A 133689-nucleotide genomic window follows, 5' to 3' on the forward strand; every position below is an offset into this window, starting at 1 on the left:
AGAAAGCCACTGCGCATCCGCTAGGAAAAATATTCTAATTCGGATTTTTTGCACAATCTTACTCAAAAAGGACCCCTTTTAACAAATTTGCATGTTGCCAGGACCAAAAGTTGGTCAAAAATTTTTTAAACGTTTTTTTTTTGTTTTTTTCCTAAAATTATTTTTTTGCATGGAACAAAATTTTTTTAGGTTTTTTGGATCATTCCAAACAGAAAAGGTCTTTAGTGACTTTTCTCTAAAGTTGATAGTTTTTGACATATAAGCGATTAAAAATTGAAAAATTACGAAATCGGCCATTTTTAACCCTCAAAAACTATGCGAAAAACTGAAAATTTGAGTGTTGCCAAGGTAGGTAGATATTCTTTAAACATCGATTGATGAAATTCCGAAGAATTTTTTGCAACAAAATATCGAAAACCCCTTTGTTTTTTTAATTGCTAATCAAGCAGGTGCGACACTGTAGTATAAGTGAGGACGTTTGAGTTTGCATAAATTCATTATCTCGAGAATGGGCAAATTTCAAGAGAAATCCTCAGACAGGTCGATTTTAATTTTTGAATTAGGACTTTTTGGCATATATATAATAATAGTGACGTCATCCATCTGGGCGTGATGACGTAATCGGTGATTTTTTTAAATGAGAATAGGGGTCGTGTGCTAGCTCATTTGAAAGGTTCTTCAATTCTCTATTCAGTAATATAAACATTTACATAATTATTTATACAGGGTGTCCAATAATTTAATTGTTTTGTCAATTTGCCATTTAAAAAAATCATCGATTAGGTCATCACGCCCAGATGGATGACGTCACTAGTATACTATATATGTCACAATATCATAACTTAAAAATAAAAACCGACCTGTTTTGGGATTTTTCCTTAAAGTCACCAGTTTACGAAATAACGAATTTATTCCTTTCATTTGCACCATACTGTATACACATGCAACGGTGGAAAATAGTGTCGCGCGCGCTTGATTGGCAATTAAAAAACAAAGGGGTTTTTGATATTGTATTGCAAAAAACTCTTCGGGATTTCATCAATCGATGTTTAAAGAATATATACCTACCTTGGCAACATTCAAATTTTCAGTTTTTCACATAGTTTTTGAGGGTTAAAAATGGCCGATTTCGCAATTTTTCAATTTTTAATCGCTTATATGTCAAAAACTATCAGTTTTAGAGAAAAGTCACTAAAGACCTTTTCTATTTGGAATGATCCAAAAAACCTAATAAAATTTTGTTCCATGCAAAAAAATAATTTTAGGAAAAAAACAAAAAAAAAACGTTTAAAAAATTGTTTACCAACTTTTGGTCCTGGCAACATGCAAATTTGTTAAAAGGGGTCCTTTTTGAGTAAGATTGTGCAAAAAATCCGAATTAGAATATTTTTCCTAGCGGATGTGCAGTGGCTTTCTGGACTATTGGGAATGTTTCGCTGAAAAGAGAATTTCGGCCAGATAGCGAAAATAGATTTTGTATTCAGATCAGAAGGAGAACTTTTGAAGATGCCGAATGAAGGGCATCGGAAATGTTTCCTCGTCGGCCGGTAATATTTGAACAGAATATTATTTACTGAGATACCGGTTGGAAGTGCGTGATTTTCGCGTCACCGGTAAAATATAAGTTCCAAAGATACTGTAATGCACGTCGAAATTCCGGATTACGGTATAACACTTTAATTATACGCGTTGTGTTATAATTATCCATTTTAGAGATGCAAGATATACTGTTTATTATTATAGAAAGTAAAAGTACAAATAATCCTGACGCCAGGGGGGCACAACGGCCTTCTTTATTCAGATGGACTTCTCCAAGTTTTTTATGTATTTTGACCCGTAGAACACGAATTTCTTGGGTAACAGGTGATCCGGATGTCGATAAGATTGTTATAAACAAAGAACTTGAGGAATTATAACAGCGATTTCTCGCAAAACAAAACATTTTTTGCATATTTTGGGTCATTCTAAGCAAAAAATGTACCTACAAGTTTTTTCGTAGGATGCATAGTTTTCGAGATAACCGCGGTTGAACTTTCAAAAAATCTAAAAATTGCAATTTTGAACTCGAATAACTTTTGATTAAAAAATAAAATAGCAATTCTGCTTACCGCATTTGAAAGTTTAAGTCAAATTATATAGGTTTTGATTATTTGCATTGCTAAAAATTTATTTTTTTACTGTTGAACAAAGCTATAAACACAGTATTTCCTGTGCCTCAAGGCCGCGTCTCACCATCAAATAATTTGATCAAACTGGGTTTCAGCAAACTAAAGTGACAGTTAGTGACGTCACATCCTGAGTGTTCATTGTGGATAATAATGAAAAATTTTAATTTTAAATAAAGTACAAACAAGTTGGACAACTCAATACAAAAAATTTGATCAAACTAGGCTCATAGTGAGAGCACAGATTTTTAGAATTTCAAAAAAACTGCAATTGTGACGTCAATTTGACGTACTTCCGGAGTTTGCTCAAACTGTTTGATCAAATTATTTTATGGTGAGACGCGGCCTTAATACATGCGTTGTAATGCATGCTACGTAGTTATTGCCTCGCTTGCACTTGTAGCTACTCTACCTACTCGTTCGATTTTAAATGAGAAAGCATTGAAAACATTACTCACGCACTAGGTGTTTATAGCTTTGTTTAACAGTAAAAAAATAAATTTTTAGCAATGCAAATAATCAAAACCGATATAATTTGACTTGAACTTTCAAATGCGGTAAGCAGAATTGCTATTTTATTTTTTAATCAAAAGTTATTCGGGTTCAAAAATTGCAGTTTTTAGATTTTTTGAAAGTTCAACCGCGTTTATCTCGAAAACTATGCATCCTACGACAAAACTTGTCAAACATTTTTTGCTTAGAATGACCCAAAAAATACAAAAAAATGTTTTGTTTTGCGAGAAATCGCTGTTATGTAGTTCCTCAAGTTCTTTGTCTATAACAATCTTATCGACATCCGGATCAACTGTTACCCAAAAAATTCGTATTCTACGGGTCAAAATACATAAAAAAACTTGGGTAAGTCCATCTGAATAAAGGAGGCTGTTGTACCCCCCCTGGCGACAGAACTAAAAGTCTTTTATTTAATTTCGAATCTCGGGGGTTTGTTAAGATCGGGTAGATTTTTAGAGGCCCCTCACATTTTGTGGCGACCGTAGGACAGAACGTCTTTAAGTTAAAGTTAAAAGTACAAAGTCTTTTATTTAATTTCGAATCTCGGGGGTTTGTTAAGATCGGGTAGATTTTTAGAGGCCCCCACATTTTGTGGCGACCGTAGGACAGAACGGCTTTAAGTTAAAGGTTAAAGTTAATCGTGTGTGCATACGAGGGTTGACGAAAAAGTGTATAGATGATCGCTGGTCAGACTTTATCACGTTGTTCGGGAGTGCTCCTAGTAGCATTTAACGTGTCTTGGTTTGTTTATTTCTACTGCATCTTCAATGTAAATTAAGTATAGGACATATTTACAGAGAAAGATACAACCTTTTACGACTCTTAATGGAAGGGAAGTGGAAGGAAGAAGAGGCCTAAAACAAGAAAATGCTCCTGGCTGAAGAACGTAAGAGACTGGACAGGCATGGACGCACATTCGAAACTAATAACAGCTCAAGATAGAAAGCAATTTGCTGTAGTTATAACCAACCTTCAGTAATGGAGGAGGCACCTTAACAAGAAGATAAATAAAATACATTAACATTTGGTACGTTTATTAATTTTTTCATAGGTATATCATTCCTACCTCTATTGGAAAACCTCGTACTTCCTCCGTTTAGTTCTATAATAGAGATGGATAAGTTCCAAGACGCAACCGTTACTCCAACCAAATCCGGCTTGTATATGATACTCACCACCTCCACCAAAACTACCGCTGGATTCTGCACTATATTTTTCAAACATTACTTTATTTTCATGGAAAGCTTTTATGTTTGAATTAACCCAATTGTGGGCAAGACTTTGGGCCATTTCTACAGCATCCGGATCCTCGCTCTTGTCTAATCCTGAAACATGTTTTGTTTGCAATATTTGAAGCAAAGCTTCTAAATCAAAGCTACGGATTAGGTTTTGGTCTTAAGGTGATACAGTAGCGATCAACAGGTAGCCAAAACGCGTTCCAAGATTGCGGCTGTAATTTTGAATATTTTTTCGAGATATTTGGCACACGTATTTGTAATATAATAAAGAATGGCGGTACAGAGCCCAATTTGAAAAATATATTAATATGTGGAAATTACTCTGTAATTAAATACAATATTAAAAGAACGAGCCTGTACCGCCATTAAGAAGGACATAAAAATACACTTTCTTCAAATAAACTTTTTTATCCGATGCCTAGATTTTGTGTCATTTTGGAACTACTAATGAAATAAAAAATTTTAGTAGTTCCAAAATGACACGAAATCTAGGCATCGGATAAAAAAGTTTATTTGAAGAAAGTGTATTTTTTTGTTCTTCTTAATGGCGGTACAGGCTCTTTTTTTAAATATTTTATCTAATTACAGAGTAATTTCCACATATTGATATATTTTTCAAATTGGGCTCTGTACCGCCATTCTTTATTATATTACGAATACGTGTGCCAAATATCTCGAAAAAATATTCAAAATTACAGCCGCAATCTTGGAACGCGTTTTCGCTACCTGTTGATCGCTACTGTTTCCTCTTAAAGCGACGACACAGTATTGCGGCCAGATAGAGCGCGAGCTAGACGAAGGATAATGGATTATGTTTCTAGAAACATGTAACAAATACGGCGTAAATCTAAATTGTAAGAAGACAAAAATAATGATCATTAGTAAGAACAGCAACATCTTCTTCTTCGTGTGCCATCTCCTCTAAGAAGGTCGGCAACCATCATGGCAATTCGCACTTTCGATACCGCTGCTCTAAAGAGATCAGCAGAGAGGGTTAGGTTTTGACATAAACATAAGACCTAGACTTCTCGCTGCAATCTAAAACTGTGCGACAAAGAAAAATATTTGTCAAGAATGAATAACCATTTTCAATTTCGTTGCAACAAGAAACTACAACCACATCATTATTCCAGTTCAATCAGAGAGTGCACCTCTACCGACTTCGAAACTTATTTAGTCTCTCATCAGGAGGCACATATAATGCTGCTCTCTCTGACCCAACTAGGACAAACCCCGGCGTGCAGTTACGGATTGCAACGAACGAAATAGCAGGGATGCCCTAGCGGCAACTGCTAGCAGAAAAACTAAGTTTTCAATCTAATAGCACATAAAACAACATCCAAACATCCCACCAGACTGAAAATAATGTAAAAAAAAACAATTTTAAAATTTCCTCATCTTCCTTGTTTCAGCAGCCGTTATGGCTTGCAAATTGTAGAAGCCTTGGAGGTGTTATCAGAGAAGGTTCCCATTGTTTTCAGTCTGATAGGATGTAGAATAACATTTTTGGATGTTGTTTTATGTGCTATTAGATTGATTATTTCATTCATAGGAGATTCTGACCAATAGAAAGCTACAGACATGCAAATTAAGGTGATAATTTTTGATAATCTCCCGTCGTTAAGCATATTACGTCAGATGCCCTTCGTTGCTACGAAAAAATACATTCAGTGACATTAATGACAAATGTTTTAAAAATTATAAAAGTGATAACTTTCAACCGTCAAATACATATTTATAACAACTGTTTGTTTAATTTCACTAATTGGTACTTACATATATAAATTACAATAAAATTTTGGTTTTGAACAGTTTTATTCATGAAATAATCGCAACAAATTGCACTCGAACTCTAAAATTAATATCGAATTTTTGCCCTCGTGACATAATTTCACTCGCCTTCGGCTCGTGAAATTAAAACTGCCAAAGTGACACTCGGGAAAAATTCAATAATTTTAGAGCTCTTGTGCAATTACTACTGAAAACTTAGTTTTTTGCTAGCAGTGGTCGCTAGAGCTACTAATGAAATAAACAATTTTAGTAGTTCCAAAATGACACAAAATCTAGGCATCGGATAAAACAGTTTATTTGAAGAAAGTGTATTTTTGTTCTTCTTAATGGCGGTGCAGGCTCGTTTTTTTTAATATTGTATTTAATTACAGAGTAATTTCCACATATTAATATATTTTTCAAATTGGGCTCTGTACCGCCATTCTTTATTATATTACGAATACGTGTGCCAAATATCTCGAAAAAATATTTAAAATTACAGCCGCAATCTTGTAACGCGTTTTTGCTACCTGTTGATCGCTACTGTATCACCTTAAGTGACTTGGTGGAGTTTGACGGTTAGGTTAAGTATATTCAGGAACTAAACATTGCCGACGAAAAAGAATGTAATATTTAGATTCGGTACTTTAGACCTAACTTATGAGAAACGATTTAAGCAATACATTCCAATTTATACAGGGTGTCCAGAAACTATCCTGACAAACTGGGTCTCGGTGAATTCGTAACTATTTTAATCCCCCATCCTAATTACAGGCCAACTCGTAATTCTGGCGCGCAGGTAATTCTTCGATAACCCACTAACTACCGGTGAATTAGTAACTTTCATTTTTAAGTAATGTTGATAATTGAATACCGGTATTCCAGGTATGTACCTGTAAAAATTACTCTCTTTGAAGGTGGTGTAAAAGGTATTCATCATTTATGTATTGTCTCTTGGAACAGTTACTAGAGAAAATCCAAATACATTTTGTGAAAATGACTGAAATTCTTGTAACAGATAACAGATTTCGTAATGAGTGCACGTGGGTGTAAGTTATTGGTGGTAAATAATTTTAAATTTCAATTAAAGAAAGTGCTAAAAAGTGGAAAACATTTATGGTACTGTTCTGTATCTGGTTGCAAGGCAACCTGTTATACTGACGGAATCATACGGCCTGCTATCATACGGCCCCTATTTTCATTTTAAAAAATCATCGATTGAGTCATCACCCACATAACAATGATGTTCGCATCATGTTCAAAGCATATACTACCAACATTCGTCGGAGTATATTCTTTTTAGTATATGCGTAGTACAAGCGTAGCATGTACCATAAAAAACATTCTAAATTTCATGTTCTTTGCATATACTTTAAGGAATATCCTCGTACCGAATATACTGAGTACATTCGTGTAAGTAGTATCTCGGAATATTCAAAAAGTTTATTCTTAGAATATACCTTTATCGAATATTACATAAAAGTATATACTTGACACATACTTATAAGTACTTTTAAAATATCTTAAAAGGAATATGTGTATGGATAGGAAGAATAATGTTAGCCTATATATATATATATATATATATATATATATATATATATATATATATATATATATATATATATATATGCTAACAGATTATCAACTTCGTTATGAATAATTAATAAAATTTAAAAATATATGTATGTAGGCAGTACTATTGAACTACCGAATTCATTATTTAAAATTGTTTTAATTGTATGGTAAAAATGTTTAAAAATTAATTGTATTAACGAAAAAGGAGAAATTCTCGTTTCGCTTTCATCATTGAAATGCATTTACTATTTTGGTTTCATAAGTTTATCATGAGTATTCTTAGAATTTTATTTTTACATGGAATTGACATTCAGATAAGCTGAGCCAAAACCCACAAACAAAGAGGAAACGACCGCTTCATACCTGCATAAGGGGTAAGGGGTTGGGAACAAAGGCAAAATACAAAATATGAAAAACAGTTAGGCAAGGCATTTGGCATTTGTATTTGTATCTACACTCAACACTATCACTGTCTATGCGGGATGTGTATTCTGTGCTGTGTTATGAGGAAGACCGAGTATTTCTACAAGGAATAGGAACATGCATAATTAACCTATTTATTTTGTTTGCGGTCAACTTACAAATAAAAAATTTATTTTGGTACTTCAATATTACTTAAATAGTAAGTATGTATATAGGTACATATAAACAACATATAAATTTTAGTTATTTACATACATATTTTACATAATATATATTTGGGTACTATAGGTATATTCAGCATTTTTATTTTTATATGCAAATAAACTAAATATAATATATACCTAAATATATATACCTACTTACCTATATAATATTTATATAACTAACAAAAATTTATATATTTCATATTTACTTTTTAAGTAATATTGTAGAATGTACAAACTACATTCTCATATATAATATGTAAATTTAGTAGAAAGTAGAACCTAGGATGGGATTCGGTGATGCTGAAAACATACTTCTGAGCAATATATAGCACTTCCTTGGAATATTCTTCCCATATACTAAAAAGTGCATTCTAGTCTAGGCGCCCAATAGAGGTCACCGTGTCATTTTCAATTCTGATGGACAAACTCAACGGTTTCTTATGAATTTTGGGCTGCTGATTACGAATTTTGAGGGGGGGTTGTTTATAAGGCTTTGGCTCATAAACTAAAAGAGATAAAAAAAATGTTTCAAATAAAATTTGTTCCCTAATAAAAGACGAGGAAACGACCGTTTACTAAACTTAAATCCGACAATTAGAACTCAAGATATTGTAAAATTAGTGCACAATGCAAATTGCAAATTGCAAAATAAGTATTTTTCGAAGCTTTACCGATCGTAACTCGGCTTCTACTCACGCAAATGAGCCTTATAAGGTGTCCTTTTAAAGCTTAATTAAGAGGCTTCCAAACAAAGTTTGTTAGATTATTTGATCTTTATTTGTTTTAAAGTTATACCCGTTTGAAGTTATAATTTTCTTAAAAAAATTGTACATTAATTTGTTTATAAAGGTTTCAAGCAAACTTGAGCTATAAACATTTATACTTTAATTAACAATAATGATAAAACAACTCAAAAGGAATAATTTGAGCTTACGAAAATGTTCGTAAGTTTATTTTTGGCTAAGATGTCGATATTTTAATGGCGCGCTATGAGGCGCAAGATTGGCTCACAGTCAAGTAAGTATGTATTCTTCGACGCTTTATCGATCGTACCTCGGCTTCTACACATGAAAATGAGCCAATATGTGATATTCATATAAAAATGGATCGAGTTCTTTTGCAGCATCATCATTGCATATAAAACGAGCATTTATGATGTGGCGGCATACACACAATTGACGGGACTTGATGATGCTGCAAAAGAACTAGATCCACTTTGTATGGATATCATATAGATAATTAGACTCTGAAGCCTCAAAAAGTTTTAGTTTTACTGCCTATAAGAACAGACTTGTACCACCATGTAACTGTTAAAATTTCGCTAAGAACTTATGCAGATGTAAAAAAAGCTGATATGCCCTATATGCAGATTTGCAGATTTGCAGATGCATGAAAAAAATGTTTGTAAAAATAGTATTAATAAATAATATCAACTTACTTTTTAGTTATACTTCTGAAATATTAGTTTTTAATGTTTTTTTCTCATTTAGTGCAAAATATAGAAGACAATGTAAATAGAATGAAAGGTGATACGAGGTACAGTATGATGATTTAATTATAAGAATTATATGATAAAATTTTATTAGGATCTCCAAAAATGAAAAATGAAGATAACGTATGTATACATAGAAATTATAATTTGCATCGAGAAGTTAGCGCGTGAACTTCTACGCGGTGAGCCGATCTTGCGCCTCATAGCGCGCGCCATTGAAATATCGACATCTTGGCCAAAAATAAACTTATGAACATTTTCATAACCTCAAATTATTCCTTTTGAGTTTTTCTATCATTATTGTTCATTAAAGTATAAATGTTTATAGCTCAAATTTGCTTGAAACACTTATAAACAAATGAATGCATAATATTTTTAAGAAAATTGTAACTTCAAACGGGTATAACTTTAAAACAAATGAAGATCAAGCAATTTAACAAACTTTGTTTGGAAGCCTGTTAATTAAGCTTTAAAAAGACACCTTCTAAGACTTATTTGCGTGCGTAGAAGCCGAGTTACGATCGATAAAGCTTCGAAAAATACTTATTTTGCAATTTGCATTGTGCACTAATTTTACAATATCTTGAGTTCTAATTGTTAGATTTAAGTTTAGTAAACGGTTTTTTCTTCGTTTTTTATTAGGGAACAAATTTTATTTGAAACATTTTTTTATCTCTTTTAGTTTATGAGCCAGAGCCTTATAAACAATTTATAAACAATTAAATTGTTTATAACAATTTTTTGACCACTCGGAACGAAATCCCCCTCGAAATGCGTAATCAGCAGCCAAAAATCCATAAGAAACCGTCGAGTTTGTCCATCAGAATTGAATATGACACGGTGACCCCTCTGGCGCCTAGACTATTCTTCCTATATACTAAAAAGATGTGCGGTAGTACATTCTAAGTATATAAATAGAAGGTTTACAACACCTCCATAGAATGTTCTAAAACGGATATTCTTGGTATATACTGAAAAGAAGTGCGGTAGTACATTCTAAGTATATACATAGAACGTTTAAGTACTGTAATGTAGTATATACTCAGCATCTGCTCTGCACATTCCCAATGGTAATTACGCATATTCTCAGCATATACTTTTTCTGAAAAGTATGTTCTATGAATATGCTAAGAACATGAAATTGTTATGTGGGCACGCCCAGATGGATGACGTCACTGGTATGATATGTATACCAAAAAATTAGAATTTAAAAATAAAAATCGACTTATTTCGGGATTTATCTCCAGAGACGCCCATTTTAGAGAAAATGAATTTATTCCAACTCAAACGTCCTCACTGTATTTGTTTATAAGCCAAAAAATTGTTTATAACTTTAAAACAGTCCTGAGGCCTCTTAGATAATCCGATTTTAATTCTGTAAAGTGTATTAGATAGGCAGAGAGCCTCTTTATATGTGAAAAAATTAGCAAACCTCTAAATGATCTACTTTCTGTTCAGAAAGTTTTTAAAAAATTTGAACTTTTTTAAAAAAATTTAGATTGCAAAATTATTATGCAAAATTTATTAGGTCGATTTTAATGAAATTTGGTGGACGATTTAAGTATGTTATAAGGATTTTCTGTGCGAATTACGAAGGTTCTAAGTGCAACCAAAGTTGATGAAAAACACTGAATAAAAAGAGGCTTATTTTGCCCCCTTATTTTGTATTTATTGCAATTTTGCAGAAAGGGTAATAATTTAAGACATTTTTAACTAGTCGTATATCATAAAAAATTCAATTATCTTTATTTTAATTTGCTACGACTTTGCTCCAAAATAAATCGTTTTAAAGTTATAAGAAAAGAATGTAGAAAAAAAAATGTTTTTCGAAATTTTTAAATATTTTCATTTTTTTATTAATGTTCCGGGCATATTTGAGAAGGAGCATAAGTCAATTATTATTATTTTTTTATAGGTAGGTACATATAATACACAACATGTGTTTAAGCAAACCAAGAACCATTCGCTTACATAATAATATGCTATATGCCCCGTGTTGGCTTAGTCCTTCTTCTTCTTTGAGTGCCTCTCCTATCGGAGATTGGATATCATTAGGGCGATTCTAATTTTATTTACTGCTGTTTTGAACAATTCGTTAGTGGTACAGCCAAACCACTCTCTCAAATTTCTCATCCAGGACATTCTTCTACGGCCTGGATTTCTTCGTCCTTGGATTTTTCCTTGCATTATATTTTGTAGGAATGTGTACTTTTGTCCTCTCATCAGGTGGCCTAAGTATTCAAGTTTTCTCTTTTTTATACTCCGTAGAACTTCTGGCTCGTTATTTATTCTGCGTATTACTTCTTCATTTGTAATTTTATCCACCCAACTTATTCGTAGTATACGGCGGTAGCACCACATCTCATAGCTTTCAAGATTTTCTGGCTTAGTCCGTTACTGTTCAAATGTATTTCTTACCTTTTAACCTAACAACTATTAAACAATGGTTTCGAATTCACCAAAAATGCTTCAAAGAGAGCTAGAGCCCTTTGAGGATGGATTGTAATTCGTTTTTTTTATACTTCCAGGACGCTTCTATTTAGAAAAACCAAAACTGGTAGGTACGCCTATTTCTACTGCAATAACTTGCGATATTTTATCGCATAACTTTCTTGTATGTAACTTTTTGACATTGGGTTATTAAATTGTGAGGTATTCTAGTACTAAAATGTACCTACTGCTTTAAGTCGGTAGGATGTACCGTTTTATAGAAAAATCGATTGGAAAATATTTTTTCGGAAAATTGTCTCTTGAATTTGAACAATGATTTTAAAAAACGGTGTATTTTACCGAAGAGTAACTTTTAGTACCAGAATACCTCATAATTTAATAATCTAGATTCAAAAATGCTTAAAAATTAAAGACAAAAAAGTTATCCGACAAAATAACCGTTGACCTACCCACAACAAACGAATATGACCGGTACTAGTCGTAATTGATGAAATCGATAATAAATATCGAAATAAATAAAATAATAAATGGAAAATAAATAAACGGACCAGTTTTTCTTCAAATTCAACCAACGAAAAATTTTCAAATCGTTTTTTCTAGAAAACGGTGTATTCTACCGACTTAAAGCAAGAGTACGTTTTAGTGCTATACTAAATTTACATTCAAGATGCAGTAGAAATAAACAAACCAAGACACGTTAAATGCTACTAGGAGCACTCCTGAATCATAATTTACAATGTATAAACTTTGGAAATCATGATTTGGGGTTTACAATGTATATACATTGTAAATTATGATTTGGGAGTGCTCCTAGTAGCATTTAACGTGTCTTGGTTTGTTTATTTCTACTGCATCTTGAATGTAAATTTAGTGTAGAATACTTCACAATTTAATAAACCAGTGACAAAAATGCTTAAAAGTTAAAGATAAAAAGTTATGCGATAAAATAACCGTTGACCTCTACCCAAAACGGACGTCTATAACCGGTACTAGACATTCGCAATTAATGAAATCTATTTATCTCTGGAAGATAAATAGGCGTACTAGTTTTCGTTTTTCTAATTCGAAGCGTTCTGGAGGTATGAAAAAAAGACTAACTACAAGACGCCATCTTCAAAGAGCTCTAGCTCTGTTAGGAAGCATTTTCGGATTAAGTAAATTGGGTTACATTGTCTTAAAATTATTTGAGGCATCTCTTGTCTTCGTTTGTCAGGAGAGTTTCTGGACACTCTGTATAACATACTAACCTATAATTATTAGATTTTGGTATGGAGACCAAGCATTAGGAAAATCCCATTGCTGACCCGTGGGAAACAGCGACGATGGAATACCTCCTCTGTATGCGTCTATTCCTTGTTTCCGCAAATATTTGACAGATTTAGCCCCCAATTCTTGTCTTAAATTTTCAGGGAATGCTCCGGCCCAAAGAGGTGTGAGGTTGCTCGCATAATAATGTCTTCGAGGTTTTTTACTCTTCTGATCATAATCATACCTAGAATGAAGATTATAGTGTATTGTACAACAACTGAGAAAAAGACATATTTTTCACGAGCGCAGAAGTTTGTTGGCACGAGGCGAGTGCCGCAAATCCTAAGCGAGGGTGAAATATGTCAATTTCTCACGTGTTATACACTGTACTTTTTCTATGGTAGCGTTGTTGTCAAGAGTTCAAACTTCAAAATTAAATAATTTAGGTGCTTTTAGTATATTATATGCCTAAATTGAAATAAAATACATATAGATACATATAAATATGTAGGTATTTAATAGGTACTCTTAATATTTATTTACTTTATCTATTTAAAACTAGCTGACCCGGTGAACTTCGTTGCACCTTAGTGTGTCATAATTAAATAATCTGTCATAATTGTGATTCTAGATCAGTTCTTGAACGCAATTGCTAGAAAGCAATTACTCAAAATCAACTGCTCGAAAATGAATTGCTAGACATGAAAATTGATCAAAATGCAATTTGCTCGGTTAAAAAAAATTATATGTCCAAATATTTTTTCACAATAATGCAAAATTTGTTGGTATGGTCGAATGAAATTTGATAGTTTTAAGGCATTCCAGAAGCCGCTACAGATAAAATGTTTTAACAGCTTATTAATCATTCAGAATTAGTCGACGGTTATTAAAAGTTAAAATAATTAAGACGATGACTGGACGATAACGATTTAATGAGTGAAATTTAAATTTTTTTCTACTTTAATGACAAAAAAGCAAACTCATTAGCAGAACCCAATTAAAAATTATTTTGCACATCATATTTGAAAAAGTATTTGGTTGAAAAATCTCATTTTTGCTGCCAAAAAAAAATATTAATTTGTCTGGACTAAATTACAGTTCTGTTTATCTTAAAAGGGATATGTTACTATCAACATTCATACAGTGTTGCCAAACTGGATTTTGTTATTTTGAGTGTAAATTTTCCCAGCGATCTCCGAGGGTACAATACATAAAAACGATACATAATATGACAAATTATATGATATTCCACGTATACAGTACGTAAATCGTTCAGCTGGACATAGGGAACATACAATATATAGATTTAGATAGATACATAAATACATACATTGTATTATATTGAGATAATTGAGGCAACTGAGCTTTCTCGATGACAATATGGTTGTTAGCATTAAGGGGCATTAACCTCAAAATTGACAAATCATTTTGACTGACACAAATAAACGTCAAAATATGAGAATGTAGTAGGTAGCTAAATATTTTTGGCATAAGAAAATGGAAGAACTGTTTAGTTTTTAAAGTAAAATAAATTTTATTATTTTAATTCATACCTTAACCTTTAACTACACGCGCTGGCGTATTTTTGTACGCCACATATAAGAATTCTATTACAAATGTATTTAAAAATTTAATTTTTGTCTTTGTTTATTTATCTAACCTATCACTGGAATGTGCTTTACACTGGATTTAGTTTCGTTATAATCGGCGTTCTAGGAAGATCGTAATTTATAGTTTATTATTTGTTGTTTCTTGTGGTGGATAACATACGCCACAATTATAGTAATACAATTAGTAATATAAGTACATATTTCGAATGTTTTTTAGTCATTATGGCACAAAATATATTTTTCTTTATAGTAAACAATACTTTTTCTCAAATAAAAAATATTTCAAAAAAATTTTTATTAGCAATTTTATTTATCATGGAATCAGACTCCAGTTATATATCCCAGTTTGCTTACTGAGAAGGAACTCCAAGTATTCGCTGACGCCGAGTAAGGTTTATAACAAACAAATAAGTGTAATTAAAAAAAAAATAAACAAATCCGCTGTTTTTAAGTGTATTTTCTTGTGGTGTATAAAGTACGCCACGCGTGTAGCTATGTTATATTTTGATGCGCGGGCAGTTAAAGCTTAAAATTCTAAATATTAATTAATTATGACAATAACAAAAAATAATATAAATCATTTAATACATGCAATAGTGTACATGATATTTTTCGTTAGTTCATCTAATAAACATAAATAAACTGGATGGTTTGCCCAGGCGAAAGCAAGATTTTTTGAAAATTGTATAAAATTAAAAAATTCATATTTTATCCAGTTTGACTCCAAAAATTAATCTGTTGCACTTTTCTTTTATGAAATTTCCCGTTCGTCCTTCTTCTGTGCTCAGAATTTTTCTACGGCTTACGGTTCGCTATTTCGGAAACGGACTGTGTTAGAGAAGAAAAAGTAGCAGCGTTTTGTTCGGAAAGCAGGGAGTCTACCTGCCAAATTTCATAAAAATCGCTCAATTCCTTTCGGAGGAGTATGGCAACAAAGATGTAAAATATTTAAATGGCTATTAAAAAATAACGGTTGAAGATAAAAAAGTGAAAATTTAGGATTGTATGTATCTTTTTCTTCTACATCATACAAAATTAAGAAAAAACGGTTTGTCAAAAAATTAAAAAAATATATCAGGGGGGCAAGCCCCCTTATGACGTACGGGCATGAAATCAGAGTTATGCCTATTCCCAGTCCGGTAGAATACACGTGTAAAATTTCATAAAAATCTGTTGAGCCGTTCTCGAGTTATTAACAGTGTAAGTGTAACTAACATAACTCGACTTTCTTTTATATATGTTACAGTTCAAGTTGATTCTCAGTTAGAGTTGACTCCAACTAGTTGGAGTCAACTCCAACTGAAACGAGCATTAAAAGTTGATTTTAAAAATTTAAATCAACTTTTACTAGTTGGAGTTGACTCTTACTGGATCGTTTCAGTAAATGTTGATTATACGAGAATCTCAAGTGCATTTTTGATGAGTGTGCGTTTCTTTGTTTTGACCGTTTCAACTACTTATTAGTATAGTCCGTAACGTCGCCCCCGTTAGGTAAATTATTCTGATTCGATTTTTTGCACAAACTTACTCAAAGAAATATGCAGGTACATCCGTATAACAATCCTTATAACAAATACACAGGGTGTCACGCGGTACCGCGGTCGAAAAATTGTTTAACCAATTTTTGTTAACCAAATTCACAAAAATAATTTTTTCCACCTACCTCTACCGAAAGTATACTTTTCCGGACCTGATTGTAGGGAGCAAAGTTGTACTTTTCCTCCCTAGGGAGGAAAATATTTTTCCTCCCTAGGGAGGAAAAGTAAAAGTGACGTCATGGTATTTCATTCATGTAATATAACTTATTGACGCCCTGTACAATATCTATTTTCTATTACGTAAGTATCTATACATTTTAACGTTTATTTAAAAACACTCTGTATTTTGTAGAATGGTAAAAAACACTAAATTGTTATTCTGATTTAACAATGTTTACATTAATAATTTGACTTATATTTGACAGTTGACAGTTATATTGTACCTACTTGCTAGTTTTAGTTCTAATAAATTTTGTTGGTTAGTTACATAAATAAATTAAGTAAAAATGATAAAATGACTTGTTATTTGAGGAAGGTGGAAAAACCATATGTATAACATGGGAGTAAAGTGCCTTTTCCTCCCTTGAATGATTACTGCCCTCCGCTACGCGTCGGGCAGTAAACTTCATTCTCGGGAGGAAAAGAAGCACTTTCCTCCCTTGTTATACAAATAGCTATTATCTACTCTATCTCATATTATGTGTAAATGTTTTATTGTGTGAAAATTGTAAATATAGATAGCAGTACATGAAGGGTTTAAAGCGTGTCTGAAGTAACAATGTATTTTAAATGGGTTTTACTTTTTCGCATTGTTTTTTAGCACACTTTCATATAATTAAACATCCTTAACTTTCGCCTTCGGGAGGAAATCAGACACGCCCTTGCAACGGCAACTGAAATGCTCACAAAACAGCGACCACGGAAGCGAAGATGGATGAGAGAGGAAATATTGGATTTAATGGATGAAAGAAGAAAATGAATACTACCATCCTTGGATTATAAGCTTTCATTTGACACATCATTTGTCATATCGGAAAAGAAATGAAAGGCAGAATTTACAAATCAGTCATCAGACCAATAATGACATACGCGGCAGAAACACAACCCGACACAGAGAGGACAAAAAGATTGCTCGAAACAGCCGAGATGAAAACCCTTCGAAAAATCGATAGTAAGACTCTATGGGACAGAGCTAGAAGTACAGATATACGACGGAGATGCAAGGTGGATAACATTAATAACTGGGTAAGAAACAGAAGTTAAACGAAGAACAGGAGTTACCGATGTAATTTCCCAAATTGCCACCCTGAAATGGAACTGGGCCGGACACGTCGCCCGAATTAGTGATGAGAGATGGACGAAGAGATTACTTGAGTGGAGGCCGAGATTAGACAAAAGAAGTAAAGGAAGACCACCTACTCGTTGGACTGACGATCTCAAGAAAATGTCTAGAAATTGGATGCACAGTGCTCAAAATAGAGCACAATGGACAAAAATGAGGGAGGCCTATGTCCAGCAGTGGACGCAAAGGGCTGGATGATGATGATGATGATGATGATGATGATGATGATGATGATGATGATGATGATGATGATGATGATGATGATGATGATGATGATGATGATGATGATGATGATGATGATGATGATGATGAAGAAACAGAAGAATAGAATAGAATGACCACATAAGTCGAATGACAACAAATAGGGTAGTCAGGACAGCGAGAGACGGTTCCCCAATAGGAAGACGTTCAGTGGGAAGACCACGAAAACGATGGAACGACAACTTACTAGAGACACATTGAAAAAACAGACAAAGTAATGTCTATACAAAAAGGAGAAGAAGAAGATTTGTCATTCTACCTGTTATAATGACGGAGGAGTTATATCCGCGGACGGACGGATAGATAGCCTAGGTTAAATTTGTCAACTTTAGTACCATCCTTGGATATTAATCTTTCATTTGACACCTCATTTGTCATTCTACCTGTTATAATTAACGAGGAGTTATACTCGCTGTCGGACAGATGGTACCAGGCAGTACCGTGGTCGAAAAATTGTTTAATAGTTATTTATGTACCAAGTCAGTAAAGTGGCTCTTTATCGAACGAGTCTGATATTACGAGCAGAGGAAGCGAAGCGAGCAACAGACGCGTCCGATAAAGAGTATTGAGGTGGTGCCTACAAAATTGTATCGTCAATCATAAAAAACATTAACACTTACTTACAACTGTGAGGAAATTTTTTTAATTTTTGACGAAATAAAAAATTCGTATGACAGTAATGACAGATGACTTTTGCATGATGGCCGGCTTTGATGTTTAATCGATAGTTATCAATATTGTATACCTACCTAATTACTAAATCTGTAAAGTTTTGATTTATTTTGTATGAATATAATTGCGAAACACTACAGAATTTTACTTTTTGACATAAATTTTATTAATAATAAAATAAATTTTGTACAATATTTTTAATAATTAAAGTAAATAAATTTTAATTTCACTCAAATAAATAATAGATTGCTGCCATTGACCACTTACATTCAATCTCGGTTAATTTGATTAATAATCGCGGCAGGTAAAGTAACATTCTTCTTTCAATACAACAAAGTGATACTTTACTGCCGAAAATGAGGGCAAATGAGTCCAATAATGAATGATTTTAGTGACGTTTGGGGCTAAACAATGATTTTAAACAAAATCGCAAAAATAATTTTTTCACTTCGTACAAATTTTTTTTAGATCCTTTGGGCCTTTTTTTTCTCTAAAATTGACTGTTGTCGAGTTATTAGCGACTCGACAACAATCAATTTTAGAGAAAAATCACAAAATATCTTTTTTTTGCTCAGAATAACCCAAATGATCTAAAAAAAATTGTTCGAAGTGAAAAAATGATTATTGTGAATTTGTCTAAAAAATTGTTTAAACAATTTATCGATCAAGGTACTGCCTGGCACCCAGTAGATTTGTTATAAGGACCTCTTTTTGAGTAAGTCTGTGCAAAAAATTCGAATCGGAGTAATTTACCTAACGGGGGCGACGATACAGCCTAGACTAATTTAAACATATTCAGTAACAATTAATTTCTAGAATCGGCTGTTTGTGTGAATCAGAATCAACTTTTACTAAATGGCATTGGGAAGAGTATACTTTTCCTAGTTGGAGTTTACTTTTACTAGTAAATGTTGAATATAAATCTTCATTTTATATTTATAATCAACTTTTACTGAAACCAGCCGTTAGAGTTGACTCGAACTAGTAAAAGTCAACTCCAACTGGATAATCAACTTGAACTGTAACATATATATAGATGTAAAATATTTAAATGGCTATTAAAAAATAACGGTTGAAGATAAAAAAGTGAAAATTTAGTTTGGCTTCTACATCATACAAAATTAAGAAAAAACGGTTTGTCAAAAATTAAAAAAATATATCAGGGGGGGCAAGCCCCCTTATGACGTACGGGCACGAAATCAGAGTTATGCCTATTCCCAGTCCGGTAGATACACGTGTAAAATTTCATAAAAAATCTGTTAAGCCGTTCTCGAGTTATTAACGGTGTAACTAACATAACTCGACTTTCTTTTATATATATATATATATATATATATATATATATATATACATATATATAAAATATGCATAAAATGGAATGCAATATATATATATATATATATATATATATATATGAGTTAGCTAGAAGCAACCTACCTTGCTCGTTTCGGTACGAAACCGATCTGTGCTTCCACTTTGAAGCCACTAGATGTCACCTCGTATTTATTTAAAAATACCTACGGTGTCAAACAAGCAGGAAATAATCGCAACTTTCTACTTTTCAAAAGTATGAAAATAATATGCAAAATAATATACGGGAAATAAATATTCTCACCCTCGTCTGTGCTGCCATCTTGAGAACGTTTTCGCTGTCTACAGCTCATCAGTCAAGCTCTCAGAACAGACGAAGATGTAGAATATTCCTTCCGTATACCCGCGGCCGTAAGACAGCCATGCAGTCCTTATGGGACTAGCGCAATCTGAGTTAGCTAGAAGCAACCTACCTTGCTCGTTTCGGTACGAAACCGATCTGTGCTTCCACTTTGAAGCCACTAGATGTCACCTCGTATTTATTTAAAAATACCTACGGCGTCAAACAAGCAGGAAATAATCGCAACTTTCTACTTTTCAAAAGTATGAAAATAATATGCAAAATAATATACGGGAAATAAATATTCTCACCCTCGTCTGTGCTGCCATCTTGAGAACGTTTTCGCTGTCTACAGATCGTCTGTTCTGAGAGCTTGACTGATGAGCTGTAGGCAGCGAAAACGTTCTCAAGATGGCAGCACAGACGAGGGTGAGAATATTTATTTCCCGTATATTATTTTGCATATTATTTTCATACCTTTGAAAAGTAGAAAGTTGCGATTATTTCCTGCTTGTTTGACGCCGTAGGTATTTTTAAATAAATACGAGGTGACATCTAGTGGCTTCAAAGTGGAAGCACAGATCGGTTTCGTACCGAAACGAGCAAGGTAGGTTGCTTCTAGCTAACTCAGATTGCGCTAGTCCCATAAGGACTGCATGGCTGTCTTACGGCCGCGGGTATACGGAAGGAATATTCTACATCTTCGTCTGTTCTGAGAGCTTGACTGATGAGCTGTAGACAGCGAAAACGTTCTCAAGATGGCAGCACAGACGAGGGTGAGAATATTTATTTCCCGTATATTATTTTGCATATATATATATATATATATATATATATATATATATATATATATATATATATATATATATATATATATACATGTAAAATATTTAAATGGCTATTAAAAAATAACGGTTGAAGATAAAAAAGTGAAAATTTAGGATTGTATGTATCTTTTGCTTCTACATCATACAAAATTAAGAAAAAACGGTTTGTCAAAAAATTAAAAAAATATATCGGGGGGGGGGGGCAAGCCCCCTTATGACGTACGGGCATGAAATCAGAGTTATGCCTATTCCCAGTCGGGTAGAATACACGTGTAAAATTTCATAAAAATCTGCTGAGCCGTTATCGAGTTATTAACGGTGTAACTAACATAACTCGACTTTCTTTTATATATACAGTAAAACCTCGATAGAACGGACCTCTATTTAACGGACTTCGGATATATCGGACAAAAAATCAGATCAAATGTAAAAAAATTTGAATGCAAAAAAATATAAAAAATCGAATTCTAGAAGGAAAAACAACAAGGACAGGATCTCGGCATTGCTTTGTGCTAACGCCAATAAATCGCATGGATTGACTACTAGCGTGCTTCACAAAACTGTCCACACAGTTCGCCGGTGCAGGTTGTGTCTCCATTAGGATCAATTTGCGCCGGGGCTAATTGTTGGTAAATCTCGTAAACCTAATAGTGTTGTCAAAGATATAATCATCAAAAGGCATCATCTGCCCGTTTCATATTATAGCTCTAAAAGGGCTTGGCTCACCACAGATATTTTTAATAATTGGTTTTTAAAGGATTTGTACCTGCAGTGAGAAAATTTCAAGAGAAGAAACTGGTAATACCGCCTAAAGAGGTGAAATGTTAATTGATTTTAGACAAAGCTCCTGCTAATCCCCCTGAAAGTATTCAAATTTCAGAAGATGGCAATTTAAATTGTATGTTTTACCAAAAAATACATCGCTTATTCAACCCACGAATCGGTGAATAATTTTGTCAACCAAATGACTATATTGCAGAAAGTTTTTAGATAAAGTAGAAAAATAAAAAAAACGTAGCGAACAAAACGTTATTCCTGTTTTAACTTACATACAGATTTGTACACTGTATCTAAATACTAAAGTACCTACATAATTAAAAAAAATTGATTGATTTTAAACCTATTTTTATACAACGGACTGTCGGCTTTAACGGACATCCCGTCCCCCCAATTAGTCCGTTATATTGAGGTTTTACTGTATACAGTGCTAGTCAAAAGTCCGTACCCCCCCTCGTATCTTTTGAATGGTTATTCCTATAATAGTGAAATTTGGAGGGAGGAAATAAACGGACGTAAGCTTCTTAACTAGTCATGACTAGTCATGACGTAATAGTGACAGATGACGTTACAGAGCCACTGTGACCGATAATTTTAAATGGGACTTTATGGCAAGTGATACCTCGTTTGAAAGGTATTGAAAATACCTATTCAGTCATACTAATTTTGTTTGAGTTTAAGCTAATTTTGATGAATAAATGAAATAAATATAGAATTGTAGTTTCGCATTTAATTAATAAAAATTCAAAATTCCGCCTATGATTACTTGTCAAACAGGTTGACGTTGACGTAAAAACTACTAGAAAATTAAAAAACGTCAACTTTTTTGACAAAAAATCCATAGGCGGACATTTGAATTTTTATTAATTAAATTCGAAACTACAATATTATATTTATTTAATTTATTCACCAAAATCAAAATCAACCTAAACCCAAAAAAATTAGTATGACTGACTAGGTATTTTAAATACCTTTCAAACGAGGTATCACTTGCCATAAGGTCCTATTTAAAATTATCGGTCACAGTGGCTCTGTAACGTCATCTGTCACTATTACGTCACCTGTCATAACTAGTTAAGAAGCTTAGTAAGTCCGTTTATTTACTCCCTCCAAATTTCACTATTATAGGTATAATCGTTTAAAAGATACGAGGGGGGTACGGACTTTTGACTAGCACTGTATAGATTATACATACTTAAGTTTTAGTTGATCAGTTTTTAAAGTTTTGCATCAACACATTTTGTTTGACAACAATAATTGTGTCTGTATTGTGCATGTTACCATGGAAACGGCGATCATGTGTATGGAAAACCGGCGGAGAACCCGTGAGAAATTATTTCTCACTGCACTCACTGCGTGAGAAATTTTTCGTTTTGAATGTGTGTAAGTAGTGAAAGAAGTTGCATTTTGCATATTGTATAGCATCCATAGAAAAAATATTATCTTTTGTTAGAACTGCATAGCTGGCTAAAAAGTTATATAACATAGTCGTGAAGAATGGATTAAAATCTGCGCCAATTCGCAATTGTGCAAAGAAATGATACATTTATTGGGTGGTTATGGTTCTTTAACAACTTCAAGTCACTCTGAATGCTCAAAAAGTTCTACTGCTGATAAATAATTAATGGTTATGCGGTTATGGCTCGAGTTAAGAATGGTAGATCATTAGAAGATAAAATTTCTGAGAATGGCGAGCTACCCAAAATTTTATTTTGGCAATCAGAGAGGGGAGTAAGTATTAGTGCAAATTTAAAATGGCAGCTACTTATATTCCGCCGTTGCGTTTGCGTTAGCCACCGCAATCTTGATTTTAAACGAGAACCGTTTTTGCTCAATATCTCCGTAGTTTCATCTTTTCGACAAAAGTGTAAAGACTGGAATTATTGTTGAAAACGCGATTTTGTATAATTTCTTCTTTACAAATTTTTTCGTGTGGTCGATATTTTCCGAGTTATATTAGGTTATAGACGGAGATAATAGACTCGGAATAATCTCCGCGGAGATTATTCCAAGTTTCCATAAGTAGGAAAATAGTGACAGCATAATTATGGAATTATCTCGTTTATTATTAAAGTCGGGGATTATGGAATACTATTTTTATTTATTGAGATAAATATAAATAAAATAATGGTAAAGGCGTGGCCAAAAGGTTTATTATACCGAATTATTGTAACAAACTTAAAATACATACATTAAAATATATTTTGTGTTATTGAAAAAAAAATACATTTTTGTTTACCGAAAAAATGGTCGTGTAATATGAAATACCTATATGAGGTAATATGGAATACTATGAAATAATCTTCTAGGGACAAAAATCGCAAATATGTATAGCAATCGCGTTCGGCATCAGCGCATAACTCGTGTGCCCAAAGCTCGCATCTATACCCACATTTCTCCCCTTAAATCAGTCGGAAAACGTTCTGAACAGAAAAGACATTCTGCACCATCTTTTGGGCTACTGTCCATATTCGGGAATTCTTCTTCATCAGTCGAGTCACCTAGAGGTGGGATATTTTAATTTAAATTATCTGAAGATGTGTCATCTTCTACCAGTTCCTTTCTCGCTTTTTTCCTAACACAACTTGAACTTGCTGGCACAACATCCATTTTGCTGTTACCAGGTTTTGTGTCGTCAGTTGGCTTTTCGTTTCCGTCGCACACAACTTTTCTTTTAATTTTATTTTTTTCAATTTTCGATACGATTGACTCTTCCAGTTCAGTTCTATTTTGGGGTCAAAATTTTGGCTCTTCCCGATTTTTGGCCTCTTGTGCCTTGTCGTTTTTTAAGAATAGGAATCGGAAGTATGTGTTGTGGTAAAACTGGTTGTCCATTTGCCCCTTCATCTGCATCTTCCTGGTCACGAGGCGGGTTTATCTGGCTTTCATGTCCAACGGGTGCTTCTTCATTCTTGTGTGCTTCCACTAGAAAATCTTCTTCGGAAAAAATTTGTATGTTTACTGGAAAGATACCCGTTTGTCGAAATCCATTGACTACCCTTCCGCCAGTTTGGATCTTTAAGTAAGCTTTACCAAGAAGGCAACTGATGTCAAAATGAGATATTGGACGATTATTTTGCCTTAAGAATTGACGAATTTCTTCACTGTAGAAAATTTTCAAAGCCCCCATTATGGATTTATCGAGCGGTTGTATCTTGTGTGTAGTGTGAGGCGGTAAGCACCATAAAGTTACGTGGTTTTCCCTGGCAGCGATAATAACATCTAGGTTTCTCGTGTGTGAGTGATGTGCGAGTACTTGGACGGGATACGAGAAACAATCGTGCGCGAATAGCGGAGAAATCTTGCAACTTTCTTAAATAATTCATATTGTCAATTGAAATTGTCAAATTGACGTATATTTCATACCTTCTGTCATTGAAGAAGAAAAATTATATGTTGCTCACAATATTGATATGATATGCAATTATTATATAAAAGTATATTTAATTAATAATTGTATTTTGATTGCAGTACTGCATTTTAATAACTAATTTTATTTACTACATACAATTGTTTACCTTTTAATAACATAACCTAAATCTTACTTTCTCTTCTTATAATTTTTTTTAGGCTACGGCCTTGACAATTATCCAGCAACCAGGACCAATATGATTGGCGAATATAATTAAAAGTGCGAAAAAAGTTGCAGAGCTATGAAACCAGGTGTCGATTTTCCGAACTTGCACGGTCCCAATAGGGTTTTCGGCACTTGGTTTTACATAATCGATGAAGTGATGAACCATTGCGTGAAAATGTCAGTTTGAATCCACCCTGATGGATGGAATCTGTTGGATGGAACTGTTGTTATTGAAATAAGAAAAGTTTGAAAAGACCACAAAACTTTTTTAAATTGAGTGTGATAATGTTTTTAATATCTATTGCGTGCTTGGCCAAGGCACAAGTTGGTTTTGACAAATTAATGTCGCTTCGATGAGAAATTAAGCGCAACTTCAAAGCTCGCTTTGTCTGCCCTATATAGCATGAGTCACATTCAGCGCAAGGTATGTAATAGATAACATTCACTTGTTCCAAAGGGGACACTTATTCCAAGGTGTTTTGGTCTTAGAGAACAAATTTCTGCAATAGCAATCTTATCAGGAATTTAGGAAAATTTAGGAAATTTAGGAAAATAGGAAAGTGACGAAAAATGGGAAGTAGGAGTCCCAAGATTAGTTGTAGGCAGAATTGTGTTATTAATAGTATTATTCGATATTGATCTAAGTTGGTCACCATTGGGTATGTCGTTCAGAGAAGAACCGTAACTTTGGGAAAAAGAAATTTGTTCATAAGGGAGGAAGGGTAGGAATTATCAACTAATATACTTCTGAGTAACAGAAGGGAGTCCCTTCGATTAAAGGCTATGTGTGTCAGCCTATGCAACCTACAGCTTAAAGCTTTACTAAGGTTTATTTTATATTTAAAAGGATGACAAGAATCGTAGTTGAGAAATCTATTAGAGGCCATTGGTTTACTGTACCAACTTGTAGTAAGGGTGTTATCTCCACTTCTAAAGACACGCATGTCTAAGAAGGGGATAATGTTGTTAGTGGGGTCCTCAAGTTCATACGTGAACTCTAAATGAGGATCAAACCCATTGAAAATCGACAAGGTAGCCTGTGTCTTGTCTGATGGTAAGGCTAATAAATGGGTCGTCCACATAACGTTTAATAAAAAGAACTTGAAAATCTAAATGACCCAAACGGTCAGAGACTAAAGACCGAACAGATAAAGTAGCCGAAGTCTTTGTCTTATTTTCTCCACCTATCTGACCGAAAGACCCTACACTCATGAGTGCTCCTTTTTTATAATGGAATTAACGGTCGTACTCCTTTATGATGTATTTAACAAAAATTGTAGACAACTTTGAGATTCATATTTCAAAATTAGTTAGAATGTTACAGGGTGTTTAAAGTTTAAGTGTAAATTTTTCCAAATTTTAAGTAAGCCATGACCAATTTGTCTGAAACTGACAGTTCATCATGATAAAAGATTAAAAGATCAGTTTAACCCCCCTGGTTCAGTTACGTATAAAAAACACGAACGTACAAAAAGTACTGTAACAGAGGAAAATGAAATGAATATGTTGCTGGCAGTTACTGAGAATCCACATACACAACATACAAGTATACGAAATATTTACAAAGAAAAAGAACAAACTTACTACTCTGTGCAAAAAATTCTTGCAAAAAACAGAATGCACCCTTACTGCATTCAAATGCACCAAGAATTAATTCAGGAAGATTTTGAAAAGGGAATATTATTTTGTGAATGGGCCTTAGATAAAATTATTCAACGGATAGATTTCTTGGATAATGTACTATTTAGAGATAAAGCTACGTTTCATAAAAACGGTTCAGTAATTAATAATTTGCTCTGAAAAATGAAAATATCTCGAAAACTAATAAATTTAGACATAGGGAATGTTATATAAAAATTTAAGTACGGTAATGGTACTTTTCAATAGTGATATAAAATATAGGGTGTTCCATTTAAAATTACTGAGAAAATTAATGTACTTGCGTTTTGTCTCACCCGTCACCCTGTGTTTGATAAAGAATATTAGCAATATCAATCATGTTTGAAAAATTTGAAAAAATATGACATCAGTAAACCATTGCTGTTTTGCTTACTTTTATTTATACAGGTGGTTGAACTTTTGTTACGATTTTCTTATAAAATTGGTTATAACTTTGTAAATACCCTGTATAACATAACAAACCTTTATATTTTTGTAATGGGACAGTTAAGTAGATTTCGAATATAAAATAAAATACAGTATGTTCCATTTAAAAAAAAACATAAGTTTGGTCTGCGATTAGGTTATCGAACACCCTGTAACATTCTAACTAATTTTGCAATATGAATCTCAAAGTTGTCTACAATTTTTGTTATTAACTTTTATTGCTATCTATTACTATAGTGGATCTACTGAGCTTTACCTCACTAATTAGTCCTGTAATTACCCTGTATACCTATATTCTTTTATGCCAATTTGCCCCAATGGTTATGTCAACTAACCCCAACTTCGGTGTAAGTTGACATAATATAATGTTTCATATATTTTAAACCTCATTACTACTAATAGTCTAAGAGCTGGGAGCGGATTTTGTGCGTGATAAGTAATATGAAAAAACTATACGGGGATATGTTGAATCAGTTGTGTACATGACTTTCACCAACGGCCGGAAACCAGAGTTGGGGCCGAGGGTAGTTATAAGGGGTCAAAGTCGCGGAATTTATTATTTTTTTTATGGCGCTCATGATCGAGATAGTTCACCAAAATTTGGGAATAAGTAGGTCATGATGTACCTAAGTAAAATCTCTAGGGGCTCAACGCTGCGTGGCCGACAAAGGGGTGGGGGTAGGGGTGAATATAAAAAATATAAGGGGATTTTTGCGACGTTCGTGATTGAGATAGTGCACCAAAATTTGGGATTAAGTAGACCATGACATAACTAAGTAATATCCCCAGAGGCGGAAACCAGAGTGGCGAACGAGGGTAGTTATAAGGGGTAAAGTCGCGGATTTTATTATTTTTTTTTGTGGCGCTCATGATGGAGATAGTGCACCAAAATTTGGGAGTAAGTAGGTTATGACGTAACTAAGTAAAATCTTCAGGGGTGGAACGCTGCTTGGGGTACAAATGGGTGGTAGGCAGGGGTGAGTATAAAAATATATGGGGGTTTTTTTGCCGTTCGTGATCGAGATAGTGCAACAAAATTTGGGAATAAGTAGATCATGACATTACTAAGTAAAATCTCCAGGGGCGGAACGCTGCGTGGGGGACAAATGTTGTACCGGGTCACAAAAAAAATAATACACACTGCGAATTTGACCCTTTAAAACTACCCTTATCCCCAACTCTGGTTTCCGGCTCTGGGAATTTTACTTAGCTAAGTCATGGTCTACTTACTCCCAAATTTTGGTGCACTATCTCAATCTAGCACGTCGCAAAAAACCCCTTATATTTTTTATATTCACACCTACCCCCACCCTTTGCCGGCCACGCAGCGTTCCACCCCTGGAGATTGTATTTAGTTACCTCATGACCTACTTATTCCCAAATTTTGGTGCACTATCTCGATCATGAGAGTCACAAAAAAAAATAATAAAAACGGCGATTTTGACCCCTTATAACTACCCTCATGCCCAACTCTGGTTTCCGGCTCTGAGGATTTTACTTAGTTATGTCATGGTCTACTTATTCCCAAATTTTGGTGTACGCTCTCAATCACGAACGTCGCAAAAAAACCCCTTATATTTTTTTTATTCACCCCTGCCCCACCCATTTGTCGGCCACGCAGCATGCTACCCTTGGATATTTCACTTATTTACGTCATGACCTGCTTATTCCCAAATTTTGGTGCACTCTCTCGATCATGAGCGTCACAAAAAAAAAATAATAAAAACGGCGATTTTGACCCCTTATAACTACCCTCATCCCCAACTCTGGTTTCCGGCTCTGGGGATTTTACTTAGTAATATCATGATCTACTTATTCCCAAATTTTGGTCCACTAGCTCAATCACGAACGTCGCAAAAAACCCTTTATAATTTTTATATTCACCCCTACCCCCACCACTTTGTCGGCCACGCAGCGTTCCGCCCTTAGAGATTTTACTTAGTTACGTCATGACCTACTTATTCCCAAATTTTGGTGCACTATCTCAATCATGAGCGTCATAAAAAAATAATAAAATCCGCGACTTTGACCCCTTATAACTACCCTCGGCCCCAACTCTGCTTTCCGGCCGTTGGTGAAAGTTATGTACACAACTAATTCAACATATCCCCGTATAGTTTTTCCATATTACTTATCACGCACAAAATCCGCTTCTATCTCTCCGACTATAATTTGATATTTATTTTAAGATCTTACATTTTATCAACCAATTGAAAAAAAATTTTTGTCTTTCTAAGCTAATTTGCTTTCAGTCATGTGTATTTTGCTGACCTCTAAAAAAATGAAAATGCCAAATCTGTGCCAACCATCACCGGTCGCCCCTTACTGCGCGGTCAATTTGAATTACTCCTCCTAGTTTAAAAATATGGTATGGAGAGCTATTAGTGCCTATTATATTTTTATTGTATGACTGTGTACTATGGTGAATTTGTACTGCCAGTTCAAACAAATTAATTGTTATTAAAAATTTGTGGAATGATTAAGATTAAGAGTATATTTTAATGGGCAACACCAGAACAAAGACCTTGCATTACAATAACCGTCTTCTAAATCTCAACCCATACATACTTGAATTTGTTTATTTCAATAATTTTTCTATTCGATAGTAATAATTAACCTTGTATTTGTTTGTAATAATAATTTGTCAAAGAAGTCCATATTGTTCCAGATATGAGGTATTATCAATTACATTAATTTGACTTTGAAGTTGTGATGTAAAGTCATAATTATTTTTGTATACACTTTATAGTGCGGACGATATGTGAAACAATTGTGTATTTAATGATGGAAGCATAGGTATAATTTGGACCACATATACTGCGCATAAAAACATTCAAACTTAGATATGAGGGCATCTCAAATTTTGCCTTTTACAAAAATGGCGGGCATTCAAAATGACGGCTAATACCATAGAGGTATATATTAACATAGAGGGAGCATATCTTCCGCGCTTCCTGACGACAAGATCTCATGGACTGGTTTGCTGCATCTCTTTCTAACACATTGTATTGAAAATCTATGATGACATTCAGTGTGAAGATAAGCACGGAAGAGGAGGACAACTGTAGCAGCTTTACTATGCGTAAGAGTGAAACAGCACTAATCCAAATAAAAAAGATGGTGTCGTCACTTCGCTCTGAATGACACTCTCTCTATGCTAATATATAACTCTATGGCTAATACACATGTGTCTAATAGCACGATAACTCTCGAACGAAATTTCCAACGAAAAGTCCGATTTCAACCAAATTTGGTATACCTATAAGTTCCAGTTTTGATTTATAAGATGGAGTTCGTGAACCGGAGGAATCGGTTTACCGGAAGTTGTATTTTCCTGGTTTTTTTTTATGAAACATGATTTTTTTTAACTTTTCCACTCTGTATACCAATATTTTTTCAAAAAGGCAATACCTCCAAGCATGTCTACAGTCGGAAAAACGAAAGAATACCCATGAACGATCACATCAATCACTTATTTTGTATTTGCTGTCTTTTTCTATAAATAACAAACGTTTGTTATCAAAAAAGACAGCAAATACAAAATAAGTGATTGATGTGATCGTTCATGGGTATTCTTTCATTTTTCCGACTGTAAGCTGGGTAAATGTTTCTATTAGATATTATAAATTATTATGGGTCGTTGGGAGGTCCCATAATAATTACTAGGAGCGGGATCGGTAGGGCAATTTCACCAAACGCAAAATGCTCAAAGTAGGAGCAAAGAATACATATCTCCCAAGAACCGACACAAACGGATTATCTATGAACTAAATTTTTATGCGCATGTGCCAGATCGGCCATTTCTCAATTTGTATGAATAGCAAATAATTTTGGTGACATTTGTCTTGTACAGGATCGGCGTTTGTTGTCACAGTTGTTTGTTTGGCTTGGCTTGGCGTTAGTATATTGTTTTTGTATCAGTTTGTAGCTCATAGTATTTTGTATGGACTTATTTTCTATATATATTTTCTTATATAGCCTACAATTATTAATTGTTATTTTCCAACATTTATACAATTTAATTCTTTTTGAGATATCTTGATTATGTGAATTAATTATTTTAAGCTTTTTCATGAACTATAAACTATCGTATAAAAAATTAATTTTGTATTTATTGGGATTTCACAAAGAATTTAAATCTAAAATATCATACAAATTCTCTAACCTTTCTTTGACCTCTACTGTACCAAATGCATCTGCAGGAAGAGCACAAAGTCATATTTTATATGTGTTCATTCCACAAGCCACGTGCTGTGTTTAAAAAGTTGAGAATCCAAAACTCACAAAAACTTCCATAAAGTACTTTTATCAGCAAACCTAAATTAAATTTAATAAACTATGTTTCATTAAATTGTTTCTGTAGTTTGTATAAAACAATAACTTAGGTCAAATATATAAAACAATTTATGGCTGACTACTTGAAATTCAGGATTTTCAGGAGTAACATTATATAATTTAACTAATTCAAAAAGTTTGATCCAATATCACTTGAAATTGTTTCAACAGTCAAGTTAATGCTTGATAATTGACAATACACTCTTCATAATAGGTTTACATTCTCTTGATTATACTTGCGTTCCAACAAAAAAAGCTAAAGGCTGCTTTCATATGGAATATAAGCTTCTGACCATAATGATCAAAACGTTTCCATATATATATTAATTAATATATTAATTAAAAAAATCACTTTTTCTCTTTTCTCCATTGCTTATTAGTTTTTATTGTATACTATATATATTTTTTCAGTTATTACATCTTTATATTTATAGAAATAAAATAGTACAATACTTATTGGTTTTTTATTTATTTACCCCGATATTCGACTTTAAAGAATGTACTGGCTGGTTTTGGCTGGAATGTACGGAATGTTTTGGCTGGTTTCCAAGACAATAAAAATTGAAAATATTGACATTCGATTTTAACATACAGTTTCTTGTTGTTGATCACGAACATTTGTCATTCAAAAAGAATTGGATTCCGTGACGGTTACAACGGCTGTTATTTTTCGATTATTTTACGAAATAACGAATATAATGAATTAGGAAATACCTCGACAAACAAGTAATTGGTCCTAGGTTTTCACCCAAAGTAATCGAAAGTAGAACTGGAAGTCGATATTGGAACTCTTCGTGTAACTTTGCTTCGATTGATCTACGATTTTACTAATTTTGTCATCTTGTTTTACATTCATATCATATTTTGAGTGACTTTAAAGCAGTACCTACGGTTGTAACTCTAAAACCGAAGTCCGATGTCAAATTTCTCATCTTTAATACCATCCATGGGTTATAAGATTTCATTCGACACCTCATTTGTCATTCTATCTGTATTAGTAACTGAGGAGTTGTATTAGCGGTCGGACGGACAGACAGTCATGAAACCAGAAGTATATATTTGTTCTCGTCTTGCGAATGCGCGTCGAATAATATATCACTTGTGCTATTGCGGTGACTTTAAAAGAGTACTTCCGGTCGCATTTCTAAAACCGGAAGTCCTAGGTCAAATTTCCCACCTTTAGTACCATCCATGTATTATGAGCTTTCATTCGACACCTCATTTGTGATTCTACCTGGTATAGTGACGGAGGAGTTACATCTCCGGTCGGACGGACAGACAGTCTAGGTCAAATGTCTCACCTTGAGTACCATCCATGGATTATAAGCTTTCATTTGACACCTCATTTGTCATTCTACCTGGTATAGTGACTGAAGGAGTTATGTTCGCGGTCGGACGGACAGACAGCCTATTAGGTCACACCAAGTCGTTCAAATTCTCACCAACTTGTTCACACTTTTTCAAAATTGGTGAAAACAACAAATTATATTTTGTATCGTTGTATCAATATAAGCCAAAAAGAATAATTAGTGAATGTCACGCCACTATAATATATTTTATTATTGGTCTTTCAATGCTAAAATCAGGATAAAAAAGGTATTTTATCCATGGTTTTAATCAATATAATTCTCACCATTACTTTGTGTTGTATTTGCAACCTTTTGTAAATAAAAAATAATTCCACCATTTTAAGAATGTCAACAAAAGCCGGCCCTGCATGCAACCTTTCTCTCAGTGCAACTACAATTTTATTGATACACGCCAGAAATGTGCGAGACTTTTCTCAGTGTACTCGCGTGTACACTTGCCAACTCGATACTAAAATTAAATACATGCTAACAACAAAAGAATCGCCGTCCGTGTCGGTTCTTGTGAGAGATATGTATTCTTTGGTAGGAGTTTAATGTTTTAATGTCAAGGTCATGCATAAATGAATCTTCAGACATAATGGTAAAAATAAGCTAGACGTAGGTTTCTTCGACGGGGTTATTAAAAGAAGTAGGGGAGACCGGGGCATACAGGACCACCGGGGCATATAGGGACATTGACTCATAATTATGTGAAATGATTAATTTTAATTTCGCCATGAATTTGTTACTGGAGGTTGGCAACAGTAAACCGTTCAGCCATAGACATATTAAGGATAGAGAAAAAAAAAGCGTAATGCGCGGGCAGTCGATCGATGGTTAATCTATCTCTTTTTACTAAACGGTACTGCTCATGTGACAGACAAAGATGGCTAGACCACTCAATCCTTAATATTAGCGTTACACCTCTGTACATAGAGCGGCCCCTACCTTGCCTAATCTATTAGTTATTATATCTATAGTTTCAGCACAGAGTCAATTAATGCAGGTAATGCAAAATGTCAATTTTATGAGATCATTTGTTCATATAAGGTAATTTATCTAATTTTTACTAAACTTTTATGATATTTTATTACAAAATTTAAATCTATGTACAAAATACAGTATGCAAAAGCCCGCTGCTAATAAATGTGTACCGGATGTCCCAATAAGAATGGCTCTCGGCCATATCTCAGGAACCGTTTATAGTACAGCTTTGAGAAAAAAAAATATTTATAACAAAAGTTGCCTCGGGAAAAGCCTGGAAATTATTTTCATAATTGTAGGTCCACCGCTAGAGGGCGTAATTGAATATCAAAAATTAAAAAATCAAAATTTTACAAAATTTACCTAATGAAAGGGCACTTGAAATCCAATCATCGTGTTCTTCATAAAGTTCTAAGCATATTTGATTTAACAAGTTTAAGTCTACCTTTGCAAATAAGAGGTGGGGGGTGAGTGGGAACCTTTTTATGAAAAAATGGCTGTAAGTCCGGTTCTGCTAAATCGAATTTTGAATACGTGGTCTTGTTGAAAACAGCTCTTTTTCATCAATGTAAGTGTCTTATTTTCGAAATAGTCTAATAAGTAATATGCAAGCTAGGAGGCGTTATTTAATTATTTTCAGAAATCTAGTTTTCTTTGGAAAATATTAAATACAAGTATGCATTTGTAATCCTGTATTACAAAATTAAACAAAATTAACAACATAATACCGAAAACCGCATGTCGATACCTTTTTTCTATCTCGAGATATCTTAAGAAATGTGTAAATTTTAAACATAACTGTTACTGTCACCGGTAAACGAGGTTAAGGAAAAGTAGTTAGCTATGGAAAAAACAAATAAACATTTTCCAGATGTAAACGTATATAATTAATTAAAACAACAATAAGATAAACAACACTATAAAATATAACAAATAAATAAAAGCAACTACTTACTTAGTCTTAGTGACTGCCTAAATGTTCAAATTGTTGCCCATCATTTTGGATGCAAGTATTTACCATTTCAAGAGTAGATTGAATAGCAACATATTTAACTCTTTTAGACTTTTATTTATGGGGACGGATTAAAGATCTTGTTTTTGCCGCTAGGCCCACTACTCGAGAAAACATGATCTAGAATCTAGACTCTAGAGAGAATACGAAACGCCATTCAAAGCATTGCGAAAGCAGAAATTGAGACTGTTGTTCAATCTACTCTTGAAAGAGTAAAGAGTAAATGCTTGCATCGAAAATGATGGGCAACAATTTGAACATTTAGGTCATCACTAAGTAAGTAGTTGCCTTTATTTCTTTGTTATATTTTATAGTGTTGTTTGTCTTGTTGTTGCTTTAATTATATACGTTTACATCTAGAAAATGTTCCTTTGTTTTTTCTATAGCACACTACTTCTCCTTGACTTCGTTTACCGGTGGAATTAACAGTTGTTTAAAATTTACACGTTTCTTGAGATATCTCGAGATAAAAAAAAGTATCGACATGCGGTTTTCGATATTATGTTGCTAATTTGGTCTAATTTTATAATACAGGATTAAAAGTGCATACTTGTATTTAATATTTTTCAAAGAAAACTAGATTTCAGAAAATAATTAAATAACGCCTCCTAGCTTGCATATTACTTATTAGGCTATTTCTAAAATAAGACTCTTACATTGACGAAAAAGAGCTGTTTTCAACAAGATCAAGTATGCAAAATTCAATTTAGCAGAACCGGACTTACAGCCATTTTTCCATAAGAAGGTTCCCACTCACCCCCACCTTTTATTTGCAAAGGTGCGAAATCAAATGCCAAGTCAAATATGCGCAGAATTTTATAAAGAATACGATTATTGGATTTCCAGTGCTCTTTCATTAGGTAAATTTTGTAAAATTTTGATTTTTTAATTTTTGATATTCAATTACGCCCTCTAGCGGTGGACCTACGATTATGAAAATAATTTCTAGGGCAACTTTTGTTATAAATATTTTTTTCTCAAAGCTGTACTCTAAACGGTTCCTGAGATATGGCCGAGAGCCATTCTTATTGGGACACCCGGTACACGTACACATCTCTCACCTTCATTTCACGCGTTAATCATTAATTTAATTAAACTTTTTGTGAGGTTATGCTTGATAATGTTTTTCGCGTGAAATGGGGCAATGAGGACCACCAACGTTGGGGCATATAGGACCGCTGGTCCTATATGCCCCTGTACATTTAGCAGAATTGCTTAGTATACATATGATATATGGTTCAGATGCGGAATTACGAAAAAAAGGCTACTATGAGACTACCATCGCTGTTCAAAACGGCATGAGTTTGAAAGCTGCAGCTGAAAAATTTGATTCCAAAAATTTGCTTGATACGACGCGACGTTTAAATAATAACTATTTTACATTACCTCCATACCTCCAGTCATCGAATGCAGCCGTTGGATCTTTGCCTTTTTGGGTCATTAAAAAATCAGTATTCAAGTGAATGTGATTATTACGTAATTTCCCATCTTAAAGAAAAAATATCCATATACGAAACAGTAGAATTATGCTGCAAAGTTTTTCAAAAAGTAGCAACTGTTCAAAATGGCACCAAAGTATTTGAAAAAAGGATCATATTTCCGTGTAACAGAGATATGTTCGACGAAACTGACTTTCTGCCTTCAACAATATTTGATACTTTTCCCAAACTTGCATCTCGAAAGATTTGTCTACGTCAGCATTGCACCAATCTGAAATAATTCGCTCTCCTAGACCTGCCACTCCAAATCAGCAATTGTCTGTAACTTCAACCGCCAGATCTGATAATTATTCTCCTCAACTTGGCACCGGTAAGGAGGCTGATGCAGATATCAATGAATCAGATTCTTTTTCAGACATACTTCAAATGCTGTCTCTAAAACCCAGCCAACATAAGAAAAAACACAAAACCAATACTAAAAAGGAGATATGCTTTTTCTCATGAGCATCTTTCAGTGTGTCACAGTTTTTCGATTTCATTCTAACGCATTAAAATGTATGTGACAGATAAAAACGCACGTCGGTAATTACATTTCATCGGTGACATTTATTCTAGTTGTCAATAGATGGCGCTGTAATCGAAAAAAATTATTTACTAATTATATAATATATCTACGAATATAATCTGTACAATTTATAAGACTATACAAATCAAAGAAAATACCATTTTATAAATGCAATAAACAAAATTGATTTGTATTTATGCCAAATTGCAAATAAAATGTGACAACTGTCAGATTTAACTAAAATGTCATGTCACTAAAATGTATATTATCACGGACTTACCTTTTTTTCTATCATTTGTGACGCACTGAAAAATGCTCATGAAAAGAAGCATATCGGAAAATTGACAAGCACCCCAAATAAAGATGATATTGAGAAACAAAAGGAAATTAGGAAAATTAGAGGCAAGATAACTAAACCACAACCACGCAAAGAATTGCAGAAGCAGGCTCAAATTTAGAAACTTGTGCCAAAGAAAAAAACAGCCAGTGAAAGATAGCAGTGACAGTAGTGAAAATTCAGACTCGGTCAGAATGTATTATAACGAAAGAGAATTCTTGACCGACCCCCGTATAACGGTTCACAACTCGGAACGTATTGGAATGTAGCTATCGAAGGATCGAGGCGGTCCTGTGAGGGTAAAGAGTGTTCCTATGGGTGAAAAAACGTGATATAATTCAGGAATTTTTGAAACCTATCAGGTGTTGTAAAGGACGATGCCAGGAATAACTTATACTAAAATGTAACCAAAAATTTTGTGCGGTTTTTTATTTATTACGATTTTCATTTGTTAAATTTACAATTTTTAAAGATTTTTAATTTTGCAGCTTAGGATATTCATTTTAGAGAAAAACTTTTTAATAGAAAATTGTAGTAAATTAAAAAACCTACAATTTGAGCTATGGCAAGTTTAATTTCGTTAATACGTTATTGCAAAACAGCCTGCGAAAGGTCCAAAATGGCCGTTTTTTGCAATTGCCTTATTTATTGTAAAAATAACTTTTATGTATTTTTTAAGGCTTTAAAATGAAGATCTTTCAATACTAAACATAAAAAAAATTGTAGTGCCCGATTGGTGAACTTATTGTTTAGATATTATAATTTGTTTATCTCAAGAGGTCAAATGTCCAAGGCTATAACTTTTTGAAAAAAAAATCGTACAAAGTTAATCTAAGATTCACTCTCCTTCCAAAGACTTATATTTTCATATTCTGATGTAAATAAATGCGTATAACATTTTTCAATCTCTTATTTCGGGTTTGCAAATAAGGGGGCAAATTTCGTTATAAACATTTAGAACTGAAGCCGCTCCTGTACATCCTATGAGTTTTTAACTTGCAGGTTATTGTTGCTGAAGACAAAATAGAGATTCAAAACTAAATAAAAATTTTCTACGACCAACTAAAGCCGAGATAATTGTTTTTGTTTTCTTAAATCGTAGTGACTTTATTTATAACAATTGAGAAATTATTTCACAGTCACTGACTAAAGAAAGACTTATATTATCTTAAAAAAAAATTATTTTAACCGAAAATTACATTTAATTATTAAAAATGATTTTTAAAGTGTAATGGAGATTTATTTTTCGTTACGACTATGCTTTATTGTGTCGGTTGCCCTTAGCAACGGCTAACAACTTATAATACATTGTATCACGGTTTTTGCTTTAAATTTTAAAGCACCGTTTGGATTGACATGAAATTCGGCAAACACATAGATAACAATGACATGTTAAAGAATAAAAATGATATTGGGCCTCTGTGTGCTTTTGTCCTGGGGGTGAGATTCACCCCTTATGAGGGGTGAAAAAATATATGTTCAAACTAAGTTCGGAAATGGATAAAACGTCTAATTCTAAGCACTTTTCGTTCTATAGCATTTTTTCACGAAGTTAATATCTTTCGAGTTATTTTCGAGTAAATACCTTAATTTTTCAACAACAAAAAAAACACGTTTTTAGGCGGTTTTTGACAAATAACTCAAAAAATAAGTGTTTTATTGAAAAAATGGGTTTTACCAAAAATATAGTGAATTAAAAATTGAAAAAAAAATGATGTATGCTTGAAATCTCTAGACCCAGTATAAACAAAGTTCTAGCTAATGAAAAATAGGTTCATATCCGTCAAATTGCAAAGTGAATTATTTCAACGTGAAATAATAAAAAAATCATGCACTTTTTGGATAAAAATCATTTTTTAAAGTATTTAAAAAAATATGTATATCTGTTTTTAAAAAATGTTTATAGCATCAAAAGTAAGCAAGTTACTCTGAAAATAAAGTTGATCTCTTTTTTTTTTGGTCAAAAAACTCGAAAGTGAACCCTCAATTAGCATCTTAAATCAAATTAATCATTACCGCTTCACAAGTTACTTTGCTCATGTATTATTTATATGATCTGTAAGTATCATCGGTTCAAAGAGCTTATTTAAAAAAAAAATTGGTTTTAAAGTAAATCTGTTTTAATTTTTAATTAAAAAAAAATGTTTTTTTCTAAATAACTTGAAATTTATTAATGTGACCAAAAATCACAAAGAGTAAAAAAATTTAGTTTTTGCTGTTATGAATATATTGGATTTTTTGCTTTTTTTGGAAGGCAAAAATTTGTTAAGATATGGCTGTTCTAAATTTGCATACACTCGTGATTATTGACTAGTTCATGTGCTTTTAACTACTGCCTCTTCAAAAATAAGCACTTTGAACCGATGAAACTTACAGACATAAACGACACATACACGAGTAAAACAACATTGAAGTAAAATTGATTAATTTCATTTTTGATGCTAATTAGGGGGTGACTTTCCCGAGTTTTTTGACCAAAAAAAAAAGAGATCAACTTTATTTTCAGCGTAACTTGCTTACTTTTGATGCTATAAACTTTTTTTTAAACAGATATAAGTACATATTTTTTTAAACAATTTAAAAAAGTTGTTATGATTTTTCTCCAAAAAGTGCATGATTTTTCGGTTATTTCACGTTGAAATAATTCACTTTGAAATTTGACGGATATGAACCTCTTTTTCATTAGCTAGAACTTTGTTTCTACTGGGTGTAGAGATTTCACCCGTACACCATTTTTTTCAGTTTTTAATTTGCTATATTTTTGTTCAAACTCTTTTTTTCAATAAAATACTTATTTTTTGAGTTATTTGTCAAAAACCGCCTAAAAGCGTGTCTTTTTTGTTGTTCGAAAATAACTCGACATGTATTAACTTGGTTAAAAAATGCTATAGAACAAAAGGTGCTTAGAATTAGTCGTTTTATCCATTTCCGAACTTATTTTGAACATATATTTTTTCACCCCTTATAAGGGGTGAAACTCACCCCTAGGACAAAAGCACACAGAGGCCCAATATCATTTTTATTCTTTAACATATTATCTATGTGTTTACCAAATTTCATGTCAATCCAAGCGCTGCTTTAAAATTTAAAGCGAAAACCGTGATTCAATGTATTATAAGTTGCTAGCCGTTGCTAAGGGCAACCGAAACAATAAATCACAGTCGAAACGAAAAATAAATCTCCACTACACTTTAAAAATCATTTTTAATAATAAAATGTAACTTTCTGTCAAAATAATTTTTATTTTAAGATAATATCAGTCTTTCTTTAGTCATTGACTGTGAAATAATTTCTTAATTGTTATAAATAGTCACTACGATTTAAGAAAACAAAAACAATTATCTGTGCTTCAGTTGGTCATAGAATATTTTTATTTGGTTCTGAATCTTTATTTTGGCTTCAGCAACAATAATCTGCAAGTTAGAAACTCATAGGATGTACAGGGGCGGCTTCAGTTCTAAATGTTTATAACGAAATTTGCCCCCTTATTTTCAAACCTGAAATAAGAGGTTGAAAAATGTTATACGCATTTATTTACATCAGAATATGAAAACATAAGTCTATAGAAGGAGAGTGGATCTTTGACTAACTCTGTACGATATTTTTTCAAAAAGTTATAGCCTTGGACATTTGACCTCTTGGGATAAACAAATTATAATATCTAAGCAACAAGTTCACAAATCGGGCACTTCAAATTTTTCTTATGTTTAGTATTAAAAGATATTCATTTTAAAGCCTTAAAAAATACATAAAAGTTATTTTTACAATAAATAACGCAATTGCAAAAAACGTCCATTTTGGACCTTTCGCACGCTGTTTTGCAATAACGTATTAACGAAATTAAACTTGCAGTAGCTCAAATTGTAGGTTTTCTAATTTACTACAATTTTCTATTTAAAACTTTTTCTCTAAAATGAATATCCTAAGCTGCAAAATTAAAAATCTTTAAAAATTGCAAATTTAACAAATGAAAATCGCAATTAAAAAAAAAGCGCGCAATATTTTTGGTTACATTTTAGTAGAAGTTATTCCTGGCATCGTCCTTTACAACACCTGATAGGTTTCAAAAATTCCTGAATTATATCCTGAAATCGACCTATTTTTCACCCACAGCTTGGACTATCCAGAATGTACGACAGGTGGGCGTGACGTCAGAGAATAGAGCGCATGGCTAGAGATGAGCGAGGATCTCTCTTGAGTGTTCCAGAATAACGTTATATCATTATAAGGAAGCGAATTATTAGGAGTAGTTTAGTTATAAGTTAGAATTCGTAAAGTAAACTTGTATAAATAAATAGTCGTATATAAATACGAACCGCTTGTTTCATTTAATTATTTAAAACATTACAGTGGAGTAAGATGTCTGGATAAAAGTGACTTTAAAAGGCTTTTGAACTTTATTCGTCGGGAATAATCGGAGGGGGTTAATTGATCGGTATTCGGAAATACTTTAAAAAGAACATTTGAAAAGTACGTGTGTGCCGACCAAAGAACTTGCTCATAGAACTTTCCATTAAACAGCTCCGTCAGCAGCTAAAAGAACGCGAGTTGAATGTCAGTGAACGCAGAAACGTTCCAGTTCCACTTCCAGTCAGCGGAAGAAGTAATCTTATCGAAAATAATTTATGGGAAATTCGAAAATTCGAAGCGACTTATCAAATAATTAAAGAAGTATGTAGTCAAAACAATGAGAAATTTGAAACAGTTTCTCAAAAGATCGATGAAATTTCTAGAAAAAGCGACGAGAAATTCGAGAATGTTGCCCAAAAGTTTGACGAGACTTCTCAAGTAATTAAAGAAGTTTGTAACCAGAAAAACAAAAAACTTGAAGAAGTTTGTAGACAGAAAAACGAGAAATTTGAAGAAGTTTCTAGAACAGTCGAGAAGATGCAGAAAAGTGTAGACGACAATAAAAAAATACTAGAAGAGAAGATCAAACAATAATTAGAGACTATGGTAATCAATACGAAAGTTTTACCATCAGTTAATGCAGTAGTTTTAGCCGTGGAAGAGAAGATCAAAGACTTAGAGGGCATGATAACCAATACGAAAATGCAGCCACCAGTTAATGCAGTAGCTTTAGATCCTGTAGTGAAAGAAGGACCACCGAGAGACGTGACGTCCATCAAATGAAATTCAAATTGCCACCATTTGATGGAAAGACTTCTTGGTCCATACCTTAGACAATTCGAAGCTATTACGACCGCCAATCATTGGACCGAACAAGAAAAGGCTGTTTCCTTTACGGCTGCTTTACGAGGTGATGCTGCAGATATATTAAAGTCAATTCCTAAATGTCAAGAAAAACGTTACCAGACCTTGTTCACTCATCTATAAAAACGCTATGGAGATGCCCATCTACAACAAGTATAGAAAGCACAACTGCGAAGTAGCAGTCAACGAGCAAGTGATAATCTGCAAGAATTTGAAGCAGATGTTACTCGTGTGGTGATGTTGGCTTATCTGGAGGTGCCAGACAGCGTTTTAGAAGAAATTGCGGTAGGTACCTTCGTCAATGGGTTGAAAGAGAGTGAACTACAGAAAGCTTTACGACTAGCAAGACCGACAGTTTTAGATGAAGCACTTGCTATTGCCTTGGAACACGAAGCAGCTAGCCAAGCTTCACGAAACAATCAAGTACTAACCGTGGAAAAAGGCGATAAGAGAAAAGATGAACGTTTGGAGGAAATGGTACGGATAGTGGTTCATGACACGATGCCGAAGGGACGCGTGAAGAGGGCTGGAAGAGTTCGTTCAAATACAGATGCTCCCTCGAAACGGTCATGGGGTGACAGTTGTAATCATCGGCTTGAAGTAGAAGAACAACTTTGCCCTGTGAGACGAACCACCCTAGTTAATGAGCAATGGCAGCCCCAACGGTAACAAGACGCCCAAGAAGATGATTTATGTATAAAGAGAGTATTGGATTGGATGGGTCGAGGTGAGAGACCTAGTTGGCAGAACATTAGTGCATGTAGTCCAGAAGTCAAGGCCTACTGGAGCCAATGGAATTGTCTGGTACTAAAAGATGATCTTCTGTACCGAAATTTTGAGAGTGAGTGTACAGAATCTAAGCTTCAGTTGATTGTACCTAAGAATAAAGTGTCAGAAGTATTGCGTCAGTTGCATGACGGTACATCAGGTGGACACTTTGGTATTACGAAGACTCTACAAAAGGTTCGAGAACGGATCTATTGGGTAAACTGTAAAGATGATGTAAGAAGATGGTGCCGGCAATGTGAACTGTGTGCATCCAGTAATGGTTCAGTTGGTAAAAAGAAAGCACCCATGAGACAACAGTGGCAGTCTTATGGAGTAGCAATTGACATTGCAGGTCCATTTCCAGAAACTGATGCTGGGAATACCCATGATATAACGTAGGTAATCCTATGGAAAGAGTAGCAAACCACATTCAGGTCTATTTCCAGAAACCGATGCTGGAAATAAATACATTCTGGTAGCCATGGATTATTTTACGAAATGGACCAAGGCCTGTGCATTACCAAATCAACAACATGCTACCGTTGCAGAGGTACTTGTCTAAAAACTAAGATACGACCATGATATATCAACTTTTTGTAATTTTATACGAGGTGTGTCAAAAAATATGAATTTCGCTCATGAGTATACATAGTATGTACCTTTATATTTCACAATATTTCAATTACAAGGATGCAATTGCATATTGAAACATTGTTTTTAGTTCTAAACAACTTTTTGTAATAACAATTTTCAATATTGTGGAAAATAAAGGTACTTTACTCCTGAGTGAAATTCATTTTTTTTGACATACCTCGTATAAAATTAATAAAATGTGATATCTGATGGTTGCATCTTGGGACTTAGGACTTACAGAGATTTTTATAAAGTACACCTTTTTTTCGTAAAAGTAATAAAAGAGTTATCTTATGTGTAGGAATAAATAAAAACGAAGTTAAGTATCCATAAATTTGAGAAAAGTTTGGAAAATATTTTTTTTAATTAGAAGCATATATTTCCATATTTGATCTTAGTTTTTAATTATAAATAACTTTTCATAATAAGAATTTTCGATATTCAGAGAAATAAAGGAACGAAATTCATATTTTTTTACATACGTCGTATAATGTTGATAAAATTTGATATCTAATGATTGAATCTTAGGTTTTAGAGCATGCAGAACCTTTTATGAAGAAGTTAGAATTCGTAAAGTAGACTTGTATAAACAAATACAGTCGTGTATAAATACAAACCGTTCGTTTCATTTAATTATTTAAAACATTTCAGTATTTATTGAAATTAACCTTATAGTCGGAACAAGAAGGAAGTTGGCTGGATAAAGTGCCAGCAATGCAAGAAATGGGCACATAATGCATGTGCTGGTGTAGAAGAAGACGAAGATATGTTTCTATAAGAATTTTGCAAATACTAACTTATGGTCCCATTTGTATATGTAGGTACTTAGGTATACAGCACCGGACTCCATTTTCACATTAAGGGCATAGGCACAAAATGTCACCTGTCCAAATGTTTAATGTGTTTTAAATGTATTCATTATTTTCGAATCCTGAAAAAACTAATAAGTATTTTTGAAAAATTGAAACGCAGAATGAAAGATTACGTTATTACCAAGCCCTGAAAACTTATATAATGTTTATTTTAATAAGTTACAGGGGTGAAAAAAAGAGAAAATTTAGTGCGACTTTTAATTTCAAATATCTTATTCAAAAGAAACTTTTTGGCTATTCTAAGGGACTTCTTTCGACCCTCGGTAATAATGCAGTTTTTCATTCGGCGTTTAAATTTTTTAAAACTACTTGATAGTTTTCTCAGGATTAAAAAAAATGAATACATTTAAAAGACATTGAACATTTTCACAGGCGACATTTTGCGCCTATGCCTTTAAGTTGTAGTTTTTTTAAACGTGTTACTTTATTTGCATTTTTTGTTAAGCATTATAATAATAAATGTTATTCCAAACTATGGTTAGAGTGGTGGTTTGATTACTTATAAAGTCTGCAGATGCAAGTAAAAAATACATGTATTTATAATACTCTAATTATAACAAACTGGGCTGAAAGTTGCAATGAATAACAATACTATTCAAAGTAATATGTTATTGAAAACAAATATCACTACAATACAAGCACAAACTGCAGTACACTGTAAGGCAACCTTTCTGCAAAAACACTGTCGTGGGAAGACTCTGGTAATGTTGTCCAACACATTTTCCATCCACCTTCAATTTTTTTCTTTCAGCCCCAATCCACTGGTGGCGGGAGTGCTGGGGCTGCGACCATCATTTGGGCCCAGCACAGCAGTAACTAGCCTGGTAGTTCGCTCTCTTTATTTGCTGAATGAGAGCATCTTGTGTCAGAGGAAGATTGTCGATTGCTCTACATTTCTGGCTAAACAGGTGTTTTCGTGTATCATTAACCGAATCGTGACTGCTATTACGGTCATATAACAATATGTACTACAAACCTCTCCAATGGTTTCAGCCGATCTCGTATTAGACTAAGAGCTGGAGGTCAAAAATCATCGTCATAAGTAATATGGAGTTGGTCCTGTGAAATGCGTCCATTGTATATTGATAATAATATGATCCCTTGCAGGCTGACACCTCAGTGGATACAGGAAGTAGCAATAAGGAGTGAAAGTGGTAAATTAGTGCAGTCACTGAAGGTGGATATGAGCTATTACGTCCGATTTCGTTGAACCTCTATCGATTTGCATGAAAATTGGTGAGTAGTTAGAGGATACGTGACGAAACAAAAGTGACATGGTACCAGCTTGCGTTTTTACCTTGGGCATGGATGTCACCCCTTCTCGTGGGTGAAAATTATTTGATTAACAATAACCCCAGAAATCGACAGAGGGACTTAAAATTTGTCCTCAATCAAGTTATTAAAATAAATCAACACTTTTGATTTATTAAAGATCAAAGATTTGAATTTTTCATGAACAAAAATGCATGGTGTAAAGCGGTTTTTCATACCCGTACGTGCCCGTACCCACTTGCAAAAATTAAAAAACAAGGTTATTAAAAAACAACGATATTGAATCGATCTTTGCGGCAGAATTACGAGCTATGATGAGCTCTTGAAGTGATATAGTTTCGATTTTTGAGCTCATCCCCTTCACCCCAAACAACCCTTTAATTGATTTAACTTAAGAGAAAAATTTAAGAATAAACTCTTAAATCGCGTGCATTTCGATAATTGAGCTACAACCCCTTCACAAGAAAACCACCCCATCTTCCTGGCTTAAGAGAGAGTTGTACTTAAAATGAATTAAATTAATTATTTGGCGACTACATATCGTTTAATAATTTATGAGCTCGCAAAATACGCGCATTTCAATTATTGAATTGCAATTTCTTTTGTATAGTGCAGTCACTGAAGGTAAAAACCAACTATGACCTTCTAGTTCGGTGAACCTCCATTCATGTTCACGAAAATTGGTGAATGGATAGAGGATACCTCAAAAAATATAAGTAACATGGTGCGAACTTGCGCTTTTAACTTGGAGTAGATGTCACCCCTTCTCGAGGGGTGAAAATTACTTTATTAGAAATATCCCCACAAATCGATAGAAGGACAAAGTCAAGTAAAATTTGTTATATAAAGTTATTAAAATAAATCACTACTTTTTGAGTTATTAAAGATCAAATATGTTTTTAATCTATTTTGATTTTTCATAAATAACTCAAAAACTGTAAGTTTTTACAAAAAAAATTTTATTACCAAAATTGAAGCTAATAACAAATTGAATAAATTACTTACTTGAAAAACCTTTTAATATTAATTTAAAGTTAGTTATAGGTAATTGAATATATATATTTTTTTCTGTGAGTACTCAAATCTAAGGATCCAAGCTTAAATAACGGAAAACAATGCATTTTATAACAAATACTTACTAAATACTTGTAAAAGTACTTAGAAATATCTATCAAATGAGCTCCAGAAGCAGTTGATAGCATCAAAATTTATACTCAAAAATTTTTTCCAAAAAAAATGTTAGAACTATTGTTTTTTTGGAATACTACCTCTGGTAATTTTTATGATATCAGGCACATCCAACTATTTGAAAGGTAATTTCAAGAGTTATAAAACTGTAGTACATTTAGGGCCAGGGCCAGTAGGTACTTTATGTTTCGGTTAAAGATCGGTTAGCTAACAGGGGTTTAATCGGGACAGAAAAGTACCTCTTAGAGCTCTTGCTCTAAGAGGCTCTATTGTAATAAATGCAACTATAATTATTATTATAATTATTTATTATTATAATAATAAGTATAATTGCGTTTATGTCTATGTTATGCATATACATTTCTGTCCCGATTAAACCCCGGTTAGCTAACCGAAGTTTAACTGGGACATAAAGTACCGGTCTTTAATCTTTTAAATACTTTTACCATGACCATGGGGGAGAAATACTTCATTCTACTTCCATCTTCCAACAATGTAGAATTTTACCACACCCGGCACTCAAATTTATCTGTTTGTCCCTTGTTTAGTATATTTTGTTCGTAGTTATATGTTAATTTAAGTTGCCAGCTATCTGATAAATATCATAATAAATGACATTCGAGAATACCTTTATTTTATTGACGAAATGTCCCTGAAGATGCTCTAGGAGGGAAAGTATACTCGGGCAAGATTTAATAAAACTCGGTGCTCGATATCTGCCTTTCACTTTGTAAAGTTTCTATTTTGGTTATTTTCATTCATACAGAAATAACGAGACAAGTAAAATCTTTGCTAATAAAAAACTCTAATTGCCTTTTCTATCATTTTTTACATGTATCGAGTATTGTTGGAGTTATTATCGAAAGAAAATGGCGTATTTTTATTTTTCACTATTTCCTAAAAAAATCTAAAGGGTCATCTTATTTTCATTGTAACTTGCTTAAATAACCCCGCAGAAACCTTATGGGAAATGGCTCTCTGTCAAATGCTCTGAAACTTTGGGTTCTGGGAGTCCTTAATGTGTAGAATAAAAGACTCAATGGGCGCGTAGCTCCAAAAAATCATGGTTTTAATATATAAGCCTCTGAAGTTATAGGTACAGTGAGGACGTTTGAGTTGGGATAAATTCATTTTCCCGAGAATGGGCGACTCTGGAGATAAATTAAGAATCAGGTCGATTTTTATTTTTAAATTATATTTTTTGGCATATATACCATACTAGTGACGTCATCCATCTGGGCGTAATGACGCAATGGATTGATTTTTTAAATAAGACTATGGATTGTGTGATAGCTCATTTGAAAGGTTATTCAATTCTCTATTCACTAATATAAACATAAACATAATTATTTATACAGGGTGCTCAAAAAATTTTTTTAATTAAATTAATTGAGACAAAAAGAAGAATGTATATAATTTATTTAATTTAAAATACATTTTACTGTTGTCTGAAAACAGGAAAAATATTTACTTGATAAATAAATATTGTTTTTCGCTTAAATTCAATATTAAAGCTCTCACCCACCTGCCTCTTAGCAGTTTGAACATTTAATTTAAGCGAAAAGCAATGTTTATTTTTCAAATGATCAATTTTTCTGTTTTCTGACAGCAGTAAAATGTTTTTCGAATTTAATAAATAATATACATTCTTCTTTTTGTCTCAATTAATTTAATTTAAAAAAATTAGGGCACTCGTGGGAGTGCCGACAGAAGTGAAAACTTCTTACGAAGCAAGCCCCTTCGGGTACACACTCTATCCCTCCTCCAACCATTATAACTTCAGTCGAACTTATACGCAATTCAACCTATAGTATATAAATTACTAATATCTGCCGTGTCGATAATGATCGCGAGTTCAATGCTTTTTCCCCATCCAAAGAGAAGTGATATACCTGCATTATATACCCATACTATTTATATATACATACATATAATACATAAACGTACATAATTTATTTCGGCGAAGGGATGACGGTCACGAATTTAATGCTTTTTCCCCATCCAGAAAGTGCACAAAATCGCTACAGAAGTTTTCACTTAAAAAATACTTTAAGCACTACTACTTTAAACACTTATAATGATTGGAGTAGGGACCGTGTGGCCCCTTGAGCGCTTGCTTCGCAAGCTCTTTCGGGTACACACTCTATTCTTCATACAACCATTATAACTTCGTTCGAACTTATACATACGCATTTCAACCTATAGTATAATAAATTACTAATATCTCGCCGTAGCGATGACGGTTGCAAATTCAATGCTTTTTCTCACTCCAAAAAGAAGTTTTATACCTATATTATACACGCGTTGCGTGCGTCCTATACTATTTATATATACATACACCTAATATGTAGGTACCACAAACGCGAAAATTTCAAACCAATAAGCCTGTTGCCACATCCGTACAGAATGCTTACCAAAATAATTACTAACAGGCTATCAAATAAATTCGATAGTTACCAGCCTGTTGACACAGTACCATAGAACACCTACAGACAATAACGACACTTATCGAACAGTGCAACGAATACAATGAACCTCTTCATTTGGCATTTGTGGATTACAATAATGAATTCCATTCCATAGAACTCTGGGCCGCATTAAAAGGAACGAATAACGCAAGGATTGATTCTAGATATAGAATACTCCTTTATATACATATACGACAATGCAACAATGCAAGTAAATGTATCAGAAGGTCTAACAACAAGCAAAATAAGAACGGAGAGAGAAGTTACACAGAGGACAAAAACAAATAAAACAAAAGTGATGGTAAATCAATATATCACAATCGACTTAGATGGAAGTGATATCGAAAGTGTCGAAAAGTATATATACCTAGGTCACACGATCAAACTAGACAAACAGAATCAAACGGCAGAAATAACTAGAAGAATCCGAGTGACTTGGGCAGCAGTAGCAAGACTCAGTGATGTGTTGAAGAACAAAAAGATACCAATAAATCTAAAGAAAAGGGTATTCAACAGTTGTATTCTACCAATTATGATGTATAGAATGGAGACGATGACACTTACAGAGGTATCAGCCAATAGATTGAAAACGACACAGAGGGCGATCAAACGCGCTATGTTAGGGGTATCTCTGAGGGAACATAATATACAAAATGAGGACGTGCGGAACAGGACGAAAGTGGAATATGTAATTGGAAGAATTGAAATGCAAATGAAACGGACCTGGGTAGGACACTTGGCACGACAAAACATCGAAACGTGGACGAGAAACATTGTACATTGGAGACCACGCGAGCACAGTCGTAGTAGAGGAAGACCAAAAAACGATGGCTAGACGACATCAAAGCAAAAATGGGGAGAAACTGGCACCAAATAGCACAAAACAGAAAAGAATGGAGAACTCATGGGAAGGACTTTGTCCATGAGTGGATGCAAACAGACTGAAGAAGAAGATAATATATATACATACAAAATTTATTTCGACTAAACGATGACGGTCGCGAAATTAATTCTTTATCCCCGTCCAAAAATAGGTGTTATACCAATATTATATACGCGTTGCGTGTCTTCTACACTATTTATAGCGATAACGGTCGCAATGACGGTCGCGAATTCATTGCTTTTTTCCCATCTAAAAAGTGCACAACGTCCTTAAAGAAGTTTTCACTTCAATAATCTTACTATTATTTTACGTACATTATAATAATATACGTACAAAATTTATTTCGTCGAAGCGATGACGGTCGCGATGACAGTCGCGAAATCAATCCTTTCTCCCCATCCTAAAATAGATTAATACATTTATTTTAAATTTAAATACTTCTACACAATTTATATATACATACACATAATAAATATATGTACAAAATTTATTTCGCCAAAGAGATGACGGTCGCGATGATGGTCGCCAAAAAAATCCTTTTTCCCCATCCAAAAATAGGTTTTACATTTATTTTAAATTTAAATACTTCTATACAATTTATATATACATACACATAATGTATATACGTACAAAATTTATTTAGCCGAAGAGATAACGGTCGCGATGACGGTCGCGAAATAAATCCTTTTTCCCCATCTTAAAATATGTTTTATATTTATTTTAAATATTAATACCTCTACACAATTTATATATACATACACATAATATATAGCATAAGGGATGACGGTCGCAATGATGGTCACGATGAAGGTCGCGATGACGGTCGCGAATTCAATGCTTTTCCCCTATCCAAAAAGTGCACAAAGTCCCTAAAGAAGTTTTCACTTCAAAAATTTTTGGGCACCCTGTATAAATAATTATGTTAATAAAAAATGAATAACCATTTTCAATTTCGTTGCAAAACGAAAATACAGCCGCACCATATTCTAGTCCAATCAGAGAGTGCAGCAAGCACCTCTACCGGTTTCGAAACTTATTAGTCTCTCATCAGGAGGCACATATGCTGCTCTCCCTGATCCAACCAAAAGTCCCGGATTATGTTAATGTTTATATTAGTGAATAGAGAATTGTATAACCTTTCAAATGAGCTATCACACGACCCCTAATCTTGTTTAAAAAAATCATCGATTGCGTCGTTACTTCCAGATGGATGACGTCACTAGTATGATATATATGCCAAAAAATTATAATTTAAAAATCAAAATCGACCTAATTCGCAATTTATCTCCAGTTCTCCAGAGTCGCCCATTCTCGAGAAAATGAATTTATTCCAACTCAAACGTCCTCATTGTACCTATAACTTCAGAGGCTTATATCTTAAAACCATGATTTTTTAGAGCTACGCGCCCATTAACTGTTTTGTTCTATACATTAAGGACTTCCAGAACCCAAAGTTTCAGAGCATTTGACAGAGAGCCATTTTCCATAAGGTTTCTGCGGGGTCCTTTGATGATTGATATTAACTTCGTCCGTAGCTCACCTGTTAAGTATTTCGACAGTATATTGTACTTTGACAAGCGTATATTAAATTAATATGAAAGGCCAGGGGAAAGAACGATGAATGTCTATCTGGAAGCATTTTCAGTAAAATGAGAAATAAAGTTACCTAAATCTTGTGACGTGTTTTTAAGACGATTCTCATCGTTATTTCCTTTGGCCATTCACAGGTTGATAATACTCTTTCTAAGCTAAAAGATTGCACAAAAATCGCAAAATAACAAAAAATTGACATCAAGTATATTCAAATGGGAAATAAGCCACAATTTTACCTAAAAATGATTTTATTAACGTTTCGACGCCCAAGTCGGGTGTCGTTGTCAAAATACAAAATAATTTATATATATTTATTATTTATATTATTTTTTATATAATTTTATATTATTATTTATATTATTTATTATATATATATTTATATATATATATATATATATATATATATATATATATATATATATATATATATATATATATATCATTATTTTGTATTTTGACAACGACACCCGACTTGGGCGTCGAAACGTTAATAAAATCATTTTTAGGTAAAATTGTGGCTTATTTCCCATTTGAATATACTTGATTATAAAAATGCCACAAGAAAATAGCTTCAGAACAACATTAAAAAATTGACATTCATCGTTTTTCCATCTGACCCTTCATATATTTTATAAAATGCATCGTTTTCCCGTTAATTGTGCTTGAATAATAATTAGATTTGAGTACCTACTCGCCGAAAAATAAAATACATTTAATTACCTATAGCTCACTTTGAATTAATAATAAAAGGTTTTTCAAAGCTTCAATTTTAATAATGATAACTTTTTTGTAAAAACTTACAGTTTTTGATTGATTTACGAAAAACTTTGATCAAAAATTAAATTTTTGTGGATTTATTTCCAAAGACGCCCATTTATGAAAAATAAATTTATTCCAACCTTTACGTGCTCACTGCATAATTTTGAATGCCCTTCATTTTTGTAAAAAGTAAAATTTGAGATGACCTCATATCTAAATTTGAACCTTTATGTGGTGTAGTAAATGAATGTTGTTAAAATTATATGCTTCTATCATTAAATGCACAATTCTTATAGGTAATATAATTTGTACTAATCTACCATACTACCACAGCTATTACCATGTCAAAATATTTTTAATAGATAATGATGTCTTGTTTAAGATAACTGTACATTTGATTAGCTCATAGGTTTTTCATTGGTACAATTTTTTAAAAATGTAACTTATGTTTTTGATGTTTCAGCTATTCAACTATGGTGAATTACAGATGTTATGTATGTACGCAATAAATAGGTTCTTGTTCTTAACTTGTGAAGGCATTTTAATTAAAAGTAATTGATATACCATAAATATTGCTTATGGCTACTGTCAGGTATGAATATGTAGTCGTTAGAGGGAAGTTCAATGAGGGCCGTATGAGTATAGTTTCTATCCCAGATGATTCAGAAGCTAAAATGTTGAAGAAACAATTTTCAGGCCACCATTTATCAACGTACAAAGGCATGATACGATTAACCAAACAGCCTGGTGAAGTAGTGAATTATTTAGGTCGACTTGGCTATAAAGTAATAAGTACTACAAATACAGAAGGTGAGGTTGTTTGGACAATGCAGAAGGAGATCTAATTGCCAATTGCCAAGATAGGTATTATTGTTCAGTTTGATTTATACCGAAGTGTTCTAGATAAGTTGTTATTTTGTACCCATCTTATTGCATTTTATATAATATTCCACAACAAAATATATTAATTTGTATTTATTTCAATTGTTGTAAATATTAGATACTATAATAATTAATGTAGAAGATGAGTCTTTTCTTGTCTAAGCAAAAAATGCATGGCTTTTTAAATTGTTAAACACTGGCTTCTTTACGTTCAGACCGGAACAGTGAAATTCGGCAATAGTGAATAGGATCTAATAAATTAGAGAAAGTCTACTCGTACTCTGGTTTCTTGATCAAAACAGGTGATTTTTTATTGTTTTAGTTCCTGTATTGGCTGTATTAGGTACCTATTGCTAAAAAGTATCCTCCGATTTCTATTAGAATTTACCTCCCTAAACCAGGAAGGTCTTTTTACAATCCTACCAGGGCGTTAATTTTATTAGGTTCAGTAGTACAATATTATTAATTTGCACAATTTAATTAGTTGAAGGAATGTTTGTAATATGTATTATCAGAACTTGACACTAAAGTCTAACAAAGATGAATTCTTTCTGTAAATATGGCCAAAATTATCTCTTACCTATGCTTTCACCTTTAAAGTCACTTCTAACCAGAGAATATTTATTGTAATCCTTTGCAGTTTTACTCCTCTGTTCTCTAAATCTATTTAGATAAACTATGGGTTTTGTTAAACAGAACTTTTTAGATACCTACTGGAATAATAGATCCCGATTATTGAGAGGCTCAGATGAAGATAAATCGATTTCTGTCAAAGATGTTCTGTATTCTATTAATGCTTTGTGTATATGCTCGCCAGTCATTACATTTTCTAAGCATGTTTTTACAAATTCCCACCCCACTGCTCTCTATCAACTATGGGTTTCGTTAAACAGAACTTTTTAGATACCTACTGGAATAATAGTTCTCATTAGATCCCGATTATTGAGAAGCTCAGATGAAGATAAATCGATTCCTGTCAAAGATGTTCTGTATTCTATTAATGTTTTGTGTATATGCTCGCCAGAGTCATTACATTTTCTAAGCATGTTTTTACAAATCCCCACTGCTCTCTCTGTCAGTTCGTTAAACTGTGAATATCCGTATATACTATATTTTAACATTATAATCTTTTGCTTAATAAAAATTATAGTTTTGCGGAAACAACATAACCGCGCTATAGCTACAAATTTAATAATTATTGTGCGTGAGGAAACGCGTCCAACCTATATTCTGAAAATTTTCAGACAGAAAGTGATAGATAGACTCGCTCAAACGAAGCAGTTAAAACCATTTTTAAGACTATTGTGTTCAATTAAAAAAAAAAAGACGGTGTACTGGGTACTATACGTAATATTTAAACTAAATTAGTTACCATGTACCGTCCTCTTCATGCCACAAAATTTGAGTGATAGATTCTCTCCATTTCTCCATCAGATCTTGGTAAAACTTAGCCTGTTCCGTATTTTGTAGAATAAGATAGAATTTATACATTACTCTAAATGCCTTGTATAGAAAAGCATTTAAATCGACAGGGACATTTCTTCTTGTGCTAATAAACGTAAGGTTTCCTGCCGGTCTGTCAAAATGATCAAAAATCCAGCGACTGCTGAAGTCCCATCCACTTTCCGCTCCACTTTTTAGGTCTGTGTAGCATTCGTACTAAAACATTTTTAATATTATATTATATTGTTGAATGTTGAGGTGCGTACTGACTAGCTTTCGAACAAACCAAACAAACCGAACGAGCCAAGCGCGCACAAACAAGCAAATTCTCAGGTTATTCGAGGTGTTGGTTTTATTCGATACGTTTCCATGTTCTGTTCATTTTATTTAAGGGTTCGTCTGACCATGGAAGCAGAGAATGTGGTTATAACCGATGGAGCTTTTGTCTCTTATGCAATTTATTACAAATAAAAGAAATTATAAAAAACATCGCGCACACACACGAAGCAAGAGTACCAAGCATAATCAGTCAAAGAACGCACGCACCCCAGGACAAAACTAGACTCAACCAGGTAAGACTTCAACTCAAAACTCATAAAACAACTACAAAAACGATGAGGTTAAAGAATATTTTAGAAATCTGTCAGCAGCACAAAGTAAAGACTATTCTCTATAGAAGTCTACTAAAAATTTTAAACGACTTCAATCAACCAACACTCACATTCGCGCAGAAAACGGCGAATGGGCCAAAAGCAATAAAGTAAAATCAGAAGTGTTTGCGAAATATCTCACAAACGTCTTCCAACCTTTCCCAGATGAGAATAATCAAAACTTTGAAGCATCCATACACCAGTTTTTAGAATTTCCATACCAGCTATAACTCGTAGAAAGTCGTAAAAATTATACTACATAATTCCCAAACTAGGTAAGTCTCTGGAAGAAGTCAAATCATATCGACCCATAAGTTTACCCTGCCCACCAGTTTGAATTCAAATCCCAACATGCAACCATATAACAGGTTCATCAAATATGCAGAACTGTGAATCCAGCATTGGAAGACAAAATGTACTGTACTGCCTCCTTTCTAGACATCTCACAAGCATTCGATAAAGTCTGGCATACAGGCCTTCTACACGAATTAAAAAGAATGCTTACTCTCACTCTTACTACTACTACTCACTCTACTCTTAATAATTTTAAAATCCTACCTGCATAACCGTTACTTTTTTGTACAACATAGAGATGAGTGCACGACACTATTTCCACTTGTATCCGGAGTCCCACAGGGCAGTGTCTTGGGGCCAGTGTTGTACCTATTGTACACAGCGGACTTACCAACAAACTTGCAAACCACGACAGCTACATATACATATGACCCACGGATAGCTTCTCAACTTCTGGAATCTAGTCTCAACAAAATGCAAACTTGTCTAAAACGGTGGCGTTTTCAAGTAAATGAAACAAATTCGGTTCATAGTACCTTCACAAACCGTAAAGGTCACTGTCCGCCTGTAGGTATATATCAACAACCACCAACTAAACCAGCAAGGTAACAGGAACCAAAAATTAAACTGGAGAACACACATTTTTATGAAACGTAAACAATTGGTTTTAAATTACACAATCTATACTGGCTGATTGGTCACAAATCATCACATCCAATTAAAAATAAAGTACCTGCTTGTCTATAAAGCAATCCTGAAGTCAATATGGAGTTACGGAATCCAACTTTATGGTACTGCATCAAACTCCAATATTGAAATCTTGGAGAGGTTTAGTCAAAGGTTCTTCGAATGCCCCATGGTATGTTTCGAATGTCCCATGGTATGTTGCAAATAATACTATTAGACGCGACCTAGAAATTACAACAATAAAAGAAGAAATCAGTAACTTCTCTCAGAAATACGAAGACAGCCCGACACAATACCCCAATGTACTAGCGAGGAACCTATAGGGCTTTTCATTCACAGTCATTTGTTTCGAGCTTCTGTCATATGTCGTATAATATTAGTTATAGTTATATACAGATTATACAACATATGACAGAAGCTCGAAACAAATGACAATCGATGAAAAGCCCTATTGAGAGAATCAGTTAGACGCAGAATGAGACGGAAAACTCCCAGTGAGTTACCATTAAGATTCTAATTATGTGTCCTGATTCCCAGAGACAAACAATTTTATAGTTATGTAAAATATATGTAAAGAAAATGGTTAAAGAATAATTTTCTCCAAGTCACCTACACTAGTGATCATACCATGAGGTTAAATAAAAAAATGTATCACAAATAAAAGAGATTAAAAAAAACATCAAAAAGACATTTGACAAGAAGGTTGTTTGTAAGTGGTAACAAAACAACTCTGTTGGGAGATATTGACAGTTTTCTTTGGTAATAATTTTGAAAAAACTACCTTTTCTTGTACCCGTCGATTTGGTACTTTTTGCTTGTTCTCTTCTGAAACTAGCAAGCAAACTATCATTTTTTTTTGCTTTTTCGGAAATACATACTACTTCTTCAGCTATCGAGATCCATGCATCATTTTTTTTTATTTTATTATAATATTGCTTATGTTTTGAAGTCCATAACATAGGATAGCGTTCATATAAATCAATCAGAGCTAAATATTTTTCTCTGTTCCATTCCATTTTTTTAGGTGCAGAACTAATCAAACTTCTTTCTTAATTAAATATTTCTTTCCACGGTTACCGACACTCCTCCGAAAATTATCGGCTCATTTTGATCGGCAGAATTTTGCTCTCGAACACGTAGTGACTAACGCAATTTTGTTACAGCGCGTTCTGTTCGTTCGGTTCGTTCGTACCTTTTCGTACAACAAAAATGCTTAAGGCCATCGGTACATAATTCGCAAATATTTTACGGCTATCCCTACTTTTTATGTCTTTACACGGCAAATTGCGTGTAGTAAAATTCACACTGGTATGGATATGTAAACATTATTAGGATGTCATTCTACTTGAAAATGTCATCATTAACTTAAAGATATGACTTTTGAATGTTCTTGGATAACTGTTATTTGTATAATTGCAAATTATTAATTCAGTTAATAAATGTGATAATTTTTCACTAACTATGTATTCAGTGATTGTAATAATTTATATGTACAACAAAAACTAATACTCAATCGAGAAAAGAGGAAAAGTGTTAAAGTGATTTTTTAATAATATATTGTTACTATGGAACGCTTACAATTTTGAACATCTCTAACAACAAAATACTTGGATCACAGAATATATTATTCTGATGTACCTATTCTCTGCTTGGATCTTCCACAAATAATACACAATAAATAACTTTTTATTAAGATTAAAAAGGGTTCAAGGCAGGTTTTGTTTATATTCGATTCAGAGTTGGACTACCATCTCCATATAGCAACTATTTCAGCATCCTTATGCATCATCAGTGAAGTTTATGCAGTCACAACTCTGAAGGGAATATAAACATTCTGCCCCTTTTAAGGCAAACCATCGCGATGCAATGAACCCACCTTTTGAGACGCAATCCAGCGACATCTCTCGTATTACGAGGAAAACAACGAAAAGCCCCAGATATAAAGTTTACTGCTTTTTAAACAATTAGAATAATTGAAATAAAAATATAATAAACAATATTTTAAATCTAAGACTTTTCGTTAATAAACTGCTTTCTGGCTGCATCCCATATCTCCGGATTTTACAATATATAATCACGTAGAGACGACGAAAATAGGAGAAAGCAAATAAAGGACACTTAGGCCACGCATTTACCTTCTCTTCGTCTAGGAAAAGGACCGAAAGACAGTTTCTAAATACTCAAAAACTGAGTAAAATGAAAAATATTAAAAAGGGTTCAAGGCAGGTTTTGTTTATATTCGATTCAGAGTTGGACTACCATCTCCATATAGCAACTATTTCAGCATCCTTATGCATCATCAGTGATGATTGTTTAAAAATCTAGTCTAAAGTCTAAAAATCAATTGTCTAATTGTTTAAAAAGTAGTAAACTTTGTATCTGGCGATTTTCGTTGTTTTCCTCGTAATACGAGAGATGTCGCTGGATTGCGTCTCAAAAAGTGGGTTCATTGCATCGCGATGGTTTGCCTTAAAAGGGGCAGAATGTTTATATTCCCTTCAGAGTTGTGACTGCATAAACTTCACTGATGATGCATAAGGATGCTGAAATAGTTACTATATGGAGATGGTAGTCCAACTCTGAATCGAATATAAACAGAACCTGCCTTGAAACCTTTTTAATCTTTTTCATTTTACTCAGTTTTTGAGTATTTAGAAACTGTCTTTCGGTCCTTTTCCTAGACGAAGAGAAGGTAAATGCGTGGCCTAAGTGTCCTCTATTTGCTTTCTCCTATTTTCGTCGTCTCTACGTGATTATATATTGTAAGATCCGGAGATATGGGATGCAGCCAGAAAGCAGTTTATTAACGAAAAGTCTTAGATTTAAAATATTGTTTATTATATTTTTATTTCAATTATTCTAATTGTTTAAAAAGTAGTAAACTTTGTATCTGGGGCTTTTCGTTGTTTTCCTCGTAATACGAGAGATGTCGCTGGATTGCGTCTCAAAAGGTGGGTTCATTGCATCGCGATGGTTTGCCTTAAAAGGGGCAGAATATTTATATTCCCTTCAGAGTTGTGACTGCATAAACTTCACTGACGATGCATAAGGATGCTGAAATAGTTGCTATATGGAGATGGTAGTCCAACTCTGAATCGAGTATAAACAAAACCTGCCTTGAACCCTTTTTAATCTTTTTCATTTTACTCAGTTTTTGAGTATTTAGAAACTGTCTTTCGGTCCTTTTCCTAGACGAAGAGAAGGTAAATGCGTGGCCTAAGTGTCCTCTATTTGCTTTCTCCTATTTTCGTCGTCTCTACGTGATGATATATTGTAAAATCCGGAGATATGGGATGCAGCCAGAAAGCAGTTTATTAACGAAAAAACTTTTTATTAAGTTCACGTCTTAAATCAATTATTTATCAAATTCACTATCAATATTATTTAATCAACAACTCAAAATATTCCCGATGCCATGTCAAATATTTAAAATTGTCACTGATTGTCACTGTCTGACTGATAATGCTGACAATATTCTATTCGACTGAGTGCGTTGTAAGACTAAGATAGATTTGGAAAATATAACCACGGACATTGTGTTCATTTTTTTCGAATCTTGAAAAAACCAATAAATATTTTTGAAAAATTTAAACGCAAAATGAAAGATTAAATTATTACCGAGGGCCGAAAGTCCCTAGAATAAATAAAAAGTTTCTTTTGAATGAGATATTTGAAATTAAAAATCACACTAAATTTTCTCTTAGTTTTTCACCTCTGTAACTTATTAAAATAAACATTATAGAAGTTCTTAGGGACTTTCGGCACTCACTAATAACGTAATCTTTCATTCCGCGTTTAAATTTTTCAAAAATACTTATTAGTTTTCTCAGGATTCGAAAAAAAAAACAATCCCCATTTGAATAGCATTGCAGCCGAAAATACGTACCCATCCCCTTAAGTCAGTACTCACCTTTAAGGTGCGTTTAGACAGATTCTTTTAAAATAGTAGCCTAGTAGGAAGAATTCGATTAAATGAATATGTTCTTACATGTTTCATATATTTACCCTTTGTTCCTCTGTTTTTAAGGCTGCACACGTTTCTATGTCTTCTAAATATGATTCAGGTCTAGGCGTATCACTTAGTGAATTATAATGTGCGAGTTGATATTCCTTTCCATCTTTCTCTATTTCAACAAGCCTATTATCTAACCAGAATTGTAATTCTCGATCCAAGGTGGCCACGTTATGTCTTATAAACTCGAAGTCTTTAGAGAATTTTACATAGTCGTCCACCATAAGACTCAAGAGTGGAGGTTGTGATCTATTTAAATAATACACCCTACCTCCATTAGGAATAAAACCATACCTACAAAGATTTTAAAAAACTTAACATCGAAGTAAAAACTCCTTTTAAACTAAAAAAATTTAAAAATCCAAATGGATTACATAAATGTTCAGAACGAACGTTTTTGGATTTGTCAGTCCATCTTCAGTGAACTTCATAGGTACTTGCCAAGTAGCCCCAGAACTCAGAACCAAATAGTGGTTGGATTAAATTTATTAGTTACATTATAAAATTATTGTAAAAATTAAACGACACTTATAGCTTATAGCCGATGAAAGCGGATAACTCTCTGGGAACACAATGTCCCCTTCTCGAAAAGGAAGTTACATGTATGTTTTAGTCTGCGTGAGTCTGCCAACATCTGATAATGATGAAATATGTGGATAATGATGGATTGGTAAAGTGTGCGTGTATACTAGAGACAAGACGATTTTGCGAAAGTTATCAAAATAGTTTAGATGTATTTCAAATTAACTTTTTAGATCTATACTTTTATAAATGGTTGAGGTTTCTTGAGTTTCTTCAGTTTCTTGATAACTGGTTTCCTGAGGGATACAATCTGGCGGAATAAATATACGAGCATTGAAAGCAAAGTCCACATTTATAAGACATGTGTTAGACTCGTACTGACATACGCAGCTGAGACAAGGGCCGAGACAACAAAGACCAAACAAATAATGAGAACAACAGAGATGAAAACCCTAAGATCCATAAGAGGTATCACACTCAGAGATAGAATACGACACGAAGACACATTGACAAAGCTAGGCGTTCAAGACGTAGTGAGATGGATAAGAGCACGGCGACGCATGTGAAGAGACCACGTAGATCGGATGGACCGTGAACATATGGCGAAATTGGCGAAGACACAGAAGCCCAACACCAAGCGACCCATAGGAAGACCCAAAAAATGATGGTACGAGAGCTGGAGCTCCAGATCGCAGCAGAGACTATAACAGAAGAAACAGGACATAGTCCTATTAAAAGAATAAGAAAAAGACTTTTATACATCAGAAAAACTATCATGAATACCAGTCTTAAAGATAAGTAAAATTAAGAGCGTGAACTGAGGATGTATTTATTTATTATTAGTTTAAATGAATAGAGAACTTGCATAAAATTTTAAATTCGAAAAAAATGTTATAAATCACAGCAGAACATAATTTAAAGTTGAACACAATTATAAAGATAAAAAAGTTGTTTTTGTGTTCCGTTTGGCCCCTAATAGTCTAAGAGCTAGTGAACCCTCCGACTAACGGTCGTCCTGTAAGGCTAAAAATTTTTCTAGTGATAATTCATAGCACACCAAGGCTAAAAATCATGACCTGGCAGGCCTCAGCGGTGCACGTGTATTTACCAGGTGAATCGAAAAGTGCAAATTTAGGGGGTAAAATAAACTTTCTCCTGTAAGGTTTAAATTTAAGTATGTGTTTGAGTAAGTCATTTAGAAGAACTGTGTACAATGACAGGCGATTCTGAAGAGCATAAGACCTTGCCAGGCGAGGGGAAAGATTAGGGGTTTTTCCTAAAATTATTCTTTTTGCATCGAACAATTTTTTTTTAGGTTTTTTGAATCTTTTCAAACAGAAAACGTCTTTAGTGATTTTTCTCTTAAGTTAATAGTTTTTGTTATATGAGCGATTGAAAATATTGAAAATTGAGAAATTGGCCATTTTTAACCCTAAATCGGACATTTATCTAAAAATTTAAATATTGCCAAGGTACGTAGATATTCTTTAAACATTGATTGATGAAATCCCGAAGAGTTTTTTGCAATAAAATATCGAAAACCCCTTTGTTTTTTTAATTGCTAATCAAGCAGGTGCGACACTGTAGTATAAGTGAGGACGTTTGAGTTTGCATAAATTAATTATCTCGAGAATGGGAAAATTTCAAGAGAAATCCTCAGACAGGTCGATTTTTATTTTTAAATTAGGACTTTTTGGCATATATATAATACTAGTGACGTCATCCATCTGGGCGTGATGACGTAATCGATGATTTTTTTAAATAAGAGTAGGGTTGTGTGATAGCTCATTTGAAAGGTTATTTAATTCTCTATTCAGTAATATTAACAATAACATAATTATTTATACAGGGTGTACAAAAAAAATTTTTCTTCTATTTGTCAAATTTAATCCAAGTTAATTTAATAAAAAAAAATTTTTGTACACCCTGTATAAAAAATTATGTTAATGTTTATATTAATGAATAGAAAATTCAATAACCTTTCAAATGAGCTATCACACAACCCCTACTCTCATTTAAAAAATCATCGATTACGTCATCACACTCAGGTGGATGACGTCACTAGTATTATATATATGCCAAAAAGTCCTAATTTAAAAATAAAAATCGACCTGTTTGAGGATTTCTCTTAAAATTTGCCCATTCTCGAGATAATTAATTTATGCAAACTCAAACGTCCTCACTTATACTACAGTGTCGCACCTGCTTGATTAGCAATTAAAAAAACAAAGGGGTTTTCGATATTTTATTGCAAAAAACTCTTCGGGATTTCATCAATCAATGTTTAAAGAATATCTACGTATCTTGACAATATTGAAATTTTTAGATAAATGTCCGATTTAGGGTTAAAAATGGCCGATTTCGCAATTTTCAAAATTTACAATCGCTTATATAACAAAAACTATTAACTTAAGAGAAAAATCACTAAAGAAGTTTTCTGTTTGGAATGATTCAAAAAACCTAAAAAAAAATTGTTCGATGCAAAAAGAATAATTTTAGGAAAAACCCCTAATCTTTTCCCTCGCCTGGCAAGGTCTTATGCTCTTCAGAATCGCCTGTCATTCTACACATTTCTTCTGAATGACTTACTCAAAGACATACTTAAATTTAAACCTTACAGGAGAAAGTTTATTTTACCCCCTAAATTTGCACTTTTCGATTCACCTGGTAGATACACGTGCACCACTGAGGCCTGCCAGGTCATGGTTTTTAGCCTTGGTGTGCTATGAATTATCACTAGAAAAATTTTTAGCCTTACAGGACGACCGTTAGTCGGAGGGTTCACTAGCTCTTAGACTATAAAGACGATTCTAAATTCAAATTAAAGCAGCTATCCCAAAACGCCTCGTGACGTCATAAGGTTAATGTTTACATTCTTCACCAACAAAGTAAACAAAAATGTATATAATTTTAAATTAGACATTATAGACGTCAGTAGAAAATACAGTTATGTGACGTCACAAGTGTTTTTGATCGTTTGAACTATTCATAGAAAGGTAAAGTTTTCAATCCTAATAGGAAAATTAATAATATTGAAAAATATTAAAAATATTACTAAAAATTTTTAAATTGAAAACGTATTGGTCCATTTCCCTGGTAACACCTCCAAGGCTTCTAAAATTTGCAAGCCAGATGGATGCTGCAGTGAAGACAAAGGGAGGGAATTCTAAAAAGTTGCAATTCACAACCCCCGTCTGCAACTTGATAAAGTTCCAACGGAAAATGGACCTAGTTACTCTATAGGAGTAATACTAATATAACATAAAATAAAAATGTATACCATTTTTATTCAGTTGCAATGCGAAGGCAAGACAATCTTATTTTTCACTTAGAACAGGGAGTGCAGTCCAGCACTCTGAATCGACGATTTTCGACTCTTATTGGAGTCATCATCGGAGAGGCGTAGGCCTGCTGCTCTCTGCTCGAAGTGACCAAACCTTGAAAGTTTATCCCTACATTGCAACTGACGTGTATGGATTAGGTGACTAGCGTCATCTGGCAATTGAAAGGTAAAGTTTTCAATCCTAATAGCAACATTAATAATATTGAAAAATATTAAAAATATTACTAAAATATTTTAAAATTGAAAACGTATTGGTCCATTTCCCTGGTAACACCTCCAAGGCGTTACCTTCTAGGCAATTCTAAAATTTGCAAGCCAGATGGATGCTGCAGTGAAGACAAAGGGAGGGAATTCTAAAAAGTTGCAATTCACAACCCCCGTCTGCAGCTTGGTAAAGTTCCAACGGAAAATGAACCTGGTTACTCTATAGGAGTAATACTAATATAAACTAAAATAAAAATGTATACCATTTTTATTCAGTTGCAATGCGAAGGCCTACGCTTCTCTGATGATGACTCCAATAAGAGTCGCAAATCGTCGATTCAGAGTGCTGGACTGCGCTCCGTATTCTAAGTGAGGAATAAGATTGTTTTGCCTTCGCATAGCAACTGAATAAAAATGGTATACATTTTTATTTTAGTTTATTCATAGAAAACTTGTACTTTTACAAAATGGTTTTATTTTACATAGTAAACCTTTTTCCTTCAAAAACTGTATCAAACCCCAATCTCAACAACCTGGTATATATTATTAGAATGACATACGATAAATGTCATTAGAATATAAATATTTTTCCCTTATTTCGCGACGATGAGCTGGCCAAATACCCAAGTAGGTAGAGGCCAATAAACTAAAGAAGGAGAAGAAGAATATACCTAAAAATAACCATAAATATAGCCATATAGTAAAACTATTGTGACGTCACGGGTCGTCTGAACTGTTTTAAATCCCAAAAGATTTTAAATTAGAATGTATAAGTTATTATGAGTTTTGAAGCGTGAAATTTTGGAATTCTCATTTTTAAACAGAACTGAACATTATTATGTAATAAAAAACGCTGGACGGAAGGGCCGCTCGAGAACTTTATCGTACCGATTTATTATCGTTATCGTATTAAATACTTACATTCTATAAAAATAGCAAAGTTACTCGTTATTTTAATATTTTAGAAACACCTTGTATACTTGAAAATATTTTATGGTTCTACGCATCATTAATTCCTGCATTTGAGAAAATGTTCGATGCCATATTTCGGGGACACACTATAGATGTATAGATTATTGCATAAATCAATAGACTATTATAGTCATACTTTCATTTCAAATTGGTTCATTTTTCTGAGAAGTTAATAGTTTACAATATTTGCATTTTACTCTATTTCTATTACGCCAGTCAATGCGCGAGATTAAGAACAATATATTACCTCCGAATTCTATCGTACTGTATGGATTTTAATGAAATTTTGGGAGTAGCCCAATCTCCTGATTCTAAGTCTATCCTATATACTATGGCGCTTTTATCATGGGGGCGGTTACCACCACTTCTCGGGGGTGGAACATTTTTATTTTCGAATTACATGGAGAAAAAGGAAGATTTTTAAGAAAATTTAAAAATGCATTCTATAATTTGATCACATTTTTTACAAAAACCATTCATTTTAAACCCGTTTAACTTTTTGAAAGTAGAAAAAACACTATATTAAAAGGTATTGCAGAAGAAAAACAATGCATTTAAATTCTGGTGGATGAGGGGTTAAATGTGTGTACTTTTCATTTCTCCTTAAAGTACATTAGTCATATATTTTTTTGCACCATATCTCGCTTAGTTTGAATGTAACCGGCATTTAATGGTGCTCGTTTTAAAGGCCTTTTCAAACACTACAAAAGGCGTTGGTAGCATTATACACCTAAAACCTACCGTTCCTCTGTTATTTCAAGTTGAATACACCAATTCGAGCATGCACCAAAAAACAAACTCTTTTCACCTACCATATCTCTTTTTGTATTATAAATAGAACATTTACGAAGGAACGAAACTCTTTGTTATTTATAATCTAAAAAATGTTTTATGTAGTGTTTTTAGTTCGATGCATAGTTTTTAAGGTATTCACAAAAAACCGTCCGAAAAGGTGTCATTTTTCAATGAAAATTGCCAATTTTCAACTACGCATAACTCAAAAAGTATTGAGTTCTCAAAAAAAAGTATGGACCAGTTTTTGCCTAGAAATAGGTTCTCTAGCTACTTCCGTGCTTATTTTGACCAACAAATTTTCCACCCCCTTGAAGGGGTGGGAACCGCCCGAAGATAAAAGCGCCATAGTATATAGGGTAGATTTTGTTTCTTGAGCTATTTCCTACTTACTGTGAAAATATCAAGTACATTGATATAGTAGGATGGAATTCGGAGCCAAATACCCTCATTGACTGCCCTATAATAATGCTCTGCTATGATCGCGTGAGAGAGGATACACACAAGATTATAGCAAAATTTCTATTTACTGTCACTTTTTGAGTTTTTGAGCTACAGCAACAAGTTTTATGTCATTGGAAAGGTAATTTTGCATTATTTCAAAATATGTAAAAATATGCAGGGCGTATTTAAAAAAATTAACCGGATTCAACCGGAAGCCATATTTTGGGTAAAATTTATTGTTATAATACACAATAAAGTACCATATATATCTGCAAAATTTCAAATTTTAATTTCTATTATAAAGGAAGTTACAGGCACTCGAATATTTTTTATAAAAAATTCATAATTCCCCTCCTATGGGAAATTAAGAAATCTGACTATGCCATTCAATTTACCTATAGGATATCAAAACTATATAAAAAAAATAGACAAATTCCTTTCATCCATTTTTGAGAAAATCTAGTTCAAAATTATGTCATATTTTGACCCCTTAAATATAGGCAACCCATAACTTTTTCTGAAAAACGATAATATTCTTTTTATAGCCCCATCTTTGGCTATATAACGACTTTTTCAAATTAAACTTATCTTAAACAAGTTTTTAGATAGGTAGGGAAATGTGTCGGGTAGGCGGTCGGCCATGTTGGCCGCCATTTTGAATTTGAAAATGTCAAATTCCGTATTTCTATTTACCTATCGATGAGCTAACTTTGAGTTAAATTTCATTCGTTTCGGTAAAAATTTGCAAAAATGGTCCCTAAATAACCCCCCTATTTCGGCCCCCCTTTGAGAGGTTTTTTTAAAAGCTTAGTTTCTCTACAAAATTCTCCTAAACTTACTCATACCGAATTTCATCGAAATCGGTCCAGTAGTTTTTGCTGGGCCGTGGCGACATACGTACATACGTACGTGCATACTTCCGACATGTTTTTTTTTATTTGCTTTTTAGACTCAGGGGGACTCAAAACGTCGAAAAAAAGTGAAATCTGAAAAAATTTTTTTTGCATGATCCTATAACTTTATTTATTATACTACGTATTTAGTCCGATAAAGTAATATTATACTCTACTACGTATTTAGTACGATAAAGTAAAAATATGCAATTTCCCTATACATTTTTCCTAGATACAGAGACGTCAATTGCGACGTATCTGCATGTCTGGTTGATTGCGATAAAGCATTTGATCGAGTGCAGCACGCCAAGATTATGCAAATACTAAAAGAGGCAGGAATTATCAATCAAGATCTGCAAATAATTAGAAACCTTTACTGGAATCAGACCGCAAATCTCAGAGTTGAAGGTGAACAGTGAACACACCGAATATGTGAAGACCATGCGTGGAGTGAGGCAAGCTGTATTTTGTCTACTTTAATCTTCAATCTCTACTCTGAAAGAGTGAAAGAATATTTATAGAAATGTAAAGACTGAAATAATTTTTGTACACACTTATGAATACAGGTAAATAGGGAGAAGTGTACTTTTGAAGTGTGTAAATTAAATCATTCCTAGCTGAGCGGTTTCGGCTTATAAAGCCATCTTCAGAGCTATGGTCAAAAGGTTCAAAATACCACTATGAAGAGAGATGGATCCCATGTATGATATAAAAATACTTCTATTTTTGAAGATATTCTTCTTTAGGCGCGATTCGATTGAGGATAAAATTGTACATAAATCTGCGCGCCTGCGCACACAGACAGTATGTAGTTCCTTGCTAATCTTTCAAGATAGGTGTTTATGTATCTGTATCCGTGCAAATAAGTCATTAAGAGAATATATTAGTGTTTTTAGTAAATGTATTATTTATTATAATTTTGTGTTTTTGGATTCGTGTTTCTCTGTAGTAAAATAATAAAATATTTACACTATTTTTCGCCGTGTTGTAATTATATCCGAAACTTACATGTCAATTAGAAGGACCTCGCTGGTGTAGTTGCTAGGGCGTTAGCTCCGAGATTGGAATGACGCGGGTTTGAATTCTGGGCGATTCATATTTTTTTTATTTTTGGTTGTTTTAATAAAAATTTTTTGAAAGTGGTAGATAAGAAAGTTAGTTTAATTTTTAAATAAAATACAAATAACCTGTTAAGTATATTTTCTTCGTTGAAATTACCTATATAATAGAAGAATATCTTCTTACGTGCGTACAAAGTACACACACATTCTTTTTTTATGCAGTTTTTTAATTGATGGAAAAAATTGGAAAAAAACCTTGTCTGATTGTTGAAAAATGCTCAACTTAGCCATTGTTTTGAGGTCGGCAAAGTTAAAAACATCTATTACAACCACAAAGGACTTTCACACGAGAAATTACATTACATAAAACGAATATTTGATCATGGTAAGGTCAAGAAACCTTACCATCTTAATACTTACTAATCTTAATACTTAAAATCCCGTGGACTGGCGTAACAAATAAGGAGGTACTCAGAAGAATGAAGAAGAACGGAGAAGTACTGACCACCATCAAATCTCGGAAGTTACAATTTTTCGGACACATTATGCGAAATGAATCCAGATATGCCCTCCTACAAGCCATCCTGCAAGGAAAAATATTTGGAAAGCGGGGCCAGGAAGAAGAAGAACTTCCTGGTTGATGAATCTCAGAACCTGGTTGTACACAACATCTGTGCAGCTTTTCCGCGCTGCTGCAGATAAGGTTAAGACTACCACGATGATCGTCAACATTCGTCACTGATGAGCACATAAAGTAGAAGAACACATTTTTCCAAAGTCTAGTCATATTATACAGGGTGTCCAGAAACTCTACCGACAAACGAAGACAGGGGATTTTTCAGCTAATTTTAAGATAATTTAACCCAATTCACCTAGTCCGAAAATGCTTCCTAAGGGAGCTAGAGATCTTTGAAGATGGCGTCATGTAATTAGTTTTTCTTAAATAACTCCAGAACGCTTCTATTTAGAAAAACGAAAATTGGTATGCGTATTTACTTTCCAGAAATGAATCGATTCCATCCATTGTGAATTTCTATTACCGGTCATAGGCGTCCGCTTTGGGTAGGGCAACGGTTATTTTATCGCATAACTTTTTCATCTTTAACTTTTAAGCATTTTTGACACTGGATTATTAAATTGTGAGGTATTCTAGTACTAAAAGGTACTCTTACTTTAAGTCGGTAGGGTAGGACACACCGTTTTCTAGAAAAATCGATTTGAAACTTTTTCGTTTTTGGAATTTGAAAAAAATTGAAAAAAATTTTCAAAAAGAAACGATATATTTTACTAACTTAAAGCAAGAGTAACTTTTAGTACTCGAATACCTCATAATTTAATAATCTAGTGTCAAAAATGCTTAAAAATTAAGGACAAAAAAGTTACGCCATAAAATAACTGTTGACCTACCCAAAACGGACGCCTATGACCGGTACTAGAAATTCGCAATTAATGAAATCGATTAATCTCTGGAATATAAATTAATGAACCAGTTTTCGTCTTTCTAAATAGGTTTTTTTTGAATTTTTTTTTTAATTCAAAGAACAAAAAATTTTAAAATCGATTTTTCTAGCAAACGGTGTGTCCTACTGGCTTAAAACAAGAGTACCTTTTAGCACTAAAATACCTCAAAATTTAATAATGCAGTGTCAAAAATGCTTAAATATTAAAGACAAAAAAGTTATGCGATAAAATAACCGTTGCTCTGCCCAAAACGGACGCCTATGATCGGTACTAAAAATTCGTAATGGATGGAATAGATTTATCTCTAAAAGATAAATACGCGTACCAATTTTTGTTTTTCTAAATAGAAGCGTTCTGAAGGTATTTAAGAAAAACTCATTACAAGACGCCATCTTCAAAGAGCTCTAGCTCCCTTAGGAAGCATTTTCGGACTAAGTGAATAGGGTTAAATTGTCTTAGAATTATCTGAAGAATGTTCTGTCTTCGTTTGTCGGTAGAGTTCTGGACACCATGTATAATATACTCACGGACCAAAATATTGCAAATGCATGTGGAATGAATTTTTTTGTGCTGTTATCCTTAGCCTCCCTGGTATTATAGGAATAGGATTTCTTTTCCGAATGCGATGTTTTAAAGTATCACATAAATGCTATAATTGGATTTAAATCTGATCTGAGCTGTATACTGGCCAGTATAATTTTCAAATTGAAGCTCATCAAGGTAAGTATTCACTATGCTAGCGACATGAAGACGTGCATTAGCACAAATATGTCATATTCAATATGGCTTTCAAATGGCAAAACATGATCTTCTAATATGTTTTCAATGTAGGGGACAGGCTTTGTACCTTGGGCCAGCTTGTACCATGGACCACCCCATTTTCTTTTATTTTGCGCGCGAACTGTCAATGTTTCTTATCTAAATTTCTTCTACAATCGTCGTCTTTCTGTGGATAGTTGTTGAACGTGATTAGAAATCGTTTGCGGCTATCGTAAAAATATCGTGTTTTATTTCGTGAAAAGTAACTATTCATAGAATATAAAATTTTCTTTTCTAATTTTTGTGTTAACAGGTATCGTAAATTAAATCACAAGGTGTGTACGCCCCTACTAATAGGTAGTTAAAGAACATAGAGAGAAATATAACAAAACCGTTTTATTAGGTTAAATTCACATTTGTTTTCTTTTCGGCCGAGTCTTGTACTTTGGACCGTTATCACGTCTTGTACGTTGGACCGTACAAAATTAATGGGAAAAAAGAAGACATTTTATGTTGCAAGTAACTCCCGTAAGTCCCTACTTAACGGTCCAGTATCTGAAGAGAATTCTGAACAGCAGCAAATATTCTGGCTTAAGTGGTGAACAATTTGACATTGACATTGAAGATGTTTTGCTCAAACTTAAAGAACCAAGTCTGGCTGGTTTGTCTGAAAGGCAAAAAGGAGCACATGTGTTTGACTCACTTTGAGAGGTTAAATGTTGGATAACACAATTTTTTTATATATTTTTAAAGGTTTACGGGTGGTTCAACGTACAGGACTACGTGGTTCAAGGTACAGTAAGTACTGGTTTGTACCTTGGACCAAATTAGCTCTAATAAATAAAGTTCTAAAAAATGTGTTTGGTTTTGTTTTATTAAAATTACCTTTTAATATAGTACACTATGGTGTGTAAACTACAAGTTAGTCAAAAAATTTTTCCTTGAAATTTAAAAACTTAAAAATAATTGAGCTTTGAAAAAATCCGGTTCAAGGTACAAGCCTCTCCCCTATATATCAGTTGGCATTCGCCTAATCACCGTCACGTGTTTGGTATGTCCTTTAAAAGCAATACCACGCAATACCGATAGTAGTAGTGTTCGCGCAGTACAAATCGAGCATACCCAGAGTAAGTTCGGGATTAGTTTCCAATGCGCAGGCGTCAACGTAAACTTATCCTGGACATGCTCAGGATATTTCGCTCCGCGAACAATTTTCGGATTCGCAATGTAATGACGGGTTGCATACATTAAGGTTAGAGAAGGAAGCTTTTTGTTGTCTCTTTCTTATTTCGAAATAAATGTCAAAAAAATGCAAATGCAACAAATTTGTATGTCAACAAAGAGAAAAAGAAAAGAGAATAAAGGCAACAGGCAAAGGATTAACTTTCTATTCAATAATTCAATGCCTTTCTTAGAAGGTAGAAATTTGATTAGAGTCTTTCTTTATTATTTCCACAATATAATGTGGTTATTTCCACTCTGAAATCCAGCTTACATTTTTGTAGAGAGTAAGATTGTTGATATGTAGATATAAAAATTACCTTTAACTTCATGAGGGTTGAACATTATCTGAAGGAAGGAATAATTTAGTAAAACAATCATTTCCAATTTTGATATCAATGTATTGAATTTAATGGGTTGTGGCATTGTGTTGTGGTTTATTACACCACAAAAATAATGAAATATAACAAGACACAAGAAATAGTTTCAGAATAAGTTTGATGTATTGTTTATGTTTCATTATATTCAATAAGAGACTAATTTAACTCATAAATTAAACTGAAAAATAAACCACAAGAATATGTAGGTACTTGTAAGCTCATTTAGATAGAAGAAATTAAGTAAAAACAGAGTACAATTTATTGTAATACATACTACCGTAATAGATAATTATCGAATATCGAATGAAAATAATATTTGAAAAGGTACCTACTTATTTATAAACATACGAAATGGAAAACATTGACAAAAACAACTAAAAAAGCTTTAATATAAAAAATATTAAAATTTGTTTGAAGAATATTTAAATGACACAACACTTTACATAATTTCAAAACTTTAAAAACCAGAATCTACATCTACAAGTTGTTTAACAAAACAATATTTTAGGTTAAGAATTGGAAGGAGTAAGAACAGAATGTCAAGAAATTCTTCCCAAATATTTTGTGCGCCTGTGCGAACTTAAAATCCGAAACAAAATCCTCGAACGTCGAGAGCGTACCCCGGGCATGTTCAGGATCTTTTTTCTGTACTGCGCGAACACCGAATTAAAAATCCGGAGGGTGTTCAGAGGGAAAGATTTGGACTCCGCGAACGCCCAATTTTGTAATGCGCAGGCGTTCTCCCTCTGGGTATACCCAGGACGTACTGCGCGATCAAAGCTAGTATCTTCCCGTAGCGTAAATACGTCCAAGTTCGCGCATCGCATAACGTAACTGGAGACCGGAATTTGAATTCTTGTTAGCTTACAGTCCAGGCTGTATCGTCGCCCCCGTTAGGTAACATATTCCGATTCGATTTTGTTGCACAAACTCACTTAAAAAGAGTTCCTTATAACAAATATACAGAGTGCCGGGAGGTGCCGCGGTCGGAAAATTTTTTCACTTCAAAAAATCAATTTTTTCACTTCGTATTTTTTTTGCTTCTTTGGGTCATTATGAGCCAAAAAGGTCTCTTGTAATTTTTCTCTAAAATTGACTGTTGTTGAGTTATACTCGATTTAAAATTTGAAAAACGCAAAAATGGCCATTTTAAAGGCTTAATTACTCGGTTAAAAATTATTATTATGAAAGATAAAAAGTGACTGATTCAAAGTTGAAAGCCCCCCACCCCCCTACAGGATTCTGAAAAAATTTTGTCATTATTTTATTACTGAGATGTTATTTTTAATTGTTAACCAAGAGCGCTAAGTGAGGCGGCCGTCAATGTGAGTGCAAGGTAGATGCACCATTAGACGGCCGGAATGGTGCATCTCTTTCGCACTCACTATTGACGGCCGCCTATATGCAATTAGCGCTCATTGTTAATAATTAAAAATAACAGCTTAGTAATAAAATAATGACAAAAATTTTTTCAGGATTTTGTAGGGTGAACTTTAAACTTTGATTTGGCCACTTTCTAAATTTCATAGTAATAATTTTTAACTGAGCCTTGAAAATGGCGATTTTCGCGTTTTTCAAATATTAAATCGCGTATAACTCACCAAAAATAATAGCCCAATAAATGACCGTTTTGGAGTGTAATTTCCAGGGGCAACTCCGAATTGCATGAAAATTTGGATTTATGTTCTACTTACCCTCCACTTTAAAGTTGAATTTGTGCCGTTGGTTGCTTTTACTTGGGGGGTGACATTTACCCCTTCTCGGAAGGTGAAAAACGCGCGTTTAAAATAAGGCCGGAAATGTATAAATTGACTTATTTTAAGCACCTTTTGTTCTATAAAGTTTTTTACGTAAGTCAATACTTTTCGAGTTATTCGCGATTTAAAATGTTGATTTTTCGACAAAAAACTACGTTTTCAGACCGTTTTTCCAAAAAAATAACTCAAAAAGTAGATATTTTATTGAAATAAATATTTTTATCAAAAGTGTAGCCTATAAAAAAACTTAAAAAATTGTGTACCAGTAAAGTCTACAAATTGAGAAGAAGCAAAGTTGTAGCTCATGAAAAATAGGTTCTTATTCGTCTAATTCCAAATCGAATAATTTAACGCGAAATCACCGAAGAAAAAAGCGTTTTTCGGGAAAACCTTATTAACATTTTTAAAGTATCGAAAAAAAGCTTATTATTTGTTTTTTTTTACAAAAGTTTACAGCATCAAAAATAAGCGAGTTAAGTAAGCTGTAAGTTTGATTGGTTTGAAGTGCTTATTTTTGAAAACATTTGGTTTTATAGTAAAAAAAAAATTTTCTAAAAATTTTTGAAAAATTTCATTTTTCAAAATAACTTAAAAAGTATTAGTGATAAGAAAAATCTTAAAGAGTAAAAAAATGTAGGTTTTGCTATTATAAATATGCTAGTTTCATTTTGTTTCTCTGTAAGACAAAAATTGGTTAAGATATGGCTGTTCAAAATTTGCATACACTCGTGATTAGTGACCCATTCAAGCTTTCTCAATTATAACCCTTTCAAAAATAAACACTTTAAACCGGTGAGACTGACAGATCATATAAAAAATAGATAGGTAAGTTAATTGTTTGTAAATCGGTAGCGATTAATTTCATTTGGGGAGCTAAACACGGCGAGATTTTCATGATGTTTTACAAAAAAAGAGGGCCAACTTTATTTTGAGCGTAACTCGCTTATTTTTAATGCTAAAACTTTTGTTAACAATTAAAACAAAGCTTTTTATAAACACTTTAAAAAAGTTTAAATGGGTTTTTCCCGAAAAGTGCTTAATTTTTCGGTGATCTCACCTTTAAATATTCGATTTGGAATTAGACGAATAAGAACGTATTTTTCATGAGCTACAACTTTGTTTTTATTTGATTGATAGACTTTACTGATACACCATTTTTTTGGTGTTTTTATAAGCTACACTTTTGCTAAGAATATTTTTTTCGATAAATATTTACTTTTTGAGTTATTTGCGAAAAACCGTCTGAAAACGTAGTTTTTTTTGTGGAAAAATCAACATTTTCAATGGCAAATAACTCGAAAAGTATTGACTTACGTAAAAAACTCTATAGAACAAAAGTGGCTTAAAATCAGTCAATTTATCCATTTACGGTCTCATCTTGAACGTAGGTTTTTTCACCCCCGGGAAGGGGTGACTGTCACCCCCCAAGTAAAAGCAACCAACGGCACAATTTCAACTTTGACGTGGAGGGTAAGTAGAACCTAAATCCAAATTTTCATGCAATTCGGAGTTGCCCCTCAAAATTACACGGTATCGCTGAATTTCCCGTTCATTTACTGGGCTATAAATTTTAGAGAAAAATCACAAGAGACCTTTTTTGCTTAGAGACCTGGATCCCGCTTACCAAAAAAAGTTGATTAATAACAAGCTGAAAATTTGTTAATAGCTTGACGGTGTCTAGTCGGACAAACTTTGACGTATGGGAACACTGGAACAGGGGAAGTTTTAATTGTGGAACAGTTTAAAAATTTGGAACGTCAGATTACGAAAACGTTCCATGTGTTTTCTCGGACAGAACTTCCAATTGATTTGTTACCATTTCATTAAACCCTCATGCAAAAATCAGACTGGTGTTTATCACCAACTGGGCATTTTAATGAGTGGAGCACGAAGAACATGTCAAATGACAGAAATCATGTTGGTTAGTAATAGGAGTCTGATTTTTTCATGAGAGTTTAATGAAAGGGTAACAAATCAATTGGATGTTCTGTCCGACAAAATACATGGGACGTTTTCGTAATCTGACGTTCCAATTTTTTAAACTGTTCCACAAATAAAACTTCCCCTGTTCCAGTGTTCCAGTGCATTAAAGTTTGTCCTACTAGACACCGTTAAGCTATTAACAGATTTTCAGCTTGCTATTAATCAACTTTTTTTGATACGCGGGATCCAGGTCTATTATAATGATCCAAAAATCTAAGAAAATTGAACGAATCGAAAAAATTTATGTTTTGAATTTGTTTAAAAAAAATGTTTAAACAATTTTCTGACCGCGGCACCTCCCGGCACCCTGCGGATTTGTTATAAGGAACTCTTTTTTAGTAAGTTTGTGCAAAAAAATTGAATCGGAATAATTTACCTAACGGAAGCGACCATACAGCCTGGACTATACAACTGCGAGCAATTAAAACTAATCGGAAATCATTCGGTCATTACGAACCATTACGAACTTGGGTCTCCAGTTACGTCACGACTCCCTTCTCTTCGAGATGCGCAATATATTATCTTGTTATTTATAGTATCATGTTATTTATAGTATCATGTTATTTATAGTATCATGCGTAGCACTATACCGCCACCACCAAAACTAACGCTCTGTATGAGGTTACAACTGATATACCTACTGATCGCCAACTCTTCTGTAAACGAAATTTTGTAAATCTTGCTTCAATATGGTAAAACGGTATGCCAGATGTAACCCAGAATGTTTTGGTGGTGGCGCCAATGGAGTGATATTTCTTGGAAAGGAGATACCGAACTTGTGGTGGTACATTATGACAATGATATGTACATTAAAATCATTTTAGAAGATCATATTTTGCCATTTGCCAGCCATATTGGATAACAAATTATTGTTAATGCACCATGACGTAGGTCTTCATGTCCGTAAAATAGTGAATACTTACCTTGATGAGATTCAATTTAAAAATTATATTGGCCACCATATAGCCCATATTAAAAAATCCGATTATACGATTTATATGATACATTAAAACATCGGAATCGGAAAAGGAATCCTATTTCTATGATACTGGGGGCGGCAAAAAATTTGTTTCACACGTTAATTTCAAAATATGCAATATTTTTGTCCGTGAGTGTATAAAAAAGGCTAAAAGAGGTGTGGACAGAAACCATATGTTTTGAACAAGAAACAAGATAGCGGATGGAACTACAATAACAAGAGAACGTTGTCAAAGGAAGGTAATTTCAAAAATGTATGTCAGCCATTATTGAAGCAGATAAGGAAGCAAAAGAAGAATAAGGTACTAATTAGTTTAAATCTGAAGATAGGGAAGGAATGCAAAGTCATAAAAATCATACAAACGAGAAAACTGGAATATCTAGGCCACGTAATGAGAGAAGCAAAGTACTCCATGCTAAGGCTCATAATCCAAGGAAAAATCTCGGGAAAGAGAAATGTGGTACGTAGGAGGATTTCCTTGTTGCGAAATTTAAGGGAGTGGTACGGGTGCAGTTTAATACAATTGTTCAGAGCCAACACAGTTAAAATTGCTGTGATGGTAGCCAACCTCCGATAGGAGATGGTACTGCAAGAAGAAGAAGTTTAAATCTAAATATATTGAACATACCTTTCTACCATAGATAATAAATTTTGAATCAATCCTTTAGATGTTTCCATCATTTCACTCAACAGTAAACCTTTTAATATCCAATAGGAGTCCCAATAATAATATTCTTTGAATCTTCCTCCAGGTATTATAAAAGGATACTGTACAGGTATAAGTGAATGGGTTTCTGGATGATCGAACACGTGATAAGACACCTTCCTTGTTAAAGTAGGCCAAATATTAATTATATGCTGAGCAAACTTTCTCACCACAGGGTCCTGGATCTCTTTTATTATTTTGGGCTCTTTTTTAAAATCACGTGGATACCATTCTTCTAATTCTCCAATTGGTTTGAAATTTTGATAAACGAACTCTCTAATTTTTTCTCGAGTAGGCCTTTCATCGTTCTCGGCCATCAGATTATGAAAGTTTTGTAAAGTTACGTTTACAGGATGAATCATAGCCATGTCTACGAAGGTTTTGGAATCGTTAAAAATCTTTGCGGTTTGGACTAGATGAAGGAGGTCTCCTTGGCAGTATATGGGACTGTGGCAAGATTGTTTATGCTGTGAGGCAGTGGTCAATTGAAGTAAGGATATAATTGTTAAAACTTTAAACGTTAATTTCATAGTTCTAAAAATAAATTAATAAAATATTAGATAGTACTTTTTCACAAATACTCAAATAATTATATCTGGAACTCGGAGGTAAACTACACTATGTCGACATGGTGTTGTTTTGTTTTTTTCCCTTTAACTCACTCAGCTCTCCAAGAGCTTTCTAGAGGTACTTTGTACTTTGTACTAATACTAATACTAATACTTTGTATGTACTAATGACCACGAAAACGAAATTACCAAAAGAATAGAACACTATGTTCAAATAATTTAAGAGGTAAAAACGTCATGTAAACTTGGGTGTATTTACCTCACAGTTACTAGCTGCAGGCTGACGGTAAACAACACTATGTTGACTTAGTGCACTGAGCACCTAGCGGCAAACGGGTCATAGATGACTGTTCTTCTTAACAGAAATAAATCCGTTTGTTTTCATCTATTCTTTTTCTATAATAATAGTTATACAGAAAAGACGAGAAAATTACGGATCATACACGATACATGTATTTGGGCTCAACTCTGCTCTAGGTTGTTGACCAACAAAAGGTTTTCAAATAATTATATTATAATTCATCATACAATAGTTCATCGGGCTACTGGATTCTGAACTCATTCAAAAACAAGTCAAAATTTAACTCCACCCAAATAGTTGCTACGGCTCCGCCCATTACGTATAAAAATTGAAAGCCGCACCTGTGGCGAAAACTAGACTAACCTCTAACCTGACTAATCTGTCAAAACTGCTTTTGTATGTCCGCACAGCCCAAGGATTATAACTGAACCGACTACAAGCACAAGCCAATTGCAGATCCTAGCTTTCTACGCATACGCAGTACGAATGGACTACGTATTATGGAAATGTACTTAAAACATATAATTTCACCTAAAATACATCAAAGTTTTAATAATTTTTTCTACAATCACTTGATAAAGAAGACTTTTTCGCTTGTCAATGGCAACGAAAAGTTGACGTTTATTGAGTTTAGTGAGAACCATACCACCATACAATACAAACAAATTGAAAATTCATACTCATAAAGGCGCGTTGTCCGTAGCAACCATAAATCCATACAATACAAACAAATTGAATATTCAAACTCATAAAGTTAATGATTTAAAAATAGTTTCATTTTATTAAATGATTGTAGAAAAAATGTTGTATGTATTACAAGCATAAAGTGACATTATTGCTTTCGAGAAATTAAAGCGCTCCGCTACACGTCGCGTGGTAACTAATACTCTCAAGCAATAATGTATCACTTTTCGCTGTTAATACATAAATAACTATTACCTATAGGGTATCCCAAAAGTAGCGGAACGGTCGAAACTTGACGAAATAAACATTGTATCGAAAAACATTGTATCGTAAAAAAGAGATAAAATGTAGAATCGAGATAGCCCGCACCACATTTTTAAAAATGAGGTCATTCTTCTGTAATGATACCTTGCAACTTCAACTTCGAAAGCGCATGATTAAATGCTACATTTGGTCAGTCCTCTTGTATGGTGTCGAAGCATGGACATTAAAAATATCCACCATTAACCGTTTGGAGGCCTTGGAAATGTGGCTGCACAGACGTATTCTGAAAATAACATGGACGGCTATGCTGACAAATGTGGCAGTCCTTAAGAGAGCAAATGCTACCCGCGAGCTGCTTGATAACATCAAATATAGAAAGATGGCCTATTTTGGACACGTAGTAAGGGGAGACCGGTATAATATTCTTCAACTTATTATGATGGGTAAAATCGAAGGACGCAGAGGAATTGGTAGAAAGCAGGCCTCTTGGTTGAAGAATATCCGGGAGTGGACAGGAATAAAGAAAGCAGAACACCTATTTAGAATAGCTCGAGACAGAGACAGTTTCGCCATGTTAATCGCCAACGTCAAGGGGACTTGATAGGGCACGTTAAGAAGAAGATCGAAAAACTGAAAAATACGTGTTGAATAAGTTTCAAAAATATATCCAATGACAGTAAACATGACCCCCACTCCACCTCCTAGAGGTGGGTGGGGGTAACTTTAAAATGTTAAATGGAAACCCCCTGTTTTTATTGCAGATTTGAATTTCTTACATAAAAGTAATTAACTTTTATTTGAGACTTTTTTTGAACTGTGGATAGGTGGCGCTATAATTGGAAAAACAATGTATCCTGATACCATAGGTAAAATATAAAAATTGGTCTAATATCTCGAGAAATACACTTCCAAATGACAACTCAAATACACGTGTTTTATATTTTTCAAAAACTTATCGAATGAGACCAACCACGACCCCCACTCCACACCCTGGAGGTGGGGTTGGGGTAACTCTAAAATCTAAAATAGGAACCCCCATTTTTATTCCAGCTTTGGATTCCTCATGAAACAATAAGTAACATTTATTCGAAACATTTTTTAAAATTGTTGGTAGATGGCGCTAATAAATCGTATTTTTATAGCGCATCAATCAACAATTCTAAAAAATGTAGGTTATTAAAAAATATTAAATATGAATTGTTTGGTTTATCATTTGGAGGTGTATTTCTCGAGATATTAAACCGTTTCTATAATTTACCTATGTTATCACGATAAATATTTTTTCCCGATTTTTGCGCCATCTATCCAAAATTCGGAAAAATGTCTCGAATAAAAGTTACTTACTTTTACGTACGGAATCCAAATCTGCAATAAAAACTGGGGGTTTCTTTAAGATTTTAAAGTTACCCCCACCCCACTTCTAGGGTGTGGAGTGGGGGATCGTGTTTAATGTCATTGGATAGATTTTTGAAAATGATTGAACACGTATTTTTCAGTTTTTAGATCCGATGTTTATTTCGCGAGATATTCGACCGTTCCGCTACTTTTGGGACACCCTGTATATAATCAGTCATAATCATTGCAGATAAGTACATAATTATATGAAACTTCGTAAAAAGTCATGTAATAGGTAAATTGAAATCTTTACCTTACCATTTATAAAAACAACTTATTATTTACATGAAATCTTGATCAATACTGACAACTAACATTTTATAAAAATATCTATTCATTCATTCATTTTAGAGAAAAATTTTTAATTAGAAAATTGTAGTAAATTAAAAAAGCCACAATTTGAGCTACGGTAAGTTTAATTTCGTTAATTTGTTGTTGCAAAACAGCCCGCGAAATGTCCAAAATGGCCGTTTTTATTCTTTAAGGTCTTAAAAAGCCTTCTATTAAAAGTTTTTCTCTAAAACTAATGAATATTTTTATAAATTAAGTTGTCAGTATTAATCAATATTTCGTGTAAATAATAAGTTGCTTTTATAAATGGTAAAAATTTCAATCTATTAACATGACTTTTTACGAAGTTTCATATAATTAGGTCTGTAAAGATCTGCGACGATTATATAGGTATGACTGAAGGGTACCTACCTAGATACGTATTAATTTATAGAATTATTAAAATTTTGATGTATTTTAGGTGAAATTACCTGTATGTTTTAAGTACATATCAATAAACTTATACTAATACATTCTTACCGCGTATGCGTAGAAAGCAAGAGGTTATACAATCGGCTTGTGCTTGTAGGCAGTTTGGTTATAATCCTTGGGGTTGTGCGGACATGCAAGTTTCGTTAGTTTTCTTTCTTCTAGTTCCTTTTCTAAACAGTCAGACGGTTACTTTGGGCAGTGTTGCCAATCGCGTTTCTCTAGATAATATTTCTCTTAAACAAGGTATACTAACGTTTAACCATAAAATATTTACAGGAAAGAAAGGAAATAACTACAAATAACCATAAGTTTATTTTTGTTATTAGTCTGTTGTAGTAGATTGGTAGTTACACTGAAACATATAGGCAAATATCTGATTATTTTTACTGATTACAACTCTCAAACAGATCCGCAAATCGGATTATTATACGACGCTTGGCAACATTGACTTTGGGCGGCGTTATGGGTTGTGGCCCTCTGAAAAGAAGACAGATAGTTGAACGATATTTTATACAATGTGTATTAACCTGGTATGGATATCTGTGTGTTGAAGTTTTATATTGGTCCACTATTTTAAATGCAGTTCAACTCAATGCAATGTTCCAAAATTTTCTCGTTTATTCTGTATATTTTTGTTGTTTTTATAGAAATCGTGGTTATTAATACCTTGTAATAAGCAATCAACAAATATTGTGTATCCTCTCCTAAAAATTGGTGTTTCTATTTCGAGTGATATTATACACATAATTTCAAAAGTTATTTATGCTAAATAAAATAAAAATTATGCTAAATTTAAACAGATTATAAAAGAAACAGAAATAAAAGTATTATTATTTGTTAATTTTTTGTTGAGCTACAATATGACAACAACAAATTGACAACATTTAATTGTTGTTATTTCTTTTTTTTTAAGAGTCAATAAATACATATTGGTTCATTAATAATAATGTTCTATTTGTGATATAATATAGACAATTAAATGGACAACCAAACAACATGCTTTGTGTTTGGTACATAAAAAAACCTATTTAGTATTACAATGGTATTACCTCATAAATAACATTTTTTATAAAATCTTTTATAGTGCGTCTAATAATTTAGCCAGAGACTGTATACTACGGAAAAAACAGAATCTGTTCAGATTGTTATCAGTTGTTAAATGGCTGATGTTGAGCGTTTTAAAGAATTCTTCGACTCACTTTTATTTTTTTTATATTGTAGCTTGATAATTTTACAACACCATACTTTTCGGTGAATTTAAACCATACTTTTCACTTTCTCAGGTATTAGGTATATTTTTATTTTGTTTCTTAGCGACAAACGTTTCCTATTTTACGGCATATTATTATTATAGAGCTTTACGCACTTTGTGACAGCCGACACCGACCCCAATTTTTATGCAGGTTATTTTTAATCTCATTTTAGATAAATACGATAATTAATAAAATAGTATTGTGTATACAAAAATATTTTGGCCGATATTAACTGGTAAATTTCTATGAAATGGTTTTAAAAATAATGAGAATGGCCGTTAGTACAGGTTACCGATATTGACAGGTGGCCGTTAACACAGGTTTTACTGTAATCATATTTAACTAAAATAAAAATTTGTTTCGTGAGAAGTAGCTAATTTTTGGGCTTAAATACCTTCAAACTCATTAAATTTTTTATAAGTATAGATCAATCCTATCATAGGTAAACTGCACTATGTCACTGTAAATTACCATTAATTACAGTAATTAGGGCATATTTTAACGTTTTATTAGTTGTATTGTACAAACTACACGCACCGGCAAAATTAGCCGAACACCTTAAAAATGGGATATGTTTGATGTCACGAATTATTTCCTAAACCAGTGGTCCGATTTAAGTGATTCTTTTAGTATGTTATAGCCTTATTATTTAAGAATATCATTGTAATAATATTGTTGCTAGACAGATAAATATCATTTTATACCGGGTGTAACAATAATACTGTGTTTTTTTCTCAAAGTTTGGAACACCCTGTGGACTATTCTAGCATATATAAAATATTGAAATTAAAACTTAATTATAGCCTTAGGCTTTCATAACATTTTCTTTTTTGATTCATTTGCTTATGTTGGAAAAGAAAAAAGTTATGGGCTTTAACAACTAGCCATGTTTTTCATTAATAAATCCTCATAGTAGGGGAGGAAAGTATGCTAAATTTGCAGTTACTCGAGCGTTATGGGGACCTATTGGATTGTGAATATTATGTGCTAAATCCAGAAAAAGGTTAAGTTCAGTTTTCCATATAGTAGGGGACTTTTCATTTTTTAATTTATTTTCCATTTGAAGCAATCGTTTTTTCCGATTATAGCGCGATATATCCATAATTCGAAAAAATGTGTCGAATAAAAGTTGCTTATTTTTACGTAAAGAATCCAAATCTGCAATAAAAATTGGGGGCTCCTATTTAAGATTTTAAATTAAATCCCCCACCCCACCTCCGTGCAAGGACGTGTTTGGTTTGGTGCCATTCGGTAGATTTTTCAAAAATATTGAATACGTGTATTTTGCAGTTTTTCGATCTGATGTTCAGCTAGTTCAGCTGAAATCCACGGGAGGTCGTCATTGTGACATCGCTTACATCGCTTATTAATTTATTTATTTAATACACATCTATTGAATTACTTCAGGCTTGTTTATTAAACTAAGCAATAATGATGGTAGGGGAGCCCAAGCGGGGATTTTTTCAGTTACTCGAGTGCGTCAGATTATCACATGGGGGGAAACCTTGTACCCTGTAAATGTACCTATACCATATATTGGTTCTTAACACCGCGGAATTCATTAAGGGGGACCGAGAAAAAAATCTATTCTTAGAAAAACTCGAAATCGTCAGATTAAGATAAGGTAAGTTAAGTACATGCAAAATAGTGTATATTTCAAAAATTTGACGATTTGAGCGGGACGTAAGAAAATGGGTGAGTCACAAAGTTTCACAAAAAAAAGCGAATATTTCACGAAATAAACGTCAGTTCGAAAAACTAAAAAATGGGTGTTCAATATTTTTCAAAAATCTATCGAATAATACTAAACACGTCACCCAACGAAATGAACGCAAATGATTTATCAGGTCGTAAAACTGCAAAATACACGTATTCAATATTTTTCAAAAATCTATCGAATGGCACCAAACACGTCTCCCCACGGAGGTGGGGTGGAGAGTTACTTTAAAATCTTAAATAGGAGCCTCCAATTTTTATTGAAGATTTGGATTCTTGACGTAAAAATAAGCAACTTTTATTCGCAACATTTTTTAAAATTATGGATAAATGGCGCTATAATCGGAAAAAAGGATTGTTTCAAATGGAAAATAAATTAAAAAATGAAAAGTCCCCCAATATATGGAAAACTTAACTTAACCTTTTTCTAGTTTTAGCACATATCATTCACAATCCAATAGGTCCCCATAACGCTCGAGTAACTGCAAATTTAGCATACTTTCCTCCCCTACTATGAGGATTTATCGATGAAAAACATGGCTAGTTGTTAAAGCCCATAAATATTTTATTTTTTAACATAAGCAAATTAATCAATAAAAGAAAATGTTAAGAAAGCCTAAGGCTATAATAACTGAGTTTTAATTTCAATATTTTATATATGCTAGAATATTCGAACTCCCCTGTGTTAAGAGCCAATATATGGTAGAGGTACATATGCAGGGTACCAGGTTTCTCCCCATATGATAATCTGACGCGCTCGAGTAACTGCAAAAATCCCCGCTTGGGCTCCCCTACCATAATAACATATGATCACATTGTCTTTCAGACCGAAAGATACCTAATTATGGGATATATATGATTTTTAAAATATTCAGACTGCTCTACTGAAAAGTTGCTTAAAATGACATAGTGTAGTTTACCTTCGAGGTCCAGATATGGAAACAGCTATAATGGACAAAAAAGAAGAAATTAGCCTTAAAATACTGGAAACAAATGAAAGAGGAGCAGAATGAAGGTAACAAAATAAGAGGCATCGAATAAAGAAAACAGTGAAATATATAAAGGATTATTAGTCTGGGCTGATTATCGGAGAATAGGCCATTTTTGGAAAAAGTTATTTACCAGCAATTTTATTACTGGAATCGAATCTTATGATTGTATATATTAATAATATAGATAGGCAAAGTCCACAGATAGTGTGCTACTTTTTTTATAAACAAAATGGCGCCCGAAATTCGTGTTTTTTTCAATTTTTGCTCTATAACTCCAAAGATTTTAACTTTAGACCAAAAACACCCAAATAAAAATTTACCGCAATTAAATTCTGCATAGAGACGTGTCTTTTTCGATTTACTTCTACGAAAACTTTCCCCGGAAAAAGCGGGTTTTTCCAACAAAATCTTTAATTTTCAACTAAACTTTTAGACAAGTAGTTGTTAATCAATAATTAAATAACTTGGTAACGTAAAATCCCTTTCCGTATGTATTACAATTGTAGAAGCCGATGGAAATTGAATGAACAGTTTAGCAACAATTGAAATGTTAATTAAAAATTTACGCTCGCTATAATAACGACAATAATTGTGATGCATAAGAGTAACTATGATTTTTTCATAAAAAGACACTATACCTATCTAATGTACTTTACAGAATTGAAATCGGAATATTTAAGCGGCATCAGGAATATTTTAAAATTATAAACAATTTTTTGGCTTATAAACAAATAGAATATCTCGGGAAATATTAAACTAAATTAAATTGTGAAAACGGTATTCGAAATACAGCGGCAGGACGCTTCTTTTAAAAGAAGAAAACGTTTAGTTATGACGACTGGTTCCTGAGATACAACCGGTCAAAGTTGATCTAAATTTACGGCAAAGATATAAACAATAGGATCATAATTTTCAAACCATCACCTTTTTATTTTTGTCCTCTTTCTCCACACCAATTTTCATATCTTTAAAATTCTCATAACATATATTATTATAATAAAAACTATCGATAATACGTGTGAAAATTGCCAAAAATAGCAAAATTCCAATCAAAAATTAGGTTGGAGAAAATGTAACCCTCAAAGTTCAAAATCGGTATACGTTAAAAAAAATGCATTTTCTCGGCTCCCCATAGAGCAATTTCCTTCATTCTTTTTTTGTTCCTAAGTAACTCGAGTAGAGCCATCGAACTAACGCATTATTAAATGTCAAACTTGCTTTTGTTTTGTTATAATAAATTAATTTATTTAATATAACACAATATTTTAATTTGTTTAAATAAAAATTGTTTAAATAATTATACAGCTTTCAAATGAGAACATTTATGTTTTTAACTTTAAAAGGTACACTTGTAGTAAGTTTATCTAAAAAAAAAGCCTACAACTGGAAAAAATATGTAATTTTCTGTTCTTATAAATAAATTAATCTATTATAACAAAACAAAAGAAAGTTTGACATTTAATAATGCGTTAGTTCGATGGCTCTACTCGAGTTATTAGGAAACAAAAAAAGAATGAAGGAAATTGCTCCATGGGAAGCCAAGAAAATGCATTTTGTTAACGTATACCGATTTTGAACTTTGAGGGTTACATTTTCTCCAATCTAATTTTTGATTGGAATTTTGCTATTTTTGGCAATTTTCACATGTATTATCGATAGTTTTTATTATAATAATATATGTTATGAGGATTTTAAAGATATGAAAATTGGTGTGGAGAAAGAGGACAAAAATGAAAAGGCGATGGTTTAAAAATTATGATCCTATTTTTTATATCTTTGCCGTAAATTCTGGTCAAATTTGACCGGTTGTATCTCAGGAACCACTAGTCATAATTAAACGTTTTTTCTTTTAAAAGAAGCGTCCTGCCGCTGTCTTTCTAATACCGTTTCCACTGTTTAACTTAGTTTAATATTTCCCGAGATATCATATTTGTTTATAAACCAAAAAATTGTTTATAATTTTAAAATATTCCCGAGGCCGCTTAAATAGTCCAATTTCAATTCTGTAAAGTACATTAGATAGGTATAGTGTCTTTTTATGAAACAATTATAGTTATTCTTATGCATCATAATTATTGTCGTTATTATAGCGGCCGAAAATTTTTAATTAACATTTTAATTGTTGCTAAACTGTTCATTCAATTTCCATAGACTTCTGGAATTATAATATATATGGAAAGGGCTTTTATGTTACCAAGTTATTTAATTATTAATTAACAACTACTTATCTAAAAGTTTAGTTGAAAATTAAAGATTTTGTTGGAAAAACCTGCTTTTTTCGGGGAAAGTTTTCGTCGAAGTAAATCGGAAAAAACACGTCTCCATGCAGAATTTAATTGCGGTGAATTTTTATTTGAGTGTTTTTGGTCTAAAGTTAAAATCTTTGGAGTTATAGAGCAAAAATTGAAAAAAACACGATTTTCGGGCGCATTTTGTTTATAAAAAAAGTAGCACACTATCTGCGGACTTTGCATATCTATATTATTAATACATACAATAATAAGATTCGATTCCAGCAATAAAATTGCTGGTAAATAACTTTTCCTTGTATTTTGCTAATTAACCCAGAGTATATGTATGTGTGTGTACGTGGCATCCTATTGATTTCGGAGGATATGTACATTTCATCATCATCGTTAATGGCGTTTCAACTTTTCGTGAGTCTTTACCGCGTTTACTATTGCCTTTCATGTTTGTCAGTACTGTGCCACTATTTCCCATTGTCTCATTCCCATTTTCTCCAGATCATCTCTGACTGCATCTTTCCCCACTTCTTTTGGGCCTTCCTATAGACCTTCTGCCATCTCGTCTTTCTCAAAACACTTTGTTTAGACGATTGTCGTTTGGCCCTGTCCATCTCAGTCTATTGGCCTTTATTATGTCTTAGATTTTCCTTTCCGAAGAAAGAATCTAACTTGTTGTGCCTGCGCCTCCATTCGTTTGTCACGCTCTCTCTGCAAGGGCCATATTTATCACTAGAAGGATTTTACGTTAGTATCCCTGGGTAGAAGAAGTCCCTGTCTTCTTTTGTTGTCCTCTTTTTGTTGACCTTGTCCCTATCTTTTTTTGTTTGCGTCCATGTTTAGCTTCCATACACGACTGCTAGTCGTATTATGGTTTTGTATCTGGATTTTTGCACATTGTGAGAGAAGTTTTGACTTCATTAGATGTTGGATTGCAGAGAAAAATCTGTTTCCCGTCAATACTCGCGTTTCATCTTCTCGTTCGATGTTGTTGTCATTGCTAATTGCAAACGACCATATATGTTATTTTGTTTTCATTTATTTTTAGAACGATATTTAATGCAACTTCTTAAAATCTTGAGAAAATGTACGTAACTTCTAATGTTGATTGTGCTACCTCATCTACGTCATCGGCAAAAGCGAGTACGATTTTTTGCTCCTCGAGCAGATGTCTGATTTGATTTTTGGATCAATTTTTTGCATGACATATTCTAAGGCTGGGTTAAACAACAACGGGGACAGCGGAGCTCCCTGTCTCAATCCAGAATTTACGCAGAATGCATTTGATAAATATGTACATTAATTTGGTGATCTTAAAACAAAACAATTAGAATATTTAGAACAGTGGAATGAAATTATACTGGTGCAAAACAGAGAGACGACCTTAAGAAAAATATATAATAATTTGAATATTCGATTGGAAAAAATGCAGAAATATAAAAATGAGAAATAAAATTACTAGCAGAGTGAGGACACATTTAAAACTTAAAAAACAACCAAATAGAAGTAAGTATACATCTCATAAAATGGATATGAATATGTTTAACAATACTTACCATAATCCTTCATATTACAAGCTACTGACGATAATAATGATGATGATGTGAAAGCATGTTTAATTATTTCAATGAGATTTTTAGTAAAAACAATATTTTGTTGGCAAAAGCAATGACTTCATTGGTATAAGTGGTACTTACCTAGAGGTAGACAAAATGGAGAATTGGAAAATAGGAAAAAGCCATCAACTATCATTAAAATTTTGGATCTTAAAGTTTAAAATTGCAAGATTGACATATTTTGAGATATTAATTTATGACATTACAAACATCATTAATTCAAAATAATACCAGGTTTTACTAATCATTTATGTTCACAATGAGTTAACTTAATTGAACATGAATTTTAAATCACCTATTTAGGAAAAATACAAAATATTACAATTTATTAATTGTTCGGTATATTCCTACAATGTTTGTCCATATATTTAAAAAATATAAATAAATAAATAAAAATTAATAAAACATTAAATCGTATACGCTATGAGCTCGTAGGTAGAGGGGATAATTAAGAATTCGCGAGCGCCAGTAGTGACAAGTCTGTAAGCTTTTACCGGAAATTTGACATAAATGTCAAAGTGATTAATTTAACACATTGAAATTAAAAACATTAATAGGAAATAATATTAGGTGGTCAAAGCTGTGGTGTATATTTTTACCTTAAATATACTAACGTTTTAAGTACTGAACTTAAGTTTTTTTTTAATATTTCGTAATATGTAATTATAAATTAATCTAAGCGCCATCTACACGATAATTGTGAAAGTATCCGAAGTAAGAAATTAATATTTCATTAATAGAACGTTAAAATGATTAGCAAAATCTTTAAAAAATCGATTACAGTTTAATTACTTTTTTGAGTTGTAAATATTAAGCGATAACAATTAACTAATAAATTTAAAAATTACCGGTGAAAGTTGCATTAGTAATCCGCTAGGAGCGACACCAGCGAAGCTCAGAGCGTATACATATAATGTACTAATGTCTGATCAGTAACATCCTTTGTAGATTAAGGTGCTGTGATCCCAAAAAAACATTACTTTAGAAAACTCTTTTTAGGTATACAGTGAGGACGTTTGAGTTGGAATAAATTTATTATCTCGAGAATGGGTGAATTTGAAGAGATTTATCTAATTTTTATTTTTAAATTATGACTTTTTGGCATATATATATATATATATATATATATATATATATATATATATAGATATTAACTGTAGCTACAGGCACCCAGTAAACCGACGTCAATGTAGCTCCCGGTGTATATTGTATATAGTAAATATTGTTATTTAGGCACCCAGAAACTATTTGTTAATTAGGCATCCAAGTTGTATAAAATTTTGATAATATATTACAAACAAGCACCACGCAGCATTGCCACATTTATGGGGGTCACATTGACTGTTTTTGTGGTTAAAGTGTATATTAGTTATTTAAAGTTGACACTGATTTTACATGTTCATAAAATATGTATGTAAAAGTGGGTGCCACTAATTATCGTAATAAAAAAATATGCAATTTTATTCGAGTGAATAAAGACCTCAAACGTATTAAAGTTTATTTTATTTTAAATTTTTAAATGCGTATATGTCCATCAAAAATAAACTGCATAATAGAAAGAGACATACTTGCTGACCTAACAAAATATGCACTACAAACAAAATAAATAATAAACTACGGAACATCTTCTTCTTATACTTGTTGTAGATCTGTCGATTTGTTAATTCCGACATTGAAGTATTTCTTGAGAGGTAGACTGCCAGCTATCCCTCCATCTTTTTGGAGGTCTTCCTGGTGGACGCTTGGCTGCTGGTTTTCCTTCTAGCGCAATTATTGATAGTCTGTACTCCTCCATTCTTTTTACATGACTGAACCATTCTCTTCATCTTTGCCTACCCCATCTGACTACATCTTGCACACCACATTGTTCCCTGATGATGTTGTTTCGTATATCTTCTTGGCTTCCCTGCTATTGCTCTTAGTGTCATCATTTCGGCTGTTCATAGCATGCTTTTGGTTTTATTGGTGTCTTCTCTTGATTCAATGCCACACGTCATAACAGGTCTGATGCAAGTTTTATAAATTCTAACTTTGCTGTCTATTCTCATATATGGGTTATTCCAGACCACATCTCTCCAACATCCGGACAAGACAGCGGCCTTGTTAATTTGTCCTCTTAGGTCTCTGGTTGGGTCACAATTTGATAAGTCTACACCTAGATATTTGAACTGGTGTAGCTGTTGTATGGGTTTCCCCTCTACCACGAGCTTGCATCTAATTTAGTCTTTCGCAATGGAAATGCATTTTGTTTTTTGCGTGGATATGTTCATGTGAGTCGACGACATGCTTGGTAGAATCGATAAAGTTGTCTTTGTAGGTCATCCTCATCCTCTGTAATCAGGGCTGCATCATCCGCATAGCGCACTACACTGATTCAACTCAGTGGCGTGCTGCCCATATAAATGAATCGGTGCAATCACCGAGAGGCCGCGGCCTCTTGAGGCCGGTCAAATAGGTTTTTTTCACAAAAAATTTTAGATGTAACAAAAAAAATATTTTTTTAATTTCAAGAACATTTCAAAAACATTTTTAGCAGTTTAAGTAAATTAATAAGACGCAACAAAAACGAATGAATCAAAAAACAGAATTTTAAGAAAACCTGAGGCTATAGTTGAGTTTTAATTTCAGTATTTTATAAATGCTAGAATATTCCACAGGGTGATGCGAACTTTAAGAAAAAAACACAGTTTGATTGGTACACCCGGTATACAATGAACATTTACCTGTTTAATAACAATATTATTACAGTGGTATTTTAAAGCATCAGGCTATAACATGCTCAAAAAATCACTTAAATCGGCCAACAGGTTTAGAAAATATAAGACATCAAAAATGACCAAATTTTTAAGTAGGCCGATTTCTATGCACTTAAGTTTAGTATATAAGCATTTATTAACTCTATCAGTGACACAAGTATCTTGCGAAACAAGGTTTTCAACATTGAAATACATAAAAAAATCGGCTAAGAAGTACTCTAACACAAGATCACTTGGAAACATTTATGCTAATGGCTATATAAAAAGAAGTATTGGCTTTCTACGAGCTTATATTAAAAATAATGAAATAATCGACGAATTTGCTCAAAAATCTACTTTAAAGCGGAAATTATTGATCGAGAATTAAGTAAATGTTTTATAAAATAAAAAACGAATAAAATCCTGTATAAAAGGTATACATTTAAAAATCCGCAAGGAGGGCTACATCACAGAACTAGTTTTCCATTGGATGACCAATCATCATCAGTGCTTACGTGATCTAACATGCTGACCACCAAAATACAATACATATTGTAAAAAATATATTAGTCCAGAGAAATAAGATTTTTCTCGTGACACATCACCCTCCAGGCCGAAACCAAATTTTTTGAGTAGTATGAACATCTATATTAATAACCTTTATGTTTCCTGCAGCCGATTTTGGTGATATACATAGTTATAAACAAATGAAGATCAAAAAACGGTAAATTTTCGCTTTTTTCTTCTATAACCAAAAAGTTAAGCATTTTAAACAAATTTGAGAGTAAGAAACTCATAAATCGTCTAAAAAATTTCAATGTGACGTTCGCTGAATATGTCTATCCTTATTGGTTGCTTAGAAAATTGCAAAATAAATCATAAATTTTGAGTTTTTATAAATATTCATAACTTATGAAAAAATTAACTTAGAACCTTCTTATTACACGAATTGCTGAGAGTTCTGGTGCTTAAATTATATTTTAAATTTCAAAGCAATTGGTCAAATACATAGTTTAAAAGTTATTTAATTTGTTTATTCCAAATTAATTTTTTTTGCAACACTATAAGTCAGAAAATTATGAGGTTACAGTAAGACTTCTGACAGTTTGTGGGAGAAGAACATTTACACTATTGACTTAATTTTAAAAAAATGACAAAAAGTAATTTTAAACACTGTAAAATTATTTTGCAAAAATACGTCGATTTTTTGTTTACTTATAAACAATTAGAATAACTTTTTAACCGTTACCCGTAGAAAAATTATTATTTCATATTTGGAAAGACTGAATTTTTATACACATTTAGAAAGAAAAACAATTGTCCTAGGACAATTAGGGACGAAGTTAGGCCCCCCTTTTTTTAATTTACATGTTTTTGCAAAATAATTTTGCAGTATTTAGAATTATTTTTTGTCATTTTTTTTAATTAAATTAATAGAATAAATCTTCTTTCATAAACTATCCAAAGTATTGGTGTAATTTTATCATTTTCTGACTTATAGCGTTGCAAAAAAAATGAATTTGGGATAAACAAATTAAATACTTTTAAACTATTTGATCAATTGCTTTGAAATTTAGGGTAGGATTTAAGAACCAGAAGTCTCAGCATTCCGTGTAATAAGAACGTTCTAAGCTAATTTTTACATAAGTTATGAATATTTATAAAAACTCAAAATTTATGATTTATTTTGAAATTTTCTAAGCAACCAATAACGATAGACCTATTCAGCGAACGTCATATTGAAGTTTTTTATACGATTTATGAGTTTTCACTCTCAAATTTGTTTAAAATACTAAACTTTTTGGTTATAGACGAAAAAAGCGAAAATTTACCGTTTTTTGATCTTCATTTGTTTATAACTATGTATATCATCAAAATCGGCTGCAAGCAAGCAAGCAAGCAATTTGATTTAACCCGACCTGTGGGATTTGTTCACCCTCTCGAAGGAGTACATTCGGGTGTAACAAGTCATTGGGGCGAGGTGTTTTGACCCGAGTTATACAGGGATCACCCCACCTCGCTCCAATGCCCCAGGCCATCCCTTTCCCCCCCATAGCACGCTGATGCGCGATGGAGGCACAACTATCGTAGCCAAATGCTCTTCACAATGGAACCCTGGGTAATAAGATTCCACTGTGGTATCCTAATCGAATGCAAAAAAAAACTAGGCCCAGCGTGATGCGCTCTATGCCTTTATCTTCTTAATAACTTATCCGCGGTACTAAAAATTGCTTGCTTGGGCCCCGAGTCATCGTGCCGAGCCCCACTGAGCCCTGTTGGGCCCTGCTGGGCCCCGCCCGATGACTCGATGCTCTAATTTTTTTGTGTTTTTGGTTTTTTTAATTTTTTTGGGGGCTTTCGCCATTTTTTTATTTTATATGAATTTTTTTGGGGGCTTAAGGCCCTTCTAATTTTCTAATATTTGCTTACCTTGGAGGTGGTCGTGGTACTTGGACTTCGTGGGTAACGCTATCTTCGGCACTTGTTTCGAGCTACGAACACACTACTATCACTTATCACTTTTAGTTTATCCTATAATTTGTTGTTTCGGGCGTCTGTGCTTCCATCGGTGGAACTCGTCGTATCTTAGCGTCTCTCGCAGTATGTAATTTGGGTGATGTTCTAATTCTGCGAATTTGACCCTTGCCTTGTCTGTCATGGTTTCTGTGACTCTCACCTGTTGGAGTTCTCTGAACAGGAATCTTTCAGCTACATATCTTGGGACTCTGACGGCCTCCCTCAAGCTGTTGTTATGGACTGCTTGGATCTTCTTCTTGTGTGTATTACATACGTGTCCCCATGCGAGAGACGCATAAGTTAATACCGGTAGGATTATACTATTTATCAATCTTAACCTTGTTTTGAGTGTTAGTTTACTTTTTCTGCCTGTGAGTCCTCTTAGATTCGCTCTTGCTATGTTGGCCTTCTGGACTGTGGCTTCTACGTGTTTTTGGAAGGTTAATCCTTTATCCATAATGACTCCTAGGTATTTGGCTTCGTTTTTCCACTCGATGGGCCTGTTCTGCACCCTCAATTGTTCCTCTGGCTGCTGTCTCCCTTTCTTGTATAGAACCGCTTGTGTTTTCTCTGAATTTATGGCTATCTTCCATTTGATACACCATGCTTCAATTTCTTCTAGTGCAGTTTGTAGGTTGGTCACTGCTATATCTGCGTTTCTATGCTTGGCCGCTATTGCTGTATCGTCGGCGTAGAGGCTCATGAGGGTACCTGGTGTTCTAGGTACATCTGCGGTGTATATCGTGTACAGCAGGGGTGACAAGACCGCTCCCTGTGGTACTCCAGCCTCCGGGATTCCGAGTTCGGACAGGACTTGTCCTATCCGAATCCTGAACCTCCGGCCGCCCAAGTACGACGAGATTAGCCTCGTCATCGCTCCGCTGTACCCGTAATCCCGCATTTTGAATAGGAGCCCCTTGTGCCAGACTCTGTCGAATGCCTTGCTTACATCCAGGAACGCTGCTCCAGTGTACTGCTTATCATTGAAACCGGCTGCTATGTACTCGGTTAGCCTGAGGACTTGTAGTTCGCTGGAGTGCTCTGCTCTAAATCCGAATTGAGCCTCTGGGATGATATTTAGTTGGGCTGTTTCCGCTTGCAGTCTGCTGAGGATGACTCTTTCCACTATCTTGCTGATCGCTGGAAGTAAGCTGATTGGCCTGTAGTTCTGTGGGAATGTGTGATTCTTGCCAGGTTTTGGAATCATGATGACACGGGCCTCTTTCCATCTGTTTGGGAATGTCTTGAATCTTAATATTGCGTTTATAATATTTGTGAAATACACTATAGCTTTTCTGGGCAAATATTTTAGGGCTCTGTTGGTTATTTCGTCGAGGCCAGGCGCTTTTCTCGGTGAACTATTTTTGATATGTTCATTGATTTCTTCCGGTGATGTTGGGGGGATGAAGTCCTCTGGGTCTTCTGGTCCTTCTTCTTGTTCTTCGACTTCTTCCAGGAAGTCGTCGTCTTCATCTTGGTGGAAGTTCAGTCTGCATTCATCTTCGAGTGTAGTCCTCATTGCCTCTGCTTTATCTTCTATGGTGTATACCATGCCGTATCTTCCATGTAGTGGGGGGATGGGTTTCCTGTCGCTTCTCAACATTTTCTGGAGCTTCCAGACATTTCTCATGTTTGAGTCTTGTTCTTCCATCTCTTGTACAAAGTTGTCCCATTTTTCGCTACGGTGGAGTTTTAGGGCCGTTTGGACCTCCCTATTTAAAATATTTGCCCAGGATTTATCTACTCTGTTTCTTGTTCTTTTTGCTGTTTTCTTTGCTCTATTTTTTTCCCTTATCAACTCTTGTGTTTCTTGTGGTATGTCTTTGAACCTTCCCATGAATATCTCGACATCTTCCTCTGTTGTGCTGTTTCTAATTGCCTCTTGGATGATATTTTCGAACTCTAGGACTTTTCCTTCTATTTCTTCTGGATTGTTTATTACTGGCACTATGTTTATTCCTTCACTTACTAACCTTTTGTAGTTAGTCCACTTTATTTTCTTTTTTGTTCTTTTTGGCGGGTTTGTCTCTTCCCATGTTCCGATTTCTAATAGGATGGGGTGGTGGTCAGTTGATCCTTCGTCCAGCGTGATTAATTCTGATTGCAGTCCTAGGTTTTTGGCTACAACTAAGTCGATGTGTGTCGGAAGTGCGTTTCCTGGGTAGTGGGTAGGTTCTTCTGGGCCCATTGCCATTGTGTCTTCGTTGTTTTCTATGTATCTGTTTAGTAGTCGTCCATTCCTGTTCGTAGCTCTGTCGTTCCAGTTGGGGGATCTTGCATTCAGGTCTCCTATTATGATGGATGGTTCGGCGATGTTTAGGAACGCATCTAGGTCATCGTCCATTAAAGGGTCTTGTGGTCTTACGTAGGCTGATGTGATCCTTATTGCGCCTTGCCTCATGTTAACTTCTATTGTTGTGGCTTCCATGTTGACCAGTGGTGGAGTAGTGTAACTGGTGTGTCTAATACCCTTCTTTACTAGGATGGCCGTTCCTCCTGATCTTCTAGTGAGGTCGTTCCTATATACGTCGTATCCAGGAAACTTTAGGTTGAAGTTGTTGGTCAGTTTTGTTTCCTGAATTGCTACGATGTCCATCTCGTATCTGTTGGCGAGTTCATCTAGTATGTTCTGATTTGTGGTTATGCCGCCCGGGTTCCAGGAGCCTATCCTCAAGTATCCCCTCTCTGCCATTAGTTCTGTGCCTGCCTGGTGCTGAGTATCACCTCTTGGACTACCTTAGTCACGATGTTTGTGACCATCCTGACTAGGTACTCTTCGTCTGGGAGGGTTGGTCGGTTGGACGGTGTGTTTTTCTGCGCTGGTTGGTCTCCCTGCGTGGCTTGCGCGTAGGATACCCCGGTTGCCTGCTGTCTTCGGTTTGGTGGTGGTCGCTGTTGTGACCTCTGTGGTGGAGGCCTCCCCCAGGTTGGGCACCTAGGACATCCTCTGTAGTTGGCTGGGTGGCTCCCATTGCAGTTGGCACACGTTGCCTTGACTTCTCTGGCTCTCTGGCACTGCTTTGAGTGGTGTTCTTCGCCGCACTTCACACATCTCGGGTCCTTGTGACACGAGTTCTGGGCGTGATGGTACCCTTGGCAGTTGAAGCACTGCGTCGGTCCTGCTGTCTTGTGTAGGTCCTCTACCACAACTTTCATGTGGCACAGGTTCGTTACCCGCTTTGCTTTTTCCACGTCTTCCTGATCCAGTGTCATGACAAACATGGGTAGTGGCCTCCTTTTCCCTACTCTCGTAGACATGTTACGTGCTGTGTGGCAGGTTATTCCATATTGGTTTGCCATGTCTTCTTGGATTGCCTTCTCGGTGGTATTCGTGGGCAATCCTCGTAACACTAATTTTGGTTTCCTGTCTTCGTCGAGTGGAAAGGCTATCCATTGTAGCCTCTTTTTCTCTTTGGCGGCGTATGCTTCTGCATATTCCTCCACTATCCTTGTCATCTTTCTGTAGTCATCCGGGCTTTTAGCCTGGATGAGCGTCTCTCTGCCACTTCTGGAGATTTTGTTTGTGGTGATGATGCCTTTGCCCTGGGCTATGGTAAGAATAGCCCCTGTCTCGCTGACACTCTGTAACTTAATTACAGGCGGTTTTCTGTATGGTGTTACCTGGTTTTCAGGTAACACGGCTTCTTCGGCGTCTTCTTCGTTTTGGTTTGTTTCCATTGACACTGTATCAGTTTGACTGGAAGCGGCAAGCGCGTCCCTATCTGTGCTCGTGGATGGCATTGGTTCCTCGGGGAGGGGTAGCTGTACCTGGGGAGCTAGTTTCATGGCTTTTTCTTGGTTGGACGTCCATGTGGCGTCTTCCTCGTCGGTTAGTGGAAGGTGTGTCACCAGGGGTGGAAACTCTTCCTTTCTCTTTTTCCTCTGTTGGGTGGACGCCTCCTTCGTCGAGGTGGTAGCCTTCTGGCTGGGTGGTCGAGTCTGCTCGGTGGTCATCTTTTTGGTGGCAGGCTGCTCTACTGGTGGCTTTTTGTCCGTCTTTTCGGGGTTTTTCTTCTCCGATTTCTTTGCGAGTTGTTTCTGGAGAGCTATCAACTCGTCGAATCTGGCATCCATCTTTTCGCTCATTCGTCGAATCTCCGTATTCAGCTCTTTGATCTCTGCCTTCTGTTGTGCGATCACCTCTTCGTATTTTTTGTTGTTTGCATCAACGTTTGCTGCAAATTCTTTCATCAGGGTTCTGAGTCGGTTGATTTCTGCGTTGGCCTTTGTCAGCTCGTCTTCGCTGGCGGCATCCTCTTCAACCCGCTGACGTTTGGTAGTGCCCCCGCCTTCGGCGCCTGGGACGTCTTCGTCCATGTCCTCGACTTCCTGGGTGGCCTCGATGTTCTGGGAATCCTCGACTTCCTGGGTGGCTTCGGTGACGTTCTCGGTGGTCTCGACGTTCTGCGTGGAGTCCTTGCCTTTTGACTTCTTTTTCTTTTTTCTTATTCTACGATTTTGGATCGTAAAACCGTCTTTTCCATCTTCCTGGTCGCTCGAGTGGTCATCGCTGCTCTCTTCAGGGTGCTGTAACAGGAGGGACTCTTTAGAGTCTGCATATCTTGGCGGGGAAAGCGCCTTGGATCTGGGGGGTGACCGAGATCTGACTCGTGTCATCTTTGGTTGGGAGCGGTAACCTAACTTTTAGAAGAAGCCTTTTTTTCAGCCGATTGGCCCGACACCACATCGACTTCAGGGTTGGCTCCCTGCACAACAGCGCGGTAGTTCTCGTACCCAGACAGAACTAGGTACGGGATCCTCTTGATTTTCTCAACTCTCTGACCTTAGGGGCCGGGGCTGCAAGATGTATTCTAAATAACTACACCTTGCAGTGTCGAGGCACAGTGTTTTAAACTGTACCCATTCCTAACGGAGGCACAGAGAGTATCCCGTAGCGGGCTCACGTCGAGCCCGCTATTGCTTATTCTGCTTTCCAACCCTTGTCTGCAATGTCTCAGAAAATTCAATGAAATCAAACTTCCTGAGTTTCACCACATCCAAGAGGTTGGCTTTTGCCTCTGCTTCCACGTCTTCGCGTCTAGCGAGAGCGAGCGCTCTAGTGTTGCTGTGCTTACATTCACAGCCGTACTAAGAAGTACGTTACACCAAAGCACTTCCCTCTCCTCGACTTGTTGCGCTGCTACTGCTGCTCGTCCGCACTCTGCACGTCTTGTCTCTTCGGCGGCTACCGAGAGACTTGACTTTACTTACTTCAAAATCGGCTGCAGGAAACATATAGGTTATTAATATAGATGTAAATACTACTCAAAAAATTTGGTTTCTGCCTGGAGGGGGTTGTGTCACCAACAGGATATTTTTTTCCTTATTTCTCTTAACCAAATGGGTAAAAACCCTTTAAAAGTAATCCGTCAAGGAAACATAGATTAAATATGCGAACTTAAACATGGATGTTCAAAATATTCCTCTAGGTACCATCTGAGCTTTAGGTCTGAGGTAAAATGAGAATGAAAGGCCGCTTTTCTATAAAATCACCGGGCCGCTTAAAAAGGTCCAGCACGCCACTGATTCAACTGTGACCGAGTCTGTATCCTAGTTGTAGCGATTCCACATCTTCTATTATTTCATCCATTAGAATATTGAATAGAAATGGACTGAGGCTGTCTTCCTTGCCTGATTTTCCCTGGTGTTGGTATGTTTGCCGTAGTGGTGTCGTTTGTTTTAATTTTTTTCGAGTTGTTATTGTTCATTTATTTTATGACTTCAACAATGTTTGCCAGTATCCTTTTTGCTTCATTTTCTGTAACATATTGCCAAGTCTGACTCTGTCAAATGCTTTCGTTAGGTCTTCTTCTTCTAAAAGTTCCATCTCCTATCGGAGGTTGGATATCATAATGGCTATGGTCACTTTGTTGGCTGCTGCTCTGAACAGTTGTAATGAACTACAGTTAAACCATTCTCTAAGGTTCCTCAGCCAGGAGATGCGTCTTCTTCCTATGCTTCTTCTTCCTTGGATCCTTCCTTGCATGATAATTCTCAGCAACTCAAATTTTTCTCCTCTGGTAATGTGACCCAAATATTCCAATTTTTTGTAGTTTTTGTAAACTTCTATAATTTCTAACTCCTTATTTAAACGTCGTAGCCCTTCAACATTGGTAATCCTTTAAACCCACTGAATTTTCAATATTCTTCTGTAACACCACATTTCGAACGCTTCTATTCTTTTTATGTGTTGTCTCTTCAATGTCCAAGCTTCCATTCCGTATAGCAATACGGAAAATATGTAGCATCTTAGAGCCCTCAATCTGAGAGGCAACTGAAGGTCTTTGTTTGTAAGCAGTGTCTTCATTTTTATAAATGCTTGCCTTGCAGTTTCAATTCGGACTTTATAATTTCTACGTCTACGAAACAAATATATTCGGGTTTGTTATATTCTACCGATTTCTCTTTCACTTGTTTCATGACAAATATTGCGTCTGCCATCGACCTGTGTTTTCTGAATCCTTGCTGTTCTTCTCTGTTCTTTGTCTGTGATTCCAATTTATCCTTGATTGAGTATGCCTGTGAATAACTTCATTGTCGTATTTAAGAGAGTTATTCCTGTGTTGCTGTCCGGATATGATCTTTGTCCTTTCTTAAAAATCGGTATTGTGATACTGTTTTGCCAATCTTGTGGTATCTCTGCCCTGTCTAAGATTTTGTTAAACAATGTTGTGAGACCATTAGTGACTTTCTAACCGCTATATTTCAGCAGTTCGTTCGGTATTCCATCAGTACCTGGCGATCATCTATTCTTTAAGATCTTCATTCTCGCTCCTTCTTCAGTTTCTTTAGTGATATATCTGTCTTCTGTTTTGTAATCGTGTTCGCCATTGGCTTCCTCACCTTTGTAGGGTTCCATGTAGTGATCCATGTTACTTGTGAACTTGATCCAATACTCTCTTTTTATTGTTCTTATTAGCGAATTTATTCTGTTTGTTTTTTCTATATAGATGGCACGTTGTTCCTGCGTTCCGGTGCTTTTATAACACAGATAGTATTTTCTCATTTGTTCTGCGAGTTCTTTGACTTCTTGACAAAACCATGGTTTGTTGTTTCTTATTGCGCTGGTGTTTTTTTTCTTTGAAGAAAGAAATTTTATTTTTTAATATGATTTTCTATAAAACTTTTGCTTTCCAAGTATATAAAAACTATATTTTTTTGATATACTGATCTTATCCACTGGACAATTCTTTCAGGTCTTGTAGATTTCAAAGCTAGAGAAAAAAACTATAATTTCCACCAAAACAATAATAACTGTACCTATGTATACATATACTAATATACTAATATGTAGTCACTTTTGTATACAGTGATGAGCGCGCTAATCGGCACAATAACGCAAAAGATGGAAATCATATTAAGTTGTGAGATAGAATGAAATGAAACTAGCAGAGTTGGAAAATTAAGCGATAAAAACGTATAAATTTAAATTCTATTGATTGTTTTCCACCTTTAGATGTATCAGAGGAGTATGTCAACTAAAACAGTCACTCTCACAGTGGCAGTTGCCAAACTCGTGCGATACGTCTAAAGGTGGGAAACAGTAATTAGAATGTAAATTTATAGGTTTTTATCTCTAAACTTTCCATATCTACTAGTTTCATTTCTTTTATCTCACAACCTAATATGTTTTCTATATTTTACGTGATTTTGCCGGTTATTAGCGCGCTCATCACTGTACATATAGAGATGTTTAAAATAATGGAATAAATTCAATTTATCGAAAACAGTTCACTTTGGAGAAAAATCCCGAGACAGGTCGATTTTTATTTTTAAATTATGATTTTTTGACATATTATTCAGGGGTGGCCAAGCTCCTTAATAGTCCGAGCCACTTTTCACAAGTTGAAGTTTTTCGCGAGTCGCAATCAAAGAAGGTATTTACAATGGTTTTTAACAGAACTTTTACTTACTGAAACCGAAATAAAACTACGAAATATTGAAACTTATTTACATTTTTGTTTTTCTTCTTTTGATATAATTCTTTACAATTTGGTGATTAATACCTATATGACAGTACTTCTAAGTAATTCTTTTAGTTGCTGGTTAGTTAATATTGATAGGTGTTAGGATTTCACGCATTATAAAATGGTCCACACAAGTACGTTGTTCCTAATTTGGAAATAATTCGACAAGCATCCTTTTGTAGGGTACGTACTTGGATTCTGATACAAATTTCCAAAATTCGGTATTCGGCGTCGACTTATAGTTTTATTTTTGAGCTTGGTCTTCTTGCGTCTCTATTAATTTTAATTCCACAGATGTTGTTTGGGTTATATATTGGTAATGGTAAAAAATTCACCTTATGAACTATGTCCATTTCAAATGAATTTAGAAAAAAAAATTAAGAGACGATTTAACATATTTTAAGTCTTCAAATCTATTTTGAAGTTCGGTCAATATACTTTCCGGCTTTTTTATATACCTACTCGTTAAGTTTTTCTAGTTTAATGTTGCAAAAAAAAATTTAAGTCGAGTAAAATTACTAAAATGTAAAATGTGTACCTAATCCAAATTACAAATTATATCCATAGTAAGAGTTATACAAAAATCAAAAATCGGTCTGGATTCGGTTGATTACTGACTTTTACATTGAGCCACTCTTATGTAATGTTCGTTAGCGCAGTTTTCAATGTGTCATAATAATATATCATTTTTATCTTGGATGGAAATGGAATTTGTTACAAAGTCTTTCATGTTTGTTGTCAGTGATTTAAAAGACATTTTGAAACACATATAGAACGATAATAATTTTTTTAAATCATATCTACTTAATACAAAATTGAAAAGTAACTCGAGAGTACAATCGAGAGCCACAAGTAATCATTCAAAGAGTCGCATGTGGCTCGCGAGCCGCAGTTTGGCCACCCCTGATACTATAATAGTGATTCATTCATTTGGGCGTTATGATGTAATCGATGATTTTTTTAAATGGAAACGGGGGTCGTGTGGTAGCTCATTTGAAAGGTTATTCAATTCTATAGTCAGTAATATAATCAATAACATTATTATTTATACAGGATGGCTAAAAAATATTTTTTGAAACAAATTAATTAACTCAAAAAGAAGAATATAATTAGACATGTAATTTATTTAACTCAAAATGCATTTTACTTATGTAAGAAAATATAAAAAAAATGTTTATTTCATACATAAACATTGCTTTTCTCATAAATTAAATGTCAAACAACAACTCACCTACCTGTTGGCAGTTTGAACATTTAATTTAAGCGAAAAATAATGCTTGTTTATCAAATAAACATTTTTTCTCTTTCCTGACAGTAGTAGAATGTATTTTGAATTAAAAAAAATGCATACATTCTTCTTTTTGCAGCAAATAATTTAATTCAAAAATAATTTTGTTGACCACCCTTTATAAATAAGGATTATAACGTTTATTTTTATTACCGACTAGAGAATTAAATAACCTTTAAAATGAGCTACTACACAACCCCTATTCCCATTAAAAAAATTATTGATTGCGTCATTACGCCCTAATGGATGACGTTACTATTATGGCATACCTATACATTCACCGGCACAAAATTCCACCACCCAAAATTTTTGATTAAGTTTGACAATCTAAACTTTATTATTTGTACTCCGATTTTCAAGATTCTTGCATCAATTTGTAGGTACATGTATTGACCTCGTTTCGTATTAATACAGTAACAAAAATTGTTTGCTTAGATGGCATTATATGGAGGTGAATTGAAGTGTTGTTTTTTTCTCTAAGTTTAAACAATTCTGTGGAAAAATTGGAGGGCTGATTTTGTTTCATGCTCCGTTTCTATTATCCTGGAGGTATCACTAAAGTTTTGTGAATTATCCGAATATCTCTTTTCTTGTAAGAGCTGTAAATAAAAACACTGATTTGAAGGTTTATTTAGTTAAAAATATCAAACGCAATAAAATTCACAAAACAAAACAAAATTAACAACAAAAAAACAATTCAATAGCGGGTATGTCCACCTTTTGTAGAAACGACTGCTCCCAATCTGTTTAGCATCGAATAGTGTTATCCTTGCTTGGGGAATAGCCCGATATTCCTCTACCAGGGCCGTTACCGTAACAAATTTTCTGAAGCCCTAGGATGACGGCGAATAGCTTTTTTTAATTAATCCCATAAATGCTCAATAGGATTGAGATCTGGACTGCATGCGGACCATTCTAATCTTATCAATCCAACCTATATTTTATGAGTCAATCAGTGTTTTTATTTACAAAAAATTGTACAGCTCTTACAAGAAAAGAGATAATCGGATAATACAAAAAAAAAAAATTAGTGATGTCTCCGGGATAATATGACAGGACTATGAAACAAAATCAGCTATTCTATTTTTCCACAGAATTTTTTAAAGTTAGGAGAAAATACAACGCTTCCATTAACCCTTGTATAATGCCATGCAAGCAAAATTTTTTGTTAGCGGAATAATACCAAATGATATCAATAAATGTACCTACCAACTGGTGCAAGAATCTTAAAAATCGGAGCACAAATATTAAAGTTATAAATTGTCAAACTTCATCAAAAATTTTGGGTGGCGGAATTTTATGCCGGTGAGTGTATGTCAAAAAATCATACTTTAAAAGTAAAAATCGACCTGTCTCGGGATTTTTCTCCAAAGTGGCCATAAAATGAATTTATTCCATAATTTAGAATATCTCTTTATATAAATTTTAAATCTGTACTATATATCTTAGCGATTCTATTTCATTAAATAAATAAAAAATTTCATTAAAAAAACCTCGTTAGTTTCTCCATTTCATTCTACAATAGAATGACTAAGTTCTTACAAGAACAAAATTAATGCTTTTAGAGTATTCTCTAGTGGCTTCGAATATATACACTAAACACTATACCAAAACTAAACGTTAAAGGGTTAATACTTTATTACTATTATTACAATTAGGTTAGGTTAATTATCTTGTACTTTGTCGTCTAATAATTTAAGTATTCTTTTCGTTCTGTCTCTCATGTTAACATCCAATTTATTGTTTATTGCACTCACTTTGATTTACTGCACACAAAGAGCACCTTTGAAAATACTTTATTACAAAGAACCGGAGATATATCTGCATTGATCGCAGTTATATTAGGGAAAGGCGGGGTTGTCAGATTTATGGTGCCACTATGACACTTTTTTTATTGGTGCCAAATTGACTAAAATTATATAGCTACATACAGTTGTATATACTAGAGCGCCCTCTATCGAAAAATGCCTGAACAAATCAATATGTCCGTTTGGAAAAAGTGTCAATCTGGCACCATTACGTTTTTTACATATTCTGCATTAGGAACACTTGTACTCTCCTAGGACGAAAATATACACGCCGTCGTACTGGCACCCAAAATCGGGTGCCACATCGTCAAATTGGGTGCGACATTGACATGTTTTACTTAAAAATGGTGCCAGATTGACAGAATATATCTGTATATATATATATATATATATATATATATATATATACATATATATATATATATATATATATATATATATATATATATATATATATATATATATATATATATATATATATATGCCAAAAAGTCATAATTTAAAAATAAAAATCGTCCTGTCTCAGGATTTCTCTTCAAATTCACCCATTCTCGAGATAATAAATAGATGAGGTAATACAGCGTGTCTACTTGAGTTTGAAACATATGGGAAACTTTTTTATTATTAATTTTACGAAAAAAAGTTATTCTTTATAAAAAGTTCTGCATGCCCCAAAACCTAAGATTCAATTATCAGATATCAAATTTTCTCAATATTATACGAGGTATGTCAAAAAATATGAATTTCGGCTAAGGGTAAAGTACCTTTAGGGTACCTATTTCTCTCAATATCGAAAATTCTTATGATAAAAAGTTGTTTGGAATTAAAAACTAAGATGAAATATGCAATTACATGCTTCTTATTAAAAAAAAAATATGTTTCTCAAATTTATGGATACCCAACATCGTTTTTAATTATTACAAATATCATAACTCGTTTATTATTCATTTTACGAAAAAAAGTTATTCTTCATAAAAAACTTTGCATGGTCTAAAATCTAAGACACAACCATGATATATCAACTTTTATTAATTTTATACGAGGTGTGTCAAAAAAAATGAAATTCGCTCAATATTATAGCACCTTTATATTTCACAGTATTTCAATTAGAAGGATGTAATTGCATATTGACACATAGTTTTTAATTATAAACAACTTTTTTAATAACCGTTTTCAATATTGTGAAAAATAAAGGTACTTTACTCTTGAGTGAAATTCATATTTTTTGACATAACTCGTATAAAATTAATAAAATGTCATATCTGTTGGTTGAATCTTCGGTCTTAGGACATACAGAGATTTTTATAAAGAATACCTTTTTTTCGTAAGAGTAATAATAAAAGAGTTATCGTATGTGTAATGAATAAAAACGAAGTTAGTATCAATAAATTTGAGAAAAATTTGGAAAATATTTTTTTCCAATTAGAAGCATGTAATTACATATTTGAGCTTGGTTTTTATTTCCAAACAACTTTTCATAATAAGAATTTTCGATATTGAGAGAAATAAAGGTACTTTACCCTTAGCCGAAATTCATATTTTTTGACATACCTCGTATAATATTGAGAAAATTTGATATCTGATAATTGAATCTTAGGTTTTGGGGCATGCAGAACTTTTTATAAAGAATAACTTTTTTTCGTAAAATTAATAATAAAAAAGTTTCCCATATGTTTCCAACTCAAGTAGACACGCTATATATATATATATATATATATATATATATATATATATATATATATATATATATATATATATAATAATCCGGATTAATTGGGACCGGACCCCATCCGGATTATCAAATTATCCGGATTATCGAAATTACCTTTAAAAAAGGTCAGTATACACATTTAAGTACAACAAACATTAAAAATTTCTATCTACTTTATGTCATATTATGTATAAGTTTTTAGTTTGTGAAAACTGTCATTATATAGTATTTTTACTACAAAAGAGATATTACGTAGGTCAAAATTTTTGACGTAAGAGAACTGTCAAAACATTAGAATGTGACTTTTCACTATTACCATGTTTATAATAAACATGACAATAATGAAAGTCACATTCTAACGTTTTGATAGTTCTCTTACGTCAAAAATTTTGACCTACGTAATATCGCTTTTGTAGTAAAAATACTATAGATAGCAGTGCGTGAAGTGTTTAAAGTGTGCGTGAAGTAATAATGTATTTTAAATGGGACTTACTTTTTCGCACTGTTTTTGACACACTTTCATATAATCAAATATCCTTAACTTTCGCGTTGTCATGGTGATGACATAATGAGCAATAAATTACGACAAAAGTTTTGACAGTTTTGTGGTTTGAAAGAAGTTAGAAATTTAAACGTCAAAGTTCTAAAAATTGTAGAATAGAAATAAATTCCAGTGACGAAAAGTTACAGTTTTTTTATTTGTTTGTCATAGATAAAATATTGTATGAAGCTGTGCGTGAAGTACTTTCTGAAAACTTGCGCGATGTATAGCACGAGCGACAACGGAGTGAGTAAACATCGCGTGCGTTCGCAAAAAGCATACTTCACGAAATGTTTCATAAATAACTATTATATTTTCTCTTTTACTGTGACTGTGAACATTCTAGAGGTGAAATTAATCAAAACATTTTTTTATGTGCAAACACTGTATTGTAATTTATTTATTGATAGCAACATGTATACAGTGAAATCACTATTTGAGCTTTAAAAAAATGTGTAATAGGCTTGTAAACTGCGGTAGTGGTTCGTTTTTTCGCAGCTAACTCCTTAATTATAAACCTAGATACAAATCCGGATTATTGACGGTCCGGATTTTTGACGTCCGCATTATCGACGTTCTACTGTATATATATATATATATATATATATATATATATATATATATCATACTAGTGACGTCATCCATCTGGGCGTGATGACGTAACTAGTATGATATATATGCCAGTCATAATTAAAAAATAAAAATCGGCCTGTCTAAGTATTTCTCTCCAAATTGGCCCCTTCTCGAGATAATGAATTTATTCCAACTCAAACGTCCACACTGTATATTCAGCGCGATGCCATTAGTTTATCTTTGACAGCTGCATTGAGTTGACGTGTTTGTAAAAATGACGAAATGTAAAAATGGAGAAAAACGGTTTTCGATCTTACATTAAACATTTGTCACAAGGAGACGAAAAAGTGACGGAGCTGTTCCGCAACTGTTGTAAATTAGTTCTCTGAATGTGGCGCTACTTACGGAACGTGTTACGGAACGGTCACCATGACAGTGAGCTGATTTTAATTCCACTACCTCCTTCCAACATATGCTACTTTTGTGAATTTGTTAAAAGACTTGTTGAAATATTGCGTAAAGTACTAATTATCAATTTGAAAATAGCGCAGACGGTAAACAATCCAAGGTCTTTGACCATGATTATGAAGCAAAAACAATTTATTGTGCAGAGTCAAGTATATAGCCTCACATATATCAGAAAGTGATAGGCTGTCACGAATTTAGGGAGCGGACCATTCACGAGACGAAACACAACTGTTACCGCTCCATCGGGAACTGCTCCCTAACTTTTTCGTCTTCTGAACGCGACCATTATGGGCTAGCGGCACGCACCCCCCACAACGACCAGGTACTGACCACAGTGTGGTGAATGACTAGTTTTGGTCATACTTTATGTTCTTGATGATGCTGAAAACGAAAATGAGGTTTATTTTGAACTTTATGTGAGGGAACATTGTCAATATCGCAATTTTACATCGAAAAGAAAAAAAAAGAAAATCAAGTTTTTTGTGTTTAACTCTCTACAACTCTGTTCCATTTCAACATTTTTACTGAAATTTTTATAGTATATATTTCTCACCTTTTTGATGACAATGGGACCTGTTTCAAGCGTTTAGTCTTAACTAAAAAAAAGTTATGATTTTTTTAAAGTAAAAGGTGCAGATACCTAAATTGCAAAATTTAGTCGCAAAAGTTGAACGACGAAATTTGAAATTTATCCTTTTAATCGGGTTTATGTTAAAATATAGTATACAAAGAAATTTTCTGGAAGCAAAAGGTCAAAATGTTTAGATCAAAATGTTTTATAAAAAAATGGTGCAACTTTTTATTTTAAGAAAAATGTGCGTCATTTTTTTAGGGTAAAATTGCGATTTTGACAATGTTCTCCCATATAAAATTTAAAATAAACTTCATCTTCGTTTTCAGCGCCATCAAAAACATAAAGTATGACCAACAATAGCCATTCACCACACTGTGGTCAGTGACTCGAGAAATAAGCGTTTTTTTTTTGGGTGTGCTGCTCGTCTATTAGTATTTGAGAAATAAAACGACAAAGGAAACAAAACCTGGATATATAATATAGAATTAATGCCTGTTTAGACTATGCTGTAAAATTTTAGTTATATAAATTTGGACTCAAAACCATGTATTGGACGGTCCTCCGATACATTTACACTGTATTGGAGGGTAACACTGCCGGATTTTGTGACCAGTTCTCAGCAGTGTTTGGACCTCATGGACCACAATCTATTGGACTTTTGGCGGCGATTAGTAAGTGTCGAAGAAACCTGGATCCACTGCTACACACCAGAGAAGCTAATGAACGCACGGCAGTGGACTGAAGCTACCAAAAGTGTTCCGAAGAAGCAAAAAGTGGCTTAATGTATCGGAAAGACTAAGTCCACTGTATTTTGGAATTCCAAAGGCATAGCTCCAATTAACTATATTAAAAAAGGTATAACTATTAATAGCCAATATCATTGTGCATTATTGATCGAAGGATAGTTTGGGACATAAGTTCAAGAAATAAAAAAAAGCTACTTTGTACAGAAATGAACTTTTTGAGGAGAAGTTGTCAGGTTTTAAGATTAGAACATGTAAGAAATGAAACAATTAGAGAAAGTATGAAGGTGGAAAAAACTATAATAGACGATATTGAAAAGAGACAGCTGACATGGTTCGGTCACGTTAAAAGAATGAATGAGACTCGCTGGCCGAGAAAAATATTAGAGTGGGTCCCACCGGAGAGAAGAAAAAGAGGACGACCACGGAGAAGCTGAAGGGACAATATTCAGGAGGCAATGGATTCGAGGCAATTAGATGAAGATATGTGTTACGATAGAAAAAATTGGAAGCTGGGTATGGAGAGGCGGCGACAGCCGTAGAAATCCATTATATATATATATATATATATATATATATATATATATATATATATATATATATATATATATATATATATATATATATATATATATATAGTGGTTTGAAGTTTCAGCAATTCGGTCATGTGAAATAAAAGTCTATTTGTTATTTCTCAATATTTCGTCACACTTTTGTGACTTCTTCAGGAGAAAACTGTAAATTTATTAAGATTAGAAATTAACAAAAGCTAAATATTTAATTACTTACAACTATAAGAGTATTAATTTAGATTTTTTTAACATATCGTAAGGGACATTGACTTAATTTTGATTTTGACATTTATTATTTCGGAGTTATGGTAACTGCAATAAATTTTATATTCATAGAATATTGTCTGATATTTAAAATTCTTTTTTTAATAATAAATAGGTCAAAGTAAACCAAAGAAAATATTAACGGAATTTTAAGGTGGAAAGGTATGATTAATAGTAGAAAAATTTTAGAAAGAGACTAGAGTATATTAAATTGATCTATAAAATGTAAGTGATGGTACATAGTGAGTTAGTATAAGGCTGATATTTTTCGAAATTAAATAAAAATTAAGATGGATTAATTATTAGGTGGATAATTGAGTAATTTGTTTGAATTTTTACACTTTTTGAAAATATTTTAAAGGTTATTTATTATTTAGAATGTTACAGTAGATATTACTCAAATGGTTAGTATCAGTCTTATAATTAATAGATTCTGGAGTTTTGATAATATGTATCATCTCAAGGAAGAGTCGTTTTTTATAATTGTCAACTTGTTCCAAGATTTTTACATTGTTAAAGTCAAATTTATGTCCCGTCTTTAAATGGTGTTCTACCAAGGCACAACAGTTTTTTCTGATATTACAGTCACTTTTATGTTGAGTGACACGTTGCTTAAGCTACTGTTTACTTTGACCTATATAACAACCTTGACATTCAATGCAATTTATTTTGTAAATTATGTTGCTCATTAATCCCTTTGGAGTATTAGCTTTAGTTTTCGAGAACAACTTTGAATTTAGAAGTGGATTGTACTTGACTAATTTGATGTTTGGAAATGGTTTAAAAAGTGGGACAATTTGGTCTGTTAAATTTTTTACGTAAGGTATTTTTTTTGTAAATAACTGGTTGAGGATTATTTATCAACGCTCTATCACAGGAGTTAGTGTTGTAAATGAGTTTTTTTAAAATGTGTTTTGGGTAGCCATTGTTTAAAAACATCTCAAAAAGTTTATTCAGATTGACATCTAAGAATCTTCGATCACAAATTGTCGTTACTCGATTTTTCATGGATATAATTGTGTTAAATTTTTGATTTCTAGGATGATTTGAATAATAATTTATAAATCTGCCTGATGCAGTATCTTTTTGATACCAATCTAATATAATTTTGTTATCATTTGTTCTTATAACTTTGGTATCTAAAAAAGGTATACTATTTTCATTTTCATTTTCGACAGTGAATTGAATATTTTGATTAAGTGAATTAAATATTGCTTGTACTGTCTGGATGTGGTTAAAAGGTACACTGCATATTATATCATCAACAAATTTATAAATAAATGGTAGTGAAAACGGCAATTTTGAGATTAATTAAGTTAATTATAAATTAATGTCAAAATCAAAATTAAGTCAATGTCCCTTACGATATGTTAAAAAAATCTAAATTAATACTCTTATAGTTGTAAGTAATTAAATATTTAGCTTTTGTTAATTTCTAATCTTAATAAATTTACAGTTTTCTCCTGAAGAAGTCACAAAAGTGTGACGAAATATTGAGAAATAACAAATAGACTTTTATTTCACATGACCGAATTGCTGAAACTTCAAACCACTATAACACAGTACGGTCGAAAATATTTGTACAAATATATATATATATATATATATATATATATATATATATATATATATATATATATATATATATATATATATATATATATATATATATATATATATATAATGTTCGGAAAGGTTTCCGCGGTTAATACAATGAAACTTAAAGCTAAAATCAATATCAACAAAAGAATTAATATTAAAATTAAACTCACCAGGCTTCCGGGTTGAACCGCGTCGTTGGTTTCTAGGCCGAGCTTTCGACGTCCTCTCTGACGTCATCTTCAGGGCTTCCGGGGTCTCAGTCTCCTGAGGCTCCAGACACTACACTCACTACTCACTACTTCACTACTCACTGCAATACTGTTGTTGCTGACGCTGGGGCGGTCATTTATACCGTGGACTGATGTGACTGACGTGGCTGTCGATGACGTGGCGGAGTGGGAATTAGAGCGAAGACTATTTGGAGTGGCGCGAAGATTTTTGACGGCGGGAATTGTATTTGTAGATGGAGCGGACGATGTTTTCTTTAAGAGGGGTCTCCAAGTCGAAGGTAAACGGATGCCGTCATCTCTTTTATTGAGACAACTTGGCCGTTTTTCGATTTCTATGGCTTCTCGGATAATCCTTTGTTTATAGAAGCGGATGGGGGCTATGGTTCTGGAGTTTTCAAAGTCAATTTTGTGACCTGTATGAAGATGGTGTTGGCCTAGGGCTGAAACTGAATCGGAATTGCGAACAGATATGGAATGTTCATAAATCCTATTTTGGATTCTACGATTGGTTTGTCCTATGTAAGATCGGGGGCAGTCTGCACAAGGAATTTCATAAACTCCGTGTTGTTCATTTGGAATGTTGTCTTTGACGGATCGGACAAGAGATGAAAGTTTTTGTTGGGGGGTAAATACTGTTTTTATTCCTCGTGGTTTAAGAATTCTGTCGATTTTGTCAGTAACACCTTTGATATAGGGAAGAAAAGCTTTCGTATGATCAGGATCTGACTCTTTGGGTTGTGATTGAGCGGGAGATTGAAGTTTATGGATGCTCCTATCGATGTGATTTTCGCGGTAACCGTTTTGGATGAGGGCTTGTTTTAAAGAAGAGAGTTCAGTAGATCTACTTGCATCATCGGAAAGACGGATTGATCTGGAGACAAGAGTATTAATGACTGAATTAATTTGAGAAGGTGGGTGATGAGAGTTGCCATGCAAGTAGCGGTTGGTATGGGTGGGTTTTCGATAAACAGAGTGATGAAAACCTTGTGATTGGTTCTTCTTATCTTATCTTATTCTTATCTTATCTTAATCACAAGGTTTATCATCACTCTGTTTATCGAAAACCCACCCATACCAACCGCTACTTGCATGGCAACTCTCATCACCCACCTTCTCAAATTAATTCAGTCATTAATACTCTTGTCTCCAGATCAATCCGTCTTTCCGATGATGCAAGTAGATCTACTGAACTCTCTTCTTTAAAACAAGCCCTCATCCAAAACGGTTACCGCGAAAATCACATCGATAGGAGCATCCATAAACTTCAATCTCCCGCTCAATCACAACCCAAAGAGTCAGATCCTGATCATACGAAAGCTTTTCTTCCCTATATCAAAGGTGTTACTGACAAAATCGACAGAATTCTTAAACCACGAGGAATAAAAACAGTATTTACCCCCAACAAAAACTTTCATCTCTTGTCCGATCCGTCAAAGACAACATTCCAAATGAACAACACGGAGTTTATGAAATTCCTTGTGCAGACTGCCCCCGATCTTACATAGGACAAACCAATCGTAGAATCCAAAATAGGATTTATGAACATTCCATATCTGTTCGCAATTCCGATTCAGTTTCAGCCCTAGGCCAACACCATCTTCATACAGGTCACAAAATTGACTTTGAAAACTCCAGAACCATAGCCCCCATCCGCTTCTATAAACAAAGGATTATCCGAGAAGCCATAGAAATCGAAAAACGGCCAAGTTGTCTCAATAAAAGAGATGACGGCATCCGTTTACCTTCGACTTGGAGACCCCTCTTAAAGAAAACATCGTCCGCTCCGTCTACAAATACAATTCCCGCCGTCAAAAATCTTCGCGCCACTCCAAATAGTCTTCGCTCTAATTCCCACTCCGCCACGTCATCGACAGCCACGTCAGTCACATCAGTCCACGGTATAAAATGACCGCCCCAGCGTCAGCAACAACAGTATTGCAGTGAGTAGTGAAGTAGTGAGTAGTGAGTGTAGTGTCTGGAGCCTCAGGAGACTGAAACCCCGGAAGCCCTGAAGATGACGTCAGAGAGGGACGTCGAAAGCTCGGCCTAGAAACCAACGACGCGGTTCAACCCGGAAGCCTGGTGAGTTTAATTTTAATATTAATTCTTTTGTTGATATTGATTTTAGCTTTAACTTTCATTGTATTAACCGCGGAAACCTTTCCGAACATTATATATATATATATATATATATATATATATATATATATATATATACATATATATATATACATATATATATATATATATATATATATATATATATATATATATATATATATATATATATAGACTTTAGTTTTTTATTGAGGTTGCAGTCATTTATTTCTAAGGGGCAGGGTAAGAGAAACTCTGTGTTATAATCAAGCTTTCGCAAAATTTATTTGCTTCGTCAGGATTAGAACGTGAGGCTTGTTCCTTAATTTGACATTTCTACAAAACATAAAATATCTAAAAAAATATCTAAAAAAAATCTTTATCCTAATGGTTTTCAAGTTCCAATGTTTCAATTTTTACAATTCATGATAAAAAATATGATTTATTAATTTAGTTCTAAATTTGACTAATGCCAGAAAGACACTTAATTTTAATTTAAATTAATAAATCATATTTTTTATCATGAATTGTAAAAATTGAAACATTGGAACTTGAAAACCATTAGGATAAAGATTTTTTTTAGATATTTTTTTAGATATTTTATGTTTTGTAGAAATGTCAAATTAAGGAACAAGCCTCACGTTCTAATCCTGACGAAGCAAATAAATTTTGCGAAAGCTTGATTATAACACAGAGTTTCTCTTACCCTGCCCCTTAGAAATAAATGACTGCAACCTCAATAAAAAACTAAAGTCTACATATTGTCAGTCAATAATACCAAACTTCTTTATATATATATATATATATATATATATATATATATATATATATATATAATGGATTTCTACGGCTGTCGCCGCCTCTCCATACTTAGCTTCCAATTTTTTCTATCGTAACACATATCTTCATCTAATTGCCTCGAATCCATTGCCTCCTGAATATTGTCCCTTCAGCTTCTCCGTGGTCGTCCTCTTTTTCTTCTCTCCGGTGGGACCCACTCTAATATTTTTCTCGGCCAGCGAGTCTCATTCATTCTTTTAACGTGACCGAACCATGTCAGCTGTCTCTTTTCAATATCGTCTATTATAGTTTTTTCCACCTTCATACATTCTCTAATTGTTTCATTTCTTACATGTTCTAATCTTAAAACCTGACAACTTCTCCTCAAAAAGTTCATTTCTGTACAAAGTAGCTTTTTTTATTTCTTGAACTTATGTCCCAAACTATCCTTCGATCAATAATGCACAATGATATTGGCTATTAATAGTTATACCTTTTTTAATATAGTTAATTGGAGCTATGCCTTTGGAATTCCAAAATACAGTGGACTTAGTCTTTCCGATACATTAAGCCACTTTTTGCTTCTTCGGAACACTTTTGGTAGCTTCAGTCCACTGCCGTGCGTTCATTAGCTTCTCTGGTGTGTAGCAGTGGATCCAGGTTTCTTCGACACTTACTAATCGCCGCCAAAAGTCCAATAGATTGTGGTCCATGAGGTCCAAACATCCAAACACTGCTGAGAACTGGTCACAAAATCCGGCAGTGTTACCCTCCAATACAGTGTAAATGTATCGGAGGACCGTCCAATACATGGTTTTGAGTCCAAATTTATATAACTAAAATTTTACAGCATAGTCTAAACAGGCATTAATTCTATATTATATATCCAGGTTTTGTTTCCTTTGTCGTTTTATTTCTCAAATACTAATAGACGAGCAGCACACCCAAAAAAACGCTTATTTCTCGAGTCACTGACCACAGTGTGGTGAATGGCTATTGTTTGTCATACTTTATGTTTTTGATGGCGCTGAAAACGAAGATGAAGTTTATTTTAAATTTTATATGGGAGAACATTGTCAAAATCGCAATTTTACCCTAAAAAAATGACGCACATTTTCTTAAAATAAAAAGTTGCACCATTTTTTTATAAAACATTTTGATCTAAACATTTTGACCTTTTGCTTCCAGAAAATTTCTTTGTATACTATATTTTAACATAAACCCGATTAAAAGGATAAATTTTCAAATTTCGTCGTTCAACTTTTGCGACTAAATTTTGCAATTTAGGTATCTGCACCTTTTACTTTAAAAAAATCATAACTTTTTTTTAGTTAAGACTAAACGCTTGAAACAGGTCCCATTGTCATCAAAAAGGTGAGAAATATATACTATAAAAATTTCAGTAAAAATGTTGAAATGGAACAGAGTTGTAGAGAGTTAAACACAAAAAACTTGATTTTATTTTTTTTTCTTTTCGATGTAAAATTGCGATATTGACAATGTTTCCCTCACATAAAGTTCAAAATAAACCTCATTTTCGTTTTCAGCATCATCAAGAACATAAAGTATGACCAAACTAGTCATTCACCACACTGTGGTCAGTACCTGGTCGTTGTGGGGGGTGCGTGCCGCTAGCCCATAATGGTCGCGTTCAGAAGACGAAAAAGTTAGGGAGCAGTTCCCGATGGAGCGGTAACAGTTGTGTTTCGTCTCGTGAATGGTCCGCTCCCTAAATTCGTGACAGCCTATCACTTTCTGATATATGTGAGGCTATGTACTTGACTCTGCACAATAAATTGTTTTTGCTTCATAATCATGGTCAAAGACCATGGATTGTTTACCGTCTGCGCTATTTTCAAATTGATAATTAGTACTTTACGCAATATTTCAACAAGTCTTTTAACAAATTCACAAAAGTAGCATATGTTGGAAGGAGGTAGTGGAATTAAAATCAGCTCACTGTCATGGTGACCGTTCCGTAACACGTTCCGTAAGTAGCGCCACATTCATAGAACTAATTTACAACAATTACGGAACAGCTCCGTCACTTTTTCGTCTCCTTGTGACAAATGTTTAATGTAAGATCGAAAACCGTATTTCTCCATTTTTACATTTCGTCATTTTTACAAACACGTCAACTCAATGCAGCTGTCAAAGATAAACTAATGGCATCGCGCTGAATATACAGTGTGGACGTTTGAGTTGGAATAAATTCATTATCTCGAGAAGGGGCCAATTTGGAGAGAAATACTTAGACAGGCCGATTTTTATTTTTAATTATGACTGGCATATATATCATACTAGTTACGTCATCACGCCCAGATGGATGACGTCACTAGTATGATATATATATATATATATATATATATATATATATATATATATATATATATACAGTAGGACGTCGATAATGCGGACGTCAAAAATCCGGACCGTCAATAATCCGGATTTGTATCTAGGTTTATAATTAAGGAGTTAGCTGCGAAAAAACGAACCACTACCGCAGTTTACAAGCCTATTACACATTTTTTTAAAGCTCAAATAGTGATTTCACTGTATACATGTTGCTATCAATAAATAAATTACAATACAGTGTTTGAACATAAAAAAATGTTTTGATTAATTTCACCTCTAGAATTGTTCACAGTCACAGTAAAAGAGAAAATATAATAGTTATTTATGAAACATTTCGTGAAGTATGCTTTTTGCGAACGCACGCGATGTTTAGAGCACGAGCGACAACGGAGTGAGTGCTATACATCGCGCAAGTTTGCAGAAAGTACTTCACGCACAGCTTCATACAATATTTTATCTATGACAAACAAATAAAAAAACTGTAACTTTTCGTCACTGGAATTTATTTCTATTCTACAATTTTTAGAACTTTGACGTTTAAATTTCTAACTTCTTTCAAACCACAAAACTGTCAAAACTTTTGTCGTAATTTATTGCTCATTATGTCATCACCATGACAACGCGAAAGTTAAGGATATTTGATTATATGAAAGTGTGTCAAAAACAGTGAAAAATAAAAAAAAAAAAATCAAAATATTTAAAGATTTTGCTAATCATTTTAACGTTCTATTAATGAAATATTAATTTCTTACTTCGGATACTTTCACAATTATCGTGTAGATGGCGCTTAGATTAATTTATAATTACATATTACGAAATATTAAAAAAAAACTTAAGTTTAGTACTTAAAACGTTAGTATATTTAAGGTAAAAATATACACCACAGCTTTGACCACCTAATATTATTTCCTATTAATGTTTTTAATTTCAATGTGTTAAATTAATCACTTTGACATTTATGTCAAATTTCCGGTAAAAGCTTACAGACTTGTCACTACTGGCGCTCGCGAATTCTTAATTATCCCCTCTACCTACGAGCTCATAACGTATACGATTTAATGTTTTATTAATTTTTATTTATTTATTTATATTTTTTAAATATATGGACAAACATTGTAGGAATATACCGAACAATTAATAAATTGTAATATTTTGTATTTTTCCTAAATAGGTGATTTAAAATTCATGTTCAATTAAGTTAACTCATTGTGAACATAAATGATTAGTAAAACCTGGTATTATTTTGAATTAATGATGTTTGTAATGTCATAAATTAATATCTCAAAATATGTCAATCTTTCAATTTTAAACTTTAAGATCCAAAATTTTAATGATAGTTGATGGCTTTTTCCTATTTTCCAATTCTCCATTTTGTCTACCTCTAGGTAAGTACCACTTATACCAATGAAGTCATTGCTTTTGCCAACAAAATATTGTTTTTACTAAAAATCTCATTGAAATAATTAAACATGCTTTCACATCATCATCATTATTATCGTCAGTAGCTTGTAATATGAAGGATTATGGTAAGTATTGTTAAACATATTCATATCCATTTTATGAGATGTATACTTACTTCTATTTGGTTGTTTTTTAAGTTTTAAATGTGTCCTCACTCTGCTAGTCATTTTATTTCTCATTTTTATATTTCTGCATTTTTTCCAATCGAATATTCAAATTATTATATATTTTTCTTAAGGTCGTCTCTCTGTTTTGCACCAGTATAATTTCATTCCACTGTTCTAAATATTCTAATTGTTTTGTTTTAAGATCACCAAATTAATGTACATATTTATCAAATGCATTCTGCGTAAATTCTGGATTGAGACAGGGAGCTCCGCTGTCCCCGTTGTTGTTTAACCCAGCCTTAGAATATGTCATGCAAAAAATTGATCCAAAAATCAAATCAGACATCTGCTCGAGGAGCAAAAAATCGTACTCGCTTTTGCCGATGACGTAGATGAGGTAGCACAATCAACATTAGAAGTTACGTACATTTTCTCAAGATTTTAAGAAGTTGCATTAAATACCGTTCTAAAAATAAATGAAAACAAAATAACATATATGGTCGTTTGCAATTAGCAATGACAACAACATAGAACGAGAAGATGAAACGCGAGTATTGACGGGAAACAGATTTTTCTCTGCAATCCAACATCTAATGAAGTCAAAACTTCTCTCACAATGTGCAAAAATCCAGATACAAAACCATAATACGACTAGCAGTCGTATATGGAAGCTAAACATGGACGCAAACAAAAAAAGATAGGGACAAGATCATCAAAAAGAGGACAACAAAAGAAGACAGGGACTTCTTCTACCCAGGGATACTAACGTAAAATCCTTCTAGTGATAAATATGGCCCTTGCAGAGAGAGCGTGACAAACGAATGGAGGCGCAGGCACAACAAGTTAGATTCTTTCTTCGGAAAGGAAAATCTAAGACATAATAAAGGCCAATAGACTGAGATGGACAGGGCCAAACGACAATCGTCTAAACAAAGTGTTTTGAGAAAGACGAGATGGCAGAAGGTCTATAGGAAGGCCCAAAAGAAGTGGGGAAAGATGCAGTCAGAGAAGATCTGGAGAAAATGGGAATGAGACAATGGGAAATAGTGGCACAGTACTGACAAACATGAAAGGCAATAGTAAACGCGGTAAAGACTCACGAAAAGTTGAAACGCCATTAACGATGATGATGAAATGTACATATCCTCCGAAATCAATAGGATGCCACGTACACACACATACATATACTATGGGTTAATTAGCAAAATACAAGGAAAAGTTATTTACCAGCAATTTTATTGCTGGAATCGAATCTTATTATTGTATGTATTAATAATATAGATATGCAAAGTCCGCAGATAGTGTGCTACTTTTTTTATAAACAAAATGCGCCCGAAAATCGTGTTTTTTTCAATTTTTGCTATATAACTCCAAAGATTTTAGCTTTAGACCAAAAATACTCAAATAAAAATTCACCGCAATTAAATTCTGCATGGAGACGTGTTTTTTCCGATTTACTTCGACGAAAACTTTCCCCGGAAAAAGCAGGTTTTTCCAACAAAATCTTTAATTTTCAACTAAACTTTTAGATAAGTAGTTGTTAATTAATAATTAAATAACTTGGTAACATAAAAGCCCTTTCCATATATATTATAATTCCAGAAGTCTATGGAAATTGAATGAACAGTTTAGCAACAATTAAAATGTTAATTAAAAATTTTCGGCCGCTATGATAACGACAATAATTATGATGCATAAGAATAACTATAATTGTTTCATAAAAAGACACTATACCTATCTAATGTACTTTACAGAATTGAAATTGGACTATTTAGGCGGCCTCGGGAATATTTTAAAATTATAAACAATTTTTTGGTTTATAAACAAATAGAATATCTCGGGAAATATTAAACTAAGTTAAACAGTGGAAACGGTATTAGAAATACAGCGGCAGGACGCTTCTTTTAAAAGAAAAAACGTTTAATTATGACTAGTGGTTCCTGAGATACAACCGGTCAAAGTTGACCAGAATTTACGGCAAAGATATAAAAAATAGGATCATAATTTTTAAACCATCACCTTTTCATTTTTGTCCTCTTTCTCCACACCAATTTTCATATCTTTAAAATCCTCATAACATATATTATTATAATAAAAACTATCGATAATACATGTGAAAATTGCCAAAAATAGCAAAAGTCCAATCAAAAATTAGATTGGAGAAAATGTAACCCTCAAAGTTCAAAATCGGTATACGTTAACAAAATGCATTTTCTCGGCTTCCCATGGAGCAATTTCCTTCATTCTTTTTTTGTTTCCTAATAACTCGAGTAGAGCCATCGAACTAACGCATTATTAAATGTCTAACTTTCTTTTGTTTTGTTATAATAGATTAATTTATTTATAAGAACAGAAAATTACATATTTTTCCAGTTGTAGGCTTTTTTTTTAGATAAACTTACTACAAGTGTACCTTTTAAAGTTAAAAACATAAATGTTCTCATTTGAAAGCTGTATAATTATTTAAACAAGCTTTTCTTCCCTATATCAAAGGTGTTACTGACAAAATCGACAGAATTCTTAAACCACGAGGAATAAAAACAGTATTTACCCCCCAACAAAAACTTTCATCTCTTGTCCGATCCGTCAAAGACAACATTCCAAATGAACAACACGGAGTTTATGAAATTCCTTGTGCAGACTGCCCCCTATCTTACATAGGACAAACCAATCGTAGAATCCAAAATAGGATTTATGAACATTCCATATCTGTTCGCAATTCCGATTCAGTTTCAGCCCTAGGCCAACACCATCTTCATACAGGTCACAAAATTGACTTTGAAAACTCCAGAACCATAGCCCCCATCCGCTTCTATAAACAAAGGATTATCCGAGAAGCCATAGAAATCGAAAAACGGCCAAGTTGTCTCAATAAAAGAGATGACGGCATCCGTTTACCTTCGACTTGGAGACCCCTCTTAAAGAAAACATCGTCCGCTCCATCTACAAATACAATTCCCGCCGTTAAAAATCTTCGCGCCACTCCAAATAGTCTTCGCGCTAATTCCCACTCCGCCACGTCATCGACAGCCACGTCAGTCACATCAGTCCACGGTATAAATGACCGCCCCAGCGTCAGCAACAACAGTATTGCAGTGAGTAGTGAAGTAGTGAGTAGTGAGTGTAGTGTCTGGAGCCTCAGGAGACTGAGACCCCGGAAGCCCTGAAGATGACGTCAGAGAGGACGTCGAAAGCTCGGCCTAGAAACCAACGACGCGGTTCAACCCGGAAGCCTGGTGAGTTTAATTTTAATATTAATTCTTTTGTTGATATTGATTTTAGCTTTAAGTTTCATATATATATATATATATATATATATATATATATATATATATATATATATATATATATAAAGAAAGATTAATCTTTGCAGATAAGTTAAACAGTAAAGTTTTGAATATTGGGGAAATCTGCAAACCAAAACTCAATGCGTATCAATTGTACGGCCTAACGTTTTCGTGAATGATTATTCACTTCTTCAGGGCTGAAATAAAGAAAATGTTGATTAGCCATATATATTCCATGCAAAATGTTAGTTTTCATTACCAATACGTAGAATTGTAGAGTTACGTTGTTAAGTAATAAAAAAGACGATATGTATAAAAACATATCTCTTTTTGTTTGAAGTAAAAAGAAAACAGTTGAAGTGTTGTGTTTTCTTTTTACTTCAAACAAAAAGAGATATGTTTTTATACATATCGTCTTTTTTATTACTTAACAACGTAACTCTACAATTCTACGTATTGGTAATGAAAACTAACATTTTGCATGGAATATAAATGGCTAATCAACATTTTCTTTATTTCAGCCCTGAAGAAGTGAATAATCATTCACGAAAACGTTAGGCCGTACAATTGATACGCATTGAGTTTTGGTTTGCAGATTTCCCCAATATTCAAAACTTTACTATATATATATATATATATATATATATATATATATATATATATATATATATATGAAAAAACAAAAGATGTAGATCTTTGAAACCTTTGTAAAAAAGATTGAAGAGAGCGAAACACATTTCTAAGAGCTGATGTTTGGATCTTCGATTCTATTCAAAAAAATTTTTCCCAGCCCGAAGTAGTGGATGTGTGAATTGTTCGTAAGGGGTTTTTCCGCATTCTCTATTTCATTTGTTTATATATATATATATATATATATATATATATATATATAGAAAACTTGGTTTAATAATAGCTGACTCAATTTAAATTGTTTAAGGAGGAGAAAATAAGACAGAGAATATATATATAATAAATAAGACAAAAATATGACAGAGAATATATCGGACAAAGTTCAAGATCGATAAAAGATCGAATTACTTCCCACAAAAGTGACAGTAGACTATATCCAGAAAGATGCACTCTTGCTACACATGTAAATGACAATAACCATACCATGGACTATAATTCATTCAAAATTTTAGATATAGAAAAAAATTATACTAAAAGAATCTTTTTGGAGATGGCTTTTATAGCACAATGTGATAATTGCATCAACAAAAAATCAGACATTAATCACCTGAGTGAAATATACTCTTATTTACTATTCTTAGACAAAAATAAAAATAATCAAAATTTAACAGGTTTAGCTAATATCTCTCACTTAAATAATTAATAATATTGATTGCTGATAACCTATTTTAACTGTTTAACTTAATAGGATAATGACCAAAAAAAAAATTTGACTGACAATTAACATAAAAGTAAATAAATAATGTCAGACCTTGTTTTCAATTCATTGTGTCAATATATAAATTTTATCTATCATCATGTATATTTTAAATTATGGACTTTTGTGATATGTTATTTCTGTATTTTAGTTTTTTATCATTTTATTTATATTTGCTTCTTTTAAAACATCGTGACAACAATTCTCACTTAGTAAGTATACTGCTAATTCATCTTATGTACCTACCTAATAACCAACATTGTAGCTTTCCCTGATGATGCCCATGAAAATGGGCGAAATATATTGGAATAAGTAAAAAGAGTACACTTTGTCCATATTCAGCTGGTTACCCAATTATTTTCTCCTCCTTAAACAATATATATATATATATATATATATATATATATATATATTATTATATATATTATTGATCGAATTGAAGCAGGAACTCAGTCAAAAACACCCCTATTTGCAGAAGATAAGAAATGTTTCTTCGAGTTAATTCACCGAATTATTACACCGGAGCGTTATGACAATGGCAATAATTCATGAGTTGGGATTCGAATTCTTTCCTCATCCACTTTATGTCCCTGATTTCGCATTCTCCGATTATTATGTGTTCTCAAATCTTAAGTGTTAATCCTATAGCTCCTCTAGATCTGGACAATATTTATCTTATCTGCAGCATCACTAAAAAACTATACAGATATTGTGCTCAACTAGGTTTTGAGGTTCTTTAAACAGGATGTTCTTCTTCCTAGACCAAATATTTTCCTAGCAAGATGGCTTATAGGAGGGCATATCTGGATTTATTTCGCATAATGTATCCGAAGTATGTATTGTAATTTTCGAGATTTGATGGTAATCAGTACCTTCATTATCAGGTCGGGATTTTAAGTATTTGAGTATTCTTCGATATAGCCACATATCACATGCTTCCAATTTTGTACACCTATCTTCGTTCAAGGTGTAACGTTACAAAGTCACATCTTTGATATTTTATTTTTAAATAATTATTTTACTTTATTTTCTTTAATATTTCATTAACAATAATTTTCTTCTATTCGTTTTAACTTGCTTTTTCGTTAAAAACTAGTTTGGCGTCCGTTCTATAGGCAACCCTATTTACATTGTACCATCTCTTGTGTTCCATGTTCGTTATTTCAAATTTCGGTCCAAGGTTCGTTGTCATGTCGTTTTAATGGCAGTGACAGCCCCCATATTTCATTCTCAAAATAGTGGTGGAAATGTCATATAAGGCAAAGAAGCTTAAAAAATAAATCATTTTTATTCAAATCATCTTTCTCTTAGGGTAAGAACACTAAAATTTCTAATTATTACAATCATTATATTCCATGCATACCTAGTTTCTTATAACAGTTTTTCTAAATTTTTTATATATAACCTCCAATGTCAAAGCATGTGTTCTGATATTTTAGTTTTAAATATATATATATATATATATATATATATCTTTTTAATTTACATATATGCACGTTTAGTAATCAAATTTTAACTATTCTCCTCATCTAAATTTAATTTAATTTATTCTTGTCATCTGCTACTCTTTAGATTAAAGAATGGCAGACTGGCACACGTTGGTTTTTCTTCTTGATGATTGATATGTGTTTTACTCTTCTAGTTTTTGGGAATAAATCACTGTCCTCCCTTCGGGAGCTTCAAGCCATCCTCACCGGTGATGGAACTAATAAGGCTGACACAACGAAGACAACATGACATCTAGATAGACTGCAACGAATACCATATCCAGCTGCAGGGGCCTAGGGCCGAACATCTGCCCAGGTCTACAAGAAGTCTACAGCAGTACCATTCGACGTCGAGAAGTTACCATCAGATACCAAAAGCCATAAGTATAATCCAGAATTGTTAGTTTTTGGCAAGAATTTGAATATATTTGTTAATGCAATTTTACAAGTCATATTTTTATGAACAATAAACATGATTAGTTAAAAATACTATTTTGTTTGCTTCCATTCTAAATTTTCAGAGTTCATTTCTAAGATTAGGACAAGACGAACACACACCTGAGTGACTGAGCTAAGCTGAGGGTGTAGCGATGGCTATCTTGGATGATTGAGGTAATATTTTCAAATATTATTTCAATTAGCTGGGGTACTCCATCGCATATTTTGTTTCAAAGGTCCACGATTTAACGCCATAAAAAAGGACAGAGAAGACGTAGCATCGTAGCATTCTTAGTGTGATTCCAAGACAGAGGTTGTGGATCTTCGATAAGGCCCCCATCCGGTTGAGGGTGGTTCTAGCTTTTCCGATGCGCGCTCTTATCTCTTGGTTCTTGGTCTATCCTTTATTTATTATGGGACCGAGCTTTTTGTCTCTTGTAGTGTATCTCGTTTAAGCGTTGATAGTAATTGTTTTCGTTTTCATATTTTACCGTTGTTTCCTATCCCTGATCCATTCAGGTAAGAAATGGTCAGAATAAGACGGGAGATATGTATTGTGGAATAACAACATGGGTGGTTAGTGTTGCCAAACGGAGGGAAATTTCCCTTTTTGCAGGAATTTTCAACATAAAAGGTGACAAGTGGAAAAAGTTATCTCAAAAGGGAATTTTTGTTTCAGTCCAAATTGTAAAATATTTAAAAAAATCAAAATATTTGAAAATAATTAAACGTATCTTCATAGATTTTGTAAAAAGGAGGAAATTTTTTAAAAAAAGTGGGAATTTTTAAGGTAAGTTGTCGGAAAAAGCTTACTCGACGGTTGGCAACACCAAAGCCTTTGGTTGTGGGTTTTGGCACGTTTTGGTTCTGGAATGGCCCATATTGAATTGAATGTACCTAAATTCAAATTCCAACGATGTAAAAATACTCATGATAAACTCGAAATGGTAAAGTCATTTCCATTATGAAAACGAATTTTTCATAATAAACGTTAATACAATTAATGTTTTAAACTTTTTTACCATACAACAATTTTGAAATGAAATTCGTCCAATACTACCTACATTCAAAAATTTTATTAATTATTCTAAAAAATAACCAAGTTGATAATCTATAAGGCTAATATTATACTTCTTATACATACATATTATTTTTAAGATATTTTTAAAGTATCTACTTACAAGTATGTGTTAAGAATGTACTTAAAAGTATATGTTAAGAATATTCGATAAAGGTATATTCTAAGAATAAACTTTTACGAATATTCCGAGATACAGTCGAACCCGCTTATTAGAATCCCTGTTATAGGAATATCCCGGTTTATGGAATATAAATTCAAGTTCCCGAAACGTTTCCATTTACTCCTTAATAAATTTATCTGTTTATTGGAATAGGATCTAACTAGATAATACCGCTTATTAGCATATTTTGCAGGTCAAAGAATATATTTTTTTACAATTTACTAAAAATTTAAATTATGTTTGGTATTATGGTTTGTCGTCAACGGCCGGTAGTGCTGGATTAGATATTATTAGGGTAATAAATATTTATTACTTTGTTAGGAATACCAATTCGATCTTTAGCATAGCCGACAAATGCATGGGTCATAAAATAATTTTTATTTGTCTACACAAAGGCACTGTTGCCTGTTATAAAATTGTTAGAAGCAGTTTAGTTAGAATTCACTCAGAGAGTACCTACTTGTTTGCAAGATGGAATTATGGCTTTGTTAAATTCGAAAAGAAGAGAAAAGAACAAGAATGTAACAATCCATTTCTTGACGCCAATAAAACTTCTATTCAACCAATGGATTAAGGATGACCACACGGATTAACAACGAAAAAGCTATAATTACCAATAATTTCTCAAGAAAAAAAAAGTAATTTTGTTATATAGGTATGCATTTTAATAAGAAAATATTTACATATCTACATATTGCATACATTTCATATTAATTATATAATGTATTCATTCACATACATGTAATGTAATTTGGTATTTAACACATATATAGATAAGTACTAGTTACACTACTGTATTATTGACGTAAAAAGACCTAAAACCATTTACATACACTGAATATGTAGGTACATATAATATGATATACATATTGGCATAGTATGTAATAAAACTACATATTGGCATAGTATGTAAAACTACATATTGGCACAGTATGTAAATAATATTATTACGTATATTCGGTAACACTTATTTCGACTAGCCACCAATGATCGGTTATTAGAATATCCCGGTTATAAGAATATTTTTGCCTTGCACAAAGGCTATTCCAATAAGCGGGTTCGACTGTACTACCTACACGAATGTACTCAGTATATTCGGTACGAGAATATTCTTTGAAGTATGTGCAAAGAACATGAAATTTAGAACGTTTTTTAAGGTACATGCTATGCTTGTACTACGCATATTCTAAAAAGAATATACTCCGACGAATATTGGTAGTATATGCTTAGAACATGATACGAACATCATTGTTATGTGGAATGAAGGTTGGCAAGAACCATTGCAAATTCGTCTCTATCTTCAGCTTTTCTGAAAATCGTTTGTGTTATTTAACCCGGTCCAGTTACGAATAATTTTCAGCCAGGATATTTGTCGTCTACCAAGACCCCTTTTTCCTTCGATTTTACCCTTCATAATCAGCTGTAAAAACTCGTACTTATCATTTCTAAGTATGTGTCTCAAATATGTTTTTCTTTTTTTAATGGTGGTCAAAAGTTCTCTGTTTCTTCCCATTCTATGCAACACCATTCCGTTCGTAATAGGATCGGTCCACGGTATTTTCAAAATTCTCCTGAAAAGCTGCATCTCAAAAGCTTTTAAGTTTCTAATTAACTCAACATTTAATAAAAAAACTCATACAGAAGTAAAAACTTCAAGTTGTATACTGGTATAAAATGGTTTATTAAAAAACTTCATAAAAAGTCGTGCAAAACGTTTTCGTTCTAATTCAGAACATCTTCAGTGCATTCTGCTGAGTAGTTGAAACTAGCACACCAATTAGAGTGGTAACATTATAATATATGGTTTACATGATAGATTTAAATAAAATATGGTGAATACCAGTCGATGTTGAAGGATTAAATTAGTACATGCCATGTTGAAGGTACATTAGTACCAACTCAGTTGGTCTGTGCCCATTGAACTGGCAAATACCTAGTTTTTCGAGCAGGGAAGCATGTTGCCCTTTAAGCATGTACTAATTTAATCCTTCAACATCGACTGGTATTCACCATATTTTATTTAAATCTATCATGTAAACCATATATTATAATGTTACCACTCTAATTGGTGTGCTAGTTTCAACTACTCAACAGAATGCACTGAAGATGTTCTGAATTAGAACGAAAACGTTTTGCACGACTTTTTATGAAGTTTTTTAATAAACCATTTTATACCAGTATACAACTTGAAGTTTTTACTTCTGTATGAGTTTTTTTAAACTATGGTATACAGACAACTATTGGAATTTTTCCATTGATTTCAACATTTAATAGTCCAAGCTTCGACACTTTAAAGAAGAATAGAGTGGATATAACATTTTACCATCCGATATTGGATTTGCAGATTGAGTCTTTGGTTACACAGAAATGTCCTCATCTTCAAAAAGGCTGCTCTTGATTGCTCTATTCTTGATCGAATTTTTGATTTCGGATTTAGATCTTCTTCGGATTTAGATCTTTTGTAATAAAAACTCCTAAGTATTTCAGTTTGTTCACTTGTTCGATATCTTAATTCTTTTTTGGATTCCTTTTATGATTTTACCCCTCTTGCTGATCACCATGGTTTCTGTTTTCTTTTTGTTTATTGTTACACCAAAATGTTCCCTAGTATCACAACTTGTGTTTAGAAGGGTTTACAGTAGGGTGCATCGAAAAAGGCGAAAAAAATTTTTTTTTCGCAATGAAAAAGTAATACCTCACAAAAGTTGCCCAATCAACTGTTAAGTATTTTGGTAAAATTTTTTCGAAATTGGAAAATATCTTCTGCCCCCCCCCCCCAAGACAATTAAAAATTTTTAAAAAATGTTAACAGACGAAAAAATTTTTTATTTCGAAACGAAAATGTAATAGCTCACAAAAGTTGCCTAACACACTATTTAGTATTTTAGTAAAATTGCGTTGAAATAAAAAAATATTTTCTGCCCCACACGGCAACTAAAAATTATAAAAAATACATTAATATGCGAATTTCTTTTGTAAGGGAAATGTAATATCTTATAGAACTTGAATAAATAAATTCGGTTTAAATTGGAAAATATTTTCTGGTTTCACAAGGCAATTAAAAATTTTACTTAAGAAAAGTATACCAAAACATTCTTTTTATAATAAAATAGCCTAACTTATCCGTCTCCCTGACGTCACCCAAGTTTATTAATACTAAAATAAATAGAAAGCAAAGTACAAAATTAGGTATATAAATATTACAAAAAAATATGGTGAAAGCATTCTATTCGAAGATGTTTTCCGATTTAGCATTAAAGTGAGGCATATTTTTTCTGGAATCAATTCGAGTTTTTATAAATCCATCTCCCCTGTGACAAGCTTGTGTCACAAGCTTGACACATCGTTCTAGGTCTGGATCCCGCATATGAAAAAAAAAGTTGATTAATAGGAAGCTGAAAATTTGTTAATAGCTTAAGGGTGTCTAGTCGGACAAACTTTGATATATGGGAACACAGGAACAGGGGAAGTTTTAATTGTGGAACAGGTTAAAAATTTGGAACGGTCAGACCACGAAAACGGCACATGTATTTTGTCCGACAGAACAGACTTAAACTCTCCGAACAGAGATTAAACTCTCATGCAAAAATCAGACTGCTATTTATCACCAAATGGGCGTTTTAATGAGTGGAACATGTAGAATATGTCAAATGACAGGAATTATGACAGGTGATAAATAGCAGTCTGATTTTTGCATGAGAGTTTAATCTCTGTTCGGAGAGTTTAAGTCTATTCTGTCGGACAAAATAAATGTGCCGTGTTCGTGTTCTGACCGTTCCAAATTTTTAACCTGTTCCACAATGAAAACTGCCCCTGTTCCAGTGTTCCCATATATCAAAGTTTATCCGACTAGACACCCTTAAGCTATTAACAAATTTTCAGCTTGCTATTAATCAACTTTTTTTCATACGCGGGATCCAGACCTATTCCACACATTGCTTGTGGCAGTGATATTTCTCAATCTCAATGTTAAAAGGGTCTAAGTTAGGATTCTTAATAAAATCTCGCAGATTGTCACTCGAAAATCTAGAGAATATAGGTGGTTCTGTAAGGTGATATTCTTGTTAGTTAATTAACTCAAAGTAGTCGTTTGAATCAAAATTTTTATAGGAGAAAGTCTGAAGACCCTCACGTTTTTGATTTGATCACTGGCAAACTTCTTTTGATGTCCAAGATGTCCAAGGGCATTTGAATGTCGCAGACATACAAACCACTGAAGCGGTTTTTTAAGATGTTCTTCTAACAGTCGTATTTAATAGTCGTATCTTACATCACCCTTAACGCCCGTATTTACGACTGTTTCGTCATATGCAATAGCTGAATTTGATACTTTCTGATATACCAGACGCCGGATACCCATATCCGAAATATTTGCACCCTGGCTCATGCACAAGTGTTATGTGTTCTTACCACTTTGACCATAAAATGACCATAAAACTTTGTACTGTTTTTACTTGAGCTAAAGTTTTGTCTTTGCGTCGGTAACTTTCTCCTTTTACCGTTGTTCTCTCTGATTATATTTGTTTTTGTTTTCCCTATCAATCGAGCTTATCACCATTTTTCTGGGACCTCTTGAAATTTAATAGAAATTCGCGCTTATCCAGAGACACTTTTTGAGATTTGCTACAAAGATCATCAGAGTGTCACATTTGCATGCTGCAAGATCGAAACGTGTAGTTGTACTTTTGTTCTTAAAGTATTGAATTTTATTTTTGTAAAATTCACTGTTTTGCCTGTTCTTAAATGGTTTCATATAAGTTTCATATCTTTGTCATGATAGGCTTTTAAAAGCTGAATAATTCTTGTATGTTAAATTATTGGAATTGAAGCCTTTTTCCATATTTCCTCCAATTTAATTGCAACCTGTTCGGCAATACCAGAAAATTCTGGCTCTTTCTTGCTGAGTTTTTTATCCTCTTGCAACCACAAAACTTCAGCTTGTTTGTATTTCGGTAAAATATTTTCAGGTATATTTGGTGGTTGCCCAAAAATGGGGCGGTCCACAGCACATCTGGATTTTATTCCCCATGGTCCTGGTTCATCTATTTTAAAAATCTTTAATTTACAAACAACAATAATAACAAAGTAAGGCATCGCACC

At 33.5% G+C, this 133689-nt stretch overlaps 2 protein-coding genes across 2 annotated transcripts; one reads left to right on the plus strand and one right to left on the minus strand.

The window, feature by feature from the left end:
• Window positions 1-3695: 3695 nt before the first annotated feature.
• Window positions 3696-90566, minus strand: LOC126882030 (trehalase-like). Its single transcript, XM_050646804.1, has 6 exons — window positions 90438-90566; window positions 78484-79095; window positions 61078-61378; window positions 55371-55657; window positions 13084-13328; window positions 3696-4003 (listed from the first exon to the last, which is right to left on the minus strand). The coding sequence occupies exons 2-6, from the start codon at window positions 79089-79091 to the stop codon at window positions 3747-3749; spliced, it is 1698 nt and encodes a 565-aa protein (XP_050502761.1). The 5' UTR covers window positions 79092-79095; window positions 90438-90566; the 3' UTR covers window positions 3696-3746.
• Window positions 53531-54094, plus strand: LOC126882031 (uncharacterized). Its single transcript, XM_050646806.1, has one exon. The coding sequence runs from the start codon at window positions 53695-53697 to the stop codon at window positions 53959-53961; it is 267 nt and encodes an 88-aa protein (XP_050502763.1). The 5' UTR covers window positions 53531-53694; the 3' UTR covers window positions 53962-54094.
• Window positions 90567-133689: the final 43123 nt, after the last annotated feature.

Source organism: Diabrotica virgifera, chromosome 3, assembly GCF_917563875.1.
Source record: "Diabrotica virgifera virgifera chromosome 3, PGI_DIABVI_V3a".
Taxonomy (NCBI): domain Eukaryota; kingdom Metazoa; phylum Arthropoda; class Insecta; order Coleoptera; family Chrysomelidae; genus Diabrotica; species Diabrotica virgifera.

Coding starts and splice junctions, on each gene's coding strand:
- LOC126882031 (XM_050646806.1), top strand. CDS start 53,695: ATGGCTACTGTCAGGTATGAATATGTAGTCGTTAGAGGGAAGTTCAAT.
- LOC126882030 (XM_050646804.1), bottom strand. CDS start 79,091: ATGAAATTAACGTTTAAAGTTTTAACAATTATATCCTTACTTCAATTG. Junction 13,329..55,370: donor CATGAAGAGGACGGTACATG/GTAACTAATTTA, acceptor TCTTCATTCTAG/GTATGATTATGATCAGAAGA. Junction 4,004..13,083: donor CCAAAATCTAATAATTATAG/GTTAGTATGTTA, acceptor AACATGTTTCAG/GATTAGACAAGAGCGAGGAT.